Source organism: Ruditapes philippinarum, unplaced genomic scaffold (assembly GCF_026571515.1).
Source record: "Ruditapes philippinarum isolate M1 unplaced genomic scaffold, ASM2657151v2 ctg1619_1_1_1_1, whole genome shotgun sequence".
Lineage (NCBI taxonomy): Eukaryota > Metazoa > Mollusca > Bivalvia > Venerida > Veneridae > Ruditapes > Ruditapes philippinarum.
In genome coordinates this window covers 44,351-188,529 of record NW_026858824.1, presented here as the reverse complement: position 1 = coordinate 188,529, position 144,179 = coordinate 44,351, and the positions used below count along the sequence as shown (strand labels likewise).

The 144,179-nt window shown below is 32.9% G+C and overlaps 7 protein-coding genes and 1 long non-coding RNA gene across 16 annotated transcripts; all 8 read left to right on the top strand.

Annotated features, from left to right (window-relative positions):
• The first annotated feature begins 21,669 nt into the window (after nucleotides 1-21,669).
• Nucleotides 21,670-31,584, top strand: LOC132754401 (uncharacterized). Its single transcript, XR_009629079.1, has 3 exons — nucleotides 21,670-22,034; nucleotides 25,512-25,652; nucleotides 26,283-31,584. It is a non-coding gene; the product is annotated as an uncharacterized LOC132754401 (long non-coding RNA).
• Nucleotides 31,585-31,602: 18 nt separating this feature from the next.
• On the top strand, nucleotides 31,603-48,283 carry LOC132754400 (laminin subunit gamma-1-like). 3 transcript variants are annotated; one of them, XM_060745026.1, is made up of 8 exons: nucleotides 31,603-32,062; nucleotides 34,585-34,636; nucleotides 34,999-35,871; nucleotides 41,630-41,738; nucleotides 42,080-42,126; nucleotides 42,320-42,373; nucleotides 45,928-45,987; nucleotides 46,150-48,283. In XM_060745026.1, the coding sequence occupies exons 1-8, from the start codon at nucleotides 32,045-32,047 to the stop codon at nucleotides 46,188-46,190; spliced, it is 1,254 nt and encodes a 417-aa protein (XP_060601009.1). In that variant the 5' UTR covers nucleotides 31,603-32,044; the 3' UTR covers nucleotides 46,191-48,283. The 3 variants fall into 3 exon arrangements, with proteins under 3 accessions (XP_060601009.1, XP_060601011.1, XP_060601010.1); XM_060745027.1 differs by lacking the exon at nucleotides 31,603-32,062 and adding an exon at nucleotides 32,098-32,154; XM_060745028.1 differs by lacking the exons at nucleotides 45,928-45,987; nucleotides 46,150-48,283 and having other exon boundaries at nucleotides 42,320-45,909.
• Nucleotides 48,284-60,087: 11,804 nt separating this feature from the next.
• LOC132754399 (uncharacterized) lies at nucleotides 60,088-62,464 on the top strand. 2 transcript variants are annotated; one of them, XM_060745025.1, is made up of 3 exons: nucleotides 60,088-60,553; nucleotides 60,821-60,961; nucleotides 61,630-62,464. In XM_060745025.1, exons 1-3 carry the CDS (start codon nucleotides 60,304-60,306, stop codon nucleotides 61,764-61,766), a joined length of 528 nt encoding a protein of 175 aa, XP_060601008.1. In that variant the 5' UTR covers nucleotides 60,088-60,303; the 3' UTR covers nucleotides 61,767-62,464. The 2 variants fall into 2 exon arrangements, with proteins under 2 accessions (XP_060601008.1, XP_060601007.1); XM_060745024.1 differs by having other exon boundaries at nucleotides 60,093-60,553; nucleotides 61,345-62,451.
• A 4,167-nt stretch (nucleotides 62,465-66,631) lies between these two features.
• LOC132754393 (cell death abnormality protein 1-like) lies at nucleotides 66,632-82,664 on the top strand. Of its 2 annotated transcripts, none has more exons than XM_060745013.1 (8): nucleotides 66,632-66,889; nucleotides 69,923-69,974; nucleotides 70,340-71,206; nucleotides 73,702-73,810; nucleotides 74,160-74,206; nucleotides 74,372-74,425; nucleotides 80,402-80,461; nucleotides 80,624-82,664. In XM_060745013.1, exons 1-7 carry the CDS (start codon nucleotides 66,872-66,874, stop codon nucleotides 80,458-80,460), a joined length of 1,206 nt encoding a protein of 401 aa, XP_060600996.1. In that variant the 5' UTR covers nucleotides 66,632-66,871; the 3' UTR covers nucleotide 80,461; nucleotides 80,624-82,664. The 2 variants fall into 2 exon arrangements, with proteins under 2 accessions (XP_060600996.1, XP_060600997.1); XM_060745014.1 differs by having other exon boundaries at nucleotides 66,633-66,995.
• A 7,180-nt stretch (nucleotides 82,665-89,844) lies between these two features.
• Nucleotides 89,845-92,183, top strand: LOC132754395 (uncharacterized). The gene is made up of 3 exons (XM_060745017.1): nucleotides 89,845-90,218; nucleotides 90,486-90,626; nucleotides 91,047-92,183. Exons 1-3 carry the CDS (start codon nucleotides 89,969-89,971, stop codon nucleotides 91,490-91,492), a joined length of 837 nt encoding a protein of 278 aa, XP_060601000.1. The 5' UTR covers nucleotides 89,845-89,968; the 3' UTR covers nucleotides 91,493-92,183.
• An 852-nt stretch (nucleotides 92,184-93,035) lies between these two features.
• On the top strand, nucleotides 93,036-113,462 carry LOC132754394 (uncharacterized). Of its 2 annotated transcripts, none has more exons than XM_060745016.1 (3): nucleotides 93,036-94,248; nucleotides 97,184-97,324; nucleotides 111,761-113,462. In XM_060745016.1, the coding sequence occupies exons 1-3, from the start codon at nucleotides 93,999-94,001 to the stop codon at nucleotides 112,207-112,209; spliced, it is 840 nt and encodes a 279-aa protein (XP_060600999.1). In that variant the 5' UTR covers nucleotides 93,036-93,998; the 3' UTR covers nucleotides 112,210-113,462. The 2 variants fall into 2 exon arrangements, with proteins under 2 accessions (XP_060600999.1, XP_060600998.1); XM_060745015.1 differs by lacking the exon at nucleotides 111,761-113,462 and adding an exon at nucleotides 98,237-99,044 and having other exon boundaries at nucleotides 93,519-94,248.
• On the top strand, nucleotides 103,673-111,750 carry LOC132754398 (uncharacterized). 2 transcript variants are annotated; one of them, XM_060745023.1, is made up of 5 exons: nucleotides 103,749-104,125; nucleotides 104,930-105,070; nucleotides 105,496-107,042; nucleotides 107,502-107,642; nucleotides 108,338-111,750. In XM_060745023.1, exons 3-5 carry the CDS (start codon nucleotides 106,808-106,810, stop codon nucleotides 108,676-108,678), a joined length of 717 nt encoding a protein of 238 aa, XP_060601006.1. In that variant the 5' UTR covers nucleotides 103,749-104,125; nucleotides 104,930-105,070; nucleotides 105,496-106,807; the 3' UTR covers nucleotides 108,679-111,750. The 2 variants fall into 2 exon arrangements, with proteins under 2 accessions (XP_060601004.1, XP_060601006.1); XM_060745021.1 differs by lacking the exons at nucleotides 107,502-107,642; nucleotides 108,338-111,750 and having other exon boundaries at nucleotides 103,673-104,125; nucleotides 105,496-106,714.
• A 14,922-nt stretch (nucleotides 113,463-128,384) lies between the features above and the next one.
• On the top strand, nucleotides 128,385-134,931 carry LOC132754397 (uncharacterized). Of its 3 annotated transcripts, XM_060745019.1 has the most exons (6): nucleotides 128,385-128,818; nucleotides 130,616-130,756; nucleotides 131,045-131,475; nucleotides 131,937-132,579; nucleotides 133,401-133,541; nucleotides 134,254-134,931. In XM_060745019.1, the coding sequence occupies exons 1-3, from the start codon at nucleotides 128,512-128,514 to the stop codon at nucleotides 131,422-131,424; spliced, it is 828 nt and encodes a 275-aa protein (XP_060601002.1). In that variant the 5' UTR covers nucleotides 128,385-128,511; the 3' UTR covers nucleotides 131,425-131,475; nucleotides 131,937-132,579; nucleotides 133,401-133,541; nucleotides 134,254-134,931. The 3 variants fall into 3 exon arrangements, with proteins under 3 accessions (XP_060601002.1, XP_060601001.1, XP_060601003.1); XM_060745018.1 differs by having other exon boundaries at nucleotides 128,386-128,818; nucleotides 131,045-132,579; XM_060745020.1 differs by lacking the exon at nucleotides 133,401-133,541 and having other exon boundaries at nucleotides 128,386-128,818; nucleotides 131,045-132,579.
• Nucleotides 134,932-144,179: the final 9,248 nt, after the last annotated feature.

Sequence of the window (144,179 nt, the reverse complement as noted above, 5' to 3'; positions counted from 1 at the left end):
TTGGGTGTTTAAAATATTTGAATCTGAAACTGATGTTTGATATTTTATCATACATTTTTTTCTGTACTAAATACCCTTTAAGAACATTTTATAATGAGAGTAACAAAGGCTTTAGAGAAAAAGACAAAAGATTACAAAAAGCTACAAGACAATCACGCAGAACTCAAAAAGAAATACAGTACGCAGTATGAAAATGCGATCTATACAGAGATTGAAAACCAAGATTATGCGCAAGCAGATAGATCAGACTGAAATTATTCCGTCAGCATCTGTGTCACCAAGAACATTGACAAAACACAAAATGAAATTTGCAGGATTAACTGCAACTCAAGCATCAAAAGTGAAACAACAGTTACTTCTAGGGAATACAGTTCTGAGTGAAATCAGAGCCAGCAGATCTTTTAAGGTCCGCAGTCAGACGTCAAAAATTCTTCTCAAAAAGTATTGTTATCAGAAAATTCAGCCAAAACACAGAAATGGGACGCAATACATCAAACTTGGCCTCAGTGGCAAAATTAAAGAGGTGATGATAACTCTAGACAGAACCCAAGGAAGAAAGACAAACTTAAACATAATGGGGAATCTCATCAGACAAGAACATTGAATGACTATCTAAAAAAACTTGCAAAAAAAGTATCTTAGCGAAAACCCAGGCTCAAAACTTTCACTAACTTCGTTTGGAAGAATTAGGCCATCGTACATTAAATTAACATCCTTTACCTCCAGAAGTTGCTGCCTATGCACAAAACACCAGAACATGGCTCTATGTATAAAAGGCCTGAAGACATTCCCCTTAACCCCGAGATGTTCTAAAAAGATGAAGTGAGGCACAGAGATACATTAAATTCACATGCACCAGATAAAGTAAAATGTGGCCAATGGAAGAGAGTTCCAGTTGAAGAAAGAGGTAGAACAAAGATAGTGACCAAAATAGTTGAAAGTGAATATGCAAAGTCCGATTTTCTACCTATGTTTGAAAAGCAGGTTGGTGATTTCAAAGCACATGTTGAAAGAGTGAGAAAACAATACAATGAAATTAAGATATTGAAAGATTGCTTAACACCTGCAGATGTACTTTTACATATGGACTTTGCAGAAAATTACACCTGCAAAAGCATGGATGAAGTACAATCGGCCTATTGGTCCCAGACTGCAGTTACACTACATCCAGTTGTCATTTATATTTATTACAGAGAAGCCGTTGAAAGTCCATTGAAGCACAAAAGAATGGTTATTGTATCTGACGAGATTGGTCACAATTCTAATACTGTCCAGTGTTTCATTAAACACGTCTTTCAAGAAGTAAAGACTATTGTTCCAACTGTTAGAACCATACACTACCGGACAGACAGTTCAACCAGTCAATACCGATATAAGTCCATTTTCCAAACAATTGCAAACTATGAATCAATTTATTGGATGAAGGCTGTTTGGAATTTCTTCAAGGCTGGTCATGGAAAGGGTCCATGTGATGGCCTTGGAGGAATTACCAAAAGCCTAGCTGACGAAGCAGTTCGTACAGACAAGACAGTAATTCAAAGTGCAGATAGCTTTTATGCTTGGACTCAGTCAACAGCATGTGCAATGACAAATGTCAATGAAAATCCATGCTAAAGTAGGCCAGAGTAACAACAAAACTTTAGTGGCTGATGCCAGTTGTTATTGCTCAAGCTGTATGACATGCGTCTACAATTGTTTACAATGGCAATTAGAAACTTTGACAAAAACATCTATGTGAAACCAGCAAGCTCCTACACAGAATACAGATATAATACAACCTGAACAAGCCATACAGTCCAAGTTTGTTATTGGAAATTTTGTAGCAGCAAAACACAGCAAATCATGGTATGTGGGTCAAATTGAACAAATTGATTTAGAAGATGAGGACATGGAGATAACGTTTATGCAAAAGTGCAAAGATCTGTTACAATGGCCAAAGAATGAAGACAAGATATGGATTAACTTTTCTGATGTCATCTGCAAAGTGAAAGAACCAATACCAACCGGCAGATCAAAGCGAATGTTCAAATTGGCTGAAAGTGACATCAAGCAAATTCAGAGATATTTTATTTAAGATCAGTGAGATTATAAACTTGAAGTGTTATACAAAATAATAGTTCATGACAAAAAAACAAAAGGATTTTTATCATAAACAAGGTGACACATTTATTTTGAAAGGTTCGTTACCTAAGAAATATAATAGAGCCCGTGTATTTGAATCGATATTGCATTTGTTTTAACAGTTAGAAATAATATAACTTGCATTAACATTTCACATAAAATGGGTTGAATACAATTTGTATGCCAGTATATAATAGTTTTTGAATATTTAGTAAACGAAAGGTTCGTTACAAATCGCTAGGTCAGATGTTGAATATATATTGTATATAGTATTGCAGTTTAATATGTAAACTTTGGATCAATAATTTAATAGTTAGATAAAATGTTAAAATTGTTAGTATTTGTTATTGTTAGTGAGATTGGTAATTTGAAAACAAGGGAAACAGAAATGTATTAACATTTAACAAATTGTTAATATAAGATGATTGTCTTATTTGCTAAACTTTCATTTAAATACTTGATAATAATCAAGAACACGACGTTTGAAATGTTTTCGTTTGATGTCAGTTGAGTTGTTGTTAAGCAATGTTTGTGAATAAAATTACTACTTTGTGTTACATATATGACGAGTACCAAACCTTTCATTGAAATTTGATGGACGTCTTATAATACGTGTAACGAGCTAGACAAAAACCTTTCTTGATCAAGATAATTTCAAATGGCATTACCGAAACATATATCTTTTGATTTGTAAAACACATTTAGTGATATTTGTTTGTCTATTTTTCATGTTCTCAGTTTAATCAATTGCCCCGTTTAAGAAAATGCGTTCGTTGAACTGTCATGCTGCATTTTTACAATCAAAATTGTAGTTTTTTTACTTCATGACTGAGTGTGCTTTCTTCCTACTCAATATATTAGTTTTTAATACATCACGATTTCTACTCAGTGACAATGAATAGATAAAGCTGATGGTAAGTCTCTGATTGCACAGCTGTAAGCATTCATGAAACATTTTATTAAGTACTGAATATGGCAAATATTATGTGTTTGTATTTTGTTATTCAACCTCTGTTAATAATTATGCTGTGTTGTAGTGATTATGCAAACACAATGGACGAATGGACGAAGCAGCAAGCAGCAAGAAATTACAAGAAGGCATAAATTCAGTGTTTTTTTTACCTCTGCGTCCTGCGTCCAGGACGCAATGATTTTGCAGTTGACGCATATTTTAAAATAATGTGCGTTTTTTTGGACGCATGCATGCATGGACGGTCATTAATTAATGTTTACATTCGTACCGTTTCGCCTATTTTTTATTACGCCGATAACTATTGGTTTAACGCGCGGCGAATAACCAATAAAAATCGTTCTAACGATTCAAATGATAATCTTTTTTTCTAATACCGTGTCTAGCGACATCGTCGGCGGTAGAAATAAATTCTGAGTCTGGCACAAAGTCTCCCGATCATCTTCAAAAAAAAAAATATATATATAATAAAGATTGGGTTTTTTAAAAGAAGATTTTTTAAGTTTTTACTATACACATCTAGTTAATAACAATGACACCCATGGGCGGGGCAAGTTTTGACCCAAGGCTTTTATTTGAACAAACTTTGTTGACACTTATTAGAAGATGTTTCATGCTTAATATCTAACTCTAGCTTTTTGTGTTATTTCAAAGAAGATTTTTTAAGTTTTTGCTATACACATATAAGGAAATCAATGACCCCCGGGACGGGGCCAATTTAGACCCCAGGGCTTTAATTTGAACAAACTTTGTAGACACTCACTAGAAGATGTTTCATGCTTAATATCTAAACTCTAGCTATTTGGGATTTTTTCAAAGAGGTTTTTTTAAGTTTTTGCTATACACATATAAGAAAAATCAATGACCCCCGGGGCAGAGCCAATTTTGACCCCAGGGCTTTTATTTGAACAAACTTAGTAAACACCCATTAGAACATGTTTCATGCTCAATATCTTAGCTCTAACTCTTTGAGTTCTTTAAAAGTTTTTACTATATGCATATAGGAGAAATCAATGACCCCCCTGGTGCGGGGCCAATTTTGACCCCAGGGCTTTTATTTGAACAAACTTAGTAGACACTCACTAGAAAATGTTTCATGCTAAATATCTTAGCTCTAGCTCCTTGTGTTCTTTAAAAGAAGATTTTTTAAGTTTTTACTATAGGCATATAGGGAAAATCAATGACCCCCTGGGGAGGGGCCAATTTTGACCCCAGGGCTTTTATTTGAACAAACTTGGTAGACACTCATTAGAAAATGTTTCATGCCAAATATCTAAGCTCTAGCTCCTTGGGTTCTTTAAAAGAAGATATTTAAAGTTTTTCATTTCGGCTGCCATGGCAACCAGAGTTCTGCATGGAATTAAATTCTTTGAACACTTTTTAATGGTGACCACCAAAGGAACATTCCTGTGAAGTTTGGATGAAATTGGCTTAGTGGTTTATGAGGAGATGTCATTTGAAGCAAAAGTTTACGGACGGACGGACGACGGACGGACGCCGGACGAAAAGCGATCACAAAAGCTCACCCTGTCACTTTGTGACAGGTGAGCTAAAAACAAAAACAAACAAAAAAGCAAAACAAAAATTATGCAAAAAAACAACAACAAAAAAACAAATGGAATGGTGCAAAGTTCTCAGAGCACAAATTTTCAACAATCAACATTAGCCAGACATGCATCTCTTCCCGATCATAAAATGCTTGTAGAGGCTACTTAATTGCAGAAAGATTTTAATTACTAGGAGAGTCTGGTCATAGTGACCTAAATGTATTGAAGATGTAAACCATTAATTGCATGTCTGCATATACAGCATCTGATATACTTCGTCTATTGCATGTGATGAGGAAGACCTACAGCAAGAACTTACTAATTCCCCAGTTGTAACTGCTTTAGCAGATGAAAGCACTGACTTAACTAACCATAAAAGACTTGTCATTTACACACAAATCAAACGATATGACACCAAGCACCAGATTTTTAACAACATCGAATGCCAAAAGTGCTACTGGAAAAGGAATTGCCAAATCAATTATGAAAGAATTTGAAAAAAGAGGGGTGCCAGCAGAAAAAAAAATCATGAGTCTAGGTTCTGATGGAGCATCAGTGATGACAGGGAAAATAACGGAGGCATGAGAAGAATTTTCAAATTAAGTTCGAAGTTCATGAAGCTAAAGAAATCTGTGGTAAAGGTACAGACAAAAACAGAGAGGCAAAGGAAGTGAAACAGAAAGGCAAAGGGATCGGAAGAAAGTCGAAATGGTATTTCAAACGATGTCAGTGACCAGAAATGTATCCAATGCTGTGAACATACAACCGTTGAAAACAAATGCCAAGTGGAGAAGAATGATGCAATCATTTCATTTGAGATTCAGATTGAGGAGGCAGTCAAGGTAAAAAGACGTGCAGGAAAGTCATCAAGTAAAAGTAGAGAAAGTCATTGTGGTTTGCTGTAGTACTGAGAGTGTAAGTGAGAAAGTCGAAAATATGAATATCGAAACCACGGTTATGCAAGGCAAGAACACAGCTGAAGTCCTTGTCATCATAAAGACTTTAATCAGGGAGGCTAGTGTTGGAAACTTGCAAGATGCAAAACCTGACAAAATCATTCGAAGCCGGAAATGTACTGTAGACAAATATATATTGAGGAAGCGTGCATTTGGACAATATTCTACTATGATATATGACTATTTTCTATTTTCACAAAACATTGAAAAAGAACTGGCATATTCAGATATGCTTGCTGAATAAGATGCAGAAAGTTCTAAAGATGCAAATTGAAAACATGGAGCATATGCTTGTGCTGGAAGTAAGACTTCTTCCGTACTACATCTACATTCTTTATGACAAATCTTCAACTTAAACAAATATTTGAAGGAGAAAAGAAAAACGTCAACAAAGGAAATTATATTAGACCTGCAGAAGACTTTAATGAAGATATAAAAGAACCTGTAAAAACATGTGCTGAAATAAAAAATGAATGAAAGCGACACGTGTATTAATTTAATAAGTGTGCTATTCTGCCGATAGATTTTTCTGATGAATCGCAAGTGGTTTTATCTATAGAATATTGTAATACCCTGGTCCAAAGTTACTTTAATAGAGACAGATAGAACCTAACTTTAAAGCTTGACTGTATTTTTATTTCTTGTTCAATATGTTTATAACATGGTGGATAACAAGTTTATATTCGGGGCTTTATAATTGCCAGGTATAACTTAAATCAGTTTATTGTGTGTATGTAGCACTTTTAAATGTAGGATACCATAATTTACTTCCTGGTTTAAGCAGCCATATTTGTATACCTCCTGTTGCATTGCATTTCGGGTAGTTGCTTAGTAACTGCAGCTTCCTTTAAGTTTTACTTGTCAAAGCAGAAATGTCAAACAACTTTAATCAGCATTTTAAAAGCATTTACTCCCTTTAAATGAAATTTGAGGTTATAATCTTTTGTATTAATTATATTTCTTTTAAGACTTATAATTATTGATATTGGTAATTTTAATATTAAATTTCTCATTTGTTTCCAGTGATTGTGAGCTTTACAGTTCAACATAATTTTATGTGAAAGCTGGGTTCACATGTTTTTGTGATCAAGTTGGCAAACTTCACAAGTTGTGAAATGTGAACTTCCACACTTTTTGTGTGAAGTCTGGGTAGTATATAAACTGCTGTGAGCTCATTTTCGAGGACACACATGCAAACAACTTGCTAAGTACAAATATAAGTTTTTATTCAAGAAACAATAAATCTTTTAGGTATTTTTCTTATTTTGGTGAATACCTTATACAAGCCTTTACAAGGAATTAATATTTTTGATAAGTAATATTTTAAGTAATTTTAAGCAGTTAATTTTATAAATTAAATGTAGCAGTTTTACAAGGCTTACTGACAGTACTATAAATGTCAGCGATTCTGCATTTTATGCCTGAACCCGTGGCTTTATTGAATGTACCCGTGTCTGAGAGAGAAAGTGACTGTTTTGTTAACACAATAATGGTGATGCATTGATGGCAATAGATGTTCTTGTATTAATTTCTCATAAAATATATTTGTGATTGACTGCTGGAATAGAATATAATATATGCGTTTATCAAATGAATAAATTTATGTCTTAAGTTTATCACAACATATGGCAAACAGGGGAGAGGGACTTGAAGTGCGGGAAACGGGAGGGGCAAATTAAAAAAAATAAAGCTAGGGGCAAAAGGGAAGAAACTTACCGTAGACGAGAAAACAACAAAAGGACACAAACAGAAGTGTCACCAAAACAGTATGAAACAACAAAGACATACATCTGAGGGACACAGAGGGGCGCCGCCTTGGAACCGTCAGCGGCATAAGTACTGCTAGGGAGTTTAAACATGTTAATGATGCACCATTATGTTTTCTTACATTCCATTCAGCCAAACATAAATTATTTATAATTTAACTCCATAATAAATATCATACATGGATAAAATATAAATAAGAAAGACTATGTAGGAGTTGCTACTACAGAATCACTTTAATTCATTTTTATATATATATACATTCATACACATCGTCGACACTTGAAGAAAAAAAATCACTTTATACTAGTGAGAAGTGTCTCTGCACTTATCAATAATAACATATGCCTATATAAAAGACCCATGTCGTCGATCCGAACATTCCAAAAATTGTGGTTCCGCGTAATTACAGGGCACTGTATGGAATAATGTCTTAACACACACAAATATAAAACCTCAAAGTCAGAACCACACAACTCACTCACACTTAGCATCCATCCTTGCAACGTTATCAAAAGACACTTAAAAATTGTCTTCTCCGAAAAAGACAAAACAAAGATAATTTCAATATAAAATAGACATAAAATCTGATAAACAAGATCAACAAGGAAAGGCGGCGTTCAATGAACGAAACCCCTATATGACCCAGCAACAAGAACCAATGGCAAGAAGCTCAGGCGGACCCCAAACAAAAACAGGACAGGTCACCCGGAAGACACTAAACAAGACCTCAGGTGCCATTCCGTGCAGTTCATTATTTCAGGCACGAACGAGCACCTGAGTAGAACCACCGACGTGCCGTAAGCTAGCTGGATAGTTTCCCGACATGAAAGAATCCAAAGTCCCTGTCGGGATTTGAACCCAAAGCGGTGAGGGGCAAGTGGTTTGAAGTCAACGACCTTAACCACTCGGCCACGGACGCCCCTTAACTATCATTTCATCAAAGCGTATAGCAACATATCCTAAGAAATTCAACATTATTCAAGTAAGAATATTGGAACCACACAAATCGAAAAAGCCGAGTAGTTGAAACTAAAAATACCACAAACACAAAAATAATGTCGCGCTCAACGATTTTTAAGAATCGGAAATATAACATCTTTGATTGAATGCACGTGGCGACTTTTTACTTTTTAAGCCACATTGAACTAAAACAAGATCAACAAGGAAAAGAAGTCTGGAAACAAAGTGATCCCTCGGAAGCATTAATCACAACAAAATTACATGAAAAATGCAGACTCGGTTTGATTGAGTCTGTACATGAGGGATAATGAATAAGTGCAACATCCCTCACGCCCTCTAGCACCGGCTTGAGCGGTACTCAATTCTCAACACCTAATAGTGCTGGAATCAATGATCCCAAAAATGACCAGAAAAATATAACATAACAAGAATAAAGATCAACAAGGCAAATGCAACGTTCACAGGACACACCCAAGTAGGGCACCCAGAAGGCACCAAACAAAAACCTGGAGTGGACACAAGGGCGAAAGGAGTACTCAATTCTCAACACTTAGTAGTGCTGGAATCAATGACCATATAACAACACTGAAGTGAAGTACGGGGCAATTTTTTACAGCTACCACACGACGAGCACCCCAAACACAGCAGCCACCGCGTCGTTCCTAGGCAGGCTGTCAAGGTTGCCTTCACTTTCGCAAGGACGTAATAATGTTTGTGCATTCCAGAGCGAATGTGCGAATGACTGTAGAAAGGATTTGTTTGTGCTGTGTGGAGGCTGTAAAAATTCGCCCCGTACATTCAATCAGGGATGTTAAATTTCCGATCCTTAAAGATCGTTCAGCATGACATTATTGTTGTGCTTGTGGTAATTTAGTTCTATCTATTCGGGGATGTTAAATTTCCGATCCTTAAAGATCGTTCAGGACGACATTATTTTTGTGCTTGTGGTAATTTAATTCTTTCTTTTCGACATTTTCTTGTTGGGTGGTTCCAGTATTCCTCACTTGAATACTGTTGAATCACCCTTAGGATATGTGGCCTGCTTTTTAAATTTGTCTTTTAACGTCTTATCTGTGATATGCAGGCTTCATAACTTCTGATCCCCTTTCAAAATTCTATTTTATTTAGTTCCGCCCATTGTTTTCTCGTTTAGGGCACACGCATATGCCGCTTTTCATGGAATGGCACGAAAGTGTCACATTGAAGGTTCCATGATAACCGCCGTATGAACACATCTGCGGATGTTTCTAAATTCAACATTTTGCTATTTCATGTGTCTGCTTAAGCCGGTGCTAGGGGCGTGGATCCCAGTGAACTTAAATTGAACAAGCAATTATCATAGTATTGCAAGCAATCCATAAGTCCCCTACCGGTTAGAACCCCATCAACATTCTGAAGGGCAATTGGCCATTCACTAATGTTTCAATTTTTCTCTATTTTAAGTAAATTTGTTGGAAAAGTTCTTTAAAAGTGATCACAGGAAACAGTTTTTATGAACAGACAGACAGACGGACTGAAGGACACTCAAAAGTTAATATTTGAAACATCCCTGTTACCAAAATATAACATTTTTAAAAAGCAAAATTCTTAAAGAGGAAATAACTCTTAAATTAAAGATGCAATTTCATAAAAATTTTCAGCTCTTTTTGACTAATCACAAATTTTGTTATATTTGCCATGTTTTAAGCCTATTTGTTGCCAAGGCAACCAATATTTTTTTCAAAATAGGAAGGACAGATAAGACATGCATAATCTCCAGACCGCCATCTACCCATATGTCAAGTTTCATAAAAATATTACCAGTACTTTTTGAGTTATCACTGGATTCAGTTTATATGTAAAATTTGCCATATTTTCAGTCTATGTGTTGCCATAGCAACCAGAATTTTCAACATAGAAAGAAAAGAAAAGACGTGCATAATCTCCAGACTGCCATCTACTTATATTACAAGTTTCATAAAAATATTTCTATTACTTATTGCGTTAACACTGGATCCAATGTATGTGTAAAATTTGCCATATTTTCAGTTTATTTGTTGCCATAGCAACCAGAATTTTCAACATAGGAAGAAAAGAAAAAGACGTGCATAATTTCCAGACTGCCATCTACCCATATTTCAAGTTTCATAAAAATATTTCCAGTACTTTTTGCGTTATCACTGGATCCAGTTTATCTGTAAAAGTTGCCATATTTTCAGCCTATTTGTTGCCATAGCAACCAGAATTTTCAAAATAGGAAGAAAAAAAAGACGTGTATAATCTCCATACTGCCATCTATCCATATATCAAGTTTCATAAAAATATTTTAAGTACTTTTCAAGTTATCGCGGGATCCAGTTTTGTGGACGGACTGACAAACAGACGGACAGACAGACGGACGGAGTGTTTACCTAAAGTCCCCTCCGTTAAACCGGTAGGGGACTAATAAAACTAACTCTTCAGACGTTATTACATCTTTTTTTAAATTTAAATATTTCTATCATTAACAATACAATAGTAACTAAAATCTACGATAAAAGAGATGATTTTGATTTTAATATTGTTAACTACCCACATTTAGATGGAGATCCTCATGCTACATCATACGGGGTGTATATTTCTCAATTAATTAGATTTGCTAGGGCGTGCAGTCGTGTTGATGATTTTAATGAACGCAATTTATCTATTACTTCTTAAACAAGGTTATCGCTATCATAAAAGTTTTACCATCGTAATTCTGATTTAGTTTTAAAATTTAATTGTAATTTGAATACTCTTTTACGACAAGGTAATAGCAAGCCTGATTTCTATGGAGATGTGGTTTACAAACTTCGTAAGATCATGGGTCATAGTAATTTTTCTGCCGTCTTCACTAAAATTATCAAACGGTTTTTTAAAAGAGGTTATAACCCAATTATTTTAAGGCATACCGCATGCTTGGTGTTCAATCCTTTTACAGTTGGACGCTATGCTTTCCTCTTTTAATTACATATGACGGACTAAGTGGGAGACTCTATGATGGACAGTGCTTAAAGCCCTTTGGGACTGAATTGTCTTAATGTTCGTCTTCTGTCTTGCTTCGTCCCTATGAATCACATAAACTTTACTGCACTTTTTCCCTTAACATATCAAATATGATAAACAAGATCAACAAGGAAAGGCGGCGTTCAATGAACGCAAACAAATTTAACAAATTTTCTGTCCAAGAAAATCGTCTAGGCCGTTGGTTATGTTTATTATATGACGTTGACATCGATGATGTCATTTGCGAAATAAATAATATAATAGAGAAAAACGGAATCCCTAAAGAAAGCCAAACACGGCAAAATTGTAAAATGTTGCATTGAGCCTGTACATGGACGGTATTGACGTCACTTCGTTAAGTTGGAGCTTTACTCGACTTAACGAACTGCGTTCATTAAACGCCGCCTTTCCTTGATGATCTTGCTTATCGTATTTTACTATTCGCTATCTAATTTGTTGATAATTAAGTATATGATAATGTTCATTCGTGCTGTTCTACAGAAATAAGAAACATCGGCAGGAGCGAAAGCGACCGGGAATGTTTCTAATTTCTGTAGAACAGCTACGGATGAATACTAACATATTTAGTGTCAAAATAGAGAAAATAAGAATCCCTAAAGAAAACCCAACACGGCATAATTGAAAATGTTGCAGGCTCGGTTTGATTGAGCCTGTTCATGGACGGTACTGTCAAGTGCAAACTACCGTCCACGCCCCCCTAGCACCGGCTTAAGCAGAATTCAACATTTACTATGAACTGGTACAATTTTGAAACATCCGCAGATGTATTCAAACTTTATTTGACTCATTAATATTCACTTAATTACGTCACTACACCAGTTCGCTTTATGAAACATTTACCTGAATGGTGGATTTGAATTTGACCTTATAAATATGCATGCCTTACGTCACTTTGCCCGCGAAGACGCATACAGTCATGTCCCCTTTTGTTTCAGTTTGGAAATATGGAGGACGGCACATGGCTGATGCGAGTTTTTCATTTGCTCGATATTGAAACATTCATTCGGAAAACATGTTTGATGAGTTGGACAATTGATACCCAGTAGCTAATATCTGATATGATTTATACATGTAGATCTATACACTAAATGGCATGTGTTAACACGAGGTCATGTAATGCTTAACCACAAAACATAATGTACTCTAACTTTCTGTCTACCGAAAAAGAAAGTGAATAGACACACGTGACTTTTCTCTTAGTAACAAATTGATTAAGACCTTTTCCTACATTCGTATATATTGACATTTTGTATTGGGTTTTTACTTTTACACGTGCAATATCTTTTTCGCCAAGACATGGATTTAAATCATCTGTACAGCATGTATATCCTTTATCCAATTCATGTAGGTTGACCTTTTGACGTCATTTTTTTTTCAAAAGCGGCCCATGAAAGTGCATGTGCAAATTTATGCAAAAGAATATTTTACAAACGCGGTTCTATGAAGCACTATGAAAAATAGAAGTCGACTATGAACAGAATTCGATATCGTATCGACTTTTGTTCTTCTATGAAAATTAACATACATAATTTTGAAGAAATACAGCGTTTCCATTAGATGACAAATAAAGTTGGACACTAAATATAGTTTAAAGCTTATTAGAACGTATTTACAAAATTAACTTGGTCAGGCGCGCACAGCTGGCTTTGTTAAATTATTTTTATTAACAGTCAATTTACTAGACTGATTAACAAGTTGCCGATTTTTCCATGAACAGGCTCAATCAATCCAAGCCTGCAACATTTTCAATTTTGCCGTGTTGGGCTTTCTTTAAGGAGTCTTATTTTCTCTATTTTACCAAAGTAAATGTGTTACGATTCATTTGAAATATTGCATTCCTATTGGACAAAAATAATTTCAAACACTAAAAACGGAAGTTGATGATTTCTAGGTCAAGTTCGAAGATAGGTCATCTCCGGTCAAAAACTAGGTCACAGGAGCTAAAACAAGAAACAGCTTGTTAACACTCTAGTGGCTGCAGTTTTGATCCAAATCTTCTGGAAATTTGTCAGTCCCCAAGTAAAAAAATGCGTGTGCCCTAAACGAGAAAACAATGGGCGGAACTAAATAAAATGGAATTTTGAAAAGGGGTCTGATGTTATGAAGCCTGCATATCACAGAAAGTTTGTTTTGATGATTTCTAAGATGGGTCATCTCTGGTAAAAAACTAGGCCACAGTAGCGAAAAATAATTAAAATAAAGGCTATTATTCCCCCGAAAAGAAGTTTGGGCGGTATATAGGACTCACCCGGTGGTTGGTCGGTCGGTCCAGCAGTCCGTTGCATTTTCCTTGTCCATAGCATAACTTGAAGACTAATGGTTGGAATTTAATACAACTTCATACAATAATCAAGCACAATAAGCACCATCATTTTGCATTGACACCATCATGGGCACAAGCTCCAATAATCATTTTACGTTAGCTTCTGCATTATGTGCATTGTAGCCCTTGCACAAAAGATCACGGGCTAGATCCTCTTGTTTGTATGAAGTTCTATTTGGATAAACATGTTTGAACACAGATAAAGAATCAACTAACCCTGTCATAGCTGAAAAAAAATTGGTAGCAATCCACAAACTTTATATTCTGATAATACAATCAAGTCGAATCACCTTCCATTATGGAAAATAATGTAAATAAGGTCAAACGTTTCAAGCCATGACAGAATTTGTTTCAATGCTTCATGTAACGGAACTGGCTTTACTGTCACACCATCCACTACCATCACATTTTCATTAACCATAATAATTTTGGTAACATTCTCTGCAGCTAATGTGATAGGATTTTTTGGATTTTTTTTAGCACCAGTTGACATTGCAACAGCAACTATCTGGGTGATGTGCGGAATTTGATCTCCCTTAACTGAAACATAAATTACCGTAATGTACTATAAAAATTATGTTCAAAAGTATTACCATTGAATAAAACAAATTAGATCAGTTTTCTATCCAAGTTCACAGTACTTCATGTATTCTTTTTTTTTAAACATTACAAATACCGAAGAACTAGAAGGGTGTTTGTCACAAAAACATATGTCTCCCAATTATGCACTATAACGGTTGGTACTGATCAATCCTGTGAGGTTTGGTTGAAATCCTACTAGCAGTATGACCTGTGAAAGCCAGACAAACTTAATTCGGACGGACGGTGAAGGCAAAAGCAATGGAAGACATAATTCATTTTGCAAATTAAACAAAATTTTAGCCTTGCATAAATAGTTATCTGGAAAGTATACACATTCCAACAATTGTTCAATACCTCATCATTTGCTACAAATCGCAAGTTTCAAGTCTCATGTAGCTTAATACAACTATACAGCAAATGAATGGGCAAGGAACAAATGCAAGCTTGGCAGTACTTGCTGGACGAACTATTTTTGCTTCTTTATCTAGGGTTAAACGCAATTTGAATTCTTCACCAGTACTTTGTACCTTTCAACTTTTCCACATAATAACTTATGCCATATAAGGCTATAACTCAGGATATATTGATCTACAGACCTGTGCTCCATCTGATTTGCTAAATTTATAGGTTGAAAGAAAGTCACTTACTTAGATTAGTTGTGTCCAGATCAGCTACAATGTAAATTGGTGGTCCATTTGAATACTCCACGTGGAATATGATCTGGCAGTTGTTCAATATCCACCTCTTCATCATGCCCAATGCCTGCCAACAAACAATAAATACACATAAATGGAAAACAAGAGCACCGCAAAGCGGAGCATTATATGCCCGAAAGTGATTTTCTTTTCAGTAAAGATGAAGCATTTGTAAGACATGGGAGTAAAATAAAGTATTACCTCCTTCAAATAACAATCTTCCTTTGAAGTTTCAATATTGTGGTCCAAATGGAACTTTAAGTTATGCCCCAGAAACTGTTTTCAATTCTAAGGTAAAAGTGACTTTGACCTTGTGACCCCAAAATCATTAGGGGTCTTCTACCCAATATGGACAATCATCCTATGAAGTTTAAACACAGTAGGCCAATTGATACTTAAGTTATGTTCCGAAAAACTGTTTTCAGTTTTAAGGTAAAAGTGACCTTGACCTTGTGACCCCAAAATCAATAGGGGTCTTCTACCCAATATGGACAATCATCCTATGAAGTTTGAACACTGTGGGCCAAATGGAACTTAAGTTATGCTCCGGAAACTGTTTTCAGTTTTAAAGTGATAGTGACCTTTGACCTTGTGACCCCAAAATCAATAGGGGTCTTCTACCCAATATGGACAATCATCCTATGAAGATTGAACACTGTAGGCCAAATGTAACTTAAGTTATGCTCCGGAAACTGTTTTTCAGTTTTAAGGTCATAGTGACCTTTGACCTTGTGACGGTAATAATGACCTTGACCTTTGACCTTGTGATCCCAAAATCAATAGGGGTCTTCTACCCAATATGGAAAATCATCCTATGAAGTTTGAACACTGTGGGCCAAATGGAACTTAAGTTATGCTCCGGAAACTGTTTTCAGTTTTAAGGTGATAGTGACCTTGACCTTTGACCTTGTGACCCCAAAATCAATAGGAGTCTTCTACCCAATATGGACAATCATCCTATGAAGATTGAACACTGTAGGCCAAATGTAACTTAAGTTATGCTCTGGAAACTGTTTTTCAGTTTAAAGGTCATAGTGACCTTGACCTTTGACCTGTGACCCTTAAATCAATAGGGGTCTTCTACCCAATATGGACAATCATCCTATGAAGTTTTAACACAGTAGGCCAAATGGAACTTAAGTTATGCTCCGGAAACTGTTTTCAGTTTTAAGGTCATAGTGACCTTGACCTTTGACCTTGTGACCCCAAAATCAATAGGGGTCTTCTACCCAATATGGACAATCATCCTATGAAGTTTGAACACTGTAGGCCAAATGAAACTTAAGTTATGCTCCGGAAACTGTTTTCAGTTTTAAGGTCATAGTGACCTTGACCTTTGACCTTATGACCCAAAAATCAATAGGGGTCTTCTACCCAATATGGACAATCATCCTATGTAGTTTCAATATTGTGGGCCAAATGGAACTTAAGTTATGCTCCGGAAACCAAATTGCTAACGGACGGACGGACAGACGGACGGACGCCAGGGGGTATAACATAATATGTCTGAAATTCTTTCGGGCATATAAAAACAGAGAATGTAACAATTACTTTGGTCACAAAAACACTCAATTTATTTCAAACCTCAATTTACAGTCTCAAATTCATGGCATGGAAGGAATACCTTAAATTTTCCGAACATCCAGTAGCCATTCAAAAATAATTCACATTACGCCGCCTGTCAATCATGCTGGCAGGGGTCTTACAGAAAAGCCAGTCGGCGATCGTTATCAGTTTTACGCTAAGATGTCTGCAAAATCCGCCATTTTCCTTAGACAAGCTATTTGTATAAGACAATGGTGCAGCAGTATTTATATTGAAATTATCTTGATTTTTTGTCAATTTAAAGCTATCAAAGTTACCAACTATCCTGACATATTGACAGATGGAGTCAGTTAGTTCATTTTACCAAAAAAAATCAGTAACTTTGTATATATGAAGATAATATCATGGAACATTCAATGTGACACGTTAGTGCCATTCCATGAAAAGCGGCATATGGTCCCCAAGTAAAAAAATGAGTTTGCCCTAAATGGTGGAATTTTGAATGGGGATCAGAGGTTATGAAGCCTGGCTATACCACAATGCATTAAACAAGGCATAACCAGTTTAAACAAATTCTCTATTCATGCCTTTATTACAAGTATGTCTATTCATAATCACATAATATAATATAAGGTCTGATATGACATTTTTTGTTCGTTCTTAACATAGTGTCAATAAAATGCAGCAGTAGAAAAAAGTACTTGCAAATAAAATAAGAGAATAAGCAATGAATATTTTATGTGAAATTATCCTACCAAAATATGTCTATGAAACCTCAATGAATTAAGATTACATATTTAGATACATCTGCCTAAATAACATCATACCTGATCACGGTTTTAATTTAAAACCGAGGTCTCACCGTCTGGTGTATGCGAAACTTATTTTTAAGTGAATAATATTGCGTTTTATCACGAAACATATCTAATGTACAAATATACATATAATCATATATCATACTACAAAGTTACGCAAGGGAAATTTTCTCATTCAATTTTAACAATTTATGCACAAATGCATTATATATATGTGATTTCGCACATAAAACCCTCAAAACATTTTTAAATGTTACTTCCTTATTGATATAATTTTACTATTAATATGTTCCGCTACTTCAATTTTAACTATCTTTGAATTTGTAAACTAAAATGATATTTTGTCAAAAACATCTTCCTTGAAGTCAACGAGAAATATAACAAGATCTTTGCCAAACGTTTTATTATTCATAATTAATGCATGAATGCAGTTATTTGTTACTTTTTTAAATACCATAATACATTGAACTATCCAAGAAAAGCTGGGTAACAGCTCGTTCTTGTTTCAAGATAAGGCGCCTTCTTTTTGTTGATGGCAACTGTGTTACTTCCTGACTATGTTGTCTTTTTTTCTGACATTTGTCAGCATAATCTACAGTGTGCTTACCAGGGGAAATACCAGCAACAGTTTTCATCTGTTTGATAAAGAGAAGAATATGTACTAAACACGGAAAAGACATTTTCATAAATTAACAAAGTCAACCACGGAACTATATTATATTCGTTATATTTATAAAGATTTTTGACAGGTAATAAGGACGTATATAAGTGGTTATTTGCATATATAATCAATGTCACTTGACATTAATTTGGAGATATATTCAAGAAAAAATAATTAACATAAATTCTTAAAATAACAGCAGTTGGGTTAACAGATAATAAATAGAACACTATTACCCTGTGAAAAGACACCAAACGTGTAGTATTATAAGGAAATGTTAACATAAATAAAAAGTATTTAATTAAATCCATTTTATCATCACTTACCAAGATTGGACTGTGAAGTGACATGGGTATATGTCTTTAAACTGTGCACAGAATAAGAACCAGAAAACTGTAATGAACAAACAGTAATTTTAAAAGCTCTCAACAAAGAGCTTCAAAAAATAAACAAACAAACAAAAAAAAACAATAATTTCAAATAAAAATAGAACTTGCAACTAAATATAACACAAAAAACATTAACAAAGAAAACAAATAAAAAAATCCAGAATGAAAATTCTGGAAACAAAGTGATCCCTCGGAAGCATTAATCACAACAAAATAACATAAGAATTGCAGACTCGGTTTGATTGAGTCTGTACATGAAGGATAATGAATAAGTGCAACATCCCTCACGCCCCCTAGCACCGGCTTGAGCGGTACTCAATTCTCAAGAGCGGTACTCAATTCTCAACACTGTATAGTGTTGGCATCAATGATCCCGAAGGACCAGAAAATATAACAACACTGAAGTCTCAGAATACATCAAGTTGACAACACTTCTGCTAATTAACGGCACTTGTCCAAACCTACACACTGAACCACACTTCAAATTGTCCAACAAAAATCCCAACTTCAAATTGTCCAACAAAAATCCCAGATTTAGTTCTCGCCTTCCAACCCTCCAACCATCGCGTTTAACGTTATTTGGCAGGTCAATATGGACATCAGACTCGCAGGAAGGCCGATTACATTCCTGTCTATTACACATAGATAACTGTCTGTATAATTGTGGTCGATTTCCAAATAATTACGCTCTACAGACACTTTCTTACCCAAAATAGTTTTAGAATATCTGGCTTGTTTGTCGCGAGCAGCCTTTTTAAACATTCGGATGACGTAATGGTCTCGCGATATTGTGTTATCCGTTGACTGGTAGCCAAATTACGATACAAATCGAATGGTTACGATGGAGGCTATGGAATAGCTAGCACGGTAAATGTCGACAGAACACTATATTACCCGAAGCGTATTATGTGGCTCAGACCTTAACAAACTATCTTTTACATTTTATTTAAGAACTATCCTTCAAATTTTATTTATATTAGCGGGAACTATTCATAACTATTTTTGAGTATGCAAAATTACAACTATCTAGTCGCGTTTTGTTCCAGACACTATTTTGCTTTATTTTATATTTTAAATGAAAAATACTCAAATTTGTTTTTACAATAAGCACATTGCCTTTAATACATCGCCTTACGCATGTTGTCTCACTTCTAAATGTGGCTTTTGCTCTCCTATGCGATTTATTTAAAACAATATTTATGGTTCGGTTTTCTTATCTGCTATCGGTCAAAAAGTATGAGAACAATTGAAAGGCAACTTCAACAAAATTTAGATAAAATTCAAAAGTGGGCAACAATAAAAACTCAATATGTTCATTTTTGTCGATTACAGAAACATCATAATGACCCTGAATTTTACATATCTGGTTCTAAATCCCAGTAGGTCATGAAGCTAAGTTTTTAGGAATTATATTTGATAAAAAACTTTCTTTTATACCACATATTAAACATTTGAAAACTTAATGTCTAAAAGCTATAAATTTACTGAAGGTTTTATCAAGTACAAATTGGGATCAATTCCTTCCACATTACTGAAATTATACAGAAGTCTTATCCGATCAAAATTAGATTATGGTTCTGTAGTATATGGGTTTGCAAGAAAATCATATCTTCAAATGCTAGATTCCATACATCACCAGGGTTTAAGATTAGCTTTAGGTGCTTTTCGCACCTTACCTATATGCGGAAGCTGGGGAACCGTCACTTCATCTACGTCGAGAAAAGCTATTACTTCAATATGCAACTAGAATTTCATCTAATAGCAAAAATCCAGTTAAAAATATTATTTTCAATCCAAGTTATACTGAAATTTTGATAACAAACCAAAGGAAATTAAACCATTAGGCCTTTATTTAAAAGATGATTTAGATAAACTTAAAATTAATCCAGTATCCTTCAAAATGACGAGGAGGATGTTCCACCTAGGACTTATAATTCCCCGAAAATTAATATTAACCTTTCAAATTTAAAAAAGTCATCAATTCACCTGAACATTTCAAAGAGAAGTTTCTAGAAATTGAGGAAGAACATGAAGATTTTATACATATTTATACGGACGGTTCAAAAGACGGTTGCAAAGTAGGTGCAGCTGTGTTTGGTAATATTTTTACATCTAGTATGAGGTTACCAGATAATGCATCAATTTTTACGACAGAAGCAAAAGCTATAGATTCAGCATTGTCATACATAGTACAGCATACCCATGATAAATTCGTGATATTTTCTGACTCGCTTTCTGTTTTAATATCCATTTAAAATAAAAAATCTGACAATATCATGATTCAGAAACTGCTTTTATGATTTCATGATGTACTTAAAACAGAATCTGTTAAATTATATTGGATTCCAAGTCATGTAAGTATACGAGGAAGTGAAAAAGTAGATGCTTTAGCTAAACAATCATTAAATTTTCAACAAACTGACTTATTGTTACCTGCTTGTGATTTTAGACCGGCTATAAAAACTCATATCATCTAAATGGAAAGGAAATTGGGACAATGCCGTTTTTAATCAACTTAACGATATAAACCCGTCTCTTGATGTGTCACCATCTCTATCTTTGTCAAACCGCCATGATCAAATAGTTCTTCTTCGATACCGAATTGGACACACTAAAATTACCCACTCTTATCTCCTCGCGAATGACAATGCCCCTTTCTGTGTAGCTTGGAATGAAAATTTTACTGTCAAACATTTTCTTCTTGACTGTCATGATTTTTTACAGGCCTGTAATAGATTTTATCGTGTAAACTCACTCAAAGAACTTTTTAATACAGTTCAATTGATTATTTGAAAGAAATAAACTTGTACTCTAGGATCTCATTGACTCCTTTAATGGTCATTTACAAAACATTACATAGCATTTTAAGCCTGTTATAGCGTTCGGCACGATATGGCCAGTTATGTGTTGACGTGCCGTAAAAATCCAAACAAACAAACAAATACTGGCCTTATCAAATAAAAATATGCTTGTGATGTCACCAGTATGTTTTTAGATTATTCTTTTAGATTTATTTCCTACTTTTTAAAAAGAAAATTCTGTTCTTTGCGACATTTATGTATTTCAGTGTATACTGTTTAAGCCTTTTTTGGTATACATTTAACATAATTTTTGTCTCGCTTAATGTTAAAAATGTTAAACCTGATTGCAACAGAGTCTGGAAAACAAACCTGAAGCAATTTACATAATACTTATATCATATTTTCTTCTTGGTTGGGTTATATTAATCGGAGTAAAGAAAACAACACAATCTAGATTTATTGCTATGCATCAATACAAATTGTTAAGATTTAAAGCGAATCACGTGTCTCATTGATCGTGTAATATTAGGGTAAAAGCTTTTAAATCTTAAAAGTAAGGTTTTACTCTATATGTGCAGATATATTGATATTTTCGGGTAATTTTAATTACGATATTTTATTAAATACAGTCAGTATCAACATAATGGCAAGGAATAGTGGATGTACTGTTTCTTCAAAAAGCCTAAAACTTGGTTCTCTGTTACTATTTGCTGGATTTATAATTCATGTTGTTGGATTTTCGATTGCGAAATGGGCGTCTTATTCTAGTACCATATTCAGCGGACAAACGTCTTACCATGTTGGATTATGGGAACAGTGTCTCTGTGCAAAGATAATCTTGGAACAATGCGCATGTATAAAGAGAGACGGAGATCAAAGTTTGTATGTACAGTGTATAACTCAAATTTTACATTTTGAAGATAATTAAATAATATCGATGGCTCAGCGCAATACTGGTCTAACTGCTATTTTTGAAAATGTTCAGGAGAGACAAAAAACTGATTTAATTCATAAATACTTATATTAGAAAACCTTTTTTTTTTGCTAAGTTGACATTAATTTTAATAAGAAATAATGCCATTTATCTAAATTTGAATTAAAATTATACAAATTGTGTATTTTAGAGTTATACCTTTATTACGCTGAAATTCTGACTGCAATACAAGACAAACTTGAGTTAGACTCAAAGTCCCTATTGAAATTTGGTAGTTAGACCTGTTGTACCTTAAATATTTTGATATAAATGAAATTTTAATTTTTGAACAAAATATTTCATTAATTTAAACATCTCTAGCACAAATTTACAGAGACTAAATCACTCAAAATTTTCTATTAATATATCATGCAAGCTGACTTTAGATGAAAGTACACTTATTTCTTCTATTTCAATTTGTTTTAGATTCATATTTACTTAAGTTCTTTTTCAGATTATCTGTGTAATAAGTTTGAATTCTAAACAAAATGCAACAGTTTTTATTAAATTATGATTAAATTATAGCGTTATAAAGAGTTGTCATCAACAATGATGACTGACAATGCAGGAATATATTATGATTCAATTATGATATCATCAAAGTTTGAAAAGAGGGAATTGATAAGTCACATTTGTACAAATAAGACACATTTTAATTTCTCAATGCACACCTTTAGCACCATTGGTGCTTTGCTTCAAATAAGGTGGGTGATTCCAGTGCTACTGTTGTGCGCTTAACTTTAAAGAATTTAATGTGGGTGGTTCTATTTTCTTTTATATCAAATATTTTCAAAAATGAAAACCGTTGTTTGACCATGCTTTATTACAACTTTTATATTTCCTTTTTCAACTGCTTAGAATATATTTTGAGAGTGCACAATTTTACTACTTTTTTTTTGCTGAAAACAGTTAAAAATGTTTCATTTTATATATCAAAGTCATTTTATCTTTCAATTTTGACCAAATAAGAGGTTGTCAAACATATTTAAGCCAAATAAAGTACTATCAGGGATTCATAGAACAAAGAATTATTAACACATAATATAATTTAGAATCATTTTTGATGTCGCCTATACAGAGTAGTGGTGACATGTAGGGATCACTTTTCCGTCCTCTGTCTGTCTGTACGTTAGTCCTTCCATCCGTCCGTCACAAAATTTGTCCGGACTACTCCTCATAAACTACTGGTGCAATTTCTTCCAAACTTTATAAAAAGGTGGGTTTTTTGTGCGCTGCCAGATACACAAAAGCTTGTCTAGACTATTCAAAAACTACTGGTGCAATTAAAAATGTTCAATGAAACTTTACAGGTTTGATTGGTAGGTCAAATTCTTGTGCATATTACACGGGTTTTCCACTTGAATGATTTTGGCCCGGTTATGGTCCTTGAATGAAAAGGGTGTTAAAAAGTTTTTCTGCAATACTCCTCTCATACCATTTATGCAATTTCAATAAAACTTTACAGGATTGATTGATATGTCAAGTACCTGAGCATAATACACTTTTTTTCACTTGAAGGATTTTCAGCTGAGTTATTGCCCTTGAATGAAAATGTGTTTTGCCCTCTTAATGATTTTTGGGTCTCCTGCTACACAGCTGCAGCATGCGATTGGCTATCATGAGGCGACACATGTCATCACTGATGGCCCTTGTCTAAACATATAAGTGTTTTAAACACATGGATGATACAACCACTTACTCACTTATATATGAAAATATGCACACCTGAAACACCATCTGCACACCTTAAATTAGCACCAGACAAATAGAATGGATAAATGTTGCTGTATTTTTTCTTTGACACTGATACTACGTAAGTCAAACAGTTTTGCACATTACTCTCTCAAAATTCAATCAAGCTGTGCGAGACATAAAATTATTAGAATACAAGAACTAAAAAGGTCATTATAATATGTAAGTGTGCATATTTTGATATATTTTCTGCATGTATCACATCAAGAAAATTGAGAGGAGTGTGATTTGCACATGTTGAAGCTTTGTTGTTATTGTATTGCTGGAGTTGTTAATAGTGTGCAGGCTAAGTTTGATTTGGCAGTGAAACAATTTACATTCTACCCCTACCACCATTTTAAGTAAAACTCATTATATAAATATGAACAAAGTGTAAAATAAAGAATTAAGAATTTAGAAATATCAGCATATGATTAAACAAAGGTCAAACTAAAAGCAATGAATTTTGAGAGGGGCTCAGAGTTTATGAATCCACTAGCATTACACTTGTGTTATTTTCTTTTTATTTTATGTACCTAAATGTGTTACATTTCCAAAAAGAATGATTTATTTATCCATAAGAATAGGCTTATGAATATTAAAATGTCAATACACATTCATGGAGTCACCACTCCAGCAATATAATATGTTGAAAACAGAAAATGTATGACAAGTTTAAAATGACCATATGTGCATCAGAAACATACACTGTCTTTTTCTTTGTACAAAATATGATAGATAGTCAGTTTCAACTGTACTTAATGTTATCAAATAATACAGTATTAGTATGATGTCAAAGACAAAAATAAGTGTTTAATTTTGATAATCAGTTGTCTTATAAAAATTCTTTAAAGATTTTTTGTTTACATGTACATGATTTGCAATTGGTTAATTTTCTGGCCATAAGTACAAAGCACTGTCAGATGGAATCAAATTGTAACTAGTGTTTTAATGAATTCTCACATTTTCTTTATAACATTTCTTAATGGGATATGCATATTTTTCTGTAACTTAAAATCAGACATTTAAGGTCTAACTCGAGCATTTTTGAGAAAAAGTGATATATTTGACATTGGAACAAGAGACCAACTCAATTTAGACCTTTATTGCACTGATGAAATTTAATTACCTGAGATAGTCTTTTATTTTACTTGTAAATGAAAAAGGTAAAAAAAGTGTAAATTACACTAAAATTTTCACAGAATGTATATTTGACCTTACTTTATCAAAATATGTAAAAAAGTGATTTTTGGTAAAAATGTGACTTAGACTTTTATTGCACTGAGCCATCGACATGAAAGATGTTGCCCATATTAATGAGAAAACACTGGTATCTTTTAGACATACTAAATGCTCAGTATGATATCAATGAGTAAATGTATCAATGGATGCAACAAAATATGATAAACAAGATCAACAAGGAAAGGCGGCGTTCAAAAAACGCAACCCCCATATGACCCAGCAACAAGAACCAGAGGCAAGGAGCCCAGGCGGACCCCAAACAAAAACAGGACAGGGCACAATAATGTATATAATACTTCTAACATTCTATATTGGTATATATCATCCGTTCTTAAATTGTTTATTTATGATCTAAAACCATTTGTAACATTTCATTGATTTACAAATAAATCTTATAAAAAAAATTCAGCATGGTTCATAGCAGTACAAGTCATGGAGACTTTGGGTCTAATTGGATTGGCTTTTACTGGAATCATTTGTTTGATTCTTGTATGTTGGAGACAAACAAAGGCATTGAAGAAATTGAATATTTTCTCGATTTTATGTTCAAGTAAGTCATTGCAAAAAACAGGTAAATATTTACGCGAAATCACACTCACAAATAAACGTGCAGATGCGCACGCATTGCACTGTGAAATTAAGGGAGAGGAACTTTATAAGTTTTCTTTCGTTCTAATCCCTTTCATTTTATGTAACAATTATATATATATATATATATATATATATATATATATATATATATATATATATATATATATATATATATATATATATATATATATATATATATATATATATATATATATATATATATATATATATATATATATAATGTAATATATATGTAAAATATTGAAATACATATGTTTAAACTAAATTTAATCAATATCTTTTACTTTATCAAACATCACAAATGCACTCTACCTTGTAATCGTTTGTACTACACTTAAAAAATTACGCTGTGGTTGTTTTTTTACAAATACCACCAAGATAATAATAAATCACTTATACCACAACAAAATCATTATTCATTTGTTTTATATATTACCTTTGAAATTAAAAGTTTTTTTTTAAGTTTTATTCGTTTCAAAATGAGTTTTCTAATCAAAACCAAATTTGACATAATGCAAATATGCTTATAGTTTTGAATACCTTTCATTGCACTTACATTTCATTGTAGGTGTTTTCATTATCATCTGATTAATTATATTCGGAGTTGAAAACACAAATAACTTTAATGCCTTGGTTGAAATTATCGGCGCAAAAGACACAGACGGAAAACTTGGCACGTCCTTCTTCTTATGCGCTGGTGCCGCCGGAATATCCTTACTTGCATGCTTGCCTCTATTCTTGATTGACCTGAGAACCCAAATACCAGAGTCTACAAACATGCAACAACAAACAGTGCAATACTCGAGCCAAGGTCATGTCATGAGTGTATCACCGCATCAGGTACATGTTATACCGAATGTTTCAAGTCAGCAACCACAGACAAGTTCTGTGCCAGCATACGGACCTTACAGTGTGCCTCAACCGTACACACCACAAGCGTCCTGGGGATATAACACGACTAGTCCTCCGCCACAGCCAGATGGCTATTACCACCCTTACAAAGGATAGGAAAGATACGGAACAGAGAGACAGAATGAGAACTATGTGAAATTCATGACACAACATATGCAAACTCTAGCTAATATTTACCTAGCTTATTTTTTCTGCACTGGTTTGACATTTTACGATGTAAGCCTTGTCAAATTTTGCACTATATATTCTACAGTAAATCAGTCACATTGAAGTTGCCCAATTTAAAAGGCCCTGCCTGCTGGCACGTTGTATATCTATTCCGCTTAGAGAAATCTGCTGTGTTGATTAAGCGAAAGAATCCTTTTATTATTTCAATATACGTTTTTTTTCATCTTCAACAAATACCAATTGTTAGGTGAACGACAGTGCATTTTAATGTACATTTGTAATTGTAAATATATTTAAAAATTGCAGTTTTGATTATTTTCTGGCTCGAAACTAGCACAAATATCTACACAGGATTGATGTTGATGTTCACTGTATTAAGTCCCATATCCGCGACATTCTAGCACCATATTTGAATATAATCACCATTTCATCCATCTTAGTACAGTAACTCCAACATTATGTAGGCATTTGTTTATGATTTGGATGGACCCATCTAACACACATATCAATAATAAACTAACGATGAATAACGGCCACCAGAGTAGAACTACCGACGTCCTGTAAGCTTGGTAGATAGTTTCAATGCATGAAAACAATCTGAAAGCCCCTGGCAAAACTTGAACCCACGGCGATGAGGGGCAAGTAGTTTGAAGTCGATAGCCTTAATCTGTTGGCTTCGGACGTTGCTTAAGACGTTGCTTATTTATAATATGCCGGTGTTACAAAAAACTAGCAAGTGTTTTTAATAGCCCCAGTAAATCGAGTGACTGCTTATGAATGTTCAGACTAGCTGTTTTTATTCACAAAACTTGTATTTGTTTATGTTTAAGCTTTTGCAACATATTTTGAAAATCACGAGGAAGGTTCTGAAGGGTTTAGAAAGATTTAAAATGCAGAAAATTATGTTGATGATATTCTTGTGTACTAATGACATTGGTTATACATTCGCATGTTTTCATACGTTTGAGGGAATCTTAACTTTTACTTTGTTTCAAGATTTTAGCAGCTGGACTGAAGAAGTGTAGTATGTGTTTGTTTTATTCATGCAAATGAAGTGTTTAGAATTTATTTTAGGAGTAGCAAGTGTATTGGAACCTGTTCCATGTAAAATGAAATAAAAAAAACATGCCTTAAACTAAGAAACAGGTAGGGTCATTCGTAAGTGTTGTTGGATTATATACGATAATTTGTTATACTTGGATCCATTTATTTATGTTTGCTTTTACAATTGCCTACAAAATGACGTATTAATTTTAAAAGATACATGTTCACCAAATAAACGTGGTTAAGGGGTCAGAATGAAGATTTTACTTGAGAAAACATTACGATTTTAGAGTTCAAATAGAGTATGGAACGTTGTCTTACACCACGCTGTTCATAGCAATACGAGTTTGAAACGAGGTCTGTACGCGTCGTCACTAAATGACGTCAGTTGGTCCGGCCTCCAAGATAGGAGAGGTTTGCTTTATCTTAACGAAGATGACTGATATTGTTTCTGTGGCAATTAAATTTCCGTGGAACACAACCGACATTTTAACTTCTACTGAGCATAGTCTCTGTTTCAATACGTTGACGTTCAAAAGCCCACGCATTGCAGTCTTTTTTCTCTTATATAAATTACTTTAAGGAAAATGTTTACATATTTTATTACCTCTGTGCAAGGGCAAATCTTACAAAACGTTTCTAATAAGGCGTTTCTTACAATTTTAATCAAATAGGGACCGGTATGTACCCATTGTTTATAGTCGTAAACATTTTTACATCACATTGTTTAAATTTTAAACGATTATTGACAATTTAACTATAGTTGTGCCAAAACGAAATTATATGATATATAATGACTTAAAAATCAATACTCTTAAGAAAATTAGTTTTAGGTTATATTCGGTAAATAACAAGTCCTTTGTCATAGTTCTGTAGTAAACTTGACCATGTTTCTGTAAAATACATGACTAAATACTTTAAAATGTTAACATAATCACACATAATAGAAATTAAACTTTATTTAGCTATTGCAGGTATTGCTCATTACGCCCAGAGATAGTGCTTAACATAACGCATTTTTGTCCGTCTTTCAATCCGCCTTTCAATCCAAAATTATGTCCAGAGTACCAACACCCCCGGTCTTTATTCTATAGAAAATGTAACCATTTATGTATATTTAATACTGAACAAAAATTCCCAACCTTAGAAATTTGTAAAACATTGAGCTAGTAGTTACATGTATAATATTTCTTTATAAAGATGTCATATTGCACAAGGGTAACTATTAGAAAGATTTTGAAATAAAAAACAACAACTTCAAATGAGTATTCGAGCTAAGACATATCGAGCCTCCACTTTCTAATGGTTGCCTCTAGCCATCTTATTATAAAAAAAACCTGATTTCACATAGTCAGTTAAGATCGATATAAAAAAACAAATTAAAGCTCTCTGCATATGGAAAGGCTTATAACTTTTGCCAAACTAATGAATAATTTGATATTAAAAGGGGCTCCACTACGGTGCGATGGCCTAAATATACACATGGAAATAGGTTAAACACCCCCGGATATTTAAAATTGGTTGTGATTTAAGCACTGTCATGAGATGACAACTTAATTGAGCTAATACGTAGTATTGTGATAAGTAGCGATACCAATTTAAAAATCATAAACCAGTTAATTTATGAGTTAAGTTAATTCTTAACCAAATTATAGAAGCATTAGCAAATGTGATGATTATAAGTATGGTGTTGGAACATTTGTGGATATTTTAATAAATGTTGACGATTACGTAACCTCAAATGGCATTATGTAGCCACGTTTTCAGTAATATAACGTGTGTAACCGCTACGTGCCCGAATTATAGCCTCAACCCTTCTCCTCATACTACCAGTAAGGTGTCGAATGCGATTTTGAGGAAAATTTTGACATTCTTGGTGCAGACCTTGTTCTGGTTGTTGTAGGTTCACTACAGGTGGTTCGTACCATTGCCCAAATAAAATTTTGAATTTCAGTTGTTGTCATGTCAAAATTGAGGCAAAATGCAAAAGATGCATATCCCCTCCCAACGGTAAATGAATGTCTAAATGCATTGGCAGGTGCCAAATGGTTCAACTACATGGACTTGTGTTCGGGATTTTAGCTGGTCGAAATGGATCCAGGCGACAAACATAGAACAGCTTTCTCAACATCTGATGCATTGTACAAAAATGTATTATTTCCGCATTTTTACAATTTCCCAGATGACTTGGAACTCAGACATTGACTTATAACAAGCTGGAAAAATCATACTAGATAAACCCAGTGGAACGTTCGGGTCGTATACTCGTCCACATAGTGGTCATCTTCTGCTATTCCTGTTAAAAGGCGCCTCAAACAACATGTCTTGATGGGTGTTAAAGTATCATTATCATGACTTACAAACGTTAAAGAATATCTAGTGTGAAACATTCAGAAAACTTTAGATTGTTAAATTATACTTGACTCTATAACAATATTGTTCTACATACAATCCTTTTTCCATTTTATGTAATGAGTCAGTTCAATGTTTAATAATCAGTACACGTAGGTTGACAATCACCTTATATAGATGACAATTGCCGATAAAGATTGATATAATATTGAGGTTTGAGTGCAATATTTGCTTTTAAAATAATGTCAATACATACGTATTTATTTACGATCATTTATATTTAGAAAGAGAAAAATTGAAGTTCACAATACCCGGTAAGGGACATTTCAGAAACATATTAAGAGTGGGGCATGTTAAGGAGAAGAAAGAAGTATTAACTTTATACTATAAGTTGAAATTATAAAAAAGTTAAACAAATGGCAAAGGTATTTCATACTCTTTAAATCATACTGCCTTCGAAGTAGTCTGATGACGTCATATTTTCAAGCAATTTTTATGATCAACTGTTGCTTCGTTCGGGCCAATGAACAACAACGCTTATTATGCCCCAGAAATGCGGCATATTAAAATCGCACTGTCCGTCTGTCTGTGCGTTCCCGCTTACACAACATTCATGTCCGGACTGTAATTGTCATGCATATCTTTAAAATAACTTGGCATAAATATCTACCATATCTTGATGATGTGTCGCGTTTAAGGACTATGTCCCTACCGCCACACTTACATTTTGAAGTTTCATATTATCACACTTAGAATTTAAAGGTACACACATTCGTATACTGGCTGTAACTTGTCAGGTATTCAAGGATTTTAAAATAACATAGCATAAATGTCTACCACATTAAGACGACATGTCGCGTTTATGACACATGTCCCTATCTCCAAGGTCACACTAATAATTTGAAGGTACATATTTTAACAAGAAGAGTTTGAATGTACACATCCATGTCTGGACTGTAACTTTGCCATGCAGTCAAGGATTTTAATATAATTGTCTACCACACCATGATGATGTGTCGCGTCAGGTCAATGTCAAACATAATTTTGATGAATCACATTCTCACAGAGATGAAAGATACACACAATTGTGTCCGGACTATAAGCATAAAAGGATTTTGAAATAACATGGCATAAATGTCTACCACATTTAGACGACGTGTCGCGTCTAAGACAATGCCCCTACCTCCAAGGTAAAGGTGGTAAGTTTTCTGTGAATAGCACTTTATTTCACAAGAAGAATATATCGCAATTAGTTAGTTTCATTCTCTTTTCTTTTCATAATACCGTTCTGCAATACTTTTTCGGGGGCATTTGTCACTTTTAAGGAAGTCGAAAGTATCGTTATTAAGCAATGGCGTCGTCTAATGATCACGCGGCGTCCTGTCATTTTAATCAGAACTTAATTACGGTTAATTACTATAACAATTATGGAATATACTTAAAAACAACAAAATAGATGCACATAGATTCAACATCATATTTGGTTATAGTTTACACATAAACAAACAGTATGGCAAAAACTTTCGTTATTCTGGGACACCCCTTTTTATATGCATTATTTAAATTAGACATCTCCTTTAAAACCTGTATTGATTTAGAAATTAAAAAACTTTATGTTTGTTGATAAAGAACTTTTCGTGTTTACAATATCATTTTTCTATCTGAGCTTACATTGTAGACAAATTTATACAGATTATTCAATTTAAATGCGATCTAATTTTCCAACACAATGAATACGCTACCTGTTATCCTCTTATATATCTTTTATATCATATTTCTTTTTAACGGCGGTGAACTTAAACCTAAGCACGAGTGGCGCATGTTTTTATATAATGTGACGACGAAAACAAGATAATGAGGAACTTTAATGTGGTAGGTGATATATCTATTTTAATTGGTCGTTTGCATTTACTCATTCGATGTGCTATGTCCGTAGCTACTAGTTTTAACTTAGAGAAATGAAGGTAGGCGATTTCATTCGATATTTTTCATCAAAGATTTTAAAAAATGAAGTTCTAGTTGGAACTTCCTACTGTTGGAGACTTTTCATGTAATCGAGATATATTTAAAGAAAGTAAAACCCTTCGATATGATCTGTTTCTTTAAGAAAGGGCACAAATTGAGTCTTTTTTCATGTATATTCAAATCAGACTTTATTGACTGCCCATTTGCAAAGTATCAAATAAAACACATTACCAACGCAAAATTGATTATTTTATTCAATTTGTCTGGTGCTGCGAACATGCACATAGTTCTGACATTGAACATTGAAGGCGTGAATATTTGTTTTGGATATAACATGAGTTTATGCTAGCAAATGTATTCGGCATTTAAAATGTTTAAAGTATCAATTTAAAGAACAAACAAATAACTGATATATTAAACGATAAAAATTTTGAATGATTTAATTGTTAAGTGTAATAGTTCTGCATGCGTATGAATGTTTCTTTAAAATGAACATTGTCTTGACATTTGTCGTAGACTGTAGCCTTGAAACAGTGTCGCCTCAGTTAAAATGAAAATAAGTACTTTTACTAGTATCATATTTGAAAAAGAGATATAATATAGAAACGGAATTATTTATGACTATGTTTGTAAACTTGTGTGTTCTGTGTACATTTCAATTTAATTTTGCTTCAGGTGTTATTCTTAATATGCTACTTTTGATAAATGCATATCTAAGAGTGGGTGGAAATTAACGGTTATTTTAATATTATAAATACAACCAAAGTATATTAGGATCTTCTTCATTATTTATAATTATTATGTATGCGTGACTTATCACTTCTATTCACAATATGTTCATCTATCAAAGTGCTCTGTGCTGGATATAATAATAACAATAGTAGCATAAGTGAAAGACACGCAATCATACGCAGCTTTACATAGAAAGGCACTAACAAGCCTCATTGAAAGTTCCATGATAATCACTTAATGATAAAAAAGAATTCTACTTTAGGCAGTGCTAGGGGACTTTTTTACCGTCCATGAACTTGTTCAATCAAATCGAGTTTGCAATATTTTAATTTTTGCAGTTTTTTGGCAGCCTTTGGAGATTTTTTCTGCTGCAACTAATGAATCCACGCAGTCTATAATTCTTCGATCACTTGTCTGACGCGTAGACCACTCGGTAACGCCACAGCTATTGTGCAATCATTTTATTACCATATCAAAACCCCTTATCGAAATCGGTGCTGTATGCAGTTTCTTTGAGCAAACAGAAAAGATAAAAAGCAAGATCAAGGCATGCAATGGCATTCGTTCTGTTGTACATCAGTATCTCAAAACAAACTCCTATTTGGACTCCATCAACGTACTACATGATTCAACAATGCTACTGAAATTGTGTAAAGATAAGAGAGTAATTTGAAGAAAAAATGAAAATTGCGTAGTGCATATCATGTTTTTAACTCACCTGTCACAAATGGACATGGTGAGATTATGTGATTGCTTTTCGTCCGGCGTCCGTCCGTCGTCCGGCCGTATTTTTTTACTTTAAACGACATCTCCTCATAAACCGCTATGCCAATTTCATCCAAACTCATAGGAATGTTCCTTTGGTAGTAAACTTTAGAAATTACTCTGGTTGCCATGTCAACCGAAAGAAAAAACTTAAAATATCTTCTTTTAGAAAACCAAAAGAGCTAAAGCTCACATATTTGGCGTGAAACATCATCTAGTCAGTGTCTACCAAGTTTGTTCAAATAAATGCCCTGGGGTCGAAATTGGCCCAGCCCCGGGGGGTTATTGATTTTCCTTATTTGTATATAGTAAAAACTTTAAAGATCTTCTTTTAAGTAAACGAAATTAGCTAGAGCTTAGATATTAAGAATGAAACATCTTCTAGTGGGTGTCTACCAAGTTCGTTCAAAAAAAGCCCTTGGGTAAAAACAGGCCCCGCCCCAGGGGGTCATTGATTTTCCTTATTTGTATATAGTTAAAACTTAAAAAATCTTCTTTTAAAATCACCAAAGAGCTAGAGCCAAAATATTTAGCATGAAACATCTTCTAATAAGTGTCTACCCAGTTTGTCCAAATAAGGGCCCTTGGGTTAAAATTGGCCCCGCCCTGGGGGTCATTGATTTTCCTTATATGTGTATAGTAAAAACTTAAAAATCTGCTTATAAAAAAACCAAAGAGCTAGAGTTTAGATACAAAGCAGTAAATATCTTCTAGTGAGTGTCTACCAAGTTTGTTCAAATAAAAACCCCTGGTTTAAGATTGGCCTTGGCCCAGGGACCTATATTCAGGTGAGCGATTTCAGGGCCACTTCAGGGCTCGCTTGTTTTATTTTTTGTTTGTTTTTATTTTTAAGGACAAGTGAACAGTCTTCGTTTAAGATATATAAATACTCATGAAACTTCAATACTGTTTGAAATTATTATTCTTTACAGGTTATATATGCTATTTGCTTATGGATTTTCCTGCGCCAATCATTAACAAAAGGTAAGTGTTCTCTCATTGAAATAGCGTTTAATTTCTCTCCATATACAATTATATTTATTTTACAAATATACCACTAAAATGCTGGTTTATGATTTTTTAAACTTTCAGAAATCCCCAAAATATGTTTTGCTTTAATGTGTAAATATAGGGGGATTTGCTATAAATGCAAATGAATGTAAGTCTTATTTATATTGTTAATCATTAAAAAATAAAAATTTTATAAATGTAATGTTGATTTTTTTCATTAATTAAAATGTCACTTGCATAGCCCTTCATTTCCTATGTAAGATGATAATATTTTATCGTTATTACGAAGCTGATCATATGATACAAAAATGAATGGGTGTTTTCATTTCTTACAGTAATTGATGAAAAATGCAAAATAGACTGTGCATGTTGTATAGATAGAGAATGTGCACAAGGCACGTGGTTTTGTAATGAATGCACGTTAGGCTGTATTGATGGCCATAGAGGTAGTCGATGTTATGAAAGATGTACGCATAACTGTACAAAATGTGATAATCTTAACGACGCAGATACGTGCACTGCGTGTTATGATGGATATTATCCAGGTCCTGCTGCAGACTGCACATCAAAATGTTTGCCCGAATGTAAAACATGCACTTCCGGTATCAATTGTACATCATGCAAGGACGAGTATTACAACGACAATGGTCACAATGATTGTCGTTATCGCTACTGTCCTGAAAATTGTTATTGTGCAAGTAAACAGTGTGTGTCATGTAAGGATGGATATTATGATACCAGTAAGTCATGTAATAGTTTATGTCCAGGTAACTGTATCACGTGTTCGTCGGAAACTGATTGTGGATCGTGTAAAGATGGTTATTATAAAGGTTACCGGAACGACAACATAAACCCCCGTTTGTTGACCGGCTGTACAAACAAATGTCGAGATAACTGTGTACGATGCTTATCATATGACAGTTGCTCGGTTTGTAAAATTGGGTTTTATGGATCAAACTGTGAGAATACATGTTCTATCGGATGTACTACAAACACTTGCAATATACTAACAGGAAACTGTGATTGTTTTCCTAATTTTGCTGGCGAAAAATGTGACAAATGCAAAACCGGGCAATATGGAAACATGTGTGAGCAACAATGTCCTACTGGATGTAAAGGAAATGTGTGTGAAAAAGATTCCGGAGATTGTACAGACGGTTGTACTATAGACAAAATCATTGGGGATAAATGTGATGTTTGTCCGGCAGGTTGGTATAATAAAAACAATAATTTACCTTGTTTTGTAAGCTGTAGCAATAAACAGTGCGAGAGGGGTAACGATAGGTGCTCAAATGGATATTCTGTATTTGTTCTATAGTAAATATGATAATCTGCTAGGAAATTTTCGAATGATATGTGATCGGAAAATGAAGCTTCTTGTTTACACACTTACTAAACTCCTTGATAAGTAAATTCCATTTGAGTTTCTTCACCGTGTTTATCCAGTAACGCCGGAATGTGAAAATAACAGCCAAACGTGCAGTAAGTTACGCAGAATTGTGCAATAAATAGCGGATACCCGACAGGATTTCCAACGCGGTAAGTAAACTGGCCAATATAGTTTCTATTCAACCGAACTGAATCGCATACGGCTGCAAAGACTTTACTCTTTACCCCTCATCAAGATTAATTCCACGAAATTATTTAATTTTCAAGATCATTCGTGAAAATGATGGCTTGGCCGCAGTTTTGAGCGAGTTTGGCTTTTTATCTCTCTTTTAAGTACAACAATGCATATTATGCCGTATACTTTCGATTTTCAGTAGCCAAATGACATAAACTTAACTTCTGGTGATAAAGAGAATTGAAAATAAACTGATAAAATGTGATTCAAGCCGTTTTTATGATGTAATGCCGATGTACGTGAATTGTGCTTCGCGACAACGCCGGAAAATGTGATTTTTTTTCATATATGGTACAGAATTATTACACAGGTTTAACATCTTTTATCGGCGAATATAATCAAGTTATTTGCGACCTAGTCAATAACTTATTAAGAAAAATATAATCATTAGATCTTGACAAACTTTCAACACTTTGATTGCATATAGTAACTTAACACAATTTGACAATTGTTTCCTGAAATAAATTATTATTTGCAAACATGCTGCCCAAGTCTTATCTTGTTACAGAATAAGAAAAATAAACATCCTTTGCAAATAAATTTCATATAAAAATAATAGAAAACAATCAAGAGAAGAAGTGTCTGTATATTTTATGCATGAAATAATGCAGCCGCCAGTAAAGCTTGAAAGCAATTTGCCTGGTGAACTTTTGTGAAAATGGATTATTTTATTTAATTTATTTTGTCTCTTTTATAAGGAAGTAACTTGTATTTAAAATATGTTTTTCTTAGAAACAGTAATGCCAAAAACATGTAAAAGCATAACCTTAATGTCCTCTGCTAAAGTTAGATAAATTATAACCCTTGGGTTTAAAGACTTATCCTACTTTTGGGGTTTCCTATTATATGTTAACATGTATGGGGAAAACCGTATGAATCTACCGTAAGAGCTTAAGCTAGGCATAACTATAGACGTTTACAAAACAAACATGACTAATGACCCTAAAAGAGGCCACTAGCACAGAGCCAGGTCACATCCATACAGAGTGACCGTTTTCTCACTCAGGTAGTTTATTTGTACAAATACATTAAATATCTAATACCAATCTCTCAGACCTTGAATGAACTGTTCCAAGTTCACAGCTGAGCAAAACCATTTGCTAAATTTACCAGGTATAGGGTGACATAGCCTAAAGATAGGTTGAATATATTTGGGTTTCTTAACTCAATGTACATGTATATGGAGAGCTACTAGAGATGTGTTTGTAGAAGATTTTATGAAGGTCTAAAAGTGGACTTCGTGTCAATTAATAAAGAGTGAGAACAATAAAAAGTTCTATAATTTAACAAAGCCCATTTTCATAACTACCATCTCAATAGGTATTGTGAAATTGCTACCCCGTTGTTTCCTTGAGTAAGAAATGTTTCACGCATCGCTTCGTACTCAATTCAACAAAGACTTATATTATGAAGCTTAAAGCTCTGTGGTTTCAGGGACGGATTCGAGACTGTGTTTTTATTTTCTACGCAATCAAACTTAAATAAATTCTGTATTAAATGAATTAAAGTTTCCTCACAAAAATATAGTTGAAAAGTGCTGATACTCGCCGATTAATGATGTTTAAATCGTGTAACAGTTCAGTACCATATATGGACAAATCGCATTTTCCGGCGCTACCGCAAAGCACTATTCACGTACATCGGCATTACCTCGTAAAAACGACTTGAATCACATTTTATCAGCCTATTTCAATTTTTAGTAATTGTCACTTGCCTACCGAAAATCGTATGAAAATGATACGGTACAATATGCCTTGTTGTACTTGTAAAAGTAAACAAAAAGCCAAAATCTCGCTCAAAACGGTGGTCAAAAGCCATCATTTTCACGAATGATCTTGAAAAGTAAACAATTTCGTGGAAATAATCTTGATGATGGATAAAGAGTAATGTCTTCCAGCCTTATGCGGCTATTCCTTATTTTCAGTTCGGTTAAATGAAAAATATATTATCCAGTTTACTTACCGCGTTGAAAATCCTGTGAGGTATCCGCCATTTATTGAGCAATTCTGCGTTACTTATTGCACGAATCGTGCGTTATTTTCACATTCCGGCGTTGCTTGATATACACGGTGTTCTTACTCCTCTGGCTCAGAAAGCTGCGACAAATTTAGTTGTCGTGGCTTTAAAGTGCAATTTCTAGGTCTGAAAAAGGGGATTCATGTCTAATTTATTCTTAACTGACATTATTTTATGATTTTGTCTCGACCTACCTTTGACCTACTTTGACCCGAAAGTGAAAATGTATTGGACCCTTTTGATTCACCATTTGATTTTTTCCGCGCCACAAAAAGGAAGGAGTTTTTTAATTAAAAAAAATCCTGTTGTAATATGATCATTTTTCCGCTGTAAGTTTATTATGTCAAAGGCACAAGTGCATGGAAATGTAGGCGATAGAGAAATTGCAGACTCGGTAAAATGTACGTTAGAGTTGGTTTTTTATAAAATATTTAAGACGGAGTTCAATAAGAATAGGAAAAAAGATCATTACATTTCTTTGTTGAGTGATCGTTGATGTTCAGCTAACTCTTTATATTTTTTAAATTGGAAAATGATTTCGTAAACGCCCACGGTATAAAATATTTCCAAAATATCAAGATGGAAACACTATTTGTTGTAGACTTTTATTAGTTGATTATTATTATTAAATTTCTTTTTACGACTTGAGTTTACGATTCAAAACAATAATAAATTGATTCTATTATTAATCTGACTACTTACTGGATACCGGTCCGTGGCTGATATTAATATTGTTAAAAAAGAGGGCACAATAATTACCAATTATGCCATTACAGAACGAAACAATTTTTATTGAATTTCTTAATACACTTCTGATGGACATATCACCAGAGGGCATATTGTTATTGTTTTGAATGCAACCCCTTTTGAAAACTGCATTGAAGAAACCCGACTGACTTCAGAAAGGAAAGGTTTAGACATTAAAATAAGAATAAAATATACCAAAAACTGTAAGTGTTATAAAGTACATGTATTTTCTTTGATTGAAAATACTAAAGTATAAACTATACACAAAATGGTTAGTGTTTTACTTTTTACAAATGGATATTTAAATGATGTTTTTGATTTCCTTACAGCCTATTTACCGGCATAATGTAAAAAACATGTCCTAAATACTTTAAATTTATTTTAAATTGTCGTTTCATCTTTTCATTACATTCTTTTCGGAATTATATAAGGACTTATTTTGCCAAATGTTCAATGTATACATTTGTATTAGGCGTTAATTAGAATGTAAGTAAATCAGTTTTAAAACAGAACTTGAATTTCCTGCATCTGAAATACATAAAATAAGAAAACAGTGGTAATTATCCTATAGAGATGCTGATGCATCATATGCCCGATTGATTGCGATTGTTTATGGAGGTAAGTAATAACAGCAAACTACCGTCCACGGCCCCTAGCTTAAGAATTGGTTTAAACATATGTATTCCCAAAAGTATATATAATGTACATACAATTAAACATCAAACAAAATATTTTTACATAATGCAAAAGGATGAGAATGAGAGACGCGTCTTATAGCATTAAACATTTGAACATGAAAAATAGGAAAATTTTTAGTTTAGAAACATTCGCAAGTGTTTTCACGCAACATTCAATGCATGCGACACGTCGGGTCTTTTGATTAAAAGCGGCGTTTGTCCCCCTAGTAAAATAATGCGTGCGCCCGAAACAAGAAAACAATTTGCGGAACTTAACTTAATCGAAATTTCAAAAAGGATATGAGGTTTCGAAAAGAAAATGAGAACAGAGATTAATAAGGAAATGCGACGTTCAAAGAACGCACACAATCCAGTCACACTAGCTGGACACCAATAAGGCACCGAACTAAAAAAGGAGAGAGGACATAAGCAACCATCAATCCATATTTAGATTGCATATTCCATCCTGCTACAATAAGGACCGAAAGATTGTGATTTTCCTCGCTATATGCTTATCACATGGACAAACATAATATGTCTTAACTAATTTGTTACTAAGAAGGTATTGAAATATTATTTCATATCATGGAATATCATGGTTATATTGTAAGCTTATTTGAATCAATAGAATCATACGTTGGAGTCTTTACAAAAGGTTGCTGTCGCATGTATGTATGACTGTCAGGATTAAAAGAAAATATGAAAACTGAAGAAAGCTGTTTCATAGATAACCAGTACTACTATCTACACTTTTGCAATGTTTTGATATTACCTTTGTACATGCCAGAGAAGAGGTACCGTGCGATTGACCGTAGAAAAGAATTCCTGATCAATAACAATGAAAATGAAACGCACCGTCCGGGTATTTGGTGTCAATCTATGATGGACTTTTTTGCAATGGTGGAGAAAAAACAAACTCCACTGTTTTGATAATGGAAATAATTTTCATATGAAACGGATAACTAGTAATTTGCCTGGCAGGATATGTATGCATGTGCATACTTACCAGTGCAAGTTAAACATCGGCTTTTTTCTAATATGCAACTATTTAGTGCACGCTGATATCGATATCCCTCACTTGGCCAAGTTAACATTGGTTGTTTTATTCTGTTGCAGACCGTAAATGCAATATATATCTGCAGTTTTACCACAGTATGACAACAAACCCATAGGTCAGCAAATATACATATGCGTGTGCAGAGAAGTCGATCCACCTCTTGAAAAATACTTCTTTTGAAACTTTGTGAAATGCTCCATTGGATTCTTTCTTTTGGAAAAACTGGTCTTAAAGAACAGGTACCTGTAATGATATTTACAGAATAAAATTCAGAGAAAAATGTTCAAATGCTCAACAGAAAGAAAAAAACAATCGAAAGCAGGGGCTGTCAAACAGGACAGGCATGGTCATTTTCCTACACATATATTTATTCCTAGCTTCCACATAATAACTTAATAATAATCTAAACAAGAACTTATTATTTTCCAAACAAATTAAATCATAATGAAATAAAATTGTTTTACAAAAGTCCTCACCATCCAGTTAATTCAAAGTTTATTTCAAAATGAATAATTCAAAATATTTAAGTTGCATACAGAGTTCAAACTCCTTGAGGGTCAAAATTAGGGTCGAGATGAAATCAAAAATATAACTCTGGTAAATATCGAGTATTAATACATTTTTACATTAATGTGAAACTAAGAAAATAATTAATTGACAAATACCATATACATATTAGAATTATTTGTTCCTCTAAGTAAGCAATTCTTAAATGACCTCCAATGCTTCAGTTTTTGTTATTACGACCGCAGAACTAGGAGTAAACGTTGGTATGAAATACAAACATTTAAATATGCCTTTTATTGAAATATATTTTTAATATAATCTTATATTTATAATTACAGAGCAGCAGGAAAATACTTCCATTGTTGTGTTTGGAACTCTTTTTGCTGTGTCTCTAATGGGTAATATCTTACTAGTGACATATTTGGTTCTCCTGAAATTTCGCCAAAGGTACAGTGTAAAGCTTTTGTTTCAATGATTCTGAATATATGAATAACATGAATGACATGTGTGTATATTTTTAAACTACTATACCAATTGAATTACCCAAATAGGTTTTAACTTTCTTTACGGTACTTTTTTGCCAATGAATTAAATGTCGAATATTTGAATGGCAAATCAATATGTTTCACGTACATTATAAAATAAATCAACTAAAATCGAACATTAATTTAATTTCATACCATCATCTTCAAAATGCAAATGCATTACACGGTCTAGCAGTATTTTATATAAAATAAACAACAATATATGTAGGTTAACAAAGACAAATTATTAAATTCATCTTACAGAATCACTAACCATGCAGAGACGAGTGGACAAGTGTACGAAAACTCTGGTAAACTGTCATGTTATTACTGTTACGCTGATAACAAAATCTTATTTGTATGATTTAAAATGTTATTGTCGTCGATGTAATTATTTAATCGTGTACATATCATGCTAGTAAGTTGCATTAATATTTCCTTTTTAACTGTATTGAAATGTAAATATACACAAAATGGCATTCTAGATATTGTTTGTTATTTCAGGCATCGACTTGGAATGTGACAATGTACCACAGTACCCTCATAAAACTGCAAATTGTAATTTGTTTGGTATCGTATGTTTTCTTATGCTGTGATTATCTATGTCCTTATCAATTGCCTCCTCCTTGTCCAAAGAATAACTAGAGAATCATTAAGCTAATCGTAATAAGATTTGACATGTAGGTGGGTCATCGCAGTTGGATGTCATCTAATGATTTGTACGTAAAATGTCAAAGGTGGCATTAACCACTTCAAGCTTGCCCGACAAATCTCTAAAGAATGCTTAGGTGTACAGCTTAGAATATGGTCTGAATGATGGTCATGCTTTATGTTGAGGTCAGTCAACACTTTGGCCCGGAATTCCTAAGATTTGATATTGAGGTCGTCGTGATAAGTAAATGGCCACTACTGATTTTGCGGTCAAAAATCAAAATCATTTTGACCTTGATCACAAAAAGCTTGTCTGAACAAGAACTTGAGAACGTTTTGGCGTTCAGCGGGAGCATACTGTGATGGGTCATTTAACCTGGTCGCCAGTTTTCCTTATCCAAGCAATAACTAGAGAACCTTTAGATTTGCAAAATTGGTGTGGAGGTTGGTTATGACTAGAAGGTGACCCTTTTTTGGGGTCTAGGTCGAAGATAGAAAAGGTCACAATGGCCTTGAGCCCAACAATCTTAAATATTGGTTCAATTTTATGTTACAAAGTTAAATTATTGTTTTGCGGTATGAAATTTAAATACATTATCACGATATAGATTTTAAACTAGATTTAAAGAATGGCCTAGTTACAACATTTTGATATATACTATATGGTTTCTGTATCTTACAGTTCGCCAAAGTTTGTCTGCCAATGAAATCGCTCTATTTTGTTTAAATTTTGCCGAAATATTTACCATACAGTGCTGTAACTCAACTGTATGTATTAAATTTATACGTTAAATGAGCCGATTTAATGGACTCCGCCTATTTACATAATGCACTCGATTTGAATGGGCGGGGCTAACTGTAAGTCGGTTATAGGTTATATACAGAGTTTTAAGAAACTAATTTTCTCGCTTCACTTCGTTCGCTCGAAAATTAATTTCTTAAAACTCTGTATATAACCTATAACCTATACATGTGTGTCACACATATTTCAAAATCTTTAAATACATACCGGTAAAACAATTTGAAGTAATGGCAATATCGTTTAAAATATTTAGACATTTTTCATAGGAAAACAGTTTGCAGTCTGCTTTTCTCCAATCGGGATATACACCAACATTATCTTAATTGTTTCAATTTCTGATTTTTTATCCCGGCTTTTTCTAGATCGGGACGGTAGCTGATAATCCCGGAGTATTGAATTCTGGAATTTTTTTTTTGTTGCACATGACTTCAAATAAATATGTCTATAATACAATACAGCAAAGCACAGTCTTTTAAGTTCTTTGTCATTTTCCAATCTTAATTGTCAATATATTATACGATTATAGCTGTTTATGTTTGTAATATTTTGAACGTTCTAAAAACAGTGACATCTTATCCCTCAAGGACAAAACATAATCATATAATACCAAAACTTATTTTCGTATGGCTTAAATTGTCGCAAAATCTTGGCCTGTACCTAGTACTTTCAGTTCCATGTCAAGTGTCTGTCAATAAGATCACTGTACATTGTATGTATCAACAATGTTTGATATGTCCGCATCAACATTAAACATCCTTTTACTTTTAGCAGTAGCTGTTTTGGATAAGGATTAACTTTTAGTAAATGTCTAGTGCTCAACCAAATTTTGTCTTGGCCATTGCCCACATTGTTATTACATTTGTCCATGCAATTCACTTCTGTTTCATTCTTATCTTAATTAATATCAGTCAATTGTCCAAAGACAACATTTATATAATCTGCTTCTTTACAGGTTGGAGCTGCTTTCTATTCGTTTTCTAATTCCTTCCTCACTGATATCCATCCCTTTATTTCGATTTCTTTTTCTAAATGACTTCGTTGTTCAGACTCTTTTGTAATGTCTCATATTTATAGAAATTTTGGATTCTATGCGTTATTCTGACCGAATATAAAGATTTTTCTTTTCTAAAGCGACATTCATTGTTAAAACAATCAATACGTGAATATGTTGTTTCTCTACTACGATTAAATCCTTTCTCTTCAAACACAAAACTATGGATTTTCATTGTTCCTCTTATAAGTTTGATACTTTATTCCTCTATTCTTTTGACTGATTCCCTGTAATCCTCTTAATTGGCTATGACATATTTTATCGAACTATCAGATTTTGAAGCACATGCGAAGAATTTAGCCATGTCTTGAATGATAACTCCTTTCTACACAGGATTGTCTCCTTTCCGCTTTGTTGTAGCTTCGATTTTATCACAGGTTCCTTTTCCATGACCTGTTTCGAAAAACTGTCATGACGACTTTATGTTTTTAGACATAATTTGTTCATGTAGTGGAATATGGTCTTGTCTAGGTCCTGACTGGTAGGAGAATCAGTCCAAAAATGAATAGCCTCAAGATTGTCAACATTAAACCTTTGTTAACTCGATGACCTTATCTGTGATTAAAGTTACTAATGATGCATTAGAACCACCGAAACAAAAACACACTTTTATGTTCAAGACCGTCTGAATCATTTTTTCTATATACTACTGTCAATGGAATTATTGTGTCTTTCCTGTTTCTGTTTTAACGCTATTCTATTTAGCTTTTCCTTGATTGAGTTTCCTTCTCATATGATTTATTATCGTGTTCTATTGTTTTGCATTCGTTTCCTCCTCCTTGATTGTTGACTACTTTCAGGAACATTAAAATTCATTTTAAAAGTCACTGGACTCGTGACGATTGCTGTTGTGCTGCTTACACCATTGCAATCTTCCGTTGTGCTTACACTACAATCATCAACCTGAGATTAAAATTGTTTCTTTACTTTAGCGAGTTTTCTGTCTTCCTGTATGTTTAACAGTGTTGTATGTTAAGTTGGCGCTTGTTTTGTTGTTTCTCTTCTGTAAATTTAGATATAGGTGGTGTGTATACCCTAACTTTTTCTCTCTCTTGTTTAGCCATTCTTCTCCCAGCAAAGCCTTCTTTCTTTCTCGATATTTTTTGATTCGCTTTGCCATTCTGAAATGCTAAATAAAAATATACTGACTTGATTATCAAGAAGAAATACATGTTTAGAGTGGCGGCGGGCCGAGTTGTTAATGCTCCGGTCTAGTAATCTAAGGATTGTGTTCAAACCCTATCAGGGGCAAGCCGTTGTTTCCTTGAGCAAGAAACTTTACATTCATTGCCAAGCACTGGTTGGTTCCAGGAACGGATTCGTATGTTTTTCAATAACCTTATACTAGTAGCTTGCAACATAATCGAACTAAAATAAATTTGTATAGACTAAACTAAATACATGTTTTCTATTTTGTTCTTGAGCAAAACAAACACATTTTACCCACAATATGTTCCTTTTTTCAATAAATATAATTGCAACATAAGAACGGAGTAGAGTTTATAAGATCGTATTTCATTTAAACATTTAAGGGTTTCAATACTGGGACAACTTACTATTAAAAATGAACTCAGTATGTTTTTATGAATGTATAAATATTATTTTCAGCATCAACAAGCGACACTAGGGTAACATCAAGCGAGTATGATGACCTTGGAGACGCTCAAGGTATTTGTAACTTAAACTTACAAATATGATAACTTACGTAGAGATTTAATTGTTTATAATAAAAAACAATTGTCTCAAAGAAATCAATATTATTCTGCATTGTTAATTGATTTGATGTTAATACTTTGATGGTTATTTGGTTTATGTTTTGTCTGTTTACAGTTATAGAGCAGGAATATGGCGATATCCACCCAGACAATTAACTGACATGACTGATTGATAACACTGATTGATAACACGTGAAGTAAAATATAATTTCTACTAACCATACAGAACGATGTATTCTGCTGTGATGAAAGTCTTCTTATGCATTTGATATTTTGATAAGTGTATCATAACTCAAAATTAAACTATCCGTCAGCATGTTGTGAAAAGACATCAATTTTGCTCCAATTATTCAAATCTTGTTAAAGTTTGTTATACGAGTATACATGTACCATTAAAGCAGCACGCCTCAAGATTCATTCCACTTTTCAAGAAAATTTTGAAAATGTATTTAAAGGTAAAATATTGTAAAGTGAACTAAGAAATTTAATTTTCGCATTACGAACAGCACTTACAACACCTGTAAATTGTCATAAAGAGGTCAAAATATGCAAAAATAGTCCTTACTTCGTTAGTAACGCAGAAGACATATGATGAAAAATACTTCAAAATCAGTCATTTATTGCATACAGCATGTAAACTATTTCTTGAATTGTGAATATTTTTACTATCCTTAAAATATATTTCTTTTCTCAAGGTTGATTTTCTTGAAATATTTTGGCTTATCTGGAGGCTTGCAGCTTTAAGTATAATTTGCTGTGTTTGATGCATTCTTTATTTTAAACTCTCCCTTTCCTTATGATTATCGAAAGCCACTGGCTTCATGTGACATATAAGATGTTAACATTGTTGATACATTGACTTACCAATTTTATTTGCAATCTTATGTGTTATTTCCGGAGTCATTATAAAATCTGTCCTTTTTTTAATCTTATCTTTATAGTTTATATGTCTTTTTCAAAGGAAAAAAAAACAGCATTCTATTTATTGTCCATTAAATTTGGTGGAAACAGAATATAATTTCTTATTTATATGCCCAAAATATCACAAGTTACGTAGAATTTTTTTTAAACAATATTTTTGTAGATGGCCTATAGTGCCGAAATTCGAAACACGTATGACAAGCACAAATATCATCAAAACAATAAGTAATCTGTCAAGTTATCTGTATTATGCATTTAAAGAAAGGACATAACTAAGGTTTTAGCCTTTTAGTGTCCATAAACACTCTTTTTTATCCTTATGCGGACTGGAAATAGCGAATTTACTATGACAACAAATGCTTAGTACATTTGACGGTTATGTCATCTTAGAAATATTAGTAATTGCCGTTTAATGGGTAGATAATTATATAAACGTTAACAAATATCTTTTTACTTTGTTTAAGTATATTTGTGTCTCATATGTATAAGTACTTATGCAACATTTGTCAACTTGAATTAAAAAAGTAACATTTCATACCTGGTTCCTTTGTTTATACTTATCTACAATACTTCTCGGGTAACTCACTGTAACTTATAACACTTTACACAACACAATATCTGAATTGTATGACTATAAATTGTATGTATACAAATTTTACTTTTAAAGCAGCACGCCTCCATATTCATTTTAATTTTCATAAAAAAAATTTAATTTTAGAAATGTATTTAAAAGTAAAATATTGTGAGGTAAATTAACAAATAAAGTATTTTACATATTGCAATCGGCACTTACAATCAAAGAAAATGACCAAAAAGTGGTCAAATATGCAAAATAAGCCCATACTGCGTAAGTAACGCAATAGAAATATGGTGATAAAATACTGCAAAATCAGTCTTAAACTGCACATAACATGTAAAATTTAACTTGGATCTTGAGTGTTTTTATTTTCATAAAATGTTAGTACATTTTTCTTAATATTAATTTTCTTGAAATATTTTGGCTCATCTGGAGGCGTGCAGTTTTAATAAGATATATTTTATGTTATATGTAACGTTATTTATTATATACTTTTAAATAAAATATTGAGAAATATTGATGAAATAAAATGCGTATTTTCATTTTCCGTATTTTCACTGTAAAAAAAATATTTTTCATTGCAGTGAAACATATTTTCTGTATTTTCACTGGTGTCTTGCCGGACTACTTTCTTTTAAATTCTGCCAGTACTCAAAATTTAAGGGAAAGTCTTTCAAATTTTAATGTCCAGAAAGAGAAAAATGTATATAATAAACAGAAAATTCAAGTTTTTTTCTATAAATACATGATTTTTTTTTGGCATGAAAATTACCATATTTCACTCGTGGTTACCGCCACTCATGAAATATTTATTTTCATACCACTCGATGAAAATAAATCATGTATTTATAGAAAAACTTGAATATCCTCTATTAAATATGGTCAAGACATACAGTATACATAAAAGTTACACAAATAACTACACATTTAGTCTTTAAATGATAAATAATCAGCAAGTAGCAAACTTTATGACAATTTAAACTAACAAATAAAATAAATCCAAGGAAGCAGCAATATTTTTAAGGGTTAAATTTCTCAATTTATATACTTCCGTTAAAAACTTTGCATTTTTTACAATAATAGTTCTACGATGTGATGACAAAATATTAATGAACTTTTGGACTGATGGCCAAGCATTATTTACAAAGTGTTTCTGTCGTATATCATAATATTTATTACAGCGTAATACAAAAATGGTTTTCAGATTCAACTGATTGTGATGAACAAAGTTTACATGTACGAATTTGTCTTTCAATGCCAGTATATCTATCTACTTCAATTTCAAGATTATGTGCTTATCTGCTAAATTTAGCGTATAGCTTTCTTTGTTTATTATTAGTTAATATGACTTTAATATTTTTCATAACAAAACATAACTTTAAATTGTTTAAAGTATTCAAGTTTAGCTCCATTGTGAATCTCCATTTTCCAGTTTGGGATGTACTGATCTCGTAATCTTTGTTTCAAAATACAAAAATAGTTACAGAAAGAGTCAAAATTTAACCATATATCACTGAAACCTAGACTATCAAGTAACGTTTTAATTTTATTAATAATTATTAATTCAATAATTTACGTTCTGGGAAAAACATTGCTCTCTAAAAAAAATTACATAGGCATGTGTTGATTACTCATTATTTATATCTGTCTTTTTCACTTAAACTGACAAACGACCCAATTCGCCTAATACCGTTAATTTTGAAGATTGTGTTCGGACCCCAAGAATATGTTTAGAAAAGTTTATATGTAGTTTATCTATTTCTTTATATTCATCAATGCCCCAAATCTCCGAGGCGTGCGATAAGATACGTAGAACAATCGCGTCAAAAAGTGAAAGTTTTGTTGTAATATCAAGCTTTACTCTAGTAAATAATGACAAGAGGCTATCATATGCTTTGAAAGCTTGGTCAGAGAGCACCTTAACAGCATTTTCATATTCCCTGTGTTTTTGTTTGTTTGTTTTGTTTTGGGTTTTACGTCACATCGACACAGTATAGGTCATATTCCCTGTGTCAACAAAGTGTACGCCTAAATAACAAAATTTTTCTACAATCTCTAATTTCTCACCATTTATAAACCATTCAAAATAATTAGGTTTTTTGTTTGTTTGTTTTTTTATTTCAAAAATACAAACTTTGGACTTTTTGGAGTGTTGATAAATACAATCAAGTTTGACTTGCAAACTGTCTGCATTCGTCGTTAATAAAACAATGTCATCAGCAGAAATCAACATATACATTGATAACTGGTTCAAATCACCCTCAGATAAATTATTTAAGTCTAAACAATTATTAATATCATTGAGGAACAAAATAAAGAATAAAGGTGAGAGTGGTTCCCTTTGTTTTTAAACCAATACTTACATCACAAAAATCGGACATATTCATGTTCGAAGACAATTTAACGCATGCTTTAACATTTGCATAAATCGATTTAATCATTGTAATGATTTTACAGCTAATATTAGATGATATTATTTAATCCACAAAGCTTCACGAAAGCCTTTTCATAGTCTATAAAACGCAAAATAATTAAGATTTGTTCAATAAAATATTTTGAATCAATGTATGTTATAAAATATACAATCACTTATACTATGTTATCTCTGAAGCCAAAATGTGTATCGCTTAAGACATCATTAGATTCACACCATTTGTTAATTCTATTTCGAAGAATGATAGAAAATGATTTTGCCGTAACATTTATTAACGTGATTCCCCTATAATTGCTAGGATAAGCTTCATCGCCCTTTATAAAAATAGGAATTATTACACCTTTACTGCATGCACCGGGGTATATACCTTAAAAACTAAAAAATTATTAAAGATACGAGGGGTGTCCCAGAATTACGTGGACTTTTGCTATAACTTTTTTATTTTTAATGCATTTTTTAGCAAATTTGTACACAATACCTTTAACATATCCTTAATGAATATGTCCATTATTTTTAAATTACTAACATTGCTTCTCTATATTTTACGTCGCTATAGTAACGCAGTATGCGCAGGGCGGGGCTGTCCAATATTTTGTATTAATAAGTTGTCTTTTCTTTCGTAAATCTTGCGTATTTATACGTAAAAAATGGCGCGACGTCGTAAGCATATGCAGTGATGTCATATGAACGTTCGTTTGAAATTTTGACGTTATAGCTGTTTCCGTTATTGTTTAGCAGCGGAAAACTGACAACCGTTGCTCTTGGATATTTAACAAAAAATGACGTCCACGGATTACGCGGAACATCGGACTATCATCAAGTTTTGTGTTAATCTTGGAAAGACGCCAACACAGACGCAGGAAATGTTGGAGACTGCAAAAGTGAGACCTCCTGTTTGTCGATCACTCGTTTTCAAGTGGCATAAGCGTTTTCGAGACGGCCGGAAGGACATTGGCGACGACAAGGGTCGTGGGAGAAAGTCAACGTTGACTGCGGCGTCAATTAAGGAAGTCAAGGACGTCATAGATGATAGTGCGGATGATAGGTTATTTCCCTTGTTAACGCACATTGTCTTTGCGTACAAAATAAAGTCCACAATAATAATAATAATAATAATAATAAAAAGAATAATAATAATAATAATAAAAAGAATAATGATAAATAATAATAATAACACGGCGTCAGCATTATCACCGTCGTCTTTAACACTATTATCGTAACAAAAGTTAATAGTATGCTTTATTATTATTATTATTATTATTATTATTATTATTATTTTTATTACTATTATTATTATTATTATTATTATTATTATTATTATTTTTATTGCGGATTAAGTATATGTACAATATCGCTTACTTAAGGGACGGAAGTTCGATTCCTTCCAGGAACTCTCGTTCGCAACGCAGAAAATGGTGGCTGATTTCGACCAGGAGTGGTACAGGGCAGTATACGACCAGTGGATATATCGACACCATAGGTTTATTGAGTTAGGCGGTGAATATGTTGAGAAAAAAAGACATTTGATGCCACGCATTTATTAACAACTAGCGACGCCACCGGAATGACGTCGTAACGTCGGAATGTACTGCCCCGCACCCGCTACCCCTTGTCTCATTACCCTGCCCACAGACACTGATCCAGTTGCAGGACAACTTTGAATTTTTTTGTACTAAAGTTGCATTTTGTTCATGTTAATTTTGTTTGTTTTTATTTTCAGTAGTTTTTGAGTTACAGTAAAAGTCCACGTAATTCTGGGACACCCCTCGTAGTTACTAAATACGGCGCAATAAAGTAATAAGATAAAAAATCAGCAACATTTTTGTCATAATCACAACTTTTTGTCTATTCAGACTATTAATAACTCTAGAAACCTCATCAACAGTAAAATGACAGTCAAGTTCATCTGTAATGACATTTTTATTACGACGAGGTTTATCATCATGAAACACAGAATCATTATGATTCAGATTAGATAAACTCTTAAAATATTCGGCAAATTCATGAATGCTGATATCAGAAAAATCTGGCTTTCTTTTATTTTTAAATTTATTAATATATTTCCAAAATTAGCGCGGGTTGCGTTTACTGAAATTTGATAAATAAAAATTAGTATAATGTTTTCTATGTAAAAATCTGGCTCTATTAACATCAGACGGGGTAGCTTTAAAAGATCTTTTGTCACAATAAAAATAATTGTTATCATGTTTACAATTAGAATCAAACCAGAGAGATTTCTTTTTGATATTAGTTTTTGGTTTAATGCTAAATGTTTTACCATGTAGTTGGACATATTATATCAAAAAATAACTTTAGATAAATCATCAATAGACGAATTTACATCGATTTCATCAGCCTCAAGTTTCTGTATGATATTATTAAAAATGTGAATATTTTCCTCAACGATATTATCCAATAAACTAAACTAAACTAAATCTATTGAACTTTTTGAATAAATTAATATTATTCGCTTATGTAATTTTATCCAATATTTATTGACATAAGGATATAGATAAATCTACGGTTTATTTATAACGCGATCATATCATACCTTAAAATAGAAAATATAGATTTATAAAGCGAGTATACAAATATATACGCATATTTTAACCAAGATTAGTCGAGTGTCGGCGTAGTCGAGTGGTTACTTCGCTTTGAATGGATCAAAATTTGTATGCTAAACAAACTTATGCGGGTTCGATTCCCGTATGAACCACTGACGCTAACTGGCACTTTTTCTCTTTCTTGAGTTGTACATTATAATTAAGCGGCTGACTTATTAACTACAAAAGGTATGCTTCAACAATGTTATACAAATGAGGAATTCCAGTTAAATCATTGACGGACACAGACTTTTTCTCTCTCAAATTATAGTCCCCCTAATAAGTATTATACAAAAAGAGTAAAATAAAAAATCAACAAATGAAAACGGAAAAGAATGAAAATCACATACTTTACTTTTGATATTTTTCTATATTCAAGAAATGTTTGTTCAATTTATAAAATCATTGTCAAGTGTACAAATGAATGATAAACCTCGCTTGATAGATAGGTACAAAAAAGATATTTATTTAGGTTAAAACACACATTTACATAATGCAGTTTTATATAAAAATATATTTAAACAAAATTGTAATAAAATATTTCGAAAGTTTGTCAAACATACCTATCAAACGAGGCTCATTATATAATAAATTACAAGAAATTACAATTTAGACAAGACCAAATTTACATCTCTATTTCGCTTAAAGGCACATTATGCCTCAGAAAGCCATATTTTTAAAATACTTTAAATGTGTCAAACATGTGTTTAGTAATGTTAAAATTATGGATTAAGCGCATCCAACCGAGCAAGTAGCGCTGAACATGTAGTTATGTATTGTAAAGGTAGGGGAATGTAAACAAAGTAGTATTTTGACTTGCATACAAAATACTAATTACTATAATTATACCAATTGCCAAAAGAACTAAAGATGCAAAAGATAGTTCTTGTATATAGCAAATTATCTTTATTACATCGCCCTTGTAATGCTGCCCCACTTCTAAATGTGGCTATTGCTCCCCAATGCGATATATTAAAACTATATTTAAGGTTCGGCTTAAAAAGTCAATGAAATAAGTTTATTTGTTTGGATAAACTCTATTAATAACTGTCCAATCCATTGTTCATTAAATTCGTGTAACAAGAGCTTGACAATCAACGTATTTACATGACAATTGAAAATGTTGTGGAAATTGTTGATTTCACAACATTTTTTTCTATTATAAATTTCAGTTTCTATAATTCCTACTTTCGGCCTTTGTGTGCCTTATGGCCCATATATGCTCTTTATCATCGCTAAAGAAATGTTTATTCTGTTTTTCTTTATTTTTTGTTTTATTTTATTTATTTTATTTTTTTCAATGCCAACTTATAACATTATCTCTACCAACATGCTTATTGAATACACAAATTTGCCAAATAATACTTATTTATCACACACCCGTGTAGATTTTGCGACTCCGTAAATATGGATTTGCACGGCCGTGCATATATTTTGGCGTGACGTCATTAGCGTTATTAGCGTTATACAAACATAGTGTAAAGACACGCTAAATGTTAGCGTTATACTGTAGACGCGTCAATGAAAAATGACTCTTATTTCACTTTAAACGGTCTTTATTTTGGGTATGTGATAAAAAGAATATTAAACTCGTTGAATAAAATAATATTATGCACGCCAGAGACTCGCATAATATAATTTTATTCAACTCGTATAATAAATTCAGTATTGAACTTGCACTCATTCGAAATCCTCTATTTACTACATTACTTTTAAGTCATGATTAAATTAACCTTTTTTCTAAAAAAGAGTCCTTATAAAATATATGCGTTTGTTCATAAAAATGTATGTTAATCCGAAACTGAATGGTAAATCTTGTGTTACTTGTGTATTCATGTGTCTTTTACGTACAATACTCTACTATGTCGTCAATTTTTCAATTGCTTACAGTGCCCATCATGGTGGTCATTTTTTCCACACAAAAAAGAAATGCAGTTCGCATAAAACATTTTCGAGAAGAATTGATTGTTACTTGAGGGTATATCCTAGCATAATTGTGTCATATTCTGCTACCTGATTATCATATCAGAAGTGAAATACCATATTTTTACATGCTTTACCTAGTAAAAGAAATAATGTAGTTTATTTGAGTTTTGAACCAGTCACATGTTTATATTATTCCAGTACACTTCTACTTTCATATTTTAAGAAAATTATATCGTTAAGACATTTATGTATTTGAGTTTATACTGTTTTCTTATCAACCTGTTTGGGTATAATACAATTTTTGTTTCGCTAAAAGTGGTGCGTGTTTAATTGCATTTACAGGGACCGAATATTAATCAAAATCATTTTTCTTGGATTGGTTCTATTAATCACAGTAAAGAAAACAACACAAATCTAGGGTTTTATTGCTATGCATAAATACAACAGCAAAAAAATAGAAACAATAAATTGTTAAATTTTAAGCCGCATCACGTGTCTCATTGATAAGCAACTATAAAATTAAAGTTTGTAAATCTTTAAAGTTAGATTTTACTGTCGATGAGCATTTAGATATATTGATACTTTTCGCGTTATCTTGATTTCAATATTGTATTAATTAAATAATACAGTGAGTGTCAACATGATGGCAAGGAATAGCGGACTTACTATTTCTTCAATGAGTCTAAATCTTGGTACTCTGTTACTATTTACTGGATTTATAATTTATGTTGTTGGATTTTCGATTGCGAAATGAGCGTCTCTGAATATGTCCCCAATTCTAGTTCATGGTCTAGTACCTGGCTCAGCGTAGTTGGATTATGAGAATTAAATTGTTTACTCGTCTTCTAAAACCATTTGTAACATTTCATTGATTAACAAATAAATCTTATAAAAGATTTCAGCATGGTTCAAAGCAGTACAAGCCATGGAGACGTTGGGTCTAATTGGATTGGTTTTTACTGGAATCATTTGTTTGATTCTTGTATGTTGGAGACAGACAAAGGCATTGAAGATATTGAATATTTTCTCGATTTTATGTTCAAGTAAGTCATTGCAAAAAACAATCCAAAATTTATAGGTAAATATTTACGCGAAATCACACTCACAAATAAACGTGCAGATGCGCACGCATTGCACTGTGAAATTAAATCAATATATTTTTCTCTATTAAACATTACTAATGCACTCTACCTTGAAATCGTTTGTGGTTGTTTTTTTACAAATACCACTAAGATAATTATAAATCACTATTACCACAACAAAATCATTATAAATTTGTTTTATATATTACCTTTGCACTTGAAATTAAAAGTTTAATTCATTCCAAAATGAGTTTCCTAGTCAAAACCAAATTTGACATAATGCAAATGTGCTTATAGTTTTGAATATTTTTCATTCCACTTACATTCCATTGTGTTTTCATTATCATCGGATTAATTATATTCGGAGTTGAAAACGCAAAATTAAATGACTTTAATGCCTTGGTTGAAATCATCGGCACGAAAGACACAATAGACACAGACGGAAAACTTGGCAAGTCCTTCTTCTTATGCGCTGTTGCCGCAGGAGTATCTTAACTTGCATGTTTGCCTCTATTCTTGATTGACCTGAGAACTCAAATAGCATGCAACAATAAATGTATCATTGGACTGTGCAATACTCGAGACAAGGTCATGTCATGAGTGTATCACCGCATCAGGTACATGTTATACCGAATGTTTCAGGTCAGCAACCACAGAGAAATTCTGTGCCAGCATACGGACCTTACAGTGTGCCTCCACCGTACACACCACAATCGTCCTGGGGATATAACACGACTAGTCCTCCGCCACAGCCAGATGGTAAACATTACAAAGGATAGGAAAGATACGGAATAGAGAGACTGAATGTGAACAATGTGAAATTCATGATATAACATATGGACACTCTAGCTAATATTTACCTAGATTATTTTTTTCTGCACTGGTTTAACATTTCACGATGTAAGCCTTGTCAAATTTTGCACTATTTATTCTATAGTAAATCAATCACATTGAAATGGTCCAGTTAAAAAGGCCCTGTCTGCTGGCACGTTGTAGATATTTTCCGCTTAGAGAAATCTGCTGTGTTGATTAAGCGAAAGAACCCTTATATTATTTCAGTATATGAATTATTTTCATCTTCAACAAATACCACTTGTTAGGCGAACATCAGTGCATTTTAATGTACATTTGTAATTGTAAATATATTTAAAAATTGCAGTTTTGATTATTATCTGGCTCGAAACGTACTAGTACAAAGACGAGATTGATGTTGATATTCACTGTATTCAGTCCCATATCTGCGACATTCTAGCACCATATTTGAATAAAATCACCATTTCATCCATCTTAGTACAATTATTCCAACATTATGTACGTATTTGTGTGTGATTTGGAAGGACCCATCTAACACACATATCAATAATAAACTAACGGTGAATAAATAGTATAAATATCAAGCTATGGTAATGTCCTATCGCCTAATCAAATCAGATAAAAATTACTGCTAACATGACTGTTCAAGAAGTAGATTTTATAGGGTCGCACCTACACTGTAAAACTAGGTTATATGATTTTATTCCAGTTATAAGGATGGAGAAAGTCCTTAAGTGTTCCTTCATTGTTCGTTAATTTAGGCACAAACAGCCACACGAGTAGAACTACCTACGTCCTGTAAGCTTGATATATAGTTTCAATGCTTGAAAACAATCTGAAAGCCCCTGGCGAAACTTGAACCAACGGCGATGAGGGGCAAGTAGTTTTAAAGTCGATAGCCTTAATCGGTTGGCTTCGGACGTTGCTTAAGAAATAATATATCCCAAACAGTGATTTTATCGCTCAATAACATCACTGTTTGGAGTTCGGATGCGACGAATTATATCACGAGGGCGTAGCCCGAGTGATAAAATGATGCGCATCCTAACGACAAACAGTGATGTTATCAGGCGATAAAATCACCGATTTGGATATATTATTTCGATTCTAACACGACATCACAAATAAATATTGCCGTACCTGATATTTATCAAAATTGTTTCCGTACTTATTTTCATCGCGTCTGATTCTTTTAGTGGTTACGTGACATGTATACTGATGACGTCACATGTCTAAATATAGAACATCAACTGTGACTTTATTGCGTAATAACACACACTTTCGGTTATTCTATATTCAATAGTTAAAAATGCGGGTCGTGTTAGAATAATTTATACTATGCCGGTGTGACAAAGTACTAGCAACTGTTTTTAAAAAACCCAGTAAATCCAGTGACTGCTTATGAATGTTCAGACTAGCTGTACGTATTCAGAAAACTTCAATTTGTTGATGTTAAAGCTTATGCAACATTTTTTGAAAATCACGCGGAAGAGTTTAGAAAGATTTAAAAATACAGAAAGTTATGTTGATGATATTTTCATGTACTAATGACATTGGTTGTACATTCGCATGTTGTTCACACCTTTTAGGGAAACTTAACTTTCACTTTGTTTCCAGATTTTACAGCTGGACTGAAGAAGCGTAGTATATTTTTGTTCATATAAATGAAGTGTTTAGGATATATTTTAGGAGAAGCAAGTGTATTGGAGTATTGGAACCAATTCCATGTAAAATGAAATAAAAAAACATGCCTAAAACAAAGAAACAGGTATGGTCATTCTTAAGTGTTGTTGGATTTTATAGGATAAATTGTATACTTTGATCCATTAATTAATGTTTGCTTTTACAATTGCCTACAAAATGAAGTAATTATTTTCAAAGATACGTGTTCACCAAATAAACGTGATAGGGGCCAGAATAAAGATTTTACTTGAAAAAACATTACGATTTTAGAGGTCATTTGATTTTGTAATTCAAATAAAGTATGGATTATAATTATTATCTTTATTTCCTCCATAACTGAAGAGCATTTCCATAATATATATTACAGTTAGTACAAAGGATCATATATACAGTAAATATAAATACATATGTACAAGATTTTTATGTATGATATAAATTAGTAAAGAAAAGTCATAATTATGATATGTACAAACATTTAAATATTTACTTATACTAAAAGATAACTAATTAAATTAATCTGTGACATCTATCAACAAATGTTAATTGAGTGAAAATATACTATATATAAAAGAATTGAATAAGCTACTTAGTTGCATATATATCAGGTTCATATGTATATATCAAGAGCATCAGAACTGAGCTTGTTTAGTGTAACAAAATTGCTTAGGTGAAGGAAGAGGTAAAATCCAAATCAATTAAGTAATTTAAAGTTACAATAATTTATATTTTGGGGAAAAACAATAAATAATTTTGGGAAAAATAAATTTTATAATATGATTGCCAAAGACACATTAAGTAAATTAGCCTTAACCAAAACGAAATAATCAAGGCGATTAAGATGTGTTCAAGCTAGGCCAGTTGTTGTTGTTTTATATATGAATAAGGGCACTTACGCAAACTATCAAATATTTACTGTCTATAATCTACATTGTCTATGATTTAAATTAAGCGATAGTGAAAAAAGTGGAATTTTTAATGAAAACAACACTTGTATGTTAACCTTAAACCGAAAACGAAACATGAAGGTGTGTAAGTTGTGTTGTGAACAATGAGTAATGATATCACAACAATGTACATTTATAATAAGAAAATTCATAAAACAAACATAAAGAATTGAAAATATATAACATTCAGAATTAAATCTTTATGTACACCTTCATAATGCAATGACGTTATTCACCATATGCTAATATCACAGTTTATACATTGTTTAGGTAGTCATGTTATTGACACTTGCTAGAAACACCTTAAACATAACACTCTCAGGCTATCGTACATGTCATAAGAATCAAAACCACTAAACATTTCTAAAAGTTGTGATTCTTGGGAAAGGGAACAAAACATTTCAAATTGTTGAATGCCATGTTGTTACTCTCCTGCGCATCGGTCGAATGTTCCACAATCGCTTACTGTCTGAAGTAGCGTGAGTGTATTCAGTGAGCTGCGAAGGGAGCGTAGCCATGTTGTATGAAATTCATTTTACAAATACATATAAAAGAAATAAAGCATTTTCTAGTAGAATTGATTGATACTTTATGGTATATCCTAGCATAAATGTGTCAGTATCGGCTACCTGATAATCATAGTCAGAAGAGAAATACCTTATTTGCATCGGAAAGATATAAGCTGATAATTGATTTTAATGCCGTTACCTAGTATAAGACATAACGTAGATTTAAAGCATTGTTTATTTTAGTTCTGAACTTTGTATATTCGATTACTGGCCTTATCAAATCAAAATATGCTTGTGAGGTCACCAGTATGTTTTTAGATTATTCTTTTAGATAAATGTCGTTCATTTTTAAGAAAATTATGTCCTTTACGAGATTTATGTATTTCAGTTTATACTGTTCTAACCTGTTTGGGTATACAAAATATAATTTTTGTCTCACTTAATATTGAACCTGATTGCAACAGCGTCTGAAAAACAACTCTGAAGCAATTCACCTAATACTTATATTTTTTGGAGGGTTGGGTTATATTAATCGGAGTATAGAAAACAACACAAATCTAGATTTATTGCTATGCATCAATAAATTTGCAAAAAAAAGAGGAAACAAATAAATTGTTAAGATTTTAAGCGAATCACGTGTCTCATTGATCGTGTAACATAAGGGTAACAGCTTGTAAATCTTAAAAGTAAGGTTTTACTCTATATGTGCAGTTAGATATTTTGATATTTTCGGGTAATGTTAATTACGATATTTTATTCAATACAGTCAGCGTCAACATGATAGCAAGGAATAGTGGATGTACTGTTTCTTCAAAAAGCCTAAAACTTGGTTCTTTGTTACTATTTGGTGGATTTATAATTCATGTTGTTGGATTTTCGATCGCGAAATGGGCGTCTCTGAATATGTCCCATTCTAGTACCATACTCAGCGTACAAACGTCTTACCATGTTGGATTATGGGAACTTTGTGTCTGTGTAAAGATAATCTTGGAACAATGCGCATGTATAAAGAGAGACGGAGATCAAGGTTTGTATGTACAGTCTATAACCTAAATCTTACATTTTGAAGATAATTAAATAATATGAAAGATGTTGCTCATATAAATGAGAAAAACTCTGGTATCTTTTAAACATACTAAATGCTCAGTATGATATCAATGATTAAATGTATCAATGGATGCAAACAATAATGTATATAATATTTCTAACATTCTATATTGGCATATTTCATCCGTTCTTAAACCATTTGTAACATTTCATTGATTAACAAATAAACCTTATAAAAAAATTTCAGCATGGTTCAAAGCAGTACAAGCCATGGAGACTTTGGGTCTAATTGGATTGGCTTTTACTGGAATCATTTGTTTGATTCTTGTATGTTGGAGACAAACAAAGGCATTGAAGAAATTGAATATTTTCTCGATTTTATGTTCAAGTAAGTCATTGCAAAAACAATCCAAAATTTATAGGTAAATATTTACGCGAAATCACACTCACAAATAAACGTGCAGATGCGCATGCATTGCACTGTGAAATTAAATCAATATCTTTTTCTTTATCAAACATTACAAATGCACTCTACCTTGAAATCGTTTGTACTACACTTAAGAAATTACGTTGTGGTTGTTTTTTCACTTATACCACAACAAAATCATTTTTCATTTGTTTTATATATTACCTTTGCTCTTGAAATTAAAAGGTTTTTTTTAAAAGTTTTATTCGTTTCAAAATGAGTTTTCTAATCAAAACCAAATTTGACATAATGCAAATATGCTTATAGTTTTGAATACCTTTCATTCCACTTACATTCCATTGTAGGTGTTTTCATTATCATCGGATTAATTATTTTTGGAGTTGAAAAAGCAAATGACTTTAATGCCTTGGTTGAAATTATCGGCACAAAAGACACAATAGAGGCAGATGGAAAACTTGGCACGTCCTTCTTCTTATGCGCTGGTGCCGCCGGAATATCCTTTCTTGCATGTTTGCCTCTATTCTTGATTGACCTGAAAACTCAAATACCAGAGTCTTCAAATATGCAACAACAAGGTCATGTCAATTATGTATCACCGCATCAGGTACATGTTATACCGAATGTTTCAGGTCAGCAACCACAGAGAAATTCTGTGCCAGCATACGGACCTTACAGTGTGCCTCCACCGTACACACCACAAGCGTCCTGGGGATATAACACGACTAGTCCTCCGCCACAGCCAGATGGTAAACATTACAAAGGATAGAAAAGATACGGAACAGTTAGACTGAATGTGAACAATGTGAAATTCATGACATAACATATGCACACTCTAGCTAATATTTACCCAGATTATTTTTTCTGCACTGGTTTAACATTATACAGTGTTAGCCTTGTCAAATTTTGCACTATATATTCTACAGTGAATCAGTCACATTGAAATGGTCCAATTAAAAAGACCCTGTCTGCTGGCACGTTGTAAATATTTTCCGCTTAGAGAAATCTGCTGTGTTGATTAAGCGAAAGAACCCTTATATTCTTTCAGTATATGAATTATTTTCATCTTCAACAAATACCACTTGTTAGGCGAACATCAGTGCATTTTAATGTACATTTGTAATTGTAAATATATTTAAAAATTGCAGTTTTGATTATTTTCTGGCTCGAAACGTACTAGTACAAAGACGAGATTGATGTTTATGTTCACTGTATTCAGTCCCATATCCGCGACATTCTAGCACCATATTTGAATAAAATCACCATTTCATCCATCTTAGCACAGTAACTCCAACATTATGTACGTATTTGTTTGTGATTTGGAAGGACCCATCTTACACACATATCAATAATAAACTAACGATGAATAGTATAATTATAAAGCTATCATGGTAATGTCCTATCGCCTTATTAAATCAGATAAAAATTACTGCTAACATGACTGTTCAAGAAGTAGATTTTATATGGGAGGTAGTTCCGTCTATTCTACATTGTAAAACTAGGTTCCAGTTATACGACTGGAGAAAGTACTTAGGTGTGGCTTCTTTCATTAATTTAGGCACAAACGGCCACCAGAGTAGAACTACCGACGTCCCGTAAGCTTGATGGATAATTTCAATGCATGAAAACAATCTGAAAGCCTCTGGCGAAACTTAAACCCACGGCGATGAGGGGCAAGTTTGAAGTCGAAAGCCTTAATACGTTGGCTTCAGACGTTCCCTAAGACGTTGCTTAAGAAATAATATATCCCAAACTGTAATTTTATCGCTCAATAACATCACTGTTTGGAGTTCCGATGCGAGGAATAAGATCACTATATAATGATGCGAATATCCGAACGATACACAGTGATGTTATCAAGCGATAAAATCACCGATTCCGATATATTATTTCGATTCTAACACGACATCAACAAATATATGATGCCGTACCTGATATAAAGCAAAATTGCGCCTGATTTGTTTCCGGACATATTGTCTGCGCGTCGGATTTTATAGTGGTTGCGTCACATGTATACTGATTACGTCATATGCCTAAATACAGTGATTTTAAAATAAAATTACACACACTTCCGGTTCTTCTATGTTCAACAGGGAAAAATGCGGGTCGTGTTAGAATAATAAATATTCCGGTGTGACAAAGTACCAGCAAGTGTTTTTAATAGACCAAGTAAATCCAGTGAATGCTTATGAATGTTCAGACTAGCTGCACTTATTCAGCTAGTCTGTACTTATTCAGAAAACTTCTTTTTGTTTATGTTAAAGATTCTGCAACATTTTTTTTGAAAATCACGAGGAAGGTTCTCAAGGGTTTAGAAGGATTTAAAATGCAGAAAGATATTCTTATGTACTAATGACATTGGTTATACATTCAAATGTTGTTCATACGTTTGGGGGAATCTTAACTTTCACTTTGTTTCCAGATTTTTACAGCTGGATTGAAGAAGTGTAGTATGTGTTTTAATTATGCAAATCAAGTGTCTAGGATATATTTTAGGAGAAGCAAGTGTATTGGAACCAGTACCATGTGAAATGAAATAAGAAAAAACATGCCAAAAACTAAGAAACGGGTATGGTCATTCTTAAGTGTTGTTGGATTTTATAGAATAAATTTTTATACTTAGATCTATTAATTTATGTTGACTTTTACAATTGCCTACAAAATGACGTATTAATTTTAAAAGATGCGTATTCACCAAATAATGGTAAGGATAAGAATATTTAACTTGAGAAAACATTACAATTTTAGAGGTCATTTGATTTTGTAATTCAAATAGAGTATTGAACGTTGTCTTACACCACTCTGTACATAGCGATAGGAGTTTGAAAGAGGTCTGTACGCGTCATCACTAAATGACGTCAGGTGGGCGCGGCCTGCAAGATAGGAGATGAATATAAGTTTGCTTAACTATTAAAAAAAGATGACTGATATTGTTTCAGTGGCAATTAAATGTCCGTGGAACAAAATCGACATTTTCACTTCTACTGAGCATAGTCTCTGTTAAAAGCCGACGCATTGCAATCTTTGTTCTCTTATGACTAATAGGAAAGTGTTTACATATTTTATTACTACTTTGACATTTATCTAGACTATGCAAGGGCTAATCTTACAAAACGTTTCTTTTAAGGCGTTTCTTACCATTTTAATCAAATAGTTACAGGTATGTACCCATTGTCTAAACTCGTAAACATTTTTGCATCGCATCGTTAACGATTATTGCCAATTTACCTATAGTTGTGCCAAAACGAAATTATCAGTGTGTGTATATAATGACCTAAAAATCAATACTCTTTGGGTTATATTCGGTAAAGAATAGCAAGTCCTTGTCATAGTTCTACAGTAAACTTGAATATTTATCTGTACACTACATGAATTAAATACTTTTAAAATGTTGACATAATCGCACATTATATAAATTAAACTTTATTAAGATATTGCAGGTGGTATTGCTCATTGCACCCAGAGAAAGTGTTTAACATAACGCAATTACTTTGTCCGTCTTTCAACCCGAAAATATGGTCTTTATTCTATAGAAAATGTAACCATTTATGTATTAATACTGGAAAAAAACCTAACCTCAGAAATTTGTAAAACATTGAGCAAGTCGTTATAATGTATATTAATAAAGATGTCATATTGTCCAGGGTAACTTTTAGAAAGATTTTGAAATAAAAAAAAACAACTTGAAATGAGTATTTGAGCTAAGACAAAATGAGCCTCCACTTTCTAATGGTTGCCTCTAGCCATTTTATTATATAAAAAACCTGACTTTACATAGTCAGTTAAGCTCGATAATTTAAAAACATACAAATACATGCGCTCTGCATATGGAAAGGCTAATTACTTTTGCCAAACTTATTAACTATTTGTTGTTTAAAGGGGTCCACAAAATTGAGCCAAAATGAAAAAGATGCATATCCCCTCCTAACGGTAGATTTATGTCTAGATGCATTGGTAGGTGCCAAGTGGTTCAAAACTGCAAAGACTTGTGTTCGGGATTTTAGCAGGTCAAAATGGATCCAGACAACTAACTTAATTCTTTGATAGTTTACCGCGGAGGAAGGTAGTCTAGTACTGGTGTAACTCTCCAGGAACCATTGTTAGGAAACTACCCACCTATATGACTGAAATACTGTTAGGAAAAGGCGTAAAATGAAACAAACAAACAAACAAAACAAACTTAATTATACTTGACTCTATAACAATATTTTTCTTCATACAATCCTTTGCCATTTTATGTAATGAGGCAGTTCAATGTTTAATAGTCCGTACACGTATGTAGATAATACCCTGATTTAGATGACAATAGTCGACAATGATCAATATAATATTGAGGTTTTAGGGCAGTGCAATATTTGCTTTACATCAAAGAAGTCTGATGACGTAATATTTTCCGCGATTTTTGTGAGCAACTGTTGCTTCTTTCGGGCCGATGAACAACATCGCTTACAAAGCCCTGAAGCTCGCCATATTAGCATCGCACTGTACGCCTGCCTGCCTGTCTGCTCGTCTGTCTGTGCCCACTTACACAACATTCGCGTCCACACTGTAACTTTGGCATGCATTAAAGGACTTAAAAATAACTTGGCACAAATGTCTATCACATCATGATGATATGTCGCATTTAAGGGACCATCTCTCTTTATAACATTAACAGTTTGAAGGTTCACAATTATACACATTCGTATCCGGACTTTAACTTTAACTTTGACATGCATTCATGTTTTATAATAACTTGACAAAAATGTCAACCACATCAATACGATGTGTCGTGTTGAAGACACATGTCCCTATCTCCAAGGTCAAGGTCACACTAATAATTTGAAGGCACTCATTCTCACATGAAGAGTTTGAAGGTATACACTCGTGACTGGACTTTTAATTTGTCATGCATTCAAGGCTTTTAATATAGCTTGGCACACAAGGATGATATATCACGCCAGTTCAAGGTCATATTCTTACAATTAGAGGTGAAAGGTATACACATTCGTGTCCGGATTGTAAGTATAGAAGGGTTTTGAAATAATTTGGCATACATGTGTACCATATCAGGACGACGTGTCGCGTGCAAAACCCATGTCCCTACCTCCATGGTCAATGTGGTTATTTTGCAATGTATAGCACTTCATTTTACAAGAACAACATTGAACAATTTGTTGCTTTTATTCTCTTTTGTATTCATATTACCTTTCTGTAATACTTAGAAAATATTTTTTTGGCATTCGTCGCTCTAGTTTAAAAGGAAGTCGAAAGTTTCATTACAATCTATTTGGCAGTAGCGCTGTCTTATGATCACGCGGCGTCATGTCATTTAAGTAAAATAGACAGACTAAAATGGTGTAGGACCTGTTCAAGATTTAAGTTGCCTCTCACAATCAGCGGTTAGATACTATAACGATTTTGGATTTTAATTTAAAAAAAAAAACAAAATAAATGCAGTGTATTTCATATCTACGCAACGCTTTTTTCTGTCAAATTTGGTAATACAAGGTAGTTCACACATAAACAAACAGTTTATAGCAAAAACTCTCGGTATTGTGGGACACTCCTCTTTATGAAATATCTATCATATTGAAGACACCTCCTTTAAATTCGATATTGATTTAGATTTTAAAAACTTCATCATTGTTGACAAAAAACTTTTCGGGTTAACAATATCATTTTGTTTTATCTGAAATGAGACGAATTTATACGAGATTATTCATTTCAATGCAATCCATTATTTTCCCACACAATTTATATGCTACATGTAATCTTATCCTCTTATATTTCTTTTATATTATGTATCGTTTTAAACGGTGATGATCATAATTAATCTAAACCATAGCACAAGTGGCGCATGTTTTTACATACTTTGACGACGAAAACAAGATAATGAGGAACTTTTATCTGGTAGGTGTTATGTCTATTTCAGTTAGCCTTTTACGCTCTGCTCAACGCACAACGGTACACCCTTGTCCGTAGCTTCTATGGTGCGCTTTGACTTGGAAAAATGAAGGTAAGCGCTTTTATTTTTTTACCTCGATATGTTTTTCATCAGAAATTTTTAAAAATTAAAATCTTAGTTCGAATTTCCTACTAGTTAAGAATTGTCATGTAATTGAAATATATCTAACAAAAGCCCGATTGGTTTCGTTACAAGCCTCGACACATAATAGATTTTTCTTGTACAACATTAATCAAAGATATGACATATATGTACAATTTACAAAGCAATACAACACATGCATTTAGACCATAATTCTATAATATATGAATCATTTAATTTTCTTTCAAAACATTTCCCACCATACAGATCCGGTGAGTGCGTACCTTGGCTTTTTTGAGTATACGCCGAGTTCAGGTATTTAGCCGAAGGGTCGCCAGAGTCCTATGTCCTGTGTTATAATCAGGGATTTAGGGGATATCTTATCGGTGAAATGACATTTAATTGTACTAGTATTGTCTTTTTATAACATAACGTACATGTATTGAATGTCTGTGAAATTGTACAAAGTCATGAAGACTAGCGTGTACACTGTCTTAAATAGTTCATTATCTATTAGAAAAACAAAATATAGCCTATCAAGATGGGTTTTATTTCTTTCTTTAACAAGTTTTTTTTTCATTGTTATTTTTCTTTTGATTCATCATAACTTAACACGAGATATGATCAAGGAAAATATCGCTTTAAAATGATCTGAAGGACAAAAGTACAAACACATCAGCTAAAATATTTTAATGTAACAAAAAGTTGTCGCATTCACAGCTAAAATTTATTATCGCACGATATGCAAGGTCAATAATAAAATATTTTTAAATGCGTAATAATTGTTGTCTTCTCAACTCTACTCTTATAAATTTCATTTGAAATATTTAAAAAAAGTTATTTCATTCTCACGCACATAGAAGAAAGACTCGCCAACTAATTATCTAAAGTCGGCGAAAATTATAGAATTTTATATAGCTTGAAATTGTTCCCATCTATGTTTTATATGTGTTGATGAGACTACGTATAATACAGAATATATGTCATTGTTTGCAGAAGAATGTAATTTATTTCTATACTCAATAAACAAAGACAGTAGCAATAACTTTAATATTTTGTAAATATTCTTTTAACGAACCAATAAACAAAAGTTGAGTATGGTTTGTGACGATAGATGTGGATAATGGTTGGCTGCAAAGACTTGATTAATAGGGTCCAATTTATTCTGCACAATTTGAAATAAATATAAGATGAATGAATGTTGCTACTTAAAAATAGCAACATGGCTAAGAAGACTGTCGACAGTTAATTTATTAGATAAGATGTATAAGTATGGTACAGATTATACAAGAATACAATTACATCAAGATTTAAATCCTTTTTGAAAAGGTGTGCTTTACAGTTTTTATTTAATTTCTTCAAATGTAGAAGAGAATTCTTGTAAGCAAAGTTACTCAGTCATTTTATGATTAAAGTTGCATGATCTAGTGTTTGTTATAACAGATGGGTATCTAGGGAAGAAATATTTTTAGGGGACCGTATCAATCAAGAAGGTGAATTTTATACTTGGCAAGATTTTATTAGTTTTTTCAATATTAAAACAAATCATTTGAAATATCAATGTTTTTTTCCACATTCCTTTAGATTTGGCTATTATAAATAAAGATAAAAAAAGGATGCAGATCTGTATAAAGAATGATAAAAAAGAAGGAAGAATATATATTTTCATTGCTAAAATGGAAAAATTATTCAATAAGTTTGGTGATATGAATAACTTGAATTACAATTTAATATATAGTAATGTTTTACGAGTAACAAAAGACCCAAAATTGTTCTGGGGCTGTATTCATAAAGCTCCTTAGTTTCTAAGGAGCTTTATGAATAGCAACTAAGGAAATTCTTAAAAAGTAAGGAAAATCTTACGTATTTTAAGGAAAATCTTAGAATCCAAGGGAATTTTATCCCTTATGAGCTTTATGAATACGGCCCCTGGTTTCAATACAGAATCAACCATAGAATTTGAGCTACAAACTATATTCTTAAAAAATGAATATTATTAGAGAAAATGACTGTACATTATGCCAACATGAGCCAGAAACTTTAATACATCTGTTTTGTAATTGTGAAAGTATATTACAGTTTTGGCAACAATTAAATCATATATCAAAGAAAAATGTAATATAAATTTCACTAATTGGAGTAATTTTGATATCTTATTTGGGAATATTAATATAAACATCATCATAAATAATGTTATATTGCTAGCAAAACATTTCATATACGCCTCCGTGGTCGAGGGGTTAGAGTCGATGACTTCTAATCCAGTTACCTCTCTGGCGTGGGTTCGATCCCCGGGGGATGCTTTGGTAGTTTAGCACGGAGGAAGGTAGTCTAGTACTGGTGTAACTCTCCAGGAACGATGTTTAAGAAATTACCCGCCTAAATGACTGAACTACTGTTGGGTAAAGGCGTAAAATGAAACAAACAAACAGGTTGAAAAAATAAGGCATTCAAGAAACAAATAGTTTCTATATTTATACCACTGAAAGATTCAGTGTTTCAATATGAAAAATTTGTACGCTCATGAGAAATGTTTAAAAATTTAGTAAGTTAGTGAGACTGTTTAATTATTAAAATTATTAAGTAGTAGACACCCCTTATTGAATAATTAATATTATTATTACTCCACTTTCCTGACAGACCTTCCATCAGTGACCTTTACTAATATTTAGAGAATTTCAATAATTTGGAAGTAAATCCTCTAAGAAATAGTATACTGACAGAGAGTACTTTGAAGGAATAATGAAAATGGCACAGTGGATATTTTGTTTCTTTTTTAAATGACAAGTTGCAAAATTAATCGAACGGTTTTCGTTCAAAATATAAACATACACATGATACTTCAGTTCTGTTTGTGATTATTTCCTTTAAATTGTAGAACAAACTTTCCTTTACAGGTTATACATGTTATTTGTGTATGGATTTTCCTTCGCAAATTATCGGCAATAGGTAAGTGTTCTTATTGAAATAGCGTTTAATTTCTCTCCATATACAATTACCGGTATATTTATTTAACAAATATACCCCTTAAATGCCGGTTTGTGATTTTGTAATATTCAGAAATTCCCAAAATATGTTTTGCTTTAATGTGTATATATCAGGGACTTTGCTATAAATGCAAATGAATGTTAGTCTTATTCATATTGTTAATCATTAAAAAATAAACATAATATAAATGTAATGTTGATTTTTTTTTCATTAATTAAAATGACACTTGCATAGCCCTTCATTTCCTATGTGAGATAATATTTTATCATTATTACGAAGCTGATCATATGATACAAAAAATGAATGGGTGTTTTCATTTCTTACAGTAATTGATGAAAAGTGCAAAATAGACTGTGCATGTTGTATAGATAGAGAATGTGCACCAGGCAAATGGTTTTGTAATGAATGCACGTTAGGCTGTATTGATGGTCATAGAGGTGGTCGTTGTTATGAAAGATGTACGCATAACTGTACAAAATGTGATAATCGCGCAGATACGTGCACTGCGTGTTATGGTGGATATTATCCAGGTCCTGTTGCAGACTGCACATCAAAATGTTTGCCTGGATGTAAAACATGCACTTCCGGTATCAATTGTACATCATGCAAGGACGAGTATTACAACGACAATGGTCGAATTGATTGTAGTTATCGCTACTGTCCTGAAAATTGTTATTGTGAAAATAAACAGTGTGTGTCATGTAAGGACGGATATTACGATACCAGTAAGTCATGTAATAGTTTATGTCCAGGTAACTGTATCACGTGTTTGTCGGATACTGATTGTGGATCATGTAAGGATGGATATTATAAAGGTTACCGGAACGACAACATAAACCCCCGTTTGTTTACCGACTGTACAAATAAATGTCCAGATAACTGTGTACGATGCTTATCATATGACAGTTGCTCTGTTTGTAAAATAGGGTTTTATGGAGCAAACTGTGAGAATACATGTTCTACTGGATGTACTACAAACACTTGCGATATACTGACAGGAAATTGTAATTGTTTTTCTAATTTTGCTGGGGAAAGGTGTGACAAATGCGAAACCGGGAAATATGGAAATTTATGTGATCAACAATGTCCTATGGGATGTAAAGGAAATGTGTGTGAAAAAGATACCGGAGATTGTACAGACGGTTGTACTTTAGACAGGATCATTGGGGATAAATGTGATATTTGTCCGGCAGGTTTGTATCATAAAAACAATAATATGCCTTGTTTTGTTGGTTATAATAATCAACAATGCGAAAGGGGGTAAAGGTTTGTGCTGAAAAAGATATATTTTGTATTTGTTCCTTTCGAATAGATGGTGATCAAAGCATAATAGAATTGAAAATCTGCGAAGGAATTTCGAAAATTTTATGCAATCGGGATATAAACTTGAAAACTTCTTGTAATTGAATATATTGTATAAAGATTATGCAAAGTGAGAATGCGATTCAATTTCTAATGCTCATCTAATGACTTTTACTATGGGCAGAAACAAGCTTCTTGTTTACGCTGTTACTTGATTCCTTGATAGGTACCTTAATTACTCCACAGCTCAGACAACTGGGGCGAATTTTGTTGTACTGGCTTTAAAGTGCAATTTTTAGGTCCGAAAAGAGGAATTTTATTTAACATTATTTCTTACCTGGCATTATTTAATGATTTTGTCTCGCCCTACATTTGACCCGCTAGCTATGACTCGCAAGTGAAAATGTTTTTTACCCTTTTGATTCATAACTTCGCACCGCAAATAGGAGGGAGATTTTTAATTTCTAAGACATTCTTTTCTGAGGTAATTTGATTGTTATTTCGCTGCAAGTTTATCACGTCAGAAGAACAAGTGCATGAAATATAGAACGTACAGGAATTGCAGACTCGGAGAAACACCAAAGAATACTCAAAATGGCATGTTTTCTTCGGTGATGAAGACACTTGATAAAACATTGTCTGCGTTACCAAAATTGGAAAATATTTTCGAAATAAATTTTAGGAATTAGAGACTTAATTTGCCAATCGTTTACATGGTAGGTCATCTGACTTTTGTGGAAAAGAGTACTTACAATATATCAAGGAAACATATTTTTGTAGATAATTCTATATAATATCAAAAGATCAATGTTAAAATTTGTATTATGCGATTAATTAACTGTTTAAAACAATTTTAAAACAGTTATCGAAATTCCTGTGTCTGAAATACATAAAATAAGGTAACAGTCAGTAGGTAATTGTCCTATACATATACTTATGTATCATTAGTCCGATTGATTGAGTCTGCTCATGGACGTAAGTCATAATAACAAGCTACCGTCCATGACCCCCTTAGCTTAAGAAGAATTAAACATTTGAACTTAAACAAAGTGAAAGTTTCAATTTAGAAACAGTGTGTTTTCAAGAAACATTCAAAGCGACACGTCGTGTCAATTTATCTCAAATGAAAAACTAGGTCACAGGAGCTAAAAATAGAAAAATACTTTTTTGCTCTTAATATCCTGAAAATTGGTCTGAAAGTTTCTTTTGATGATTCCTAGGTGAAGTTTGTTATGAGTCACCTGGAATCAAAAACTACCCCACACCGGCCAAATATGGAAAAACTTAGTTAAAACTCTAGTGGTCACATTTTTGACTCAATCATTATCATACTATGCCTGGATACCTGCCTTAGTAATTGCTCGGATGAGTACGTAGATGGGTCTTCTCTGATGAAAAACTAGAAGTACATATATAGGTCACCTGGGGTCAAAAAACTACGTCACACCACCCAAATATGGAAAATCCTTGTGAACACCCTGGTGGTCTCATTTTTGACTCAATTGTCATCAAACTTGGTCAGGATGCTTTTTCTAGGTAATTGCCTGCATGAGCATGAACATTGGTCATTTCAGATTAAAAACTAGGTCACAGAAGCTAAAAATAGAAAAATCTTGTTCGCACTCTAGTGGCTACTGTTTTGATCCATATATCCTGGAAATTGGTCTTGAAGTTTGTTTTGATGATTTCTAGATAAAGTTCTAATATGGGTCACCTGGAGTCAAAAACTAGGTCACATCGCTCAAATATGGAAAAACCTTGTTAACATCCATACGCATTTTTGACTCCACTGTCATGAAGCTTGGTCAGGATGCTTGTCTAGGTTATTGCTCGGATGAGGTCGATGGGTCAGGTGAGCGATCTAAGGCCATTTATTTTATTCTGTTTCAGACGTTGTATAAAGCGGTCGATTCACCTCTTGAAAAGAAAAACATTTTTTAGAACCTTTGTTAAATGCTCCATTGACTTTTTTGTTTTAGAAAAACTATTCTTTAAGAAGAGGTACATGTAGTAATTTTCACAGATTAAAACTAAGGGGAAAATGTTCAAATGCTCAAAAGAAAGAAGAAACTTCGAAACCTATTTATAGCTAGTTTTCCACAAACATGTAATAAAGTATCTATTCTAAACAAGAACTTATCATTTTCCTAACAAATTTAATCATTATGAAATAAAATTGTTTGCAAAAAGTCCTCACAATGCAATCGAGTTACTTCAACTTTTATTTCAAAAAGGATAATTCAAAATATTAAAGTTGCATACGAACAGATTTTAACCCATTGTGGTCAAAATTAGGGTCGAGATGAAATCCAAAATATAACTCAGGTAAATATCGAGTATTAATACATGTTTTACATCAATATAATCTTAATTTTAAAATTAACAGAGCAGCGGGAAAATACTTCCATTGTTGTGCTTGGAACTCTTTTTGCTGTGTCTCTAATGGGTAATATCTTACTAGTGACAGGTTTGGTTCTTCTGAAATATCGCAAAAGGTAAAGTGTAGAATTGCTTTTGTTTAAATAAATTTTGAAAACATTACACCACATGAGTGACATTCGAATGTATTTTTAAACTAGGGTACTAATTGAATTATCCAAACTTTTTTTTAACTTAAATATTTGTACTTTTTTCGGTACTTTTTTGCCAATTACTTAAAATTTGAAATATTTGATAGGCAAAACAATATATGTCATGTACATGATAAAGTAAATCAGTTTAAATTGAACATTAATCTCATTTTATACCATCATCTGCAGCAAGCAAACGCAATTTACGGAAGAGAAGTATTAAATGAAACACAAATTTTGGTAACACAGACATTTTATTAAATTTATCTTGCAGAGCAACTAACCATGACAAGAAGAGAGGACAAATGTTCGAAAACTCTGGTAAACTGTCGTGTTTTTACTGTTACGCTGATAACAAAATCTTATTTGGATGAGTAAAAGTGTAATTGCCATAGATTTGATTATTTAATCATTTATATTTTTAAATAATTGTAATGAAATGCAAATATAACAAAATGACATTCTAGATATTGTTTGTTATTTTAGGCATTGACTTGGAATGGGACAATGTACCAAAGAACACTGATGGAACTCCAAAACGTAATTTCTTTTTATATATTGTTTGTTATCATTTTTTATGCTGTAATTAGGTTAGGTATTTTTATCACCTCCACCTTCTCCAAACAAAAACGAGAGAACCATTTAGTCAAAAGCTATAAGATTTGACAAGGAGCTTGGTAGACAGGTAGATGTTCTCTATTGATTTATACGTAAAAATGTTAAAGGTGGCATTGATCACTAAAAGCTTGTCCAACAAATTGCTAAAGAATGCTTAGGCCTACAGTCTAGAAGTTTGTGTGAATGGTGGTCATGTTTATATTGAGGTCACCCTATCAAAGGTCACACTTTGGCGTGGTTCCTAACATTTGGTTTTTAGGTCTCCATGTCTAGTAAAAGGCCTATTGACATTAAGCACGAAAAGCTTGGCTGGACAATAACTAGAGAACGTTTTGGCGTTAAGCGAGAGCATACTGTGATGTGTCCTTCGGTCCAGACGTCACCTTCTTCTTATCCGAGCAAAAACTAGACAACCTTTAGGTTTACAGATTTGGTGTGGAGGTTGGTCATGGCTATGTGACCTTTTTTTGGTAATAAGGTCGTAGGTAAAAAGGTCTCAATATTTTTTAGCCCAACAATCTTAATTATTGATTACTGTAGACAAGACAATTTTATATTACTAATTTTAGTAATTGTTATTTAGTATGAAATTGAAATGTGTACAGTTTGATTCATTATTATGAATAATATATACTGCTCAACTTTTGTTTAGGACCATAAGTTATTTTTTATTTTATCACAAGTATAAGACAGATTTCTTTCCGATTTTTGAAAATTCTGCTTCATCCCTGTTTTGATATAATCTCCCCGACATGAAGTCGTGTTGACTAATCTGTTACAACTCGTCTATGCAGCACCCGAATATTTTTATGTTTTGATGGGGTGTACAATCACACGTCTTTTATTACTAAGTATACGGCGACACTACCGGCTTATTGTCATACAGTGGCTTTCATTTCTTACATCTGTCACTTCGATATGACAAATGCAAACTTTAGGCGGCATTTGAGAGAAGCAGAATTATTGAGGGATGTTGGCATGGTGCAGCAGGGGGGCACCTTCCACCAGGTTGGTGCGGCACTTGATGTAAGGCACACTGTCATCACCAGAGCCTGGGAAGAAAATCGGCTACATGATACACGCGTCAGGAGGCATAACAGCAGCTCAAGATTGGTTTTTGGTCGTTCAGGTACGTCGTGAAGGTTTTCGAGAGCAACGAAATGACCTTGCTAATGCTGCGGGGGTTCTTGTTTCCACGCGGACGTTACGTAGAAAGCTGCATGAAGGTAATTTGTGGTCGAAAAGACCTTGTACACATCCCCTTGGCGCGTCGATATCGCCAGGCTCGTTTGGAATGGACCATAGAGTATGCACTGTGGAAATTGCAAATTGGAGACACGTTCTGTTCACTGATGAGTCCAGATTCTTCCTATACTTCACAGATGGCGTGCTAGAGTCTGGAGAAGAGCAGTTGAACGGTTTAAGGCTGCAAATATTGCTGCCTTTGACCGCTACAAAGATGGGTCAGTTATGGGTTGGGGAGGCATCAGCTGTGGTTGACGAACAGATCTGGTTGTGGCAAATAGAGGCAGATTGACAGGTAATCGATACATAGACGACATCTTAGTTAGGTTGTATGCTGGACCAGTCGGCGATCAGTTTATTGTAATGGACGATAAGCTCGCCTCGCCCCCTTATGGCCAGGGTGGTTCAGGTCTACCTAGAGAGGGACTGGCCAGCTCGATCACACTTAAATACAATACAACACATGTGGAATAAGCTGCAGGTTAGAATTTCAGGTCGTCAGCTACAGCCCAGAACCATCCGGGAGCTTGGAGCCATGTTAGTCTAAGAATGGACAGCCATACCCTTTAGAACGATCGGAAACTAAATACGGACTATCTGGAGGCGCTGCCAAGCTGTCATTCATAGTCACGGGTCACACACACACACGGTATTTAGTCTAAAACTGTAAACAAAAAAACAACAATTTTACAAATTTGGAAAACACGCTGCACTTTCAAAAATCTCCAAGAGCGGGAGTCATTCCCTTCTTTAGCACAAAATCAGTGTAAAACTCATTTATAGGGTTAAATTTCGTCCTTCAGCTGAATTGATAAAACAGTCAATCAACATTAAAAACTTTTCGCACGGCTTCTATAAAATTATCCTAAAAAATATTCACACTCAAACATATGGTGCTTAGCAAAAGCTGAGAATTACAGATTTTATACGAGATTTAAAGACTGAAGCATCACCTGATTACAACATTTTGGTATATACTGTATTTGTTTGTTTGTATCCTTGGGTGGCACACAGATAGAAGAAGATTTATGATTGCAGTACGTCTCGACTCCAAATTGTAAAAGAAATATAAAAATGTATTCTCTTTTTCAATTTAGAAATTATCTTTCCATACAGGATATCAACCATCATTCAAATATTTCAAAATCTTTAGATACATACAGGTAAAACAGTGTACATTCTGCTTTACTGCCATCAGAATATACCATCTTAATTGTCAAAACTATTGACTTCTTTCATCCTGACACCTTTCTAGATCGGGACGATAGCTGATAATCCCGAATTCTGCATTTCTTTTGCTACACAATACTTCAGGTAGATATGTCTACAATACAATACAACAAAGCATGTGTCTTTTAAGTTGTTTGTTATTTTCCTATCTTAATTGTCAAAAGATTTTACACACATAAGCTGTTTCATATTTTTTTAATATCTTTTGTACGCTCTGAAAGCAATACCATCTCATTTTATCCGTTAAGAACAAAACTATAATCATAGCATACCAAAATTTATTTTCGTATTTCTTAAATAATGATATTCCTTTTATAAGCTTGATATTTTCTTCCTCTACTTTTTTGACTGAATCGCTGTAATTCTCTTCAATGACTTTGACAAAATTTATCGAGCTATCAGAATTTACAGCACATGCGGAGAATTCAGCCGAGTCTTGAATGATAACTTCTTTCTAAACAGCATTGCCTGCAATTCGCTTTGCGGTGCCTCCGATTCCATAACAGGATGCCAAAAAAACTGCCATGATGACTTTATATTTTTAGACATAATTATTCATGTAGTGGAATATGATCTTGTTTCAATACTGAATGGTAGGAGAATCAGTCCAAAAATGAAAAGTCTGAAGATTATCAACATAGTCTTTTGTTAACTCGATGACCTTATCTGTGATTACTGTTACCAATGATGCATTATAACCACCGGAACAAAAGCCACACGTTTATGCTCAGGTCCGTCTGAAATATTTTTCTATATATAAAAGTTGGTTGAAGTGTCACATCGAAACTTTTCCAGTGAGCACTTTGAACTTCCTCCATTGTTTGCCTACAATGATTTTTCTTCAAAATCCATCTGGATAAGTGCGTGCATTATTAGTCTCTTCTCCTTCATCAGCTTTAAACCTTTAAATTGCTTGCGGACTCTATCTAAATAACTAGCAAAGTCATAATAGTCTTGTTTGATTACCGCTTTGAAATATATCAACAGCACGCATTTTCTTTCGAACGTTTTAAAATTTTAGTCTCTTCCACTATTTCTGAAATTTCACAATCGTTGCAACAATATTTTCAAGAAACATATATCAAGCTATTTCTGTTCTAAACGTCCCCATAAATTTATGAGGACTATTAACTTAAGTGATCTTTTAATTCTTTAGATATCTTAGTTTCAACGCATAATTCTTATTCGTTCTGACAGAAGCAAACACTCAAAGTTGAAAAAGTCGCATGAGTTATAGATAATATTTTTCTCCGATAGAAAGTTGCAAGTGAAATTATGTATGCATATGCAGTTGGGAATTTATCATGTTATTTGTATATTTATCATAGCATACGATTAACATGCTTTTGCTCTTAGTTTAAGCAACTTTTACAGCTTTTCCTGTACCAGACAATAATCTCGAATTGTCTCCTCTTTTAAGAAACTTCTTGATGTTTTTGCTTATATGACTGGTATTACAATTTTTTGGTCATTCAGTGAAGCAGCCTCCTTTATATTTTCAGACAAGCATTCTGCAAACACTCATTTCTGTTTGATCAAGGGAGCTTTTGTTTGTTCTATTCCATTGTATTCTTATTGTTTGTTTTTCCTCTTTGGTGTCAATGGTTTTCGTATGTCTTTCTGTTGCTTTTTAACGCTATTCTATTTAGTTTTTTTTCCTTGCTGAACTGAGTTTCCCTCTCAACGATTTATTATCTTCTTCTAACCGTTCGTCAAGTCTATATTGTTTTGCACTCATTCCCTACGACTTGAATGTCGACTTCTTTCAGGAACATAAAACTTCATTTTCACATTCAGTGGACTCATGTTGATTACTGTTGTGCTGCTAAGACCGTTGCAATCTTCCGTTGTTGTGCTTACACTGTCATCATTAACCCTAGATGGAAGTGAAATTGTTTTCACCAGTTTTGGTTCCTACTTGTATGTTTCACTGTGTGTTTTCTTAAGTGGCCGCTTGTGTTCTTGCTCCTTTTCTGTCATATTACTATATCAAAGATAAATACATTAAGGTGAACTATTTTGGATCATTAAATTCAATCTTTACAGAGAATTATAACCTCTGTAATAATTTCTATCAAGCTTTGTTTTCTTAACATATTGAGAGCATTTTGACTAAGTTTTAAAAAGAAAACAACATTAAAATATTCAATTGTTAAAAACTTTACCCAGATAACGCAATGCTAACACTGGATCATGTTTATTTTTTTCATTTACATGCACATTTTATTCAAACCAGGTAAAAGTCCCCATTTATAATAAATGAATACCCATTTTCCTCTTTACTGATGTCACGTACCTGTTTCACCTCTTGTTTGGTATATATCAATATATAATTACTTAATTTGGAGCTACTGAATTTCTACTTGGTCAAATCCGTCCTATTTGGATAGGAATACACATGAAAGGTGATATATGCCGGTCATTATTCTAAAGGCATGTATAATGATAATAATAATAGTAATAATAACTTTCATTTTGAGGAGGTAACTTAAAGCACACAAAAAAGGATGCATTTTTTAACAGAATCAAAATTTTATAATTGTGGGTTCTAAAATTGAGGTGAAAATCATATTTTATTTCAGAGAAAGTCTTTAGATACAAAATTAATTATTTTTCATAAGACAAACTGTTTTGGTTCCCCTTTTCTGATTTATCATGATTTGCTTTGCTTAATTCCATATGGTAGTAAACTATTGTTTTGTGTGGTTATCTTTTGTAAATATAGTAAGTCTTCACAGACACATCTTAGAAAGGGTCAGTATACGATGCAACCCACGTTTTTTATACTAAAGACAGCATTGTATCAGTTGAAACCTTTATCTCAAGTTTTTGAATTTGTAGAAGTTTAGACTCGTCTCATTGATATAGAAGATATTTATATACTTTTATATCTGATATATTCCATCAATATTTAATAGTACCATATCTATTGAACATTTTTAATAGGAAACATTGACTTCCTATGCATTTTATTTTATCTAAATTTTTCAAATGAAGGTATCAAATTATGAACCATGAAGTTCATAAAGCAAAGTATTTATTTTTTCAGTGTTGTTGCACGATATTATCATTAAAACAGTACATGACAATGTGACGTTAGCAAAATAAAAAATTACAGCAAAGGAGGCAATTTATATTTGCGTTATCAAAGTGTTGATGAAAATCACCGAAAAAAGTTATCATTGACTTATTTAAATGTTATAATGCCTTTTTGTGTTAATCCCTATTTGCATTATTTGAATTTTTTCTATTTGATATCATACAGACTTATGTAAAAAGTTCTTTTATAATTTCAACATTAAAATTAAGTAGAGTTTAGATCGTATTTCATTTAAACATTTAAGGGTTGCAATACTGGGACAACTTACTATTAAAAAATGAAGTATGTTTTTATGAATGTTTTAAAAAAATTTTCAGCATCAGCATCAACAAGCGACAATAGGGTAACATCGCGCGAGTATGAGGACCTTGGAGACGCTTAAGGTATTTGTAACTTAAACTTTACATATGATAACTTGCGTAGAGATTTAATTGTTTATAATAAAAAACGATTGTCACAAAGAAATCAATATTATTCTGCATTGTTAATTGATTTGATGTTAATATTTTGATGGTTATTTTCATTTATGTCTTGTCTGTTTACAGTTATAGAGCAGGAATATGGGAACATCCAACCAGACGATTAACTGTCATGACTGATTAATAACACGTGATATAAAATTTTATTTCTACTAACCATACAGAACGATGTTTCTGCTATGATGAATGTTTCTATGTATTTGATTATTTGATAAGTGTATCATAACTCAAAATTAAACTATCCATCATCATGTTGTGAAAGGACATCAATTTTGCTCCAATTATTCAAATCTTGTCAAAGTTTGTTATATACCATTAAATATAATTTGCTGTGTTTGATGCATTCTTTATTTTAAACTCTCCCTTTCCTTATGATTATCAAAAGCCACTAGCTTCGTTGCAAATATTAGATGTGAACATTATTCATACATTGATTTACCTATTTTATGTGTTATTTCGGAGTCATTATAAAATCTTTCTTTTTTAATCTTATCTTTATATATCTTTATCAAAGGAATAAAACAATATTATTTTATTGCCCATTAAATTTAGTGGAAACAGAATATCATTTCTTATTAATATGCCCAAAATATCACAAGTTACGTAGAAAGTTTTTTAAACAATATTTTTGTAGATGGTCTATAGTGTAGAAATTCGAAACACTTATGACAAGCACAAATATCATCAAAACAATTTGTTATGTGTCAAGTTATCTGTATTATGCATTTAAAGAAAGGACATAACTTTAGGTTTTAGCCTTTTAGTGTCCGTAAACACTCTTTTTTCCTTATGCAGACGGGGGAAAGGGAGTTAACTATGACAAAAAATGCTTAGTACATTTGACGGTTATGTTATCTTAGAAATATTAATAATTGCCGTTAAATGTCTTTTTACATTGTTTAAGTACATTTGTGTCTCACATGTATAAGTATGTTTATGCAACATTTGTCAACTTAAATTGAAAAGTTACATGTTCATACATTGTGTTATTCCTAACCTTTGTTTATACTTGTCAACAATACTTCTCAGCTTACTTACTGTAACTTATAACACTCTACACAACACTATATATATGAATTAATAAGTACTATATCTCAATTTTGTAATGCTTCCATCAATGTCATTCTTATTGGTTTCACTACTTTACCTTATGATTCTAATGTATCAATCTTTAAATCAGTTCAAAAATATATCCGAGATACAAAACGATTTTAGCGTACTTAAAACCAGAGATGTCTTAACATATTTGACGTTTACTAGATTATGCATCTTAGTTCCTCGTTATTGTTCCATCATTGTTCATCCATTTCTTCCTTCCTTTTTCTAATATTTTTTTTCAATATTCAGTGTATATCTATTGTGCGTATCTAATAATATACAGATGTAAGCAACCAAATAAGATATTATTTTGCTTCTTCTTACTTAATTCTAAAACGAAAAAATTACTAAAATATGTGTTTGTCTATTTGTACTTTTTTGTGAGTTGCTTTATTCTTCAATCATTTTTTTCTCCTTTTTACTGATGCTCTTACATATGTTACATTGTTAAATACTTAACTCTTTACTATTATGTAAATGTCTTTGAATACTTCAACTAACCGTTGTGTATGATAATGCCATGAACTGTGTTATTGTAAACTATTATAACTGGGGGAGGACATTCATAAGCTTTATAGCTTTCTCCCAATTCCAAAATGTACTTTGTAAATATTGTTCACTTGTTAAATGTTTTGTTGAATAAATATGTTTAAACCAACACTATAATATATGAATTGTATGACTATAAATTGTATGTATGGAAGTCTATGTTTAATAAAATATATCTCATGTTATATGTTACTTTATGATTGATTATTTGTATAATTAATTAATTTAACATTTAATCAACGATATGAATACCGAATCTTTCTCATGATTCATTAACTCATTTGATACCTTATACGAGATTTCAAATTTACATTTTCGTTGTCCAGGTGCAAAAAATAGCAGCGTTAATGTTTACGAATGTATTTTTACACGTACTGAAAAATATGTTGACTGACAATTTTATTACGGAATGTATAATATGAATTGATAATAGCCAAAGTTTGACTTTGTTTAGAGAATTTAAATAGGACCTAGAGTTATCAGTATATCTCATGAAAATAAATAATTTCAATCATAGACAAATAATACCAAAAATAACGATGTCGTTGCATTGTCTTAATATCGAACATGGAAGACATATGTGACACACTAACAATTGGAGATGAACACCTTTCTGTTCTGGGATGTAACATTTTCAATGATCTATGCATGGACTATATTCCTAGATTTTATAGGCAGAGACCTAGTATGATGAAATTTGTTGAACTTATGGACACAGAGAACAAACGATTTCTTCATAATATCGCATTATACTTGTTAAAGTCATTTAAAAAGACATAGTTATTAAACCGTGATTAAAATACAACCCCTCGTAAATATTATAACAAAAATGATTTATATAAGAAAAGGTTTGCCATGAATTGTTTGTAAGTATATACTGTTTGTATATGCGTGTATGCTGTATCATGCATACAACGCAATAAACCTTCTGTTCTGTTTTGTTTTGCTAATTATACATATTTGTATTCATGAAAAAAATTAGAAGAAAATGAAAAAATGAATCTTTTTTTCCGCTGTCTTCGTTTAATTGTTACATTTATTTTTACGTATTTTGTTTTAAAATATTAGCAATTTATAATTAATGCACGTATGATGTATTTGATAATATATGCATGTATACTGCAATGATCTACGATAATAGTCAGACCCTTCTGTGAATTTTGAACTTATGTACCATTATTCCATGTGTATAATAATATTGATAATACATTTTACACAATCTTATAAACATTTCCGTTTTAAAAGTTTATGAGTATTGACATGTCAAATGCATACTGATTACACAATATATATTAATCTTCGATAGATTTTCGATAAGTTCCGTGAGCAATACATTACTTAAATCTTCCATATTAATTCTCGTAAGCTTTACTGACAAACCCGAATTGGGACGGAATATTTAAATGAGTGCTATAATGTATTCATAATTGACAGGTCAATAAAATCAAACTATGTTTATGTAAAAATTGATCTATTCAAAAACAGGTTTTATTGCATGGCTAAAAATAGTGTTTTTTGGGGGGAAATCCACGTCTTGATCTACGGAATATGTGATCAGATCTACTTAACAGAAATAAGTAGATCTGAATTTTAATCAGATTGGTCTAAATATTTGTGATAAACAATAATCGCGTCAGAAATACAGAAATATACGCGAAAGATTTCTCACTAATTTAAAGTGTCCAACTACAGTAAATAATCTTCTTTACGGCAACGAACATCTCTCTTCTGATGAAAACAAAACCCTCCTTCAGTATGTCCAAGAAATTATTACACAATCGAAGCGATTTTGTAAGAATTAATATCAGTGTGGATAAACTTGGTCTTTTCGTACGCTCATATTTCCTTACATGTTAATCTTAATTAATAAAACTCCGATATATTCAATCATACCTTTCCTTACATTCTTCCTTTCTTTTAGCATTTCACCATAATTTACCTTAGTTTCTCTTTAGTGATAATTCAACAATCAATTTTTCTCTTATTCTTTGTTGTACATTCAAAGAGCTTACATCTAACCGCAACATTTTTGTATCTTTATCTTGAAAATTACTTTTACTGGAGAGGAATTGAAATCCAGTCTGAATTACATTGTTGTGCAATGTTTGTAAATGTCATTTATGTACAATTTATTGAATAAATAAAGTTTAAACTAATTGCGTCGACGAAAAAAGAAGATTTTATGTATGTTATTAATAGAAATTTATAGTCGTGTAGCTTCATTACTAAATCTATTGAACTTTTTAAGTAAAATGATATTATTTGCTTATGTAATTTTATCCTATACTGTATGTATTGAAGTAAGGATATAAATAAATGAACGGTTTATTTATAACGCGATCATACCATACCTAAATATAGACAGTATCGATTCACAAATATATACGCAAAGTTAAACCACATTTAGTCGAGTGTCGGCATAGTCGAGTATGGAACGCCTGGACTGTCTTATGTGTAGAATGACTGATATACATGGTTAAATGTGATTATGTTGAGTCCGAGATACAATATGCTGGGTCAAAATCCCAATATACTGGGTGGAAATCCAAATGCGCTCAGTTATTGAAGTGTAATGTTGTGTGCTGACTGTATTTTATTCAGTCAAGTCAATGTATTGTCGGGTGCATAAGTCGTTATGTTCAGTTCTTAAAACAAACAGGCATGTGGTAACACAATTATGTTGAGTTAAAAAGATATGTTGTAGGGTATGACAGTTGTTATGTTCGGTTGAAATAGCTCTTCTCATCATGTTCAACCATAAAAATAAACTGTTAAGTGGTACTATCATTTCGTTTGGCTGAGGCAGTGTATTATTGGGTGATCCTTTTATCATTTTCAGTTGAAATGACATGCTGTTGGGTGCTTTATTCAGACTGTTCAGTCGTGAAATAGAACTGTTGAATAGTACTATCATTATGTTCAGTTCAGATGATGTACTGTTCGGTGCAGAGGTCATTCTGTTAAGTAGTGAACACAAAATGTTGTGTGATACCGTTATTATGTTCAGTTCAGATGATATACTGTTCGGTGCAGAAGTCATTATGTTCAGTTCAGATGATGTACTGTTCGGTGCAGAGGTCATTATGTTCAGTCCAGGTGAATTACTGTTCGGTGCAGAAGTCATTATGTTCAGTTCAGATAATATACTGTTCGGTGCAGAAGTCATTATGTTCAGTAGTGAACACAAACTGTTGTGTGATACCGTCATTATGTTCAGTTCAGATGATATCCTGTTTGGTGCAGAGGTCATTATGTTCAGTAGTGAACACAAACTGTGGTGTGATACCGTCATTATGTTCAGTTCAGATGATATTCTGTTCGGTGCAGAAGTCATTATGGTCAGTTCAGATGATATTCTGTTCGGTGCAGAAGTCATTATGGTCAGTAGTGAACACAAACTGTGGTGTGATACCGTCATTATGTTCAGTTCAGATGATATCCTGTTTGGTGCAGAGGTCATTATGGTCAGTAGTGAACACAAACTGTGGTGTGATACCGTCATGATGTTCAGTTCAGATGATATTCTGTTCGGTGCAGAAGTCATTATGGTCAGTAGTGAACACAAACTGTGGTGTGATACCGTCATTATGTTCTGTTCAGATGATATCCTGTTTGGTGCAGAGGTCATTATGTTCAGTAGTGAACACAAACTGTGGTGTGATACCGTCATTATGTTCAGTTCAGATGATATTCTGTTCGGTGCTGAAGTCATTATGTTCAGTAGTGAACACAAACTGTGGTGTGATACCGTCATTATGTTCAGTTCAGATGATATACTGTTCGGTGCACAAGTCATTTGACAATGCGCTGAGTGGTCATACAATTATGTTGGGTTCATTCGGATTTCTTCGCGTCAAACAAGATGGCGGGCGGGAGCAACTAATTTCCATAGGTCACGTCGAGGCTAATGACCACTAAATTGCCAAAACAATTACCTATTTGAGTCACACATGGCCACAGTATAAAGAACGTTAAATATAAGTATGGAACCCCCATTTGAGACACACATGACCACAGTAAATGGAACATTATATATAAGTAAGTGTGGCCTAATAAAGTCAAACATGGCCAAAGTATAAAGAAAATTCTTTATAAGTAAGTGAAACCTAATTGAGTCACATATGGCCACAATATATTAGACATAATGTTTAAGTCAGGGAAATGTATTTGAGTCTAATTTTATTAGGCTACCCTTACTTATATATAATGTTCCCATATACTTTAGTTATGCGTGACTCAAAAAGGTTTCCCTTACTTAAACATAATGTTCCATATATTTTGGCCTAGTGTGACTCAATTAGGTTTCCCTTACTTATATAGAATGTTCTTCATAATGTGGGTATGTGTGACTTTATTGCGCTACCTTTACTTATATCTAATGTTCCATATACTGTGGCCATGTGTGACTCAAATAGGTTTCCCTTACTTAAATATTATGTTCCATTTATTGTGGTTATGTGTGACTCAAATGGGTTACCAACAAATACATTTTAAGTCGTATATGCTGTGGCCATATGTGACTTTAATAGGCTACCCTTACTTATATGCTCCATATACTGTGGCCATGTGTGACTCAAATAGGGTTCCCTAACTTGAATATGATGTTTTATATTTTAAATTTCGTTTGCTGTGTCCATTTGTGACTCTTATAGGTTACCAAAAAGATAAATTTTAAGTTTTATTTACGGTGGTCACGTGTGACTTTAACAGGCTACCCTTACCCATATTTTAAGTTTTATATATACTGTACCCATTATGACTGTAACAGTATAGTATAGTCATGAATTAACTAATAAATACCCATAGGGTATTTAAAAGTCCAATTTATGAAAATAACGTTCTTAAGCCCCCCGATAATATTTATAGGGAAGAAAATTGTTTTGGCAATTTAGTGGTCATTAGCCTCGACGTGACCTCTCCCATCTTGTTGCCCGAAAATATCCGAATGAACCCAACATAATGGTTGTATCACACAACAGTTTGTGTTCACTATTGAACATAATGACCTCTGCACCGAACAGGATATCATCTGAACTGAACATAATGATAGTACCAAAAAACCACTGAACATAACGACCTATGCACCGAACAACACATTGACTTGACTGAAGAAGATATAATCAGCACACAAGATAATGATAGTACCATTTAAGATAATGATTGTACCATTTAACAGTTCTATTTCACGACTGAACAGAAGGAATAAAGCACCCAACAGCATGTCATTGCAACTGAAAATAATAAAAGTATCACCCAATAATACACTGCCTCAACCAAACAAAATGATAGTACCACTCAACTGTTTATTTTCATGGTTGAACATGATGAGAAGAGCACCAAACAGCATATTATTATAACCGAACATAATAACTATAACACCCTACAACATATCTTTTTAACTCAACATTATTGTGTTTCCACATGCCTGTTTGTTTTAAGAACTGAACATAACGACTTATGCACCCGACAATCAATGACTTGACTGAATAAAATACAGTCAGCACACAACATAGCACTTCAATAACTGAGCACATTAGGATTTCCACCCAGCATTTTGTATCTCGGACTCAACAGAAAGACATTTAACCAGGTATATCATTCAAACTTAACATAAGACAGTCCAGGCGTTCCATAGTCGAGTGGTTACTTCGCTTTGAATGGTTCAAAATTTGTCTGTCACACAAACTTATGCGGGTTCGATTCCCGTATGAACCACTGACGCTAACTGGCACTTTTTCTCTTTCTTGAGTTGTACATTATCATAAACTGGATGACTTATTCACAGCAAACCTGCATGTTTTCGAAATGCTTAAACAATAATTGAATAATTTCAATTTAATAATTGACAGACATAGAATTATGAATTTTACCTTTTTCTCTCTCAAATTATAGTCCCCCTCAAGAGTATTATACAAAAAAGAGTAAAATGAAAAAAAATCAACAAATGAAAACGGAAAAGATTGAAAATCAAATACTTTATTTTTGATTTCTTTTCTATTATCAAGACAATTTTGTTCAATTTATAAAATCATTGTTAGTTGTACAAATGAATGATAAACCTCGCTTATTAGATAGGTTACAAACTTAGTACGTAGATATTTATTAAGGTTAAAACACACATATACATAATACAAACACTTATGCAGTTTTATATAAAAATATATTAAAACAAAATAAGTATTTCGGAAGTTTCGGCTTAAAAAGTCAATAAAATCAGTTTATTTATTTGGATTAACTCTATTAATAACTGTTCAACCCCTTGTTTATTAAGTTCGTGAATAAACTTGGTCTTTCCGTACGCTCATATTTCCTTACATGTTAATCTTAATTAATTAAACTTCGATATATTCAATCATACCTTTCCTTACATTCTTCCTTTCTTTTAGCATTTCACCATGATTGACCTTAGTTTCTCTTTAGTGATGATTCAACAATCAATCATTCTCTTATTCTTTGTTGTACATTCAAAGAGCTTACATCTAATCGCAACATTTATGTATTTTTATCTTGAAAATTACCTTCACTGGAGAGGAATTGATATAAGTATTGTTTTACTTGTTTTCCAATCCAGTCTGAATTACATTGTTGTGCAATGTTTGTAAATGTCATTTATGTACAATTTATCGAATAAATAAAGTTAAAACTAAGTTCGTGTAAAAAGCTTGAAAAAAACGTATTGAAAATGTTGTGCAAATTGTTGATTTCTCAACATTTTTTCTGTTATAAATTTCAGTTTCTACAATTCCGGTTTTTTGCGTTTGTGTGCCTTTTAGCCCATTTTATGCTCTTTATCATCGCTAAAAAATGTTTATTCTATTTTTTTTCCAATGCAAACTTATTACATTATCTCTACCAACATGCTTATTGAATGCACAAATTTGCCAAATAATACTTATTTATTACATTACTTTTAAGTCATGATTAAAGTTACCTTTTTCTGAAAAAAGAGTCCTTATAATATATATGCGTTTGTTCATAAAAATGTATGTTAATCCGAAACTGAATGGTAAATTTTGTGTAAATTGTGCAATCATGTGTCTTTTACGTACAAAACTATACTCTGTCGTTAATTTTTCAATTCCATACAGTGCCCATTATGGTGGTTATTCTTTCAAAAAAAAGGAAATTCAGTTCGCAATTTCGTTAAAAAAGCATAAAACATTTTCGAGTAGAATTGATAGTTATCCTAGCATAATTGTGTCATATTCTGCTACCTGATAATCATAATCAGAAGTGAAATACCTTATTTTTACATGCTTTACTTAGTAAAAGAAATAATGTAGTTTATTTGAGTTTTGAACCAGGCACATGTTTATATTATTCCTTGCTATTTTAAGAAAATTATGTCGTTAAGACATACATGTATATGTATTTGAGTTTATACTGTTTTCTTATCAACCCGTTTGGGTATAATACAATTTTTGTTTCGCTAAAAGTGGTGACTGTTTAATTGCATTTACAGGAACCGAGAAAATTCACATAATACCAGTCAATATCATTTTTCTGGGATGGGTTTTATTTATCAGAGTAAAGAAAACAACACAAATGTAAAGTTTTATTGCTAAGCATAAACACAACGGCAAAAAAACAATAAATTGTTAAAATTTAAACCGCATCACGTGTCTCATTGATGAGTAACTATAAAATTAAAGCTTGTAAATCTTTAAAGTTAGATTTTACTCTAGATGGGCATTTAGATATATTGATACTTTTCGCGTGATCTTGATTTCAATATTTTATTAATTAAATACAATCGGTGTCAACATGATGGCAAGGAATAGCGGACTAACTATTTCTTCAATGAGCCTAAAAATTGGTACTCTGTTACTATTTGCTGGATTTATAATTCACGTTGTTGGATTTTCGATTGCGAAATGGGCGTCTCTGAATATGTCCCATTCTAGTAACTGGCTCAGCTTGCAAACGTCTTACCATGTTGGATTATGGGAACATTGTGCCTGTGTAAAGATAATCGGGAAACAATGCAAATGTTTAAGGAGAGACGGAGATCAAGGTTTGTATGTAAAGTATATATCTAAAATGTAACGTTTTGAAGACCATTTAATAAGATGAAGAATATTCCTCAGATTAATGAACACCTGTATCTTTTAAACATACAAAGTGCTGAGTATCAATGATAAGCCTATATTATCAATGGATGCCAACGATTTTGTATATAATATACTTCTTATTTTCTAAATTAGTATATTATATCCGGTATTAAATTGTTTATTCGTGTTCTAAAACCATTTGTTGATTAACAAATAAACTCTATTTTAAGCATGGTTTAAAGCAGTACAAGTCATGGAGACTTTGGGTCTAATTGGATTGGTTTTTACTGGAATCATCTGTTTGATTCTTGTATGTTGGAGACAAACAAAGGCATTGAAGAAATTGAATATTTTCTCGATTTTATGTTCAAGTAAGTCATTGTACAACTTGCAAAAACAATCTAATATTTATAGGTAAATATTTACGCGAAATCACACTCACAAATAAACGTGCAGGTGCGCACGCATTGCATTGTGAAACTAAAGCAATATTTTCTTTACAAATATACACTCCTTTGAAATCGTCTGTACTACACTTACGAAATTACGTTGTTATTAGGTGGTTTTTTTTAAACCGCCATTCAATGTATTAATCACTATAACCACAACAAAATCATTATTCATTTGTTTTATATACCTTTGCTCTATTTTGAAATATAAAGTATAATTCGTTTCAAAATGAGTTTTCTACATGTTTCGAAGTCATCAAAAACTGTGTAAACCACATTTGACGAAATACAAATATGCTAACAGTTTGAAATATTTTTCATTCAACTTACATTCCATTGTAGGTGTTTTCATTATCATCGGATTAATTATATTCGGAGTTGAAAACGCAAATAACTTTAATGCCCTGGTTGAAATTATCGGCGCAAAAGACACAGACGGAAAACCTGGCACATCCTTCTTCTTATGCACTGTTGCCGCAGGAGTATCCTTACTTGCATGCTTGCCTCTATTCTTGATTGACCTGAAAACTCAAATACCAGAGTCTACAGACCCGGGACACCAAATGTATCAGTGGACTGTGCAATACTCGAGTCAAGGTCATGTCATGAGTGTGTCACCTCATCAGGTACATGTTATACCGGATGTATCAGGTCAGCAACCACAGACAAGTTCTGTGCCAGCATACGGACCTTACAGTGTGCCTCCACCGTACACACCACAAGCGTCCTGGGGATATAACACGGCTAGTCCTCCGCCACAGCCAGATGGTATACCTTACAAAGAATAAGAAAGATACGGGAACATGATAACGTTTTAGAGAGACCTGACGTGAAAATGAACATTGTGAAATTCATACAATAACTTATGCAATTCTTTCACTAATATTTACCTTTTTTGCATAGGTTTAACATTGTACGGTGTCAGTCTAAACACATTTGCAGTATATTTTTTAGAGTATATCAGTCATATTTAATGAAATTGCACAATTAAAAAGGTCCCGCCTGCTGGCGCGTAGTAGATATTTTATCGTTTTGCCCAGGGAAATCTACTGTGTTGAGTGATATAACCCTTACATTATTTCAGTATATGAATAACATTGTTTTTTATCTTCAACAAATACCACTTGTTTGGTGGACAGCAGTGCACTTTAATGTACATTTGTAATTGTAAATATGTTAAAAATGTGCTAGAGTTTAAGTAAAACTTCATGATTATTTTCTGGCTCGAAATGACGAATGAACTCACGAAAATATTAGTATAAAGATCTACACGAAATTTTGTGAAGTGCATTATACTTAGCCCAATAACCTCGACATTCCTGCATCATATTTGAATCTAAACACAATTCCATCGATCTCAGCACAGTAACTCCAATATTATGTACGTATTATGCTATTTGTGTGTTATTTGGAAGGACACATCCAACACACATATAAGTTATAAACTAACGGTGAATAGTGTAATTATCAAGCTAGGGTAGTGTCCTATCGCCTAAGCAAATCAGAAAGTTATTGCTTACGTGACTGTTAAAGAAGTAGATTTTATAAGGAAGGGAATTTATGGGAGTTTCGTCGCACCTATACTGTAAAGCTAGGTTATATCATTTCATCCCAGTTAAACGGACATAGAAAGCTCTAATGTGTGCCTTCGTTCATTATTTAAGGCGCAAACGGCCAATTGAGTAGAACCACCGACGTCCCGTAAGCTTGTTGGATAGTTTCAACGCATGAAAACAATCTGAAACCCCTGACGAAACTCGAGATGAGGGGCAATGATTTGAATTCAAAAGCTTTAATCTGTTGGCTTCAGTGGTTGCTAATTTGTAATATGTCGGTGTAACATGTGACCATCTACTATTATTGTTCGAAAACTTTTGACTTCCCCACTGCGAAATATATTACCTTACATACAAATAATGCGACGCTGTTTTATCATAACAATCAAGCATTCTGGTTACCAATTTACGACAATCATATTTCTCGAAAATTATCAATAAGTTCTCAGATTCATCATGACATTATGAAAAAAAGGTCATCGGTCAAATTATGACTCAAGAGGGCCAAAATTCTTCGCAAGGGTAATTTTTATTTGTTTGGGTCGTTAGAATAATGTGGTTTTCTTCAGGCCCTTTACATATAACTTCACCGTGGCCGAGGGGTTTGCGCGCTCGCTTGGGAAGCGAGAGGTCTGGAGGTCAAATCCCAGTTTAGGCAACACATTTTTTTTCAAATTGTTTAAGTCTCACAACCTTCACCTTTCTGACATTCTGAGACCCAAACAAATTCAGCGCCTCCTGTGCTTTGATTTAACTTGTGGAGTGGCATAATACATTGACCGGGGTGTCGATATTGTTAGAAAATATTGACCGGGGTCATAATTCAAAAAGGGTCACTTTACATCTTTACTGGTGTAAACTCAAAAACTCCCTCGACAATGTGTCTTGCTTTTACACAGGACATCGGAAGATATTACTTCATAATTTGGAGAAAAAAAAACATTAACAAATATTTATCTGCCAGTTTCTTTTTCTAAATGGTTCTTTGCTAATAACGATATGAAATGAAAGCGTGGACTATCGTCGCTGTGCTTAGACCTTATCAGAGCTCATAATCTTGGACGGACGACCTTTCTAATAAATGTGCGTTTCATAAGTATAAACCCAAAGATTGAGAAATTTATGTACGCTTAATAAAGAAAGAAATTTAACAAAAGGTTTCTCAATGTCTATAAGTAAGACAAATCATGTGATAATTACTAACACGAGCCTGAAGAAACAAGACTTGAGTTTAAAACGTTTTATCCAAAAATGGTTTTAAAATTCAACAATGTTATTTAAAACACCTATTAAACGAAATCGGTGAATTTGAAGAAACAAAAAAGTTAAACGGAGATCAAATTAAAATGTGTGTCTGCAAGGTAAAATTTGTATAATAAATGTTTTATTTTAACTGTTAAACGAGTTTCGAAGAAAAGGTAATACATGATTATGTCTGTTAAAAAAGGATCATTAATTAATTATATTCAATGACGTTTGGAAAGAAAGTGCATATGAAACGCTATACTCGACGTTACATTTGTAATGTATTTATCAACCTGGGACAGATGCATACATGCATGCAAATTTATCATTGTTTTATGACAGATTATTCAGTCTAACACCTATATAACGTTAGTGCTCCATCTCATCAAAGGAATTACATGTATTGAAATTAACGACGATTTAAGTTTGCCTTTTTGTTTCACCTGTTTCACAACAGTCTTGCATCACTGAAAAAGCATCCAACGATTTAATTATGATTGTTGTAAGCAAGTCATTTTCAGCAGCAAGTGTAAGCCTGAAAATTGGAACTTTGATACTGTTTATATGTTTGATAATACACGTTGTTGGATTTACAGTGGCAAGATGGGCATCGGTCACTATTTCGGTGGCGAATAACGGGACCGGTATTCAAACATTTTACCATGCTGGTTTGTGGTTACATTGTGGATGTGTAGACCTCGGTGAAATATCCTGTATTTGTTATTCTAGAGGAGGTGATCCTGGTATGTATTTGATACGTGTTATTGTGGTGTTGTTGTGGTGGTATTTGTTGTACCCCATCCCCGTTTTTATGATTTTCTTGCCTGCAGAAAATGTAGACTTAAAGGCCAATTATGCCACATAAATGTTTTTTTTTGCAATAAGTACACTTATAAGTATTTTGTATAGAAGTCAACTACTTTGTTTACATTCTGGAACTTTTTTAATGACAACTAAAAAGATTCAATGCTACTTTTTACAGGTGATAAATATCTAACACGCTTTAAAAGCAGTATTTAACTGCTATAAAACTCATGTTTGCCCTTTCTAAAGAAGTAAACATTTAATTGTTTTGGAGGCATAATGTGTGTGTGCTTTTAAATAAAATTGGTTCTTAAATTCCTAGAGAAAATACAATTAAATTATTCTATCAAACTATTCTGTTTTCATGTCTCATTGGTGTTATATAATCATACATAATTTATAAGCTGATTGGCTTCGTCGTACGATTATAAAACTTTATAAGTGATAACACTACTTTACTAGCAAGTCCGTTACAAATCTCATTGCAATAAATGCATTTAGGATAGAAAAATCAACAACAACACGCGAATTTTGATTAATTGTTATTCATCAACGTTTCGGCCTACGCCTTAATCAAGATAAACACTTTTTGACTATTAATGCAAGTAACAACGCACAATATCGCACGATCTGGTGTATTTTCCGGCTAAAAAACATATTTGAGCCATGTCACGACACAACCAACATAATGGGTTTGCGACCAGCATGGATCCAGACCAGCCTGCGCATCCGCGCAGTTTGATCAGGATCCATGCTGTTCGCATACCAACTCTATTACAAGTAGAGAGACTGATAGCGAACAGCATGGATCCTGATCAGACTGCGCGGATGCTCAGGCTGGTCTGGATCCATGCTGGATGCAAACGCACTATGTTGGTTTTGTCATGAAGCGGCTCATTTCACCATCAAATTGTCATTGACTGTTTGAGTCAACTTGTCGCCGGAACAATCCCTTTGCATGCCCAAAATGAACTTGTTTCATTTCTGTTGTTCATTTTTGTGCCATTATATGCGACTGGTAACGTCCGACCGCTCCCCCAAACAGACTATTACCTTATTATCTAAATAGAAACTCAGATTCCAGCAGAGAATAACCATACTTTCGTCGGTGACGTCAAATAACTCACAGGTACAGAAAATTACCAAATTAGAAAGTAAATTTATTCAGCAAATCGTAAAAATGTTAACCTCCTAGATATTCATTGAGATATGTATCTGTTTATATTCATTGTGTACGTATGGTGCAGAACTACGTCTGAAATCTTTAACTTAGAATAAGAAATATAGCAGTTCATTGACATTAATACATTACTTGTTACGTTAAAAAAACTGTTTCATCAAAGCAGCATGGGTGATTTAGAAAAATAATAAGTTAATTTATTGAAGTGATATTAAGATGTAAATTTTTAATATGAATTATGCTAACTATCGTCAATTAATATTATTTAAGGGTGTCAAACGTATCAATTTACATAAATTATCCGCCCTAGTGAAACACACTTGATATCTGTACCATATGTCACACGGTGAAAGATACTTCAGTTAGTTTGATCTCTTATACTGACAAAAATATTCTTTCTTTGATTTGACATAAAGAAAAGTATTCCGACTTAAATCGTAAAAACGACACGGCTACAATTTAATGACGTTAATAAATCACAATTTACGATGTTTATTTCTAATTAAATGCAGAATTAATTGTTTTCTAATTATTTTGTAAAATGCTCGTTTTAATAATCTTATTTCATAAATCGGAATAACAACAGCAATTATGTCATATTAATTTTCTACCTGCAAGGATGTAAAGATACTTAAAATATTTACTCCTCTCGTTTTACTTATTTGGTCGTTGTTGTAGCTGTCGGTTTGAATGTTCTTTCGGATACAGCATAATTAAGGGCCGCCAATATGTCAACAGTCATGAGGGTCTTAAAGTCACAGTATGCTTCTGAAATGTCTTACATTTCCTTAAATAATGATCTAAGTGCGTGTTAGATGTTTTACAAATGAATGAAATAGCGCTAAACATGCAGTTTTGTGTCGTAAAGGTAACAATATGTAAACAAAGTAGTATTTTATATTGAAGTCAAAATTCAATATAATTACACCAATTTCCAACAAAACTAAAGATGCAAAAGATAGTTCATGAAGATAGCAAATGAGTATGTTTTTTTAAACTGTAACAAGATAACAAAAAAGTTTGAAAATAAAAATGATAGCATTTCTGAGGCATAATTGACCTGAAATAGATAAGTGGATAAAAGACATGGGGATAATCTACCAATTCTCAAGCTCCGCAAGCAAAATAGACAGAACAGTGAGATTTGTGGATGTACGTAGCCTTTTCGGCTTCTATGTTCAGTACATCTTGAAAGAGAGGAAAGTGTAAGCGAGAGAAAGATTCGGTCCCTCCTATTTAATAGCAAGCACCAAGCAAAATGTTGGAACGTTTACTTCTTATGTGTGTCATAGCAAGAACGCACCATTATCAGCTTCACCTTGTGAATTTTCTCGTCATGGAAATGAGTTGTATATTTGTGAAGGAAAACTGCCATGATCAAATCTGTATATACAAATATAATTTATTGAGGAGTGATTCGTAAAAGGCGTATCATCATACAAAATATGATTTAATCATGAGTATGATGTAAATACAAACAATACCTGTTGTACCAAAATAAAGAATGTTTATCAAAGAAATATCATCACTTACGTTTGCAACAAAAAAGACAGGTACCCAAACGGACAGCTTCGAGTACTTAATTATCTTTTCTAAATGTTCTGTTGTTGTTGTTGGGTTTTTTTTTATATGTGTCCAAATCAATCACTTCCAAAGGTCACAGTAATATATACACTGATTCTTTGTTATTTTAGGATGGTTTAATGCGGTTCAAGCCATGGAGACAATCGGTTTGATTGGATTGTCTGTTACTGCACTGATGTGTTTAGGTCTTGTCTTTTACAAACAGACCATGGTTCTTAAAAAGGTCAATATTGCCATTATATTAAGTTCAGGTACGTTAAATCACATATAATGTATAGTGTATTCCAGTATGTGAAAATATATTTAAAACAAAAAATAACATAGTGGTCCGTTTTAAGATATTCACTCGCGAGCAGGGATAAGGACGCAAGTAAGACTTTTATCGCCTATAGAATGTAGCGCTAAATATATATATATATTTTTTTTTTTTTTTTTTTTTGGTAATGGAAATAGCAAAATATAAATTAAGTAGTATTTTAAAAAATTTAAATGTACTAATTGCAAAAATGCAAAAAGAAGTAAAAAAAAGGTTCAGGTAACTGGCCAATGATTAGCTTTTGAGAAACTATGAAAAGACACCAAGAAAAAAAAACTGTTCTGGGTCTTAATGGGCCTTCTATAAACAACATAATTTTTTATCAATAAAATATATCTTTAAAAGAAAGAATGTTTGTCACTATTTTGTATTATTTTTAGTTGATACGTCATGAAAAAGATATATTATATGTAGACTATCTCGACTTGCATTACTAATTACGTGGTTCTTTGCTAGCCAGGCAATCGTTAATTCATAGCAAAGTGACACATGTCAAAGAATCTTTACCGTGTCACGTCAAAACCAACAGAGAGCGTTTGCGACTAGCATGTATCCAGACCAGCCTGTGCATCCGCGCAGTCTGATCAGGATCCATGCTGTTCTGTTCGCTTACCAACCCTATAACAAGAAGAAAAACTGATAGCAAACAGCATGGATCCGGATCAGACTGCGCGGAGGCGCAGGCTGGTCTGGATCCATGCTGGTCGCAAACCAATTATGTTGGTTTCGTCGTGACGCGACTCAAATAGTTATTGTTTGTAAATAGTAACACTTTGTTCATTTACCGTCTAATATTTCTTCTTTAATGATATGCTTTTTTATTTTAATGATTACATCTTTTTTACAGTTATATTTATAGTTGTTGGGCTTATCATCTTTGGAATTGAGAACATGGAAGATATCCAAGGCATGTTTGAAATGTTTGATAAAAATGACAATGTTAAAACGCACGGAAGCCTGAGTATGTCTTTTATCCTTTGTGCATTAAGCGTGAGCGTTTGTTTCTTCGTCTGTCTTCCTCTCCTCGTGATTGACTTGAGGACACCACTATTGCAACATTCGACATTGCGGAATTATATTGCTCAAGCTCCTGTTCAATACTCGAACCAAGGTCAAGTTATAATTCCTTCTACGGGTCAAGCACAGGTGATCATCAGCCCTATTGGTCAGCAAAATTTGGGTTTCGTGCCAGCATATACTTATGGACAATGTGTGGCACCACCGCAATATGCAGCTTCAGGGCAAGATGCCCACTCACATCCAGAACAGACTAATGGTATTCCACATAAAGAGTAAAACTTGACAAAAATATATGCTTGACGTTATAGAAAAACGAAATTGATGAAACGAAAAAGTGAACATTTTTTAAAGAACACTGTTTTAAATGCAATTTTTTAAAGTATGTAAATGATACAATAATATAATGACGTAAAAGAAAATTTTTGCCTTAATGGTTCTTGGTATTCGGAAGTGATTATATTATTATGTCTTCTGTGAAGATGTTTGAAATCAAATAAATTCATTTTTCATCATCTTCAGAACATCCAAATGATAGATTTACGTATAGAAAATATACATGTAGTATTTTAAGAAGTTGTTAGGAGTTAAAAGACAAACACAAAATAACTTTTTAAATGAAGTATGGATTAATCAGAGTGTTGGAGATGTAAATATATATTCTAGCAGTAGTAAAACAAAGATTAACAGATACATTTATACAAATTTGGTATACAACCAAGAGCAAGAAGTTAAGTATATTTAAGAAATAACATCGTTCTGAGAGGTGTATATCGGCTATTTAACACCGGTTTGGAGTTTTGATGCGTAGGAATTGACCACGAAGGCCGTAGGCCTGAGTGGTTAATTTTGTCGCATCAAAACGACAAATCTCAGGACGATGTTATTTCGATTCTAACACGATAAAATAAGGAAAATCACTAATGTTATTTTTCAAGCGGAAATAACGTCCGGTGCCGATTTTCGTATAGAGTGATTGGACACGTCCTCGATCAGCCAGGTCCTCGATCAAAATTTTGTTTTTTGTATCTTTTTCAAATAAACTTGATAAAACACGAACTTTCTTTGATTTGTTTTTCCAACACATGTAAGTAGTTTACTAAACTCCCACTGAAGAGTATTTATGTGAGGTCAAAGTTCACGCAGCAGACGATTCTAAAAACAATGGCAAAGTGAAAGTAGAAATTACCCAATAAAAAAGTAAATGCATCTTTTCTCCTTATCTCTAATATTTATACAAAATATATAAAAATGACAAAAAACATCTACTTTTGATAATCATACAAATTTTTTTCCTACATAATAAAATTAAGTAAGCTTCCAGGAAGGGGGTGGGTCGATTTCCTACAGTAATCTAGGTCAGGGATCAGCCACTAAGAAAAGATGCTAAATATATGCATATTTTGCCCAAAATACATATTTTCCGCTTTCCTAAGAATAATTAGATAATTTTACATAATATCAAAAGTAAAAAAGAAGTAAATTAAAGGATAGAAAAACACATAGGTTACAAACCACTATATTTTACTGTTTTTTCCCTTGGTTTAACACCACTATATTTTTCCCCTTTGGTGACACTCAATTATATATTTTCAGCAATGCCTAGGTCTCAGAGGACCCATCCAGATCAAATATATAGTGAGGCAAAACATCTTGTGACCCAGGGCTATTCCATACGTAAAGCAGCTATTGAATTAGGCCTTCCTTACACCACTGTACAGAACCATTGATCAATGGGAAACACAAGGGTTATATTACAAAATTTGGGGAAGAGTGTATGTCAAAGCCTGCGGATGAACAAATTCTGATAAATTATGCAACATTCATGGCATCAAGAGGCTGTCCTCATTCCAGATTATTTTTTAAAAAATGTTGCAAGAGAGATTATTATCAGTCATATGGAGGTGATAAACTCATGGATCCCAGTAAAAGATCTCAAATAATTCATTTCTATTTTATTCACATTTATTTTAGATATAAACTCCAAATTTTGTCATACAAGTACTAGTTTAAATATTTTTTTACATTATCATGTCAAAATTAGCTGATCGACGACGTGTCCATTATCCTAAGAAAATTTAAAATTTGGTGGTCTATGACCTATGTTGTTATTGTTATGTTTAATGGTTGCTCCCTAGCTTAAAATATGACGTTTTACAAGAAGAGTGTCTGGTGATATTTTTCAACGGAAAATATTACTCATACGAGGCAAGTTTAATTTGTTGGGTGTAATTTTACAATATAATTGATCGAGGACATGTCCACTGAGTCGCTGTTCGATTTTCGCATCCTACTGTTGCGAAGATATATAAATTATTAAACAAAAGAAATAATAAGAAAAAAAAACGTTATTTTATCAAGTTTTCAACATTAAAAACTTACGTCGTATTGTGTTTACATCAGTGCCCCATTTATCATTCCTGTATGTATGAAATAACGTCAGCTTGTTTACGAATGAGTTGTTTACTAAGGATGACGTCATTACGCTGGTTACGGATTGGCGCCGTTTTGTCAAAATAGTTATTAACTAATATGGATCTAATATATGGCGTTAGTGTATGTGAGATATTATTTCGGTATTGTATGGAAAGTAAACATTATACAAACTGAAAATATAAATAAAAATGCTTTTTAATGTTGCTTTAAAATGCTTTATAAAGTATACAATCGAGGGTGAAAACATAATAGCGCAAATACAAGTAGTCCCTTACCGGTGTTTATTGACAGTTTAACACCAGTTTTTTTCCTTCTTTGTCTATAGTGACAAAATCACGTGAGTGTTAGAATTGTTTTTATTTTGGCTTTAAAACATATCTGTTAATGGTTAATATTGAAAAGTTTACGAAACCTATATCATATTCCAGGACTTCTCACCTAAATCTAACAGATCGCATACACCTGAAGCAATTCCTTATAGTGAAAAATATGTAACATTTGCTCTAAGTTAGAAAATGAATTTCATGTATTATTAGAATGTCCACTGTAAAATGTTTTGAAAAAACAGCTTATAAATAATTTTGGAAAAGACCAAATATAACTAAATTTATAGAATTATTAATTTCACAAATGAAAATGCTATAAGAAAACTAACTATGTTTATCTTAAAAATGTTTTTAAAAAAACTAAAATCATATATAATTTATTTTTAATATTGGAATTATTTATGGAAAATCTGCTCATTGTGGAGCAACCACTTTCTTGTTTATATATGCATTTTATTCTAGTTTTATTCTGTTTCATATCCTGTTATTGACATTACTTCATCAGAAAAATAAACGAAAAAATCTTTTCCTATATTATGTAATAAATACTTAATTTGAATTGTTGCTACTTATAATGAAATTATATTGATAGCCAAAGGCTATTGAAATTACAATTTGTAAAGATTGAAAAATTTCAACACAAGAGAAATAGACAATTCGTCCAAAGACACTTGACAGCATAGAAAGGACGGGTGTTAGAATGCAATATTTTAAGAAGGAGCAGTTGATATTAATTTTTTTATCAGATAGAGTCGAAAGCTTTCGACAAATATTGAGAACGTAAGTATGCGAACACAGAATGTAAACTGGAGGTACTTAAACGGTCACCTACTTTAACACCTTGACGATAATACTTAATCATCCAGGAGGTTATACATGTATACGAATTGAAAATTCTTTGCACCTCTTTAACAGATGGACGATATTCCACGAATGATAAACGAATGTATATGTTTGATATCTTCCGAGAAATAATGTCTCTAATTCGTAGGATTGACCGAAATACTATATCCGTCTTGTGTATTCATATTATTGTGTGCTTTGGACAAGAACCTCGAACACATTTGTAAGAATACAAAGACCGACAAATCTACGCTTAAAAACTAAATATGCAAACAAATAGTTTTAACATGCTAGGAGTTGTTGAGTGAACTTATTTCAATATGTATCGTGTAAAAGTCCACATAAATTTAGAAAATGTAAGAACATTTAAAGTGGTTTATTTGCATTCTTATTGATTATGGCTATCAGACATTTTTTCAAGTTTTTCAATCATTATTACCGCAATGTACTTTATTTTCCTTTGGATGTCAAATAAATACATTCGTTATACATTATCAAAGATTACTCCTTCTGAATGGTAGAACTACTTTCAATCCGTATCGCCCCACGAGACCGGACTTTTAATGTGTCCTTCTGTGTGCACTAACCGTATATTAATATCACTAGCATAGAGTGATTACATTCATAAGAACAGATCTTCGCATAGGTAGAGAACTATTTATTTTTTGCTATGAATATGAAGAACCAAAAACCTGTTTTCACTTTGCACTATTTTCAGAAACTCTGTGATAAGAGGATAATAGACGTGTTAGATACCTTACACCTAGCTTGTGTGGTTTATAAAAACTGATCCGGTCAAAACTTGTCTCTTGCTTGAAAAAAACATAGAACAAAACAGAACAGATGTTATTACCCATAAACTGTACAGTTTCTAGTGTTCATTAATATATTATATAATATAACACAATAATGGATGAACTAATATTTTCTTAAGAAACAACATGCATACGTTATACAATGAAAATAAAAAAAGCAACAAGTAATTGTATGTTAAAGAACAAAGAAAAAACACATGTACTTGCATTATGTGATAATGTTTGAATTAAACAGATACTTAAAATGGAAAGAAGGAACTATAATATAATACCTTAACAGTTCCTAAAGGGAATTATTAAAATGTGAATATAATATTATTGTAAATGAATTACCATACTTCAAGAAGTTACACTAGTACATTCAAAGAATTTGATTTCTAATTTAAAATCCTCGAAAGAATATTTGCTAAAGGTAAGTAATTCTGAAAAATTTTGACAATTTAAAAAGGTTAACAAATTTAAACATACTTGGTTTTTATCTGTAAAATTTCTTTATATATTTTTGACGAATTACATTGTATTATGAACAAACAAAAACAAAATGATAACATAACATACAATGATAGTGTGTTCACTCTAAATCTATAAGCATATCAACATGAAAAATGCATCTGCTGACAGTATATGAGTAAATACGACATTAATTAATAATAAAGAATGGTTGAAAATTAATGGAAAATCTTGATCAATGTATTTTATAAATGTGCCACCCTTTCAATCTATTCTTTTTTAAATTTTACAAAGGGCCAACGTACTTTAAAAATAAACAAAAGTGTATAATTAATGTAACAAGGATGCCATATGAATTCTCCTCAACTATTTACTGTTCCTCGAAATGTATCTGTAAAATGCAGAATTATTGGTTGAGTTACATAATACACTGATCATTTAACTATATATATTTTCTATTTTACATATTAACCAAGAAAACTCTCCTGTAACTTGTAGTTCGTTTTTACCTATGTGTCTGCTGCTAAATGCTGATATGTGTAAATACTCGTGTTTTGCATAATTTTCTATATTAACTTACGGGTAAATACACATATATACATAAATAATGCAATATGTTGGACAGTAACTGTTCTGGATATTTTAAAGCGAATATAGTTCTTTTGATTATAATATTGGTTCTTCAGAGTGTAGGTTTAGGTACCGATCATTGGGTGAAAATCAGAGTTGGTGGAAATTATGTATTCAAAGGTCATAGCGGGTTGTGGAGACTATGTCAGTGTTATTACGGTGTTTATGATTTCAATGATGAGCGTTGTTTTTGTCAGTCTCTCGCCGTGCCTGTCCCAGGTCAGTATTTTCTTAATTCACTGCTTTGTGATTCACTATTTTAGCTCCAGATAGCCTAGATAATTTGGCACCCTATACTTACGAATGACGTGTTCGAAAATTTATAAAAAATTAATCCACCGTATTACATACCATAACCGAGTGGGTGCGGTCATTGGCTCTAAACCACTTGTCCCTCACCGCTCTATGTTCGAGTCCCTCCAGGGACTTATGATTTTTTCACTTGAGGAAGCTATCCAGCTAGCTTACGGGACCTCGGTGGTTCTACTCAGGTGCCCGTTCTTGCCTGAAATAATGCACGTACATATGGCGTCTCTTTCTTGGTGCGACGTAAAACCCAACCCAAAAAAACATCCCGTAACGTACAAATGTCATATTAACGCAGGACTTGTGCGGAAATAACGCCGTACTGTAAGTAAATAGACCAATATATGTTATGCTAAAATAAGTATATAGGGCTGCTAAGACAAATATATCTTTAAACTATTTTACAAAATTTAATATAATTTGTGAGAATGGCAACCTGGACACTGCATTGCAGATGACTTTTGTGAAGTATTATAATAACACGTGTAAAACTGTTTTTCTTTTTTTTTTATTTTATACATATTTTGGGTTTTGTTATGAATAGTTTTCACTTTCCTACGTTACAAATTACACGTTTAACTCGTCCAACTGAAAAGGTATTTGTTTACCAAAGGGTGTTTGTAACTTGTGCTGTAAGTCTATAACATATTTTGGACGCTTTAAAAATAGAATTTTTTTTTTAAAAAAACTGGCCTTGTTTATATTTTGTTATTTCAGGTTGGTTAACAATTGTGAGAGTGCTGGAAGGGCTTGGTCTCATATGTGTTGTAATTGCTGGTACTGTATTCATCATACAATCTGTCTCATCACGAAGAACTCATTTTAAATCGTCGGCAGCAATCTTAACACTGGCATCAGGTAGGTAACAATACTAGAGCAGTCCATACATATAATAGCTTAGTTAGTACTGGAGTAAATTGTCATAAACGAATACTTTGCCGATGACAACGCCGACGTGAGGGTCATGACAATATCCCTGCTTTTTCCTTAAACGTTGAGCTAAAATGAGCCGTGTCGTGACAAAGCCAACATAATGGCTTTGCGACCAGCATGGATCCAGACTAGCCTGCGCATCTTCTGTTCGCGTACAAATTCTATAACAAGTAGAGAAACCGATAGCGAACAGCATGGATCCTGTCGCAGACGCATTATGTTGTTTTTGTCATGACGCGGCTTAAATAACATTTGCGTTTACAAGATAACTTTTTACTGCAACTGAATGGCTATTTGCTTGATCTAACTAAGTTATTTCATTTACTAGAACAATTATTTCTTTGTTTCAGGAGCGTCAATACTGATAGGTATTATAATTTATGGCTCCAAAATGGTCAAAAATTTTGACTATTCATACATTTTATGCACGATTGCTGGTATATTGTGTATAATTTGTTCGTTCCTCATCCACAATGATCGGAAACCTCGGAATTCCACTGACAACAGCGTTCACCGGGAAAATAATATTGAAAGCCGACGAGTTGGTGAGGTAGAGACAGATGTTCCACAAATTTTAACTAACTCAACAATTTCACAACCAGACCATGCAGAAGAGTTTGTGTCCAGTCTGAATCATTCACAAAATATTGATGATCTTCCACCAACATATGACGAAATAACATTAGAACCCCCACCACCATCTTATCACGATGTAGTGACTCAGCAAAAATTCACAACATAAATTATAGCTGTAGATGAGAAACGTTTCTAAAAAATACAATTATTAGTCATGGTTAGGACTAGAATTTCTTGCTTATATTTGAAAGAACTTGTATGCAGTGTAAACGCCCGAAATGATATATTCATAATTATAGATCTATCACATTTGTATTACTTGTACTTAATTTTCAGTGTTGTAATTAATTGTGGTTAAAAATCGTGTTAAAAACATGAAACAAATACATTACAAGTTCATGATCATTTAATTTCTGAAATGTAGCATCAATAATAATCGATTTATTTATATTATAAAATTATAAATACATTTTATAAAGGTGCACATTGACATTGACGTAAAATATGTAGCAATTTTAGAACAGTCAATGTTTAGAGAAGTGGTTGATTTAAAGGCTGCACAGGTAAAAAGATCAAACAAAATCATTGTGGATTTTATCCCTGCTCGTATTCTTTTTTCTCTAAACATTACAACAATACTATCCGCATATATTTGGGAACTTACATTATCTTGAAGATTATCGTTTTTAAGAATAAATATGGAAGGTGGTCTGTAAACTGGATATTAGAGTGTTACATTTCGAAATTCAACAAATGGGCGAAATATAATAATCTATCACGATAGAGATATATAAAAACTTAAAAAGTATCTTGAGCAATACGAATAAAAGGGGCGACTAACACAATAGCAATTCATCAATTAAAATCATATTGAGTACACTCCCTTTAATATATCGATTCTTCAGGTGAAACTAAACACCTGTATGTTTCTATATCGACCGAGGCAGACTCTTTTTCACTGTGACATTGGTTTATTTATAAAGCTGTGTTTGACTCAAAATGTAAGAAAAAAAAGGTAACCGGAATGGTGGACAGTTTTTGGAGTATATTATCAACACATTTGATGTACAAGTAACAATTACCGAAATGGTTGACAGTTGTAGAATATTTTCAAACAGCTCGAATGTATTGAAGGTGTGTGCTGGTGTGTTGGGTGTGGCGTTCATCGTACACTGTGTGGGTATTGGGACTACATTTTGGGTTAAACATGAGAACAGTGCATACCAAAGTCGATATCACAGTGGTTTGTTCCGATCCTGTTCCTGCTTTACCTTCTTCGGTGAAACGTGTGTTTGTGCTTCATATTCAAATATGGCACCAGGTACATTTAATTTTTTCTTGTAATACACCAGTTATTTGTTAATCCGGTCCAAAACACATTGCATAGGGGGAATGAATGTGTGGAAAAAAATAGACCTTTTACCTTTCAGTCAGTCCATGCACTGTCGAGTAAATGTTATGATGAAATTTTTGCGGGTGATTGCCTGCAGAGGGTTGGTAGCCCAGAGTGTGTGTGTGGGGGGGGGGCGGCGTAAATATCAATTGGTTAATAATTAATTATTTAGTTTATCAATGAAAAACAATATTATTTCTCCTGTTAAATAACTCGCAAAATAAGTAAATAAAATAAAGCATACAATTGTGTTTTCAGTCTTTACATGAAAATAGTACTAATTTCCAGATATGTAAAATGTTATGAGCGGAAGTGTTTTTAAGTTTTATTAGTTTATTTCATATCTAGATGATTCCATAAATACACACATAGTTTTATTTATTATAGGGTGGCTGAAATGTGTGCAAGCCCTGGAGGTTATAGGTCTTATTGCAATTATCTGTGTTGGATTTCTGATATTCATGCAGTTTTTCTGCACACAAAGTATAGCTATCAAGACATGGGGGATCATGCTTATGATATTTGCTGGTAAGTATATGATATATTTTTCAAGTACTGTAAAACAGAAATTTAAATACCAACATTTTTGCATTAAGGCATCATATAAATTTAATTTAAATTGACAAAATACTTGTCTCTGTATATAATGTGATTGCAAAATTTGTCTGTGGTTGTGTCTTTTTCTTCAACGTAGACTGGGGTTGTCATTATTTGTATCGATATATCGAAACACCATATATCGACGATATATCGATATTTGAAATAGGTACATAATCAAGTGGTAACTTTTTGAATGCATGAATTAAAGCTGTTATCATGGTCTTTGTCCATTATCAATTTAACAAATAAAGCATAATAAAGGAAGAATGTATTTCTTCTTATAATCTCATTGACCTCTGGCAATTAAGTTAAGGGTTCATTAGCTTATCAAAAAAAATTAAGGGACTCGTATATGTATAAAATTACAAATTAACGCTGTAAATGTTTTGGTGTTTAAGTAACAAAAAAACAGCAAATGAACTGCATGTTTATAGACAACATATAAATAAATAACATTTAGCAAATTATCTTGTATCCCTATGTGGCTCACTGGCAGGTAACTGATATGTATTGATACACTTATTGTACATTTAAAAAATGGTTTTGCTCATACACAAAGTCTTGTTTATGATTTTTATAGTTTTTTTATTTATTTATTTGTGACACTAATTTCTTTGTTTCAGGTGTGTGTATATTGGCCGGTGTGTCACTTTATGGTGCAATGATGGTTGCAAATCTCAGCTTTTCATTCGGGCTCTGTGTCGTAGCAGCAGTAATGTGCTTTTTGTGCTCCATTCTCTTGTTTCAAGATAGAAGAATATCTCTTAAACGTCCGATGTCTACCAGTCAAATCCATTACGCCAATCAAGGACAAATCATTTCAAGTCCAAACACACAGGTTGTCATTGCTTATTCTAATCAAATGCAACCACCTGCTTATCCGGCGATGAATGCGCATGCCCAGTATGGGCCTCCACCAGCATATATTGTTGCCCAGCATCAAAGACAGTTTGTACAGCATTAATGCCGTTTACGTGCACACATGAACATCAATGTTAAGCATCAAAGAGTAAACAAATAAAATTCAAACATTGGTGGATTGAAAATTAATACAGAAAGACTCTTAAACATTGATATTAATAGAGAGAGAAACAACATTTATAGAATATTAAGGTGACAACGGAGTCAATTATCACAGAAAATACCTAAAATGAGATTTTTTGCTAAGTAGATTTATCAACCTTTTCTGAACACATTCGTGATTTAATTTTGGAAGCAGTTAGTCCAAAAAAATGTGTTTTTAAACGTTTTAAAACGGTACCTGTACCATTTTTATCTGCTATTCGCGTAACTTGTCAATTATCGATAACGCTCCGCCCCCTGTTGAGGCATCAATGAGGGAAATCGGTAGTTCCATATATCCGTGAATTACCGGTCCATACTGGTCCATACTACTCGTATTTCATTATCGTACATATACCGTACATCTTTTATGAATATCGTTTACCTTTTATTTGGCATATTTTATAAAATAAGAAATTGTCGGCCAATGTACGTAACATAATGTATGAAACATAAATAATAAAGCATAGCGGCAAATCGCACGACCACGGGGTTAAAAATATAATTGTAAAATATCCATAATGTGTGAAAATAATTTGTCTGTCCCGCTAATCTGATTGATATTACATTGAGTTTATGGACTTTTGTACGGATTCAACGGCTTGCTTTACATTCAACCTCGCTTTCTAACAATGTCAAGTCAAACAACAACAAAAACAGACAACATTTTTTATGTGAACGCCTAGATGACTTGTGGTAAGGTGTCCCTGACAAATTTCTAAACCATTTTAGATTGTTTAAGGATGATTATTTCTCCTATGAATCAATAAAAAAAGATATTAATATATATTATCAGTGAATGCTTTGAATAAATTGTTCGCCAGTAAATCGAACACAGTACTAATAAACCTGGGACAAAGTATGGAATTTATTGTATATCCCAGTAGAAACTGGATCTCTATGCCGTGCATAGATGATTTTCATGATAATAGAAGTCAAGAAGGTCAGATCATAATGATCGAGTGATACCTTTTATTTCTATTAAAATATGTGAAGCATTTATATCAATTTGGAGGGAAAATATATAATATCCCGTTCTTATTTGTACATCTACCATGGCCTTTAAAATACCGTCAGAAGCTCAGTTTTTTGTTATTTTAATTTATATTTTAACGGAATTTCATACACGAATACACAGACAGAGTGACACTGGTATAATATAATAATAATGCTGATGATAATAATAATAAACTTCAAAAGTGAAACAATTAAATACCCCGCTAGCGGTGCGCAAATACGTTCCATTTCCCCCCACCGAGTGCCTCAAATTTTACCGAAAGTCAGGTGACATGTGCGACCGATACCAGACGGACAGTAAATCACGTTAAGATTTGAAGAAATTTCTGTTATAAACTGATATTAATCAGCAACTTTTTAATTGGTCAGATGTCACTGGGTCATAAAATGTTGTTAGAGTATGTTACCGCAACCTGTGACCCTCTCTGGTGCGACATTTATGTATTATGCAATTATTTAGCGTGAAACGTAGGGGTCCGAGAGAGAACAGCCGATTTATGACACTTCGTTTGATGCGGGTCGGACTAACTTTGAATCGGCATAACTTTTTTAATAATCAAGCAATTAACATGCAGTTTAAAGCACATGAAAGGGAATTCATTTACGGAGGGAACCGTGTCAGGGATTTTTGTTTGCTCAATCAGCGACTTAATTATCTTTAATTACGTGATATGTATGGTGAAAAAAGTCGCATAAAATGTTTGACGTTACGTAATATTTTTTTGAGAAAAGATAGAAAAAAAATTGAGACACGGTTCCCCAGATATTATCAGTATGTTTATTTTAAAAAGTTTGATAACAAAAAAAAATAAAAAATGACTTTGATATGACGATTTAAAATTTTAGGATTTTTATTAAAAATCAATCCTTTACAAAAGAATTTTTTTCAAATATGTTATTTTTTATGATGATCAGCGACATTTAATGCACAAAGATTAAATAAATAACAATTATTACTAAAATAAGTTGGTTTAAATGACATTTATGTGAGTACCACGGAAAGTGTCTGTTGTCACCTTAAACATTCGTCATTCACAGAGATTGATAACTTGCATATCACTAGAATTTTTGTGATTAAATTAATGTTTATACAATTCACATTCTTCAGTTAGTCGGCTGTAAGAGAAGGATATTTTAAACATTATTATTTACTTATGTTCTGTTAAAATATGTTATATGTTAAAAATATTATATTATACATGTGTATATCATATTGTATGATATTATTTCGTTAGTTTTCTCATCCAACCAGTATTGGTGTTATATGAAAAAACATGGTCGTAACCCAAGCCTATGGTGGCTGATTGGGCTTGTATGGTGGCTGAATTGGTACGCTTTTGTGCGTCGCGTTGGCGCTATCGACAAAGCGCCAAACGGCGCGCTGTCGTCTTGTCGTCTTGTCTCTAGTGCGACACGCCAAACGGCGCGTTGTCGTGCGGCGTGTTGTCCCGATGTCACATTGTCGCCCGGTTCTAATTGAAGTATTGGCTTTTTAGCCAAGCGAAAGGGCGACAACGCACTGCACGACAACGCGCCGTTTGGCGTGCCGCGCTACAGACAAGGCAACAACGCGCCGTTTGGTGTTGTCGCTAGCGACAGGACGACAAGACGAAAGTCCGACAACGCTCCGTTTGGCGCTTTGTCGTGTTGTCGCTAATTTGTTCATCAATAAAATATATATTTAAAAGAAAGAATGTTTGTCACTATTTTGTGTTATTTTTAGTTGATACCTCATGAAAGTTATATATTATATGTAGACTATTTCCACTTGTATTACTAATAACGTGGTACTTTGCTCGCCAGACAATCGTTAATTCATACCAAAGTGACACATGTCAAACACTCTTTACGGAAGAAATAGTTATTGTTTGTAAATATATAGTAACACGTTGTTCATTTACCGTCTAATAGTTCTTCTTATTAATGATATGTATATCTTTATTTTAATTATTACATCTCTTTAACAGTTATATTTATAGTTGTTGGACTTATCATCTTTGGAATTGAGAACATGGAAGATACCCAAGGCATGTTTGAAATGTTTGATAAAAATGACAATGAAAATACGCACGGGAGCCTGCGTATCTCTTTTATCCTTTGTGCATTAAGTGTGAGCGTTTGTTTCTTCGTCTGCCTTCCTCTCCTCGTGATTGACCTGCGGACACCACTATTGCAACATTCGACATTGCGGAATTATATTGCTCAAGCTCCTGTTCAATACTCGAACCAAGGTCAAGTTATAATTCCTTCATCGGGTCAAGCGCAGGTGATCATCAGCCTTATTGGTCAGCAAAATTTGGGTTTCGTGCCAGCATTCACTTATGGACAATGTGTGGCACTACCGCAATATGCAGCTTCCGGGCAAGATATCAACTCGCATCCAGAGCAGACTAATGGTATTCCACATCAAGAGTAAAACTTGACAAAAATAATTATATGCTTGACGTTACAGGAAAACGAAATTGATGAAACGAAAAAGTTTTACACTGTTTTAAATGCATTTTTTAAAGTATGTAAATGATACAATAATATGATGACGTAAAAGAAAATGTATGCCTTAATGATTCTTGGTATTCAGAAGTGATTATATGATTATGTCTTCTGTGAAGATGTTTGAAATCAAATAAATTCATTTGTCATCATCTTCAGAACATCCAAATGATAGATTTACGTATAGAAAATATACATGTAGTATTGTAAGAAGTTGTTAGGAGTTAAAAGACAAACACAAAATAACTTTTTAAATGAAGTATGGATTAATCAGAGTGTTGGAGAGTAAATATATATTTTAGCAGTAGTAAAACAAAGATTAACAGATACATTTATACAAATTTGGTATACAACACTAAGAGATTCATCAAGAGCAAGAAGTTATGTAATTATCTTTTATTTTGGCTTTAAAACATATCAGTTAATGGTTAATATTGAAAAGTTTACGAAACCTTTATCACATCCCAGGACTTCTCACCTAAATCTAACAGATCGCATACACCTGAAGCAATTCCTTATCGTGAAAGAAAATGTAACATTTGCTCGATGTTAGAAAATGAATTTCATGTATTATTAAAATGTCCACTGTACAATGTTTGAGAAAACAGCTTATGAATAAATATTTTTGAAAAAGACTAAATATTCCTAAATTTATTGAAATGTTAAATGTAATGGTACTTAATTGATATTATTATGTTAAACTTGTGCTTCATTTACACGGTCAGGTAATATGGTTATTCTGTTCATATTAGACCAAACTTCAGTCTCAATTTCATGTTAAATATGTATGTATGTATGTATGTGCGTGCGTGCGTGCGTGCTTGTGTGTGTGTGTATGTGTGTGTATGCATGCATGCATGCATGATGTATGTATGTATGTATGTATGTATGTATGTATGTATGTATGTATGTATGTATGTATGTATGTATGTATGCATTTATGTATGTATGTATGTATGTACTCATTGGTGTATTACCCATATGTGTTCTGAAATAAAATCTAGAATCTACAATCATATATGATTTTTTTCAATATTGGAATTATTTATGTAAAATCTGCCCATTGTAGATCAAACCATTTTATTGTCTTTTTATATGTATTTTATTCAAGTTTTATTCTGTTTCATATCCTGTTAATGACATTACTTCATCAGAAAAATAAATGAAAAACTATTTCTATATTATGTTATAAATACTTAACTTGAATTTTACTACTTTGAATGAATTATATTGATAGCCATAGGCTATTGCAATTAGAATTTTTAAAAATTGAATAATTTTAACATAAGATAAATAGACAATTCGTCCAAAGACACTTGATAGCAGACGACATTATACAGAAAGGACAGGTGGTAATATGCAATATTTTAAAGAAAGAGCACTTGATAAAAAATTGTAAATGTATTTCGGTCAGACAGTGTCGAAACTTTTCGACAAATATTGAAAACGAAAGTAAGCGGATACAGAATGTATACTGGAGGTACTTTAACGTCTGACGATTATTCTTAGTCATCCCGGAGGTAATACATGTATACGAATTGAAAATAGTTATACCTATTGACCTTTGGTGCAAGTGTTATCTTTGTACATGTATAATGATTAACGAATGTATATGTTTGATATCTTCCGGAAAATAATGTCTCTAATTCGGAGGATTGACCAAAATACTGTATCCGACTTGTGTATTCAAACTATTATGATTTGGACAAGAACCTCGAATACATTTGTAAGAATACACAGAACGGTCAAACCTACGCTTAGAAACTAAACATGCAAACAACTAGTCTTAAAATGCTAGGAGTTGTTGACTGAACTTATTTCAATATATATCGTGTAAAAGTCCACATAAATTAAGAAAATTTAAGTGATTTATTTTCATTCTTATTAGTATGGTTGTAGAAACTGAAAGTACTATATATCTTTTTGTTAACATAAATCTGGATTTAGTAATAATTGTACATTCCTGGGCAATTTAAAATTCATCATGGTCGTCAGACCTATTTTCAATCATTATTTTACCGCAATGGACTTAATTTTCTTTTGGATGTCAAATAAATACATTCTTTATACATTTTCAAAGATTACGTCCTCTGTTTTTGTTTACATATTAGAAAACTGCGTGGTAGAACTACTTTAAATCCATATCGCCCTACGAGACCGGGCTTTAAATGTGTACTTCTGTTTCTGTAAATGGTAATGAAGTGTGCACTAACCATAAATTAATATCACTAGCATAGAGTGATTACATTCATAAGAACAGATCGTCGCATAGGTAGAGAACTCATTCGGTTGTCTTTATTATTTGTTAGGAATATGGAAAACCAAAAACCTTCCTCCCTTTTTCACTATTTTTAGCTAGTTTTTTACAGAACAGAACAGAAATTTTTTATTGACGTAAACAGTACAGTTTTTTGTCATACATTTTACATATAAACACAAACATATATTTGTCAAGTGATTAAATAAAGTTCAAAAAATAATAACATTTTTATCACAAATAAATACAGATATTTCAAGGAGGATGGATCAGCTATTTATATTTCCTAGTTAATAAGACAGTTTTGTTGTTTCAAATTATCAATGTACAGTAAAGTCCTTCTTAAATGCGTTATATATGAATTTTCCCAGATTTACATGTCACATTTCAAAAGCTCTATAAACTTCATTTCATTTGGCCTTCTATAAAAATATGCTTTGATAAACTGTTTCCTTATATTAGCGTATACTGGACATACCATGACAAAATGATATTCGTCTTCTATATCTCTATTGCTACAAAATATACAATATCGCACATTTCTTTCTACTCTATTCCTAGCGTATCGACCTGTTTCCATGGCTAACTTGTGCGACGATTGTCTAAGCTTAGACAGAACGCTTCTAAATTTAAATGGCAATATATCTAAATATTTTTTCAAACCCAATTGATGTTTTATAATGTTTGTACATATCCAATGTTCCGCATCCCTGTAGTCGTTGGTGCCAGTTTTGTTTAAAGGTATCTAATTCTCTTTCTTTAAAAACTAGATGGAACTTATTTAAGTTAACACAGAATGGATTGTTCAAAACATATGAAAAACCATAACAATCTAAGAGGTATTTAATTTGATATGCCCAGTTATTTCTATTAACCGTGCATTTACAAAAATATTCATACATTTTTGCTAATAATACATTAGAAGACCTTACTATTTTACACAAGAATTTAATGATACGCACATATCTATTTACATACAATGGTAACGCCCCAATTCTCCATAAACACCCATATTACTACAATTTGTTTTAACATTCAAAGAGATTTGCAAAATTTTAAATGGATACGTTCGATTTCTTTCGATTTACCAAAATCCCAAATTTCACACCCATAATTGAGAGTAGTTGTAACCAGAGCTGCATTACTGGTACAGGTACTGGTACTGCAGTACGTACTGCAGTGATTTTGCAAGTACTGGTACTGATACTGAATTACTCTTACAAAATTTTGCTACTACTACTTCTATTATAAAGAGATAGAGCATCATAAAACTCACATTTAGCTAGGCGACATTCATTATCGAACCAATCTGCCTTTTTACAATATCTACCATTGATTTTATTTTTGGTTGGATCTATTAGTGAATATTTCTTTTAAAAAAGGGTAATGCAGCCTCATTTATAACATTTGTAAAACTTTCGACACAAGAATTAATAGTTTCCTTATCACAATTTACTGAACATGTATCAACAATGCGGTTTAATTTCGGCAGTTCGCTTATAAGCTTATTTCTAAAGGCAGCTTTGTTGCTTTCTGACCATACAATACTTTTTTTACATACGGCTGTTGTACAGCAGGTATATTTTAATTACATAATAGTATATCAAATGACAATGCACAATGATCTGACCATTCACTTAATGGTGAAACACTAAAATTATTGATAAACAGAAAATCTTGATTTTTTAATAATAAGTAGTTTATTACACTCGATCCTAGACTATTAAAAAATGTAAAAGAACCGTTATGATCATTTCCTAGTCTACCGTTCGCATTCCTTAATAACGTAGATTTACACAGATTAATGAGTTTTAACCCATGCGCATTTGTTACATTATCCATTGATTTTCGCTCACATGTTAAATCTGGTACATAACTGTCATCATCGATAAAATCTACAATCCCATCATACAAAATAATATCTCTTTTTAAGCCTACACGAGCATTCCAGTCACCAATCAACCATACTTTTCCTTGTGTTTGAAATTCATTTATATCTTGCTGCAATAATTCGAATAAATCAACATTTATAACATTATAACATGGAGATTTTTCAGCCCATATATAAACACCTGCTAGAAATACATCAGTTTCTAAACCAAAAACGTTCTTATCAAACTTTAACCAAATAATTGTATCATGAATATTGACTATAGAAATTCCCTTGTGTAAACATTCTTTTATGAAAATAATAATTCCGCCGCTACAACGCTTTGAGTTTTTATGTTGATATTTTCTATAAAAATTGAAATAATTATATCCATTAATGTCCATACAAGTATGCTCATTTGCCCAGGACTCGTATAAAAAAATAACATCATAATTACAAAGTTTTTTAACAAAGTCTATATCACTGCTTTTAGACTTCGATAGGCCATTAATGTTCCATGAAAGAACCTTGATTTCACCCTCGGATACCCCCTATTTCGCAGATGTGTGAACTTCAGACGCACTTCCGGGTCCGGTGTTTGAAATCGCCTCGGTTGATCGCACAAGTTTTCCGTCAACGAAAAGTTTATCATAACTTAACCAAGCCTTCTTATTTGTTGCACGTGCTTCACGTAATTTTGGCAGAAGTGATTTCCTTCGGTCACCTACATCTTTTGGAAATTGTTCATTAATATAAAAGCTTCTTTTTTTCAAAACAGGACTGGCACGACGCACTTTTTCTCGCTCTTTGACATAAGTGAATTTTGCCACGATATTGCGGGGCCTTTATTTCATTGACTAAATCTTGTGCAAGCTTCATCTCGCTCGTCATAAAATTACGCAAAATTAACTCCGTGCCATCGGGCTTCTCATTTACATCTTCTTTAATTCCAGAAAATAACAAGTTATTTCTCATACTTTGAGACTGGAGATAGTTCATAGTGTTTTGTATACTAGTTTTTTTTCATTTTGCAATTCAGATAATTGGCTGTTGGTTTGCGCTAGCACCAATTCAAAATTATCCACCTTATCCGTGATTTTGTTCATTGTTTGACTGTTAGATATATTGCTGTCTTGAACGAAGTTCCAAACCTTCACTAATTCCGATTCCATATTATTGACCTTTTCTTCCAATATATCTAATTTGCCCAACTTTTGGTCCATCTGAGTTATTTTGATGTTCATACTCTTAAGAAAGTTCATAATGTCAGCATTCGAGGGGCTGGATTGACTTGATTCATTTTTACTCGACCCGGATGTATTTGCCTGCTCATGGTGCTCAAAAACAGAATAATCCAAATTATTCATTTCAATAATCTGATCTGATTTTAAATAATACAGAATTTGCGTCCATTAGTACCTCGCTAACACTGTCCGACTTCTACTTGAACGTTGAGCAGGGATTGTTTCGTTTTTACCCCACTGTTTCCACTATATTTACGTTTACCCATAGGATACCGTTTATCGCTCACATATGCACGGGGAATAGTATTTGATATATCTTTAGTTATGCAGCACTTACTTGTCTATATTTTGAACTTTTGAAAATCCTTTGTTAAGAATTTTGTAAATATAAGTCATTTTTACTTTTTCCACACATTCGTTAATTTCTAATAATACAAAACTATAAATTCCCACTTATTTTCCTATTTAAAATCCACCAATAAATCCGACAAGAATTATTTTTATTATTTTTACAGGACGACTGTTTTTTAACGTTCGCCGCCATTTAATCACGTGACTATCCACTCACTATTAACTCTGTGATAAGTTTTCATTATTTAAAGGATACAAGAAAAGCATTGATGCAAAGCATCAAAGGGCGTCCAAGCAAGAAATGCAGCAGGTGAAGATGAACTAGTAGATATATGATGACAAGATATTCTTATAAATTTTTCAATGGTTCATTGGTTTTTACCAGAATTGTATATCACTTATAAATGAACGGACGAAAGACATTGTTCATTACTTATAACTTTGATTGGCATGCTAGAAATTAGAATATTTCTTGTTATTTCTTTATGATAGATAGATAGATGGATGGATGGATGGATGGATGGATGGATGGATGGATGGATGGATGGATGGATGGATGGATGGATGGATGGATGGATGGATGGATGGATGGATGGATGGATGGATGGATGGATGGATGGATAGATAGATAGATAGATAGATAGATAGATAGATAGATAGATAGATAGATAGATAGATAGATAGATAGATAGATAGATAGATAGATAGATAGATAGATAGATAGATAGATAGATAGATAGATAGATAGATAGATAGATAGATAGATAGATAATTTTATTGACGTAAACAGTTTTTTGTCATACAATTGCATATACATAAATATCATAATTTTATCATGTGATTTAACAAACAGTGAACATAATTTACATTGTCAACATATTGTTTGTGGAGGATGAATAAGATGTTTACATATATATGAATCAATATCATAAAAAATGACACGTGTTATATTACCATGTTGATCATGTTGAGCATAATTGTTTATTATACAATAATTGTAATATTTATTTTAATAAAAAAAATACAGATTTTATGAATATTGTTTTCTCTTCTTTTTTGTGTTTTATGCGCTATTTTAATTAATACTGAGTTTTTACGTTTACTACTATTTTAAGAATTCAATTGCCATATTGACCGACGATTATAAGTCAAAACTTAACTGGAAAAAGTCAGTAAACTATGGTTAATCTTTCAATATATAATATTGTTTATTCTTAAACCATATACATGTACATTTGTATTTTTCTTTATCATTTTTTAAATTATCAATCAATTAAATAATTCATAAAATCTGATTTGTAACTTTAAATAATTCCTCGGCATCTTTACTAAACACGAATAACAAATTAAATAAAATGTTTCAAAGTTGATAGTGTCATATTAATGCCATATATGTACATGTTTTCTCAATTGTTGTACATATTTATTGTTTTGATCTCATATATAGATAAAATAAAACATGCGATTTGTGTTGTTTTTTTTCGAATTGTATGTTTATGTATAATAATAATCAATAGAGTTGATCTGTGTTTATTAATTATTGTAACCAAACTAAGTGACAAACATTCATTTTGAAAAAAAGCTTATTTATCTGTAAAGTATTTGTTCTGTTCTGTAACAATATCAAACATCTACTCCAAAACCGGGAGAGACCGGACAATAAACGTGTGGTACTATTCGCCGGTCACTAGTAAATCCCGGTCAGAATAGACCATGAGAGACCGGGAATTGCCGATAGGATGACATCCCTCTATAAATAGATTTTCGGAATATTTAGGTCATCAACTCATCATTCTATTTACAGCTTTCGGAATAACATACCATAATAACCCACTGTGTACTACAAAATGATAAATAAAAATACCCCGAAGAGCGCGATTTATTGACGGAAAAGGTGATTTCATTTGAAAATGTTTGCATTGCGAAATTCTCCAGCTCGCTATTCATTGTACATATCGCGACTAATTAATAATCAAGCACCCTCATACCGATCGGAATGATCGGCTTTTATTATGAACAACTATAAAATACGGTGTTCCGTTTGGACAATCGTGACATTTTATTTATTCTGTACCCGCGATGCACGATGGTACGATGGTGAAAACGCGATGGCACGATGGTACGATGGTGAAAACACGATGGTACGATGATGAAAACGCGATGGTACGATGGTGAAATCGCGATGGCGCGATAGTACGATGGTGAAAACGCGATGTTACATCGCGTTTTCACCATCGTACCATCGCGATTTCACCATCGTACCATCGCGGTTTCACCATCGTGCCATCGCACCATCGCGCCATCGTGTTTTTACCATCGTGCCATCGCGTTTTCACCATCGTACCATCGCGCTTTCACCATCGTACCATCGCGTTTTCACCATCGTACCATCGCGCTTTCACCATCGTACCATCGCGTTTTCATCATCGTGCCATCGCGCTTTCACCATCGTACCATCGCGCTTTCACCATCGTACCATCGCATTTTCACCATCGTACCATCGCGTTTTCACCATCGTACCATCGCGTTGTCACCATCGTGTCATCGTGTTTTCACCACCGTGCCATCGTCTTCCGGTGGTCATGCGCAATGTTATATTTTTATCAACAATGTATATGCCTTCTTATTATTGAACCCCGCACTCTTTCTATTTTTGTATCTTTTAGATCTTAGTATTTGGAACATGGCAGTCACTCAAAAATTTAAAAAAAAGTTGTGATCCATGTTTTTCTTCTGTACTTTTGTTGCACATGTGCCTCTCTGTTTTTACTTCTGACACCATGTATACTATTATCTGAATGACCGATGGTCAGTTATAACCATAACACTGTTAAATATAAATAAGTTTTATTCTAAGTACTAGAGCATATGTTTACACGTTAAAGCATTTAACTGTTATCAGAGAGACAAATCTACACGAGTTAAACCCACGTGACTAGAGAGTATATCAACATTACTGATTAACCGGAAAAATGTACTTTTAGTCTCAAGTTGATATATTAAATAAAGCAAGAGAAAAAAATGCAAACATATATATAGCATATATAACCACATATTAAATAGTCGTTGATCTTTATACAGTATCACGACATAAATGGAAAATTTAATGTAAACATAACAGGTTTTATAATTTATAAATCAAATTAAATATCAAGTATTCATAACTTGTTTTTATGATCTACTTTAACAGAATCTGAGATCTTTCTGTATGTGTACTGATTATTCTGACCGAAAGGCGATGGTACGATTGCACGATGGTGAAAACGCGATGGTAGGATGGTGAAATTACGATGGTACGATGGTGAAAACGCGATGTAACATCGCGTTTTCACCATCGTACTATCGCGCCATCGTGATTTCAACATCGTACCATCGCGTTTTCATCATCGTACCATCGTGTTTTCACCATCGTACCATCGTGCCATCGCGTTTTCACCATAGTACCATCGTGCATCGCGGTAACAGACTAAATTAAAAATCACGACTGTCCAAACGGAACACCGTAATAAAAGGCTCGAGAAGTTGCTGTCGCCCTTTCACAAAATCTGATTTCATTCCATAAAAGGCGCCGCGCTTCGGCGCGGACGCCAATTAGGTGTGTTAGATATCTGACAGCAAGCTTGTGACTCGGTCATAACTACTCGGCAGTTTAATTGGTTTGCCAATTTTTTTTTCTTGCAAAAAAAAAACATACAATGATAGTTTGTTTTCTCTAAATCTAATTTCTATATAACGTCGATCCTTTAATAAGCATATCAACATTAAAATGCATTTATACAAGTTGACATTTCTGATATATTATAAAGAATGGTTGAAAATTAAAATTAATGCTTAATTAATCTATATAGTTTGTATATAGGCCGCTCTTCCAGTGTTGTTTTTTTTTAATTTTACAAAATGCCAACGAACTTTAAAGATAAACAAATTTTTAAAATTAATGTATTAAAAACATGACATATAAATTCTTCTCTTCGAAATTTGTATGTAGAATTTGAGTTACAAAATACACTGATCATCTTACTAGATATGTTTCTATTTAAGAAAACTCTCCTCTCTTCTACTTACAGTGATGTGTCTGCTGATAAATGCAGAGCTGTGTAAATACACGTGTTTTGCATAATTCTCTATGTCAACATAAAGGATAATACATATATACCAGAACAATCGATATGTTGGAGTGTAACTGTTCTGGATATTTTAAAGCGAATATAGTTATTTTGATTCTTATATTTGTTCTGCAGAGTGTAGGTTTAGGTACCGATCATTGGGTGAAAGTCGAATTTCGCGAAAATTATGTATTTCAAGGTCATAGCGGGTTATGGAGACTATGTCAGTGTTATTATGGTGCTAATTTAAATGATGAGGGTTGTTTTTGTCAGTCTTTTGCCGTGCCTGTCCAAGGTCAGTATTTTTAAAATCCACTGCTTACATAACAAAACGATTTTGTGCTTCAGATCGCCTAGAAAATTTTGCACTCTATGCTTACGAAAGATGTGTTCGAAAATTAAGAAAGATTTAAACCACCGTCGATGGTTCTAATCAGTTCCCATTTTTGCCTGAAATAATTCACATATGTTTTGAGTTTTGTCATTAAAAAAATAAATACACATAAAAATTGAATAATATTGTATCTATTAATTTTTAACATTATTTGACACAAATAGTTCTGCAAATATTTTTTCTTGAAATACTTGTAATGATGATAAAAAGAATGCCTAAGCAGCCCTAACTTTAACGGTGTACTTGTCCAGCTGAAAAAGTATTTGTTTTTTAACTTGTGATGTAACTTAGTGCCTATAACATAATTCGGATGCTTTAAAACATGCAATAAATATATCAAAAAAAAATCTGGCCTTGTATATAGTTTGTTATTTCAGGTTGGTTAACAATTGTGAGAGTGCTGGAATGGCTTGGGCTCATATGTGTTGTAATTGCTGGTACTGTATTTATCATACAATTATTCTCACCACGAAGAACTCATTTTAAAAGGTCGGCAGTAATCTTAACCCTGGCATCAGGTAGGTATAAATTTGTTATTTCAAGAGCAGTCCATGTAAACGTGCATCGACAAACAAAGTTTAAATGGAATAGCTTTGAAATTATTTCAGTAAATGACCATAAACGAATACTTCACTAAAAAGTTGGATCGATGCCAACGCCGACGTGTGATGGGTCATGACAATATCTCTGCTTTTTCCTTAAATGTTGAGCTAAGTTTACAAGATAATAACTTTTTACTGCAACTGAATGGCTATTTGCTTGATCTAACTGAGATATCAAATAACTCCATTCTCACAGTATTTCATTTACTAGAACAATTATTTCTTTGTTTCAGGAGCGTCAATACTAATGGGTATTGTAATCTTTGGCTCCAAAATGGTCAGAAATTTTGACTATTCATACATTTTATGTACGATAGCTGGTATACTGTGTATAATTTGTTCGGTTCTCATCCACAATGATCGGAAACCTCGGCATTCCACTGACAGCAGCGTTCACCGGGAAAATAATATTGAAAGCCGAGGAGTTATTGAGGTAGAGACAGATGTTCCACAAATTTTAACTAACTCAACAATTTCACAACCAGACCATGCATCCAGTCTGAATCATTCTCAAAATATTGATGATTTACCACCAACATATGACGAAATAACATTAGAACCCCCACCACCATCTTATCACGATGTAGTGACTCAGCAAAAATTCACAACATAAATTATAGCTGTAGATGAGAAACGTTTCTAAAAGATACAATTATTAGTCATGGTTAGGAGTAGAATTTCAAAGAACTTGTATGCAATGCAAACGCGCGAAATAATATATTCATACATGTAATTATAGATCTACCACATTTGTATTACTAGTACTTAATTTTCAATGATGAAATTAATTGTGGTTAAAAATCGTGTTAAGAACATTAAATACATTACAAGTTCATCATCATTTAATTTCTGAAATGTAGCATAAATAATAATCGATTTATTTATTATATACAATTATAAACACATTTTAAACGTGTAACAATTTTAGAATGGTAAATGTTTAGAAAAGTGATCGATTTTAAGGCTGAACAGGTAAATAGATCAAACAAAATCATTGTGGATTTTATCCGTGCTTGTATCTTTTTTTTTTCTCCAAATATGACTTAAACTTTACAACAATACTATCCGCATATATTTGGGAACTTGCATTTTCTTGAAGATTATGGGAAAACAAATATGGAAGGTGGTCTGTAAACGGGATATTAGAGTGTTACATTACGATATTCAACAAATGGAGGAAATATAATAATCTATCAAGATAAAAGATATAAAAACTTAAAAAGAACCTTATAAATATGATAATAAAATTACTGGAGCCATACGAATAAAAAGGGGCGACTAACACAATAGCAATTCATCAATGAAAATCATTTTAATATTGAGTACACTCCCTTTAATATATCGATTCTTCAGGTAAAACTTAACACCTGTATGTTTCTATATCGACCGAGACAGACTCTTGAATAAGTTCAATCATCAACTGTGACATTGGTTTATTTATAAAGCTGTGCTTAACTCAAAATGTAAGATAAAAAGGTAACCGGAATGGTGGACAGTTTTTGGAGGATATTATCAACACATTTGATCTACAAGTAACGTTACCGAAATGGTTGACAGTTGTAGAATATTTTCAAACAGTTCGAATGTATTAAAGGTGTGTGCTGTTGTGTTGGGTGTGGCGTTCATCGTACACTGTGTGGGTATTGGGACTACATTTTGGTTTAAACATGAAGACAGTGCATTCCAAAGTCGATATCACAGTGGTTTGTTCCGATCCTGTTCGTGCTTTACCTTCTTCGGTGAAACATGTGTTTGTGCTTCATATTCAAATATGGCCCCAGGTACATTTAATTTTATTGCAATACACCAGTTATTTGTTAACCCGGTTCCAGACACATTGCATAGGGGGAATGAATGTGGAAATAAGTAGCGTTTTTACCTTCCAGTAGTCCATGCACAGCCGAGTAAATGTCATGAGCCGAAATGACAAATGGAATTTTACCGGGTGATTGCCTACACAAGGCTGAGCTTTACTGGAGGGTTGGTAAAATTAAAAGTTATCCCCAGAGTTGGGGCCGGCGTAAATATCGACTGGTGTATAATTAACTATTCAGTTTATCAATGAAATAACTCGCATAATTAGTAAATAAAATAAAGCATACAATTGCGTTTTCAATCTTTACATAAAAATAGAACTAATTGCCAGATATGTAAAATGTAATGAGCGGAAGGGTTTATAAGTTTAATTAGTTTATTTCATATCTAGAAGATTCCATAAATATACATGTACTTTCCAATTTTATTTATTATAGGGTGGCTGAAATGTGTGCAAGCCCTAGAGGTTATAGGTCTTATTGCAATCATCTGTGTTGGATTTCTGATATTCATGCAGTTTTTCTGCACACAAAGTATAGCTATCAAGATATGGGGGATCATGCTTATGATATTTGCTGGTAGGTATATGATATATCTTTCATGTACTGTGAAACAGAATTTAAATACCACCTTTTTGCATTACGGTATCATCTATTTTAAATTGACAAAATACTTGTATCTATGTATAATGTGATTGCAAAATTTATCTGTGATTGTCTTTTTGTCCAACGTGGAGCTAGGGCTGTCATTATCTGCAACGATATATCGAACTACGATATATCGATGATATATCGATATTTAAAATTAGGTAGCTAGTCCAGTGGAAACTTTTTGAATGCCTGATATAAACTGTTTATATTATGGTCTTTTTTCATTATTGTTTTAGACATATACATTAAACAAATAAAACATAATAAAATAAATAATGTGTTTCTTTTTACAATCCCATTTACCTCTGGCAATTAAGTTAAGGGTTCATTAGCTAGTCATAAAAGTGTTAAGGGACTCGTATATGTATCAAATTACAAAATTAACGCTGTAAATGTAACAAAAAAACAACAGCAAATTAACTGCATGTATATAGACAACATAAAAATAAATAACATTAAGCAATGATTCTTTTGTCCATATGTTTCAGGTGTGTGTATATTGGCCGGTGTTTCACTTTATGGTGCAATGATGGTTGCAAATCTCAGCTTTTCATTCGGACTCTGTGTCGTATCAGCAGTAATGTGCTTCTTGTGCTCCATTTTTCTGTTTCAAGATAGAAGAATATCCCTAAAACGCCCGATGTCAACCAGTCAAATCCATTACGCAAATCAAGGACAAATCATTTCAAGTCCAAACACACAGGTTGTCATTGCTTATTCTAATCAAATGCAACCGCCTGCTTATCCGGCGATGAATGCGCATGCCCAGTACGGGCCTCCACCAGCATATCTTGTTGCCCAACAACAAAGACAGTTTGTACATCATTAATGACGTTTCCATGCACACATGAACATTAATGTGAAGAGTCGGGACAAAGCATCAAAAAGTAAACAAATAAGGTCACACATTGACGGAATAAAAATTACTATTCAGAAAGACTCTTAAATATAGATATTGATAGAGAGAGAAACAACATTTATAGAATATTAAACATTCGTCATTCACAGAGATTGCTTACTCGTATATCACTAGAATTTTTGTGATTAAATTAATGTTTATACAATTCACATTCTTCAGTTAGTCGGCTGTAAGAGAAGGATATTTTAAACATTATTATTTAGTTATGTTCTGTTAAAATATGTTATATGTTAAATATAGTATATTATACATGTTTATTTCATGCTTTCCAGTGTTTTATTGTAATATATCAGATGATTATATTCTGATAAACCACTAGTGAAATTTATAAAATATAATTTTCACTGTAGCCGGACTATATCTGAATGCGGATGAAAAGAGAATCATAACTAAATGGAATATAAGGCAGAGATAAATGCTGTCATGCGTAAATTTTGCTTCTTTAGGAAAAGAAAGTCGATGTCACCATACATCATGTTAAAAATGTAACAAAATTAGAGAAATTTAACAGACCTATATTTCAAAATTGATGATGTGACGTCATGATGTGATGTCGTCACAAAGGAGAATGCGCGACGTTATGCGGCAAAATCAGTAAAAAAAATACTTAAAATCACTTAAATAGCATGAAATAAAAAGAAAATTTATTTGTTTTACATAATTATAAGATTGAAATATATTTCATTCGTGAACACCAGCTATTATATTTTTACTCGTGGCTACGCCACTCGTGAAAATATTGCATCTGGTGTTCACTCAGTGAAATTATATTTCAATCTTACATGCAAAACAAACAAATATCCTCTATATATCATATTATATGATATTATTTCGTCAGTTTTCTCATCCAACCAGTATTGGTGTTATATGAAAAAACATGGTCGTAACCCAAGCCTATGGTGGCTGATTTGGCTTGTATGGTGGCTGAATTGGTACGCTTTTGTGCGTCGCGTTGGCGCTAACGACAAAGCGCCAAACGGCGCGCTGTCGTCTTGTCGTCCTGTCTCTAGCGCGGTACGCCAAACGGCGCGTTGTCGCGATGTCACATTGTCGCCCGGTTCAAATTGAAGTATTGGCTTTTAAGCCAAACGACAGGGCGACATCGCGACAATGCGCCGCACGACAACGCGCCGTTTGGCGTGCCGCGTTGTCGCTAGCGACAGGACGACAAAACGAAAGTCCGACATTGCTATGTTTGTGTCGCTTATTTGTTCATCAATAAAATATATCTTTCAAAGAAAGAATGTTTGTCACTATTTTGTGTTGTTTTTAGTTGATACCTCATGAAAGTGATATATTATATGTAGACTATTTCCACTTGTATTACTAATAACGTGGTACTTTGCCAGCCAGGCAATCGTTAATTCATAGCAAAGTGACACATGTCAAACTCTTTACGGAAGAAATAGTTATTGTTTGTATATAGTAACACGTTGTTCATTTACCGTCTAATAGTTCTTCTTATTAATGATATGTATATCTTTATTTTAATGATTACATCTCTTTTGCAGTTATATTTATAGTTGTTGGGCTTATCATCTTTGGAATTGAGAACATGGAAGATATCCAACGCATGTTTGAAATGTTTGATAAAAATAACGGGTTGCGTATCTCACTGTATAAATCACTGTATAAATCGTATACAAAATGGTCTGACATACGGTAGGTTTAACAGTTAATTTAAATACTTTGAAGTCCAAAGATGTGTTGAATTTTATACTGTGATGAAGCTAAGAGCCAAAGCTTAGTATTGGTGTAATACATTTTAAAATCGGACATTTAATCATAACAAACTAGCGGTTTAAAAAAGCTTATTTTGTATTGATATCAATTTACTCCAAGATAAGGGAAGCAACTCGTATTTTTTTCATTCGATATAGCTCGGTTATATACGTAGATCATAATGTTATGTCGAGTTACAAAATACACTGATCATCTAATATAACTAGATATATTTTCTATCAAGAACACTCTCTTCTACTAACCTGTAAGTCGTTTCTACCTATGTGTCTGCTGCTAAATGCTGATATGTGTAAATACTCGTGTTTTGCATTTCATTTTCTACATCAACTTAGGGGATAATACACATATACCAGAACAATGCAATATGTTGGAGTGTAACAGTTCTGGATATTTTAAAGCGAATATAATTCTTTTGATTATAATATTTGTTCTACAGAGTGTAGGTTTAGGTACCAATCATTGGGTGAAAATCGAAGTTGGTGGAAATTATGTATTTAAAGTTCATAGCGGGTTGTGGAAACTATGTCTGTGTTATTTCGGAAATGATGATTGTTTTTGTCAGTCTGTTGCCGTGCCAGTCACAGGTCAGTATTTTTTAGCTCGACTATTCGATCAGAATAAGTAGAGCTATTGTAGTCACCCGAGCGTCGGCGTCGGTGTCGGCGTAACCACTTATGTTAAAGTTTTTGTAATACCTCAAATATTTTCATCCATTGACATACATGGCTTTGAAACTTTGCACTCTTGTTCATCCTCATGGCCCTGCTTGCAGACAGGAGGAGGTAACTTTATCGAGCATTTTAACAGAATTTTCCCCCTTTTTTCAACTTAGATTTACGTTAAAGTTTTTGTAATACCTCAAATATTTTCAAAGTCCATTGACATATGGCTTTGAAACTTTGGACACTTGTTCACCATCATTACCCCAACCTGTAGACAGGAGGAGGTAACTGTATCAAGCATTTTGACAGAATTATACCCCTTTTTCGACATAGAATTTACGTTAAAGTTTTTGTAATACCTCAAATATTTTCAAAGTCCATTGACATATGGCTTTAAAACTTTACACTTGGTCACCATTATAACACCAACCTGTAGACAGGCAAGCATTTAGACAGAATTATGCCCTTTTTTCAACTTAGAATTTACATTTAGGTTTGCATACCACCTCAGATATTTTCATATTCTATTGAAACAAGTTGTTATTTTATACTCTTCTTTGAGAGCATAATAGGACTCTCTCCAAGGTCTATAACTGTAACATGGATTTAAAGAAAAAATTTGTCCTTTTGTTATTAACTCAGAAAATTTTACATTATCAAGGCTCTTTTACTATCAGGCACTAAGAATAGTTGAGCGTTGCTGTCCTACCGACAGCTCTTGTTTATACTCCACTGCTTTGTGAATAACTGTTTAAGCTCCATATAGCCTAGATAATTTGGCACCCTATACTTACGAATGGCGTGTTCGAAAATTAATAAAGAATTAATCCACCGTATACATACCGTAACCGAGTGGGCTAAAACCACTTGTCTTTCTCCGCTCTATGTTCGAGTCCCTCCAGGGACTTATGATTTTTTCATTTGAGGAAGCTATCCAGCTAGCTTACGGGACCCCGGTGGTTTTACTCAGGTGCCCGTTCTTGCCTGAAATAATGCACGTACATATGGCCTTTCTTTCTTGGTGCGACGTAAAACCCAACCCAAAAAAAAACATCCCGTAACGTACAAATGTCATATTAACGCAGGACTTGTGCGGAAATAACGCCGTACTGTGCATATCTATGACTGAAGCAAATAACACGGTAAGTAAATAGACCAATAAATGTTATGCTAAAATAAGTACGGGTGCTAAGACAAAAATATCTTTATACTATTTTACAAATATGATTTGTGAGAATGACAACCTGGACACTGCATTGCAGATGACTTTGTTAAGTATTATAATAAAACGTGTAATACTTTTATTTCTTTTTTTTATATTTTATACATATTTTGAGTTTTGTCATAAAAAAATAAAATAAACATAAAAACTGAATAATATTTTATACAAATAGTTCTGCAAAATGATATTTCCTGAAAATATTTGTAATGAGGGTAAAAAATAATGCCTTAGCAGCCCTATCCTTTAATTTGAAGTACTATAATATATTATTTTGTTAACTTACCGTGTTGTTTGTTTAGATTTTTGTGCACAATTCATCTTGAATAGTTTTCACTTTCCTACGTTACAAATTACACGGTGTACTCGTCCAGCTGTTTACCAAAGGGTGTTTGTAACTTATGCTGTAACTCAGAGTCTATAACATATTTTGGAAGTTTAAAAAAATAGAATGAAAATATTTTAAAAAATCTGGCCTTGTATATATTTTGTTATTTCAGCTTGGTTAACATATGTGAGAGTGCTGGAATGGCTTGGTCTCATATGTGTTGTAATTGCTGGTGCTGTATTCATCATACAATGTGTCTCATCACGAAGAACTCATTTTAAATCGTCAGCAGCAATCTTAACACTGGCATCAGGTAGGTAAAAATTTATTTATACTAGAGCAGCCACTCCATACATGTAATAGCTTAGTTAGTACAGTAGTAAAAGATCATAAACGAATACTTTACCAAAAAAGTTGAACCGATGACAACGCCGACGTGCGGGTCGTGACAATAGCCCTGCTTTTTCCTTAAACGTTGAGCTAAAATAACATTTGCGTATAGAAGATAACTTTTAACTGCAACTGAGTGGCTATTCGCTTGATCTAAATAAGATATTCTTACAGTATTTCATTTACTAGAACAATTATGTCTTTGTTTCAGGAGCGTCAATACTGATAGGTATTGTAATCTATGGCTCCAAAATGGTCAGAAATTTTGACTATTCATACATTTTATGTACGATTGCTGGTATACTGTGTATAATTTGTGTGTTCCTCATCCACAATGATCGGAAACCTCGGCATTCCACTGATAGCTGCGTTCACCGGGAAAATGATATTGAAAGCCGACGAGTTGTTGAAGTAGAGACATACGTTCCACAAATTTTAACTAACTCAACAATTTCACAACCAGACCATGCATCCAGTCTGAATCATTCTCAAAATACTGATGATCTACCACCAACACATGACGAAATAACATTAGAACCCCCACCACCATCTTATCAAGATGTAGTGACTCAGCAAAAATTCACAACATAAATTATAACTGTACATGAGAAACGTTTCTAAAAGATACAATTATTAGTCATGGTTAGGAGTAGAATTTTTTGCTTATATTTAAAAGAACTTGTATGCAATGCAAACGCGCGAAATAATATATTCATACATGTAATTATAGATCTACCACATTTGTATTACTCGTACTTAATTTTCAATGATGAAATTAATTGTGGTTAAAAATCGTTTTAAGAACATTAAATACATTACAAGTTCATTATCATTTAATTTCTGAAATTTAGCATAAATAATAATCGATTTATTTATTATATATAATTACATATACATTTTACAAAGGTGCACATTGAGAGTGACGTAAATTGTGTAAGTAAATGTTTAGAGAAGTGAACGATTTTAAGGCTGAACAGGTAAATCATTGTGGATTTTATCCGTGCTTGTATCCTTTTTTTCTCCAAATATAACTTAAACATTACAACAATAACTATCCGCATATGTTTAAGAACTATCATTATCTTGAAGATATTGTTTTTTAGATAAATATGGAAGGTGGTCTATAGGTGGTCTGAAAACTGGATATTAGAGTGTTACATTACAATATTCAACAAATGAAGGAAATAAAATAATTTATCACGATAGAGATCTATAAAAACTTAAAAAGTGTGATAATAAATTTTACTGGAGCCATACGTATAAAAGGGGCGACTAACACAATAGCAATTTATCAAAGAAAATCATTTTAATATTGAATACACTCACTTTAATATATCGATCTGGTATCGACCGAGACAGCCTCTTGAATAAGTTTATCATCAACTGTGACATTGGTTTATTTATAAAGCTGTGTTTGACTCAAAATTTAAGAAGAAAAAGGTAACTGGAATGGTGAACAGTTATTGGAGGATATTATCAACACATTTGATGTACAAGTAACAATTACTAAAATGGTCGACAGTTGTAGAATATTTTCAGACAGCTCGAATGTATTAAAGGTGTGTGCTGTTGTGTTGGGTGTGGCGTTCATCGTACACTGTGTGGGTATTGGGACTACATTTTGGGTTCAACATGAGGACGGTGCATTCCAAAGTCGATATCACAGTGGTTTGTTCCGATCCTGTTCGTGCTTGACTTTCTTCGGTGAAAAATGTGTTTGTGCTTCAGATTCAAATATGGCACAAGGTACATTAAATTTTATTGTATCATAGTTTTGGGACCTTTCTGTTGAAAAAGTGTCAGAGTTAAATTGTATACATATACATGCATAGTGCGGTAACTGGAGTGCAGGTATCAGTTACCCGCACTCCAGATCATGCCCGTTGATTGGCTCATTTTTACATATTGTGACGGCAGAGAAACGGAAAGCGGCAGAAATATCATATTCAGATGCTCGATCATTGGTTACTTTTTCCCGGGGTTTAAAATTGTGACAACAGGGAACGTGTTTTTATGTTTGACTATGATACAAAAGAGAAAGAACACCAAAACACTCGGCAATCTGATTTATACTCGGGGGCTACGCCCCCTCGTACAAATCAGATAGCCTCGTGTTTCGGTGCTCTTTCTATTACTTGTAATACACCAGTTATTTGTTAACCCGGTCCCAAAGACATTGCATAGGGGGAATGAATGTGTGGAAATAAGTAAAGTTTTTACCTTCCAGTCCGTACATGCACTGCCGAGTAAATGTCATGAGCCATTTTACTGACCTTTACCGGAGGGTTGGTACCCCAGAGTGGGGACCCGGCGTAAATATCGATTGGTGTATAATTAACTATTCAGTTTATCAATGAAAACAATATTATTTCTCCTGTTAAATAACTCGCAAAATTAGTAAATAAAATAAAGCATACAATTGTGTTTTCAATCTTAACATAAAAATAGTACTAATTGCCAGATATGTAAAATGTAATGAGCGGAAAGGTTTATAAGTTTTATTAGTTTATTTCATATCTAGATGATTCCATATATATACATATACTTTCCAATTTTATCTATTATAGGGTGGCTGAAATGTGTGCAAGCCCTGGAGGTTATAGGTCTTATTGCAATTATCTGTGTTGAATTTCTGATATTCATGCAGTTTTTCTGCACACAAAGTATAGCTATCAAGATGTGGGGAATCATGCTTATGCTATTTGCTGGTAGGTATATATCTTTCATGTACTGTAAAACAGAATCTAAATACCAACCTTTTTTCATTAAAGCAGCACGCCTCAAGATTAATGCTTGTTTTCATGTAAATTTTGAAAATGAAATCAAATGCATATTGTTGTAAAGTAACCAAAAGCAATCATTTTACACATTATCAATGGCACTTACAACCCACGTTTATTACAAAACGAGGTCAATATATGCAAAAAAAATGCCAATACTGCGTTAGTAACACAGTAGAAATATAGTTACTATTAATGAAACATTCACCAATAATCGCTCATAACATGTACATTTTTACTTGAATATTGAATATTTCTCTTTTGCTTAAAATCTTAGTACTTTTTTCACAAGTTTGAGTTATTGAAATATTTTCGCTCATCTGGAGGCATGCTGCTTTAAGGTATCATTTATTTTAAATTGACAAAATACTTGCATCTGTATAAAATGTGATTGCAAAATTTGTCTGTGGTTGTGTCTTTGTCCAACGTGGAGCTGGGGTTGTCATTATTTGTAACGATATATCGGAACACGATATATCAACGATATATCGTTATTTGAAATTAGGTAGCTAGTCTAGTGGAAACTTTTTGAATGCCTGATATAAACTGTTTATATTATGGTCTTTTTTATTTATAAGTATAGATTTTATTAATTAATTTATTTATTTATTTATTTGTTGTATTAATTTCTATGTTTCAGGTGTGTGTATATTGGCCGGTGTGTCACTTTATGGTGCAATGATGGTTGAAAATCTCAGCTTTTCATTCGGACTCTGTGTCGTATCAGCTGTAATGTGCTTTTTGTGCTCCAGTCTCCTGATAGAAAATAGAAGAATATCCCTAAAACGTCTGATGTCAACTAGTCAAATCCATTACGCAAACCAAGGACAAATCATTTCAAGTCCGAACACACAGTTCAGGTTGTCACTTAATTGGCGTAATATTCTACGCCTGCTTATCTGGCGATGAATGCGCATGCCCAGTACGGGCCTGCACCAGCATATCTTGTTGCCCAGCAACAAAAACAGTTTGTACAGCATCAATGCCGTTTACATGCACTCAAAATCAATGTTAAGAGTCTGGACAAAGCATCAAAGAGTAAACAAATAAAATTCAAACATTGGTGGAATGAAATTTACTACAGAAAGACTCTTAAACACAGATATTAATAGAGAGAGAAACAACATTTATAGAATATTAAACATTCGTCATTCACAGAGATTGATTACTCGTATATCACTAGAATTTTTGTGATTAAATTAATGTTTATACAATTCACATTCTCCAGTTTGTCGGCTGTAAGAGAAGGATATTTTCAACATTATTATTTAGTTATGTTCTGTTAAATATGTTATATGTTAAATATATTATATTATTTTGTCACATTTCTCATCCAACCAGAATTGGTGTAATATGAAAAGAAAGATGGGTACTCAAAACCCATGACTTCTGATGAGAGGCAGATACCTTAATCACTTTAGTTAGATAAAAAATGCAACTATTCTATCCTTAAACACTTTTGCCGTTTAACTTATTTCACTGTGGGTTTTTGTTGTTGTTGTTTTTTGTTTATGTTGTTTTTGTTTTTTTTTTGTTTTGGGGGGGGGGGTTGTTTGTTTTTTGGGGGTTTTTTTGTTGTTGTTTTTTTTTTTGGGGGGCAGGGGGTATTTTGTCTTGGTATTTAGGCTTTGTTAAGCTTATGGTTTGTCTCGAGATGTCTGAAGAAGAAGTGCGTTCTGATGGGATACCTTTCGTCGATCACGCGTATTTATCAATGCCTTTTACGTTTTTCATGTTCTGTTCAGGCCTCCAATGGATCAAACATACACGCCAACAAGCTTTGGGACACACATGTGTCCACGAGGTAAAAGAAAACGCTCAAACAAAGAGATATTTATAAAGAAAGTCATGAGCGGGAAATTATACATAGAAAAATCGCACGAAAAATAGGCACGCCGCAGCCAGGGACTCGAACCACGGGTCTCTGGTTTGGCGGTCCAGTATGCTAACCACTACACTATATATTTATATCGCTTTCCAGTAACGTAGGGGGTGGCTTATAGCTCTTCAAATGTTTTTCGTTGATAGTTTCCATTTGAAAACATTAATGAAATCAATAATCGATATCGCTCGGTGCAGTTAATAAGGAGGATAATCTAATCGATACAACAGTCGCACTGTCCTCATTATAACATAAATATTGAATAAAATATGGGGCTAATTCGGCAGATTGTCTCCACGGTACTTGCTTACCTATATCCCGTGATTATAAAAAATAATTAGGCACATAAATCTTGTTATGTAAATGTTCATAATATACCCCTTATTAAGTTGCTAAACTTGCATATTGTTCGACATTTTCAATGTGCGCTATCATGTGAAATTGACATCTGTTGATATTTTTCCGGTCAAAGGCAGGTCTGTTTTCAGTTTGACTTCCTGTAAAATTTACAGGGAAGAACTGAATATCAGAGTTTTCATTGGTCACTTTAAAATTACATAATGAAATCTGGGAATCTCATTTGCCATTCTAAAATAAAATGTAAAGGATAGTTCTAATCTAAAATGTAGATATAGTTCTTGCCATTATAGAATAAAATGTAAAAGATAGTTCTAAAATAAAATGTACATGACAGTTCTTTAACTTTCTATTTAAATTACTCAGATTTTTTAGTCCTGTTTAACCATTCTTCTTACAATTCTCATTACATTTCCAAGTGAACAGTTTATTTTACGTAAGAACTTACTTAGAGCTTATGTAACACAAGATCTATGTTTTTATTTTTGTCCAAAATAATGAGAATAACATCAGAACTTATCAGAGTTACTTTATGATATTCGATAAGTGGCATATATATATAGAGGATATTTGTTTAGTTCAGTGTAAGATCGTAATATATTTCACCGAGTGAACACCAAAAGGTATATTTCACGAGTGGCGCAGCCACGAGTGAAATATGAACTTTTGGTGTTCACAAGGTGAAATATATCGATCTTACACTAAACTAAACAAATTTTCTTTTTATTACATGCAAAGAAACGTTTTAAAGAGACATTAAGCCTAATACTGAATGAAAAGCGCGCCAAATAATAATACAACGTGACGTCATTTACGACGTCACGTCATTAAGTTGGTACCCAGTACTATGCACGCTGGTATTTCACTGAAACAACGTAAGGGGCTTAAGTTCAAAACAGTGAAATTATCAAAGTGGTAATTTCACTGTTTCAAACAGTGAAATTACCAGTTTTATGTCACTGATATATTTCTATAAACCACCGAAAAGCATGTAATAAGATATGATATTATTGATGTGTTCAATTGATATAGTGTTTATAATGTTGATATATATATATATATATATATATATATATATATATATATATATATATATATATATATATATATATATATATATATATATATATATATATATATATATATATATTATATATATATATATATATATATTTGGCATATCTTCAAAAAAGCCTTACGGCTGCGTGGATGTTAGTTTACTGACCGGTTTGTTTAGAAACACATACATCTTAAAGTGTTCTATTTTCGAAGATTAATAAGCCTACAAGTTTACGTAATTGATGTAATTGATATGCAAGGTATGCTAACATTTCTATATAAATTTGCATGGAAAACTATAAGAACTAACAAATTCATTTAACCAGTTTTACTTCGGCCGAGTATCTTATTTTAAAGATACTTCTTGTTTAGAATATATATATATATATATACATTAGATATCTTTAGTCACGTGATCATACTATATTAACATAATTATCTAAAAATAGAAAATAACGATCTCATTATATATATTTACTTAAACCACATTTAGTTGGGTGTCGGCATAGTCGAGTGGTTACTTCGCTTTGAAATGGATCAAAATTTGTCTTTGAAACAAAACTTTGCGGGTTCGATTCCCGTATGAACCACTGACGCAAACTGGCACTTTTTATCGCTTTTTTCTGTTGCATTTTAACTTACTTTTTAGTATTCACTACAAAGGGTTCGTACTAATTTAAGAAGGTAACTAAATAGCTTATGTCGCCCTTTTCATGTTTAATGGATAAAGGAGAGGATTCAACATCTAAAGGAGAGTATTAAAATTAGAGTAAAAACCCATTAACGTATGAAACGCAACTTGCTTCTTAAGATCCATATCAGTCTAATGTCATAAATATAGGGAAAACCATAAATAAGGTCTATATATATATGTGTGCACATAGCCTTTGAAATTTCCATCCGTGTACATGTGTATTTATTGTTATTTTAAGTGTAATGTATCATAAACATGTTTTTATAATAAATCATGGTAATGTGAATCATATTTCCGCATTGCTAAGATCTAAACTCTTAAAACATAGGCAGACGGTATTTAAATCAATCGGCGCTATTTTCGCGATAGTTTAAATACTATAATTTTGTCGACAATATTTCTAGTGCTGGCGTAGTCGAGTGGTTACTTCGCTCTTGAAATGGATTCAAATTTGTTATGGGAACAAAACTTTGCGGGTTCGATTCCCGTATGAGCCACTGACGCAAACTGGCACTTTTATTCTAAAAAGTCAACTTTATTATATATTCTTGCATTCAGATCTTATAACATTTTCTAGTGAAAAGTTTTTTTAAGTAAGAACCTACTTAGAGCTGATGTTACAAAAGATCTAATTTTTTGATTTTGTCCAAAATAATGAGAATAACATCAGAACTTATCAGAGTTTCTTTATGATATTCAATAAGTGCCATATATATTATATGATTATTGATGTGTTCAGTTGATATAGTGTTTATAAATTATATATTTTTTGCATATTAAAAAAAAGTTGCCTTACCGACTGCTTAGATTGATGTTGGTTCACTTACCGAAACACGACAGGTTTGCTAAGAAACACATACCAGTATACAATACATCTTTAAGTGTTCCATTTTCCAAAATTAACAACCCTGCAAGTTTACGTCATTGATTTGCAAGCTATGCTAGCATTTCTATATCACTTTGTATGGAAAACTAAGAACTTACGTGTGCAAGTTAACCAGTTTTATTTCGGCCGAGTATTTTTTTTAAAGATATACGTCTTGTTTAAAATATATGTAGGTATGTATTCTAGGCTTTATGAGGGTCCATCCGCCCTTTCAGACACTGAGAGTACGGACCCCGGACATGTCACCATTCATGTTCTTATAAATGTTACTATCAGGCCTCAGACTAGCCTAATTAATTTGGCGTGAACGGTTTGACCCATTTTACAGACTTTTCTTTCTTACTGTCAAACTGTTGGAAAAAGACAGCGCCCGTCCAAAATTTTCTCGGTGTCTCTTTGACAAGTCTAATTAGTTGGACTAGCCTCAGACCACAATTAATTTCACTATATGTTCTATATAAACATTAAACCCTCTGGCAATTTTACTAACTCTCCAATCAAATCAAAGTCACTTGTGCTTACAGTACCATCCAAGATAAATAATTCCAGCTATAGCAAACTAGGGGTCATGCATCATTTTTCCACAGCATTTCAGTTCAAAATGCATCAGTCTGACAGTTTTCAGTAATTAGCCGGAACCATGTGAGTTCTGTCATGTAGAAAAACACTAAAAAAATACTTACTCGCATAAAATCTGGATCAAAATTGGCATTTACCAACTATTTGAAATGAATTCTGTCAGGAAATGGCCTTTTTTCTATCTCTTTCATTCAATTATTCATTTATGTCTGGCATTAAACACAGGCACTCTTTTATGCGGATTTACTTCCTTATTGTGGTCAACGAAAGGCAAATAACTGTGGACTGATTCCATCAACCAAAAGAAGACCTATAAATTTTGAATTTAGTATCTCACTGAATGAAATAAATATATGTACATAAGATAACATTAGTCACGTGATCATGCTATATTAACATAGTTATCTAAAAATAGAAAATAACGATCTCAGCAGAGAGTATACATTATATATATTTAGTTAAACCTCATACAGGTGGGTGTCGGCATAGTCGAGTGGTTACTTCGCTTTGAAATGGTTCAAAATTTGTCTGTCACACAAAACTTTGCGGGTTCGATTCCCGTATGAACCACTGACGCTAACTGGCACTTTTTATCGTTTTTTTCTGTTGCAAGAGGTTAACTTACTTGTTAGTGTTCGTACTATTTTAAGAAGGTAACTAAATATCTTATGTCGCCCTTTTCATGTTTAATGGATAAAGGAGAGGATTCAACATCTAAAGGAGAGTATTAAAATTAGAGTAAAAACCCATTAACGTATGAAACGCAACTTGCTTCTTAAGATCCATATCAGTCTAAACTCTTAAATTGCAGGAAATTTAACCAGCTATTTAACTTCTTAAAAAAAAAAGTCAACTATATTTTCGTTCTCTTTCTTTTAACATTATTTACATATCTCTCACGCCTCTAATTTAGAAAGAAAAACGGGTTTAATTTTTATTTAATTGTTTCTACATGTTTATGTAATTAATGGCTAAAATACTAAATATGATTAGAAATAAAATACTTAAAATACCTGAAAATATGACCCAAAAAGCAACAGAAGAATAAGATGGTTCAGGTAAATAGCCAGTGAGTAACCTTTTTGGAAACTATAACAGGACACCAAAAATAAAAAGGTTTGGAGGAATAAAAAAAGACATTTCATGGGCATAATGGGCCTTTAAAGTGTTCATTAGGATGATACTTTATATAAATAATTCATCATTAAATAATTTGATTTATAATATCTTAATGACTGATGGACTGATTGATTTTATACAGGTTAAAAGAAACATATATATATACTCAATAAATACACTTACACATTTTTATAATAAAAGTATATAAAAAAATGTCTAGAAGTACTTTGATAGTTTGTAACAAATATCAAGATCAAAGGTGATGTACATAAACCATCAAATTTACCACTCTAAAATGTCACATTGACCTTGTATGTCAGAACGGTTTCCTATCAATAGCTGGACAACCCATGAACCCTTGCCCTTCAAACTTCACAGATGCATTGCTTTTGGTAAGAAGATAACCTAAATGGATTTTTGGAGCCAAGGGATTAGAGGTCAAGATCACATTGACCTTATAGGTATAAACGCTTTCTGATCAATGTCTCAACAACTCATGGGCCTTTTCACCTTCAAACTTCAAAGGTGCATTGGTCTTGGCCAGCAGATAACCCCTATTGATTTTAGGAAAAATGCCTTTGGTATACACATTTCAAGATCTTATGTAATACAACAAATTGGCTGTCTTTAAGCAGGCCTACGTGATTCATAAAATGTATGCATATACCATTTAGTAAGATTTGCGATAACTTCGTCATAAAATTGCTGCACACAACCTTTAAGGTCACAATTACCTAGTGACTAGTCATGACCAGTAGATAACCCCTATTGACTTTTTGGTCACTAGGTCAAAAGTCAGTCACAATAACCTGACCACATGACTGCTGATAGGGGGCATACATGTTTAACAAACATATCTTGTTTATTTATTTATTTATTTATTTATTTATTTATTTATTTATTTATTTATTTATTTATTTATTTATTTGCTTTTTGTAAAGAAAGAAATAGTGATATCTTGTCAAACAGATATATTATAACTACGAGTTCTTACAGGGCTTTAATGTCCTAACTGCTGTCTGTAGGGATAGTCATACAGTTACTACTTCTAAAAGAGTGGTATGTTGGATAAATCAAAGAAAGCGGTTATTGTTTTGAAATATATATTAATGATGGAATAAAGTGATATTTTCATATTGAATATAAACATGTAAGTAGTGTTTATTTTTCGTTAAATTAGTCCACTTCATAAGATGAACATCACACAAAGGCTAGGATCGTCGAGTTTCAACGTCGTGAGTAATTTTGTCGGTGGTTGTTGTTCAAATATATAATGGTGAACTACCGACCGAAAGTGTGTGTTGTTATGCCATAAAATCATGGTTGACGTTTTATATTTAGACATGTGATGTAACCATTAGACATGTAATCATTAACAAGAGCAACCACCGGGCAAAGGTCAAGGTCATCTCCAAATTATTCTATATGTCTGTTTGGCCACAAGTGTTGTTTTGTCCACGTTTGAATCAAATTCATACATGTATAACAAAATTATGACAACTTAACCAAAATTCAATACTTTGACCTTGACAGTTGTGGTCAGTTAAAGCTAAAGATTAAGTTCAGTTCAACCTTGAAATCTTGTCCAAAAGGTTGTTTTGTCCAAGTATGAAAATTATCCATTCATAAATAAAGTTACAGCCAATTAGATCTATAGCAATAATCGGTGAAAATAAAATAAATTGACCTTCAACGTCAGGGTCATACATGAGTCAAGGTCAATTTGAGTTTAATATACATGACGGTTCTGGCATTAAAGATCTCATGATATTAAGTAATGCATAGAAAGAGCATCGAAACACGAGGCTATCTGATTTGCTCGGGGGCCTAGATTGCCGAGTGTTTTGATGTTCTTTCTCTTTTATATCATAGTTAAACATAAAGCACGTTCCCTGTTGTCACAATATGAAACCCCAGAAAAAAGTAACCAATGAACGAGCATCTGAATATGAAACTTATATCGCTTTCCCTTTCTCTGCCGTCACAATAAGTAAACCCCAGCAAAAATGAGCCAATCAATGAGCATGCTCTGGAGTGCGGGTAACTAATAACCTGCATTCCAGTTAACGCACTGTGCATGTATATCCATTGATAAATTACAAAGTTAATTATAGCCAGTTACAGAAAAAAAAACAAGAGAATTTCATTAATTTGACCTAGACAGTCAAGGTCAATGAAAGGTGAAGGTCACATCTTAATTATTCAATTTGTTTGTTTGGTAGCCATTCTTATTTTATTTAAGTTTAACTCAAATCCATACTCGAAGAAAAAATCACAAGCTAATACTTTTTTACAAGATGACTCACGATCTCACACCAAATTATCTTTCGTCTCTAGTCCCGCCATCCGTAGGAAATACTTCAAGATATAACTTACGAAATGCCGAGGACATCCAAACCGTACGCACAAGAACAACGCTTTATGAAAATTCCTTTTAGCCGTCCGTAATACGGGACTGGAATGAACTTTCCTCTGAAATTCGAAATTCTTCATCACTATCATCTTTTAGATACAAATTGAAACATAATCTAAAATGTCCAAATTATTTTTACATTGGGAATAGAAAACTGCAAGTTCTACACACACGGCTTCGTACCGGATGTAGTTCACTTAATCACCATCTTTTCAGAAAAAAACATTTCTCAGTCAGAACTATGTAGCTGTGGTCTTAGTGAAACTACACACCATTACTTTTTTATTTGCCCACTTTATAATGGAATAAGAGAAAGTTTCATGAACACCTTATCAAACTACTGTACTATAACGTTGCACACACTACTACATGGCGACTGTAACATGAGTGATAATACTAACTGTAATATTTTTCTTACTGTTCAAGATTATATCAGCAAAAGCAAGCGATTTACTTAAGATACCCTTCTTTTATCAATGCCATACTGTTAGTGCCGTCTTGAAATATCTTCTTTTCTCTGCTATCTTATTTCTTCTTTTCCTCTCTTTTTCAGATAGTTGATTATTTTACAAAACCTTCTTCTAACCAACTACGAACTCATATGTTTTGTATTTAATATAAAATCCATTCTTATTACATAATTACTCATTGTACTTTCAAGCATATCCATGTACATACATATACACACTGCCAATATTTAGCAAATAAAAACTAGGATAAGACCTATATAAGCATCAGCTTTCGGTTCTGATCCTTTTTCATTCATTTCATGTGTTGTAAAGTTCTGTTTGTAAATTGTAAATGTGTATACTTGTTTGAAATAAACTATGTTTAAACTAAAATCCGTACATAAATAACTAATTTATGCCAATTTAACCAAGTTCAGTTCAACCTTTCAGAAGGTCTTGACAAAAATGTTGTTTTGTCAAAGTATGAAGATAATCCATTTATTAACTACCAAGTTACAGTTAGTTGCAGTAAAAATCAATGAAAATTCAATAATTCAACCTTCAAGGTCAATGTCATAAATGAGCCAAGGTCAATTTGAGTTTGATATACATGAAGGTCTTGAATGAATGTTCTGTTATAATATTAAATCAATCCATTTAGTAATAACAATTAAAGCCAGTTATCTACAGCCAAAAAAAAAATGAAAATTTCAATCATTTGACCTTCAAGGCCAAGGTCATTTATGAGTAAGGTCAAGGTCTATCTTGTGTATCCTAAAAGGTTATCATGTCTAAGTTTGAAGATAATCCATTCAAAAATAAAATGGTGAAATCACGATGTCGCGATGGTATGATGGTGAAACGCGATGATATATCGCGTTTTCACGATCGTTCCATCACGATTTCACCATCATACTATCGCGTTTTCACCATCGTGTCAACGCGTTTCCACCATCGTACCATCGCTCTTTCACTGTTGTGAAATCGATTCATTCATCGAGTTTTCACCATCTTGTCGTCGCGATGGTACGATGGTGAAAACGCAATGACACGATCGTGAAAACGCGATGGTACGGTGGTGATTTTAAGCGCGATGGTACGATGGTGAAAACCCGATGTCCAGCGCGA

Coding starts and splice junctions, on each gene's coding strand:
- LOC132754399 (XM_060745024.1), top strand. CDS start 60,304: ATGATAGCAAGGAATAGTGGATGTACTGTTTCTTCAAAAAGCCTAAAA. Junction 60,554..60,820: donor AAAGAGAGACGGAGATCAAG/GTTTGTATGTAC, acceptor AAAAAATTTCAG/CATGGTTCAAAGCAGTACAA. Junction 60,962..61,344: donor TTTCTCGATTTTATGTTCAA/GTAAGTCATTGC, acceptor ATTCCATTGTAG/GTGTTTTCATTATCATCGGA.
- LOC132754398 (XM_060745021.1), top strand. CDS start 103,891: ATGTTGGACAGTAACTGTTCTGGATATTTTAAAGCGAATATAGTTCTT. Junction 104,126..104,929: donor TCTCGCCGTGCCTGTCCCAG/GTCAGTATTTTC, acceptor TTGTTATTTCAG/GTTGGTTAACAATTGTGAGA. Junction 105,071..105,495: donor AATCTTAACACTGGCATCAG/GTAGGTAACAAT, acceptor TCTTTGTTTCAG/GAGCGTCAATACTGATAGGT.
- LOC132754394 (XM_060745016.1), top strand. CDS start 93,999: ATGATTGTTGTAAGCAAGTCATTTTCAGCAGCAAGTGTAAGCCTGAAA. Junction 94,249..97,183: donor TTCTAGAGGAGGTGATCCTG/GTATGTATTTGA, acceptor TTGTTATTTTAG/GATGGTTTAATGCGGTTCAA. Junction 97,325..111,760: donor TGCCATTATATTAAGTTCAG/GTACGTTAAATC, acceptor TCTCTTTAACAG/TTATATTTATAGTTGTTGGA.
- LOC132754397 (XM_060745019.1), top strand. CDS start 128,512: ATGCTGATATGTGTAAATACTCGTGTTTTGCATTTCATTTTCTACATC. Junction 128,819..130,615: donor TGTTGCCGTGCCAGTCACAG/GTCAGTATTTTT, acceptor TTGTTATTTCAG/CTTGGTTAACATATGTGAGA. Junction 130,757..131,044: donor AATCTTAACACTGGCATCAG/GTAGGTAAAAAT, acceptor TCTTTGTTTCAG/GAGCGTCAATACTGATAGGT.
- LOC132754400 (XM_060745026.1), top strand. Junction 42,127..42,319: donor ACAAGTGTACGAAAACTCTG/GTAAACTGTCAT, acceptor TTGTTATTTCAG/GCATCGACTTGGAATGTGAC. Junction 42,374..45,927: donor CCCTCATAAAACTGCAAATT/GTAATTTGTTTG, acceptor TATTATTTTCAG/CATCAACAAGCGACACTAGG.
- LOC132754393 (XM_060745013.1), top strand. Junction 74,207..74,371: donor ACAAATGTTCGAAAACTCTG/GTAAACTGTCGT, acceptor TTGTTATTTTAG/GCATTGACTTGGAATGGGAC. Junction 74,426..80,401: donor CACTGATGGAACTCCAAAAC/GTAATTTCTTTT, acceptor TTTCAGCATCAG/CATCAACAAGCGACAATAGG.
- LOC132754395 (XM_060745017.1), top strand. CDS start 89,969: ATGATGGCAAGGAATAGCGGACTAACTATTTCTTCAATGAGCCTAAAA. Junction 90,219..90,485: donor AAGGAGAGACGGAGATCAAG/GTTTGTATGTAA, acceptor CTCTATTTTAAG/CATGGTTTAAAGCAGTACAA. Junction 90,627..91,046: donor TTTCTCGATTTTATGTTCAA/GTAAGTCATTGT, acceptor ATTCCATTGTAG/GTGTTTTCATTATCATCGGA.